This window comes from Prionailurus bengalensis, chromosome B1 (assembly GCF_016509475.1).
Source record: "Prionailurus bengalensis isolate Pbe53 chromosome B1, Fcat_Pben_1.1_paternal_pri, whole genome shotgun sequence".
NCBI lineage: Eukaryota > Metazoa > Chordata > Mammalia > Carnivora > Felidae > Prionailurus > Prionailurus bengalensis.
Genome location: NC_057344.1, coordinates 33,659,292 through 33,776,272, shown reverse-complemented (window position 1 = coordinate 33,776,272; position 116,981 = coordinate 33,659,292). Strand labels below are relative to the sequence as shown.

At 39.0% G+C, this 116,981-nt stretch overlaps 1 protein-coding gene across 1 annotated transcript; it reads left to right on the top strand.

Annotated features, from left to right (window-relative positions):
• The first annotated feature begins 42,780 nt into the window (after positions 1-42,780).
• Positions 42,781-107,783, top strand: ADAM7 (ADAM metallopeptidase domain 7). Its single transcript, XM_043554124.1, has 23 exons — positions 42,781-42,832; positions 43,821-43,924; positions 48,601-48,677; positions 63,919-63,997; positions 65,539-65,615; positions 66,577-66,769; positions 68,630-68,683; positions 74,123-74,194; positions 81,602-81,771; positions 84,087-84,171; positions 85,542-85,672; positions 87,334-87,508; positions 89,652-89,741; positions 90,742-90,937; positions 91,354-91,456; positions 92,448-92,637; positions 99,046-99,126; positions 100,365-100,443; positions 100,950-101,055; positions 101,422-101,521; positions 104,542-104,607; positions 105,269-105,325; positions 106,745-107,783. The coding sequence occupies exons 1-23, from the start codon at positions 42,781-42,783 to the stop codon at positions 106,787-106,789; spliced, it is 2,382 nt and encodes a 793-aa protein (XP_043410059.1). The 3' UTR covers positions 106,790-107,783.
• Positions 107,784-116,981: the final 9,198 nt, after the last annotated feature.

Genomic DNA, 116,981 nt, shown 5'->3' with positions numbered 1-116,981 from the left:
GAGTAGGTGAGTGCCAATTGTTAGATTTTCGGGACTATTATGAGCTGGTTATGAAACCCAGACGTTACTCAAAAGCAACCTGTATAACTGTAACTGTATACACCTGCTCCATGTTCAGTGATGTCATATTGGTAGCTTGAGATGGACCGTGGTGGGAAAATTTTATTACAGAAAGAAGCAAATGCTACGAATCAATTGATTTGCTTGTTGTTTATACTTAAGAAAGTGACGCAAAAGTGTTTGTAATGCAGAGTGAATTTTTAAAAATGAGTCTTTGTAGCAATTATGATGTGAGTCATACAAAAACCTGAGATAATGCTCTTTCAGTGTTTGGAAACGATTGTCGAATTTGTTGCTCGCATCTTTGACATAGGAGTGAAATTCCAATATATATCTTTGTCGTTTTGATTTCACTCATTTGCAGCGAAAGCATTCTGTGAGAGTGATTGTATGGAATTTACAACAAAGAATTATATGTTTTATTATCTTAAAATTATATGCCACATATCCTTTATACGAATAACATTTATAGTAAACATATGTATTTATGTGCATACATGCATTTGTTATTCCAGAGAGTCAATTATTAAAAAGTTACCAGCATACAACTGATGAGAGGACTTAAAACAAAGTTTTTAAGTCATATACATGCAGCCATTTCTCCAAAGCACAACGGTGTATTCAGAATGGCCAGTTCATGGAATAGGTTGGATTCTATTAGCCTAGAAATATGATCACCAACCCTACTCCACTCTTTTCTACCCTACTGAGTAAATACAGGTACATAATCATGTCCTTGTCTCTTTTTTTTTTTTTTTGTCCAAAAGATCCCTTGTGTTTTTCTGAAATTTGTTTTAATCAAGGCTACTCCAGCCTATACAACATGGAATTATATCTATAAATCTCAAAGACAAGGAGTCAGGATTCTGATTCTTTTCCACCTTCAAAGAATGTTTTACCGCAGTTACTTGAGACAGTATAAGATATATGGGCTGGGGAGTGAGGTACAGAGGGCACTTTCAAATTCTAATTAGTGGCATCCAAGCGTCAAAAACTGGTGGCATCCAAGCGTCAAAAACTGGTGGCATCCAAGCGTCAAAAACTGGATGGCTCAGTCAATTGAGCTTCTGACTTCAGCCCAGGTCATGATCTCCTGGTTTGTGAGTTCAAAGCCCTGCATCGGGCTCCGTGCTGACAGCTCGGAGACTAGAGCCTGCTTCCGATTCTGTGTCTCCCTCTCTCTCTCTGCCCCTCCCCCACTCATGCTCTGTCTCTCTCTCTGTCAAAAATAAATAAACATTAAAAAAAAAGAAAAAAAAACTGGTGTAGATCGTGGGGGAGGGGGAAACACCTAACTACAAGTGGCTTCAGTGTCTGAGTCCCAAGCCCCAGCCTAGTGCCAAAGACCTATTACATTATTTTCAACTTTTTATTGACTCTTCATTTGTCATGAAAAGATACGCGTCTTCAAAAAAATGGCCTGGAGGTTTGGGCAACTTTCAAAGCTGTGCATAACTGGCAGATCATCAAATAACCAGTTTAAATGAAACTTTTTCCATTGAATTTATCAGGTATCATAGAACTATTCAGGGAAAAAAAAAGCATCGCTATAATAAAGACTTAAATAACTCTTTTTTTGAAAACCTCCAGATGGTTGACATATTGGTAGACCAAACATCTGAATAGTTTCCTTTTGGTGTTTGGCAGCATGCAAACAGTCTAACAGTTAAATGTGATGTGTTTTTATCCTCTGGAAATTACTTTCAAAAGCAGAATTTTGTTTCCAACCAGAGCAAAATCAAAAGACTACCATATATCTGCTCCGCGTTCTAAGTTTTTCAAAGTATGTTTACATCTTTTACCAAGTTTGAGTCTTAATGAAAACATTAAGAGACAGGCATAACAAGTGGTAGTGTTTTCATTTCATAATGGAAGAATCTGTGGCCAAATAAGCTGTTAAGTGACTTATCCAGGGTTCTATAGAAAACATACGGAAGGCGCACAATTCACTGCAGTGCCCTGAGTCCTGAAGCAAGTCATTTACAAATAATTTAGGCTTCTACCATTTTGTTCTCCATTCTGATGAGGTCATCTCTTGAAATGGTCGAACCTCACGTCTTACAGCACTTTATTGATACTTACAATAGGTCATAAATCCTAAGAGAACCCGGGATGGTGTTGGAAAGTGCACATGAGCACAAAGGACAAATGTCTATGAATAGCGCTCAGTAATTTGCTTTCTAAAGACACTGATTGCTTCTTTCCCTCCCCACCCTTGACTAAATTGCCTGGCACTAGGATTGTATTTTTATTTTTTTCAAAATTTTTAATGTTTATTTATTTTTAAGAGAGGGAGGGGGGAGGGCAGAGAGAGAAGTAGGCTCCAGGCTCTGAGCTGCACAGAGCCCAACATGGGGCTTGGAGTCATGGACTGAGAGATCATGACCTGATGTTTAACCAACTGAGCCACCCAGGGGCCCCTGGGAGTTTATTTTTAAAGTGAAAAATATGGATTCTTGAAATTTACATATAAAATTGACAATATAGTAAGAGAAGAAAACTGAATTCATACAAGGATAAACAAATGTATACCTGTTTAGTCATTGAAAAACACATGTATTCAAATAGTTTCAACCCTAGTAATAAATAGATTTGTCATATAATGGAAGCTATTTGAGCTAGTATATATCTAGTACATTATACTGAGTATATTACTAAGTAATTAATGAATGTAGAAAACAGGTAAAACATAGTTATTTTTCTCCCTGGAAATTTTTTTTTCATTTTTTAAAATGCTTATTTATTTTTGAGAAAGAGCCAGAGTGCGAGCGGGGAAGGGCAGAGTGAGAGGGAGCCATGGAATCCAAAGCAGGCTCCAGGCTCCAGGATCTAGGTAGGCTTCAAGCTGTCAGCACAGAGTCCCACATGAGGCTCAAACTCATGAACCACCAAATCATGACCTGAACCGAAGTGGATGCTTAACCGACCGAGCCACCCAGGTGTCCCTTTTTTCTCCCTGGAAAATTTTAACTTTGTGAGAACAATGGGCAATCCACATAGCCTAGAAGAGTTGAGCTTCTGGAGGAGATACGGCTTGACCTAGCTGTTGAGGAATAACACGATTTGAAAAGTCAAAGTGACTTTTGGGGGTGTCGACACAGTTTCCGAAAAGGAGTGCAAACTTAGAGACAGAAATGAGAATACTAAGCATGGGACAAGGAGGAACAATGTGTTCCCTCCTGGCCCATTTTCATCGTGGTCTTGAGTAAAATGCCACAAGGCAGAATGTAGAGTTAGGTGAGCCACGGATTGTCTTTAGGATCCATGAGGCAGGGGACAACATTTATTCTAAGTGCCAACAAACACTACATTAGGTTCTGGCCACCCATTGCCTTACTTCATTTTCATCATACGCATTCCAATTTCGTCATTTTTACATTTTGCAGGTGATCACATTAACATTCAGAAAGATTTAACCAACGTCACACAGCAAATAAGTGGGTAACTGGGGTGCACCCCAGATATGACATTCTAGTTCCATGGTAGCTTGCTGAATTTTCAGAACTTGAAAGTTATTCCTTGAAATTTATTGAAATTTATTTATCATGTATTTTAGAATTTAATAATAAAGTGAAAGAATAGTTAAAAACGTGGCATGAAGAAAATGATTCACGTATTTAAATAGTTGTTGCACCAAATCACCTTGTCAGTGTTTTGTAGAAATTTAAAAAGACAAGAGAGCAGCATATAAAATATTTCTGTGCAGAGGATGATGACTAATTATACTTTTTCATCCATGAAGGGGCAAAGAAAGAAATAAGGAGTTAGATATACCAAGTAGCTTTAAAGGCTTTAAAATATTTTTTCCCCAAGGAACCAGGAGAGAAAAGTAGGTTATTTTAATGTTTCTTCTAATCATCTTATTCCCTATAGTAGAGAAGGGATTTAAAATGAACAGTAGAAGCAATGGCACTTGGTCCCTGAGGGTCCCCTCAGTGTTGAAAGGCATCCAGGTACTTGGGCCTGGATTTCATCCAATTCCTAGGATTCTCTGGAAACGTTCATGTCATAACAGCTGACCAGGAGAAAAGTAGATCTAAATGGCTCTTCATTCATATCATAGTTTTTTATATGTGGTTACTTTCTTGGTCTAGAAACAAACCAGCAAAATGACCTTACTAACTTAACTAGACTGGATGAAGAGAGACTGACCTAAGCAAGCCATAGACATCACTAGAGCCAAGGGACTTATCAGTTGCGTGTGTGTGTGTGCATGCACACAGGCGCATGCATGCATATGGGCGTGTGCATGTTCTCAGAGCATTCCATTCAAACATGGAAAGATCAGGACACAGCCAGACAACGGAGAACTGAAGGACAAGCTGTTCCAGGACATTAGAGTGAGTGAAGACCACAGAAATGATCAAAGCAGAGTACAGTCACCCATCAGAAGAACGCAAGGGCCACGTGGGGCCAGGGAAGGGAAGTGGCATTGCTGTAAAGATTTTACTGATCAGGGGCGCCTGGGTGGCGCAGTCGGTTAAGCTTCCGACTTCAGCCAGGTCACGATCTCGCGGTCCGTGAGTCCGAGCCCCGCGTCAGGCTCTGGGCTGATGGCTCGGAGCCTGGAGCCTGTTTCCGATTCTGTGTCTCCCTCTCTCTCTACCCCTCCCCCGTTCATGCTCTGTCTCTCTCTGTCCCAAAAATAAATAAACGTTGAAAAAAATTTAAAAAAAAAAGATTTTACTGATCAAAATGATTTCCTGTGGATGGTGACAGATGAAGAGAGTCCAACGTACAAAGACAGGGAGAGGTTAAAGAGAGCTTCCTGACTCAAAATGGCACTGCATGGCAGATAAGGAAACAAAGTCAGAGACAAGGCAAAGACCTTTTGGCAAAGGAAGTTGCATGATAGATAGATAGATATAGTTTTTTTTTTTTTTTGGAAAAGGAAGTGACAAATAAGACCATGACCATTTAAAGGGGGAGACTGAAATATTTTAATTATTTAAAAAAATTTTTTAATCTTTATTTATTTTTGAGAGAGACACACACAGAGTGCCAGCAGGGGAGGAACAGAGAGACGAGACACAGAATCCGAAGCAGGCTTACGGCTCCAAGCGGTCATCACAGAACCTGACGTGGGGCTCGAACTCACCAACCGTGAGCCGAAGTCGGACGCTTAACCGACTGAGCCACCCAGTCACCCCGATTTTGAATTACTTTTTAAATATTTTAAGTTTATTTTATTTTTTTTTTGAGAGAGAGACAGAACAAGTGGGGGAGGGGCAGAGAAAGAGGGAGAGAGAGAATCCCAAGCAGACTCCACGCCATCAGTGCAGAGCCCTACGTGGGGTCCGAATCCACAAACCTTGAGATCGTGACCTGAGCCCAAACTGGAACTTGGATGCTTAACCCACTGAGCCACCTAGGTGTTCCTGAAATATTTTGAATTCTTAAGGAGTCCATGTTTGAAAAGAAGAAATATGGTTTAGAAGATGATCTTGTAAGGTCAGTTTTAAGATGGTCAAAACCAAATGAGAGATAATTTCAATAAGCACGGTAGAGAGGACTTTGCCTGCTGTTGACATACTGGAATAGATCATGGAAAATGGCTCTTCATTCATATGATAGTTTTTTATATGTGATTACTTTCTTGATCTAGAAACAAACCGAAAAAAGGACCTTAATCACCAGACTACATGAAAAAAGACTGACCTAGCCAAGCCACAGTCATCCCTAGAGCCAAGGGACATATCAGTTGTGTGTGTGCGGGTGAAATGAGCACTGTGTTTTAAGGGACGTATTCCTAGGTGAGCATTCTGGAATTTTATACTAGAAGACAGCCCTGGATTGGACTTTCTTACGAAAGCTTTCTTTAGAATGAAGGTTTGAGGAAAGCGTAGCATGGTGTCTATAGGCCTAGCACCTTAACACTTAGCACTTACTTTAATACCGAACATGTAGCTTGGTACCAACCAGGCACAAAGAGGAAGGAAGGAAGGAAGGAAGGGAGGGAGGAAGGAAGGGAGGGAGGAAGGAAGGAAGGGAGGGGAGGAGAAAGAAGGAGAGAAAGAAAGAAAGAAAGAAAGAAAGAAAGAAAGAAAGGGAGAAAAAGAGAAAGGGAAGGGGAGGGGAGTGGAGGGGACGGGAGAAAAGGAGAGGAGAGGAGAGGAGAGGAGAGGAGAGGAGAGGAAAGGGAAAGGAAAGGAAAGGAGGAAAGGAAGGGAGAAGGAAGGAAAGAGGGGGAAGGAAGAAGAAAAAAAATCATGAAAGAATGGGAAAAGAGAGTTGTACACAATGTCTGAAGAAAATACATTTCCAATGTATAGGAAAGAAAGAAAGAAAGAAAGAAAGAAAGAAAGAAAGAAAGAAAGAAAGAAAGAAAGAAACATGATTTTGACCTCTCCTGAGAGTGGGGTAGAATTCTCAAAGAAATAAAGTAAAAACCAGAGAACAAATTATGAAATGCAACTCCCTATGGCCCAAGTCTTGTGTTCTAGAGTGAAGGGGGATCAGTTATCTGTTGTTGGTAGAGGCCACCTTCAAGAGTAAGAACAAAGTACAATAAAACCATGTTCACATGAACAAATTTAACATTGATAATTTTGACAATTTGTAGAGAAATGAAATGGTCCGTGAAAATGGACTTCTGAGGTGAGCATCCCAATCTGTACAAGGGCTGTGGTGGAAAGCAAGCGCTTAGCCAGGGACTTAGCCAAGACAAGTGTCAGACTCGATGACCTCACATGATATATTTGGTCATACTAGTGTAGAAGGTTCAATCGTTCCTTAGAAGTGACAGAGAGCTAGAAGTAAAAGAGGCAGAGAGAGACAGACAGATAGTGAGCAGTAGGGGGACAGAACCCCGAGAAACCTTGAGGGAACCTAGATTGACTTGTCACCACCAACTGCGGACACAAGTATATGGCAGGAGGTAAGGCCTTCTCTTCTCTGGAGGTTTTTCTGCAGAATACCATATTTGGGGTCCATTAAAGCCTCAGCATTGAAATCTTCTCCCTCACACATCACAGTAAGTATATATACACACATATAGATACAGAGATCTCACTTTTCCTGTCATGTTCTACCTAACGGAGGGAGGAGAGTGGCTTTCCCTCAGCCCTTCTTCATTATTTCTAGATCTGTCCCCTCTTCTGTGTTGTTTACAGCATCACTTAGTATACCTCTCGGTGGTCTCCAACACCCTTCCATCTGGGTCATAGAGTCAGAGATTGCCTCATGTTCCCCTTCCTTAGCATTTTCCATGCCAATGCTTCGCAAAAGCAACACAAATAATTGCTCAGACATTTTTAACTGAATATACTTCAGACGTCCTTAAAGACCAGTGGCATGCAACTTCACTTCTTGGAGCAAACCCTTGGAGCAAGCCTTCAGCATGTCTTGAATGCCTTGAATACCATCAATTAGAAATGACTTCTTGGGGCACCTAGGTGGCTCAGTCGATTAAGCCTACGACTTCTGCTCAGGTCACGATCTCATGGTTCGTGAGTTTGAGCCTCACATCGGGCTCACTGCTGTCCATGGGGAGCCTGCTTTGAATCCTCTGTCCCCCTCTCTCCACCCTTCCCCCACTTTTGCACTCTCAAAAATAAATAAAACATTTAGAAATGACTTCTTTCTAAGGATTTGGAACTGGAACTTGCCTTCTATGACTGTTTCTGCCTTATTTTCTCATGCACTCTCATGCCCGCCTATTTTATGATGGGATTTGCCTCCACGTACTGATCTTCTTGTAATTATGTACACCTTTTCCCTCTCTTGACTTTCTGACCCAGCTGGAATCCCATAATTCGCCATTTCAGTGCTGTCTCCCTTATTTTAGCCTGTCCTTTCCAGTTAGGCTTATGTCATGTTACCCACACCTGACTTTGGTATTCTTACCATCCAGTTCTCAGATTGGCCGCAAGGTGCTGGTCAACCAGGCTACCACAAAATCGCACCAAATTGAGCAGGGCTCTTGTTACTGTTCAACATTCCTTTTATCGATCTCACATTCAACTCCTGAAACCTTCCCTCATGTTGGCTGTGTCAACTCATCCTCCCTCCTTTTTGGTTTAAGGACCGCTCTTCCCATGATGCTGAACTGAAGCATTGGAAGTGAATTCCAGTCCCCAAATCTTCCTCCACCCATGTTTCGGGCCAGCTCTGGGTCCACATTCTTTCTGCCAGGACCAAATCTCCCTGGCGTCTGTGACGCTCACTCTTCTATTTGGTGCCTCGGGGAGGATGACTTCTCTTCATTTTCGACTCTCCTGTCTGTGTTCTCCTGTTTTTCTGTCCACTTCCTTCTTGATTGTTTCCATGTTGACTTGGATGTTGATTCCATCTGCTCGAATGGCTTTAGCGATCAGCATCCTTCTTCACTATTCCTGACACCCTCTTCAGTTACTCCTCCCCCCCCACCTCATTCTGTTCCCGTCCCTCCACCCATTCCCAACACCTTCACCATAAGACTCCCCCACCTGCTCTTGTGTTTCCAGTGGCCCCTTGCTTCTCCCTCCCTCCACTCTTCTCCCGCTACAAAAAGGCTTAACAGAGAACCAATGGGGGAACACTCTGAGCCGGCAACTAACTGCTTTTCATCAAGAAGAGGAAGAATTAGGTAGAGAGTAGAGCCTTCCTTTCAGGTCTGACTGATATCAAAGAACGAAATTAGACTGCTATTAACGCTAAGTTACCCGAGATGGTGGTCCTGAAAATTACCTGGAGTGGAGTGAAATGTGGCAGGAAGGACCTGGAGTCTTCCTTGACCATCTACCTGGGAGGGGGCAACTTGGAGGGCTCCCTGAAGGTGAAGGAAGCAGAGAGCCAGTAGTGGCCAAAAGAACCTTTTGTAATGCAAACGTCTGTGAGTGTGTTTGAACTATAGTAAATGTTTATTTGCACCGATTATATTCATAAGTTCTTAATGTTTTTAAAATAAAGTATTTATATTACTATTGGCACATTTGTATATAAGCCATTAGTATTGTCATTTTGTCTCCCTCTTGCAACAACCATTTACGCACAGCATGTCAGGGTCTCCCTGAGCCCAGACAAATTTGCTCTCCACTCTGAATGCCCCTTCTCCATTTCATTTAACTTCTGCAAAGGATAGTCTACGATCACTGCCTCATTTTCCTATCACCCTGTCCTTCCTTAGCTCTCTGAAATCATGTTTTTGACCCCACCGCACTGCTGAATCTCTCCTCTTTCCAAAACCCCCGACAGCCTCCTCGGTGCCAGAAGCGTTTGGCTTTCTCTGCTCTCTTCCATTTTTGCAGCTGAGGACTCTGAATTTCCTTTTTGAAACTCTTCTCCCCTGTATCTCACGATGCTGTAATCACATCCCTTCCTTCTCAGCCCTTTATTCTTGTCTGCAGCTCTTCCAAGTTAAGAAGGCATCGGCCATCAACTTGACCCACTTGAGCTCTGTTGAAATCAGCATGGGTTTGTGTGGACCCGCTCTCTGAACTGCAGGCCACCAAGATTCTTTAGCCCTACTAGGCATCTCCACCCAGCTGTCTGGTTTTCATCTCAAATGCAACACCTAAGACTGGATTTTACTGCTTTCCCCCCCACAGAACTTGCTTTTCAAATAAATGCTTCAGGACACCTTAAAACATTGGAATCATTGCCTTTCCCTCGCCTTGTGATCGCACACTTAGTAAATTCTAAGAAATGGAGGCAGAAAAAAGGTCACCGAGAGAAAGGAGGTAAGAGAAGGTGAAGAATGAAAAGAAATCCATTCTCCACAATTGCAAGACCAGAAAAGCTCCTTTCTGGGCAGATACCCCTCTGTTGCAGGAGACTCTAAAGTCATTCTTCATTTAGACCATTAAATATCAAGATATAATATTAGGGAGTTACAGCTTTTCAGCTTCACCCATCTCCAAAACCACCACCACCTAGCGACAACCGAAAACTGACAGACCTTTTCATTTCTGAAGTCACATTAACCTGGACTTTGGTATCTTCATAGACAAATGACAATAATCAAGAACAGATAAACCCATAAAAAGAAGAGATTTCCCCCCCACACACCCATTTCCGGAGTAAAAGAAGTACTATTTCCTCAGATAAAACATGGTCCGTGGGGTATAAGAAAGGGCTGAGAAATCAGGTAAAGTAAGGCAGTAAAGCAGATAGGAAGAAGCTGAGAGGGAGAATCCAGTCTGAAAGATCAGTCCTGTTGAACCAGATTAGAACTCCGCAGTTAGATCAGCTTTATAGTGATTACTTATAAGTAACTGAGTCCGGGGGCACCGGAGTAGCTCAGTTGGTTAAGCAACTGACTTTAGCTCATGTCACGATCTCCCAGTCCGTGGGTTCGAACCCCGCGTCGGGCTCTGTGCTGACAGCTCAGAGCCTGGAGCCTGCTTTGGATTCTGTGTCTCCCTCTCTCTTTGCCCCTCCCTTGCTCATGCTCTGTCTCTCTCTTTCTCACTCTATCTCTCTCTCTGTCTCTCAAAAATAAATAAAATCAACATTATAAAAACAGTATAAAAATTTTTTTTAAAAATAAGTAACGGAATCCATCATTTAGAAAAAAATCCATAACTCCTCAACTATTCTCATGAAGACCCCCGGGTATCTTCCTGAGTCCTCCTGTCCTCCCGGACTGGACTCGCTTATTTTATGTCTGCTGGCCCACCAGGCCAGTCCCTAATATAGTTACTCCTCCTCTGTGACAAATATGTCTTCAATAATGAAAACTAAAGGCTTCTTCCTTGGGTTTCTCTAAGCAGAGTTAAAAAAAAAGTGCTTTCCCCCAAAACTAACTTTATTGTATACTTCATAATAGCAAGAAATAGATAGCAGTATAAATCCATCATATAGGATTTATGCAATGCAAACACAGAAACACAAATATAAACATAGCCATCTTCCTCAAGTGTAGATCTGCTCTTTCAACAAGCTCGAGCCCAAAGGACTGGTACGTCTGTGCCCACCTTGTCCGGTTCCCTCACCCCTCTTCTTTATTTCCATGGAGAAGATTCCATTTTATGACTTACTAACCTTTCTTCCTCAATCTCTGATCCTTGCTCATCCCTAAAAAATCCCACTTGTGAACCGTCTACTAGGCCCCTCCCCATAAATTGGCAGGAAAGCCACTTACTTCCCTACAGGAAATACTTTTGACTAGGAGCCCATTTAGCCGGTGACAGAAAGCCTGAAGCAGATTCCCTTAGCCCAGCGGGCCCAGGGATTTGGGGGGCCGATCTCAGGCCCTTCTTCTGGAGAAAGGACTTCTTGACTTCCTGTCTTGGCATCTCATTCTGCTCGACTTCTCTCACGCATTTGAGGGGCTGTGAGCAGTGAGCTGTTGCTGAGCAAAGCAGATGATTCCAGGGTCAGAGCAAGCGGGCTTTAGTCTGAAGCTCTGAACCTTAGGAGCTCAGCCGGGCCTTTGGTTGTTTTGTGGACCGTCAGCTGACGCGAACCCTTGTAGACAAAATCTTGGGCTCTGGGCGCCCTCCTGTGGGTGTGATGTGGACAGGTGCGGAGCCTCTGGCAAATTCTCTGTTCCCCTGGTATGTCCCCACGGCTACCACGGGGAGAATGCCCTTACTGGAGGCCTCAGGGTGGGTTGGTTGGGCGGTGTGCGACCATGGCAGGTGGAAGAAACCCAGCTCCACGGAGAGATTCCGTAGGACCTGTTTCTAAAGCAAGTCAGACCTGCAGCCTCTACCACAGCGAGGTTTGCATCTCCCTCAAGACCCTTTAGCAAAGTTGATCCTTTCAGGCTGAAAGCTGCAGAGCTGGCCAAGGCTTATCCATTCAGTCTGACAGCATCAACGGCCCTCTTGTGAACTATCGAGATGAGTAAGTAGTTGACCTGTGTCTTCACCCAAATGCGCTTGGTTCTACACTTGATTTGAAACCCCATGGGGGACTTCGAGTTTCCAATAAAGCTCTTCCTTATTCATTTCAGATTAGAATCGCTTTCTCCCTGAGCATAGTTCTTGAAGGAGGACCGAGGATGGAAGGGTGCCGCTAATGTTCCTCACAGACGCACACAGTCGCACGCCAAGCTGAGTGGCACTGAATCATCTGTGGTCACCACCGTGTTTGCAGATTCCACACAACTGTGCCCCAGGGCCTGTGCGGAGCACGCAGATATTTTCTCCCCGGCCCAAACTTGCGTTGTTTGTTTTCTGAATGCTCTTTCCATGGTTAGAAGTTTTTAATTTTAATGAAGTCTAGTTTGTCATTTTGTTCCTTTATGATGGTTATGTGCTCTGTATTACGTCTTTATTCCCCTTGATTGTTAATTTTTTATCTTAGGTTTTCTTCCAGAGCATTTATTGTTGTAACTTTAACGGGTAGGTCTATGATGCATTTCGAGTTAATTTCCACATGTGGCGTTAGGTGAGCGCCAATGTTCATTTTCACCATATATGTAGCCAGTTGTTCTGACGCAATTTGTTGAAGATAATGTCTTTTCCCCAGTGAGTTACCTGGACGCAATTCAAAGGCAACTGTCAATGAGTATGCACGTACAAGTCAATTTCTGGACTGGGTTCTGTTCCATTGATCTTCGCCTCTGATGTATGATCTTGCTAAATTAACTTGTTAGTTCCAGTCGCTTGTGTCTCCTAATTTTATACACTTTTCCTTGTTGTACATCGTCTGTAGGACTGCGAATGCCAATGCTCTTCATTGACTTGTCACATCATCTAGACACCAACGGCCATTCCTAAATTGGTTTGTGCAGCCGGTTCAGTGACTGCCAGTCCTTAATTAGTCTGGGTTTGGCGTGTGTGTCCTGTTCCTTGTCCTGACACCTCACTTCCCTAATCCTGCTATGGGAGGGCTCTGCTGTTCCAAACCCAGTATCCTCCTACCCGGAACCAGGCTGCTATGATCATCACTCTCTTTTCCCCATCCTCCAGGCCAGTGGTATCATCCATATTTCTCTTAGGCAACAGCTTTAGCCCAGTAATTCAGTTTAGAGGCTGGATCTTTCAGCTTTTACCCTGGAGAGGGCTAGCTCTATGGGAGGAAATATCCCATATTCATTGGTAATTTAGTAATTTAAAGGAGTTATACTTTTTTGCCTTATATTATTATTGTTGACGTGTTTGATTACTTAGGGTAATAGTTCTTATCCTTGTGGAATAAATAGAAGTAGAGAAGAAATATATTTGAGGCAGATGTATCCGTGCCTGGAATACGCCAGGGTATTTTTCATAGCGTGGCTATTGGAGGACATCTTTTTTTGACACAGTACCCATAGATCTCTTGTTACAAAAGAACATCCACCAAGAAGGATGATAGTCTTAGCTAAACTGAGGGACCCAGGATTGAGTGCAGAGATGCATTATATGAAAAATTGAGGGCGAATTTACTTAAAAAAAAAATAAAACAATAGCAAAACCTTCTCTAAGAATGGGAGCAAAGGAAGATAGAGCCTCTGCTGAACTGAAAGATGAAGTTTCTCCTGGTCTCTTGCCATAGTCGGGATGGATGTTGTCCAAAGATTATAAGCTGGTTTATTTTCCCAGCATTCATTGAGCTCTTAGTATAGGCCAAGTAGCAAAACAGCAGGCACTTGCTACAGGTTCCTGTTATAGACAGCAGAGAGAGTTCCTTCTTTCTCTCCTACCTATGCCAAAACTGCAAATGGAAAGGAGAGTACTAGCTCCTGCGTCCCTCAGCAAATACCCGGTGACCGCCACCGTCCTTCACGATCCCCAGCCCTGCCGGCCTCAAGGTTCTCTATTGTTTTCACGAAGCAGGGGCCAGCGGAGGTATTAGCACTCAGTTGACGCTCTCCAGAATTGGAATCTCTGCAAGGAAAATGGAACGGGACAGACGTCTGGGAAACTGGGAAGCAAATAGCACGTGGTTCGTTACTACATTTCCCTGGTGCTAAAGGTGACATTCTCTCACATTTTTAAGATTTATTAAATTGAGATACTGCGTGTCGTATATATGGATACGATACACGGTTTTACACACACATGCATGCGCACACAGACGCACACATCTGATGAGGTAGCATTCCCTTTTTTGCCCTCTATAACTATCATGAAATCAATGCAGTAGCTTACCAGCCTGTTGCTTGTCAATGGAGGAAAAGTGCTCATTACCACGTCAATTCTACCATGTCCATGGTACTAACTGAATGTATTTTAAAGCCGTATTTTAAGGTGATTATTGCCTTTCTCTTTTGCATTAAGAAAACGCACTGCTTCTCTTTTATTAGGCAATTGTGACACCTGCTGTCAGAAATAGAGAACTTCTCTCCGGCTGCCAACTGGCCTTGCTGATCGCTAAGAAATAAAGATGCCTAGGACCTGAAAACTTCTAGAAGACAATGAGCAAATCACAATTTTCATTTTTGTACTCTATTAAAACAACCCTAATTGTTCCGGACCACTGAAATTCCAGTTTTAAGCAGGTAGCATTTGTGTTGGAACACTGTAGGCAGCCCAAGGCCTGTCTCTGTCCTGCCCCAATTTTTTTCCCAGAGATTTGGTGCTGAGTGGTTGATTTAGTGACCACCAGACGGACAAATATTTGCAGGCATCTACCCATGCTTTGAGCGTGTAGATATCACCTTTTTTTTTAAGTTCGGGGGCCCCTGGTTTGTTTCTGTTTTTTTTTAATACAATTTTATTGGGTATGATTTACATAAAATGTACTTGCTTTAAGATGCAGTTCAATGAATTTTGACAAATGTCACCACTACCAAAATCAAGATATAGAAAGTTTCCATTGAGCATTCTTTTCTACCTCTCTCTGGTGAGCCCTGACCTCCCCTCACCCCCCCTCCCCATCCCCAACCAGGTCCCAGGCAATCACTGATCTGCTTTCTATTACTATAAATCAAGTTTGTGTTTTCTAGTTTCAAGTAAAGGGACTCATACAGTATGCATTCTTTATGCTCAGTGTCTTTCACTCAGCATATTTGGAAGATTCACCGAATCCAGTTATTATTAATGTTATAACTACTTACCTCAAAACTTAGTGGCAGAAAACATTTTAGTGTGTTCCCTGACTCTGCGGGTCAGGATTTCAACAGGGCACAGTGGAAACAGCAAGGCTTGAGAGGGTCCTGCGCTCAACAGCTTCTGTTGTCATGGAATTGGGGTGCATTGGTCTCCTGGGATATGTTTACCAATTCTACTGTCTATTGTGCATTGGTCTCCTGGGATATGTTTATGGGTATGTTTACCAAGCTGGAAACCTATCAAGCCACCTACGATTTGGATTTTATGGAGGATTCCTCATGTAGGCAAGATCAATTTTTAACTCCTTTTCCAGCCCCTGTCCCCTCTCTGGAGAAGTGGGGGGAGGGGGGAGGCTGAAAATCCCAAGCTTCTGATCATGATTTTGTCTTTCTGGTGACCAGCTCCCCATGCAGGAGTCCTCCCAGAGTCACCTCAATAGAATGATCCTCTTACATTTAGTGAGCCTTGTTTTGTGTCATGATGTGATCTATCTTAGAGAATGCCCCATATATACTTGAGAAGAATGTGTATTCTGTGCTTCTGGCTGAAATGTTCTGTATATATCTATTAAGTCCATCTGGTCTAATGTATCATTTAGGGTCACAGTTCTTTATTTTATTTTATTTTATTTTATTTTATGTTATTTTATTTTTTTATTTTATTATTTTATTTTTTAAAGCAGGTTCCAACCTAGCATGGAGCCTGACATGGGGCTTGAATCCACCACCCTGAGACCAAAACCTGAGCTGAGATCAAGAGTCAGATGCTTAACCAACTGAGCTACCCAGGTTCCCCTAAGGTAACAGTTTCTTTATGGATTTTCTGTTTGGATGGGATATCCATTGATGTAAGTGAGTATTAAAGTTCCCTACTGGTATTGCATTGCTTCCATTTTCTTCTGTTAGATCTTCTAATATTTGTTTTATATATTTAGGTGTTCCTATGTTGAGTACATAAATATTTACAAACATATGCTCTTTTTGGATTGACCCTCTTATCATTATGTAATGTCCTTCTTTGTCTCTTATTACAAACTTTATTTTAAAGTCTGTTTTGTCTGATATAAGGATAGCTACCCCAGGTTCTATTGGCTTTCATTTGTAAGGATTATCTTTTCCCATCTCTTCCCTTTCAGTCTTTATGTGTCCTTATATTTGAAGTGAGACTCTTATGGGCAGCATATAGATGGGTCTTGTTTTTTAATCAATTAAGTCACTCTATCTTTTGATTGGAGAATTTTGTCCATTTACATTTAAAGTAATTATTGATAGGTGTGCACTAGTAAATATGAATATCAATCAATATTTGTTGTTTCTCTTTCTCAGTCATCTAATGTATCATTCTATCTACACCAACTTACATATTCCTAACTACATAGTTAAAATAATTTAAAGGTAACTCATGATACATGATGTACAAAACAAAAATATAAATTTGAAGTAGATAAGAAGAAAAAGTAAACCTTTGAGTTTTTAAATATTCCTCTTTTTAATTTTATTCCAAATGTGAATAAGAGGCATTCTGGATCAGTGAAAGATTATTTACTAGTATTTCTAGAATAATAACTGTGTTGCTTCCTTTGTTTCAACTCCTGTCCTGAGACAACACAGAAAGAACCAGGTGGGAAAATTTATTTGGGGAGCCAAAATACCTTTATGCAAGGGCCAGAGAAAAATGGACTTTTTCTGCTTATGTATAGGAGAAAAATACATCTTTCTCTCCACTCCATAAAGAAGGGAGAAAATACCTTGCTCCTTAGAGACATAATAGAAAGGATCCTGGGTTCTCACTCTAATCTTTTGAAATATAAATACACCACTCCAGTCGGTTAAGCTTCTGACTCTTGGTTTCAGCTCAGGTCATGAACTCAGTGTTTGGTGAGTTCAAGCCCCATGTCAGGCTTTGCATTGACTGTGGGGAGCCTGCTTGGGATTCTCTCTCTCTCCCTCTCTCTGCCCCTACCCCGTCCCCACGGTCTCTCAAAAATAAATGTCTTTCTCAAAATGTCTCTGTCAAACTAAACAAACTAAAACAAATCAACGTAATCAGAAAAAGCATCTGACAAAATACAGAATCCTTTCATGATTAAAAACCCTCAAGAAAGTAGGGATAGAAGGAATATACCTCAAGATCATAAAGGCCATATATGAAAGACCTACAGCTTATATCATCCTCAATGGGGACAAAACTGAGAGCTTTCCCCCTAAGGTCAGGAACAAGACAGGGAAGTCCATGCTCACCACTGTTACTCAACATAATGGAAGTCCTAGTCTCAACAATCAGACTACAAAATAAATAAAACGCATCCAAGTCAGCAAGGGGGAAGTCAAAATTTCACTCTTCAGAGATGACATATTCTCTATGTGTAAAGACTTCACCAAAAACTGCTAGAAATGATACATGGATTCAGCAATGTTGCAGGATATAGAATCAATGTACAGAAATTGGTTGCATTATCTATACACCAATAATGAAGCAACAGAAAGACAAATCAAGGAATTGATCTCATTACCAATTTACCAAAACCCATAAAATACCTAAGAATAAACTTAACCAAACAGGTGGAAAATCCATACACTGAAAACTATAGAAAGCTTATTAAGGAAATTGAAAAAGACACACAAAAAAATGGAAAACCATTCCATACTCATGGATTGGAAGAACAAATATTGTTAAAATGTCGATATTGTCCAAAGCAATTTACTTACTCAGTGCAATCCCTACCCCAAAAGCACCCAACATTCTTCACAAAGCTGGAACAAATAATCCCCAAATTTGTGTGGAACAGAGAAGACCCCGAATAGCCAAAACAATCCTGAAAAAGAAAACCAAAGCTCGAGGCATCACAATCCCAGACTTCAGGATGTATTACAAAGCTGTAATCATCAAGATGGTATGTTACTGGCACAAAAAACAGACACTCAGATCAATGGAACAGAATAGAGAACGCAGGAATGGACCAACAAATGTATGACCGACTAATCTTTGACAAAACAGGAAAGAATATCTGATGGAAAAAAAGACAGTCTCTTCAACAAATGGTGTTGGGGAAACTGGACAGCAACATGCAGAAGAATGAACCTGGACCACTTTCTTACACCATGCACAAAAATAAACTCAAACAGGATGAAAAACCTAAAGGTAAGACAGGCAGCCATCAAAATGCCAGAGGAGAAAACGAGCAACAACTTCTCTGACTTCAACTGCAACAACTTCTTACTAGACATGTGTCAGGAGGCAGGGGAGAAAAAGCAAAAATGAACTATTGGGACCTCATCAAGATAAATAGCTGTGTACAGTGAAGGAAACAATCAGCAAAACTAAAATACAACCAACAGAATGGAAGAAGATATTTGCAAATGACGTATCAGATGAAGGGTTAGTATCCAAAATCTACAGAGAACGTGTCAAACTTGACACCCAAAAAACAAATAATGCAGTGAAGAAACGGGCAAAAGATCTGAATAGACTCTTTTCCAAAGAAGACATCCAGGTGGCTAACAGACACATGAAAAGATGCTCAGCATCACTCATTATCAGGGAAATACAAATCAAAACCAATATGAAATACCACCTCACACCTGTCAGAATGGCTAATATTGACAACTCAGGTAACAACAGATGTTGGTGAAGGTGTGGAGAAACTGCTGGTGGGAAAATTAAAAATAGAACTACCCTATGACCAAGCATTTGCACTACTAGGCATTTATCCAAAGGATGTAAAAATGCTAATTTGAAGGGCACTATGGACAATAGGCAAGGCATGTAAAAAGCCCAAATGTCCATCAATGGATGAATAGATAAAGATGTGGGGTGTGTGTGTGTGTGTGTGTACACACATATATATTGTATGTATACATATACATAAAATGGAACATTTTATTCATCCATAAGGATGAATCTTGCTATTTGCAACAGCATGGATGGAACTTGAATGTATTAGGCTAAGCAAAATAAGCCAGTCAGGGAAAGACAAATATCATATGATTTCACTCATATGTAGAATTTAAGAAACAAAACAGATGAACATAGGGGCAAGGAAGCAAAACTCAGGTAAAAACAAAGAGGGAGACAAATCATAAGAGACTCTTAAATACAGAGAACAAACTGAGGGTTGCTGGAGGGGTGTTGGTGGATGGGTGGGCTAAATGGGTGATGGGTATTAAGGAGGGCACTTGTTGGGATGAGAACTGCGTGTTATATGTAAGTGATGAACCACTAAATTTTATTCCTGAAATCATTATTACACTATATATTTACAGACTTGGATTTAAATTTAAAAAAAAAAAGAAGAAGAAGACACACACACACACACACACACACAATCTAAATAAATAAATAAATAACTCCAAAAGCCAGATATGCTCCAGACTTTCAGGCTTTAATGACCTACAGGAATACCGCCCAAGCCTCATCTTCCCTTCAAATATAAACTCATATCTATGGTATAAATTAACTTGCCGAGACTTGCTTTTAGGTCAGAGTTTGAAGTTTCTGCAAAATTGATTCAGAAAGCCACACATCTGCAGAAACACAAAAAATATTCACTCACATTCCTTAGAAACATAATGGTAAGGTCATAAAATGTATATTCCCATGAAACATAGGAGAAAGTAGTTTTAGGTAAAGTCCTTGAAGTTGCTCCCTTCAACTTATTGTTCCAGTCAACCCCAGACGTTTCAACTCGTTTCCTAGTTAATTGACTCTTTTTAATTTTTTTTCAACGTTTAATTTATTTTTGGGACAGGGAGAGACAGAGCATGAACGGGGGAGGGGCAGAGAGAGAGGGAGACACAGAATCGGAAACAGGCTCCAGGCTCTGAGCCATCAGCCCAGAGCCCGACGCGGGGCTCGAACTCGCGGACCGCGAGATCGTGACCTGGCTGAAGTCGGACGCTTGACCCACTGCGCCATCCAGGCGCCCCAACTGACTCTTTTTAGAGTAAATACATACATAGATCATCCCGCGCATGTACACATACACAAAACAAATCAGCAGAATAAACCCGTTATTTTTACACCAAAAACAATGACCATGTTTTGTTTTTTGGTTTTTTGGTCTTTCTGGGTTTTTTTTTTTTACTTCCACTTGGGAAATTAAAATAGGCTTCAGAGAATTAGAGACCCAAACTACTTTATTGTAAAATGGGAGAAAACTCATTAGGTTGCCTTAAAATGTTCTTTGGGTGATTGTATTCTTTCAGAATAAGTGCTTTTGCCCAGGGCATGTGGTTGAAGTCAGATTTCTTTATTAGGAACGGAGCATTTTAGAGCTAGGAGAGACTTTCAATATCTGACAACGCTAATGGATTTAGAGCTAATTTTAGAATAAGATACGTCTGGGACACATATTGATTTGCAGTCCTGATGGCGTTTGCCTTTCTTCAGAAATATCTCCTTCCAGGTATTTTTCCATTTTCCTATAACCCAGATGAGATTTCTAAAAGCTTTGAATCACAATTCTTGACAGAAGATAGATGGTAGAGGTGTTGTTTTTAAGTTACCTTTGTTAGAGACAATGGGGTAACCTGGAAAGGATTGGCTTGGTAGAAGATACACTTGGCTTGGAATCCTCTGCCGGTTACGACTTGCGTGGAATTGGAAGGTGCAATTGCTTGAGTCATCTGTGAAATCGTACCCCCCACCCCTGCCCCACCTTTTACAGAGGAGGACGCAGGATGCACACCCGCTAAGTGAAGTATGGTTCCGTGCTGCAGTCTTTGGGAAGTTTAACAGAGATGTACAAATTGCCTAGTAGTGTGAGCAGTCGGCATTCAACAGGTAAAAGATAATACATAACAATAATAAAAGCGTTTTCCTCTTTGTCCTGCCTCAGATGGAATATCTAAGCATTGCTTATCTTCCATAGCACCACCATCTTCGTCATCAACAGGAGGGGGACTCAAGATGCCACAATCATTTGTACACTTTCAACAAAGAGTGGTACCCCAGAGTCCATGGAAAGAATGCCTGGAAACTTTATTATAAGGTTAGATATTCTGAGACACAAGTTTTCCTTTTTTTCTTACAAAGAGATACAGCATTAGCTGACCCAGTGGACAAAACAAATAGTTCCATCCTGGTTTCATCGTGTTTTTTTCTTCTTTTTTTCTTGTCTTTTCTGTTTCTTGGTTTGTTTGTTTGTTTGTTTTCTGTCTATGTGTGTGTGCACATGCTTGTATGCATATGTGCAGTACTCTGTAACTTTGGCTATTTGAGAGCCTTTTCTTCAGATTTCCATTTCAGCTCTTCTTAAGAGCTCTGGGTTGGGGTGCCTGGGTGGCCCAGTCACTTAAGTGTCCGATTTCAGCTCAGGTCACCATCTCGTGGTCCGTGGGTTCGAGCCCTGTGTGGGGCTCTGTGCTGACAGCTCAGAGCCTGGAGTCTGCCTCGCATTCTGCGTCTCCTTCTCTCTCTGCCCTTCCCCCACTCATACTCTGTCTCTCTCTCTGTCTCTCAAAAGTGAATAAGCATTAAAAAAAATTTTTTTTTAGGGCTCTGGTCAGTGGTCAGTAAAAGGCAATGCAGGGACCATCTAAGTACAGTAAATACTTTGAAACAAAACACATCTTTAGAAAAAATGATTCCTTCTTCTCTCCCCTATGCCTTCCATGTAATAAAATAATGAGTTATGGTTGTACCTACATAATTAGCAGAAAATCTATTTTAGAAGAAATAACCTGAAGCAAAGAATTTCATAGCTATACATTTATGCTGGATATTTATTTCCTTGGAGTCTCGTTTGCTTGGCGTTAGTTTTTCTCCTTTGACTGGACCATTGCTCTTAGAAACAACTAAGAGCAGATATTTTTATAAATCTTAGGTCCACACTTAGTTTAAAATCCTTCATAAGTCTGCCCTTACTGGAGTTAACCTGAAGGATTACACTCTTGCCTGACTGCCAAACACATTTATCTTTCACTTGCGTCTCGAGAGTAAGGTCCCGAGAGCATAGAGCATCTGCTTTTGGATTAAAATACATACCCCTAATCCCTACTTCTTTTAATTGCAATGCTTCGCCTGGTCATCTCTGATCTTAATTTAATCAACAAATATAGTCTCTACTATAAATTGTCAGACAACCTCCAAGCACTAGAGCTAGAACAGTAATCAAGCTGACAAAATTATCTTTAGGTGATAAAGTCAGGGAAGTAAGCAGGGGTCAGATAAGCAGGGCTTTGTGCATCAGGATAAGACATTTGGCTTTTGTTTTCAGTGTGTTGGAAAGCCTTTAGAAGGTTTTCAGCCATAAAATAAATTGACGAGGCTTATATTTTAAGGAAATCATTTAGTTGCTGAATGCAGATGACTTCTTGGGAAGGGTTGGAGGGAGAGAAAGACTAAGTGCCTTTGTGGGCCTCCCATAAATGGAAGGACTGCTCATCTCCCAGGATGCAAGATCGCACCATGTTTCCAGGCAAGGGCTCTTGAAGCTGGTTACAGATACAAATACTGGTTTATTGCTCGCTATTGACCTCTCGACTTCATGACCCAAAATGGAGATAACAATTTTACCTTCTACCAAGGGTTCATATTAGGATTTAATGCTGATATATATCAAGCTGGAGCAGTTCCTGGCACACGGAAAACTTCAATGAACAGCAGCCTTAAGAAACTTGATCCATAAAATCTATTGGCTTACTTTCTGTTTTTGTTGTGTGGACTTTGGAATATTTTGCCACAGAGATTGCAATTCCTCCCAGCTTGCTTAATCTCTTAATACTCACTCGTTCTTGCCTTGTCTGAAACATCTTTCTTGGCTTGACCGATTGCCCAACTATATGATTACTACACTGCCGTCATATTCTTCATCAAAGTCGGGTTTTTTTTTTTTAATTTTTTTTTCAACGTTTATTTATTTTTGGGACAGAGAGAGACAGAGCATGAACGGGGGAGGGGCAGAGAGAGAGGGAGACACAGAATCGGAAACAGGCTCCAGGCTCTGAGCCATCAGCTCAGAGCCCGACGCGGGGCTCGAACTCACGGACCGCGAGATCGTGACCTGGCTGAAATCGGACGCTTAACCGACTGCGCCACCCAGGCGCCCCAAAGTCGGGGTTTTAAACTTCTTTTTTTTTTAAGTTTACTTATTTATTTTTGAGAGAGAGAGAGAGCATGAGCAGGGAAGCAGCAGAGAGAAGGAGAGAGAGAGAATCCCAAGCAGGCTTCGCTCTGCCAAAGCAGAGCCCCATGTGGGACTTGAAGTCACGAACTGTGAGATCATGACCTGAGTCGAAATCAAGAGTTGGCTGCCCAACCTACTGAGCCACCCAGGCGCCCCCAGGGTTTTACACTTCCCAATCCAACCAGGGCTTTGCTGCCCCCACTGGAAATCTACACTTACACTCTTTGCATGTTTAATATTAGAGATATGTTATCCAACTTTTGCTGCTATAGTATCTTTAGTGTCTGAGAGTCATGTTCTCATTTTAACCATACATTTTCTCATGTCCGTTTTATAATGAATTGTTTATATCATCAGCTTAGTTGCTGATTTTCCCCATTTGTGTCCTTACTTTTCCCCTGTAGACTTGAAGACAAAAGTTCTAACTGCTTCCTTGTGTTTGGGGTGCTTTAGAGGCTCAGTCTAGCAATATGTTAATATAAAAGTCATTGATTTAAATATAGAGGGGGTGTATGTAAGTGATCTCATCCAGAGAGTTCTGAGGGAATAGGCTGAATTAAATCACAATGTAAGAATGGGCCTCCCAGATGAGATGCCTGAAGTTCAACTTGTCTCCTAATTTCACTGTCGTGACCCTCCAGTGTAGCCCAGCTCTCTATGGTGGTTCATGGTCTTGAAAAACTATAATATTTTGTTCTTTTCTCTTATCCTGAAAGTTTGGAGAAGAGAATGCCTTTTGTGACTATGGTTGTCATGCACATTTGAATTTGAGGTTAGCAAGAGATTTTCTGATTAAATAAGTTCACATTTGTTTTTACATCGACTAATTGGGTATGATTTAAAATTCAATGCAAGTCGTAAAAACAATTTTTAACCTTTTCTTACATCACAAGCACTGTACTGTGCATTTTATATGCATAGTGACATTTAATTCTATTTTTTTCAACGTCATATAAAAAGTTAGTAGAGATTGAGCAGCAAGTATAATTATTTCCATGAGAGCTCCAGTGTCAAATAACACAATTGCATTATGTCTATCTGTCCTTGGCCTAAAATGTATTCTCAAAAGCTGACCCAGGATCTCAACAACATAACTACTGTCGAATATTTATCTTTTCACTGATTCAAAACTCTTCCAAACTTTAGAAGAAGAGACAAAAAGAAAAATAACACGCACATATAAAAATAATATTGTTTAAGACAGGAATTGGTATACATTTTCTGTAAGGATCTAGATGGCATATTAGCACTTCATGGGCCATGTGGTCTCTGATGCAACAACTACTTGGCCATTGCAGCATGAAAACAGCCATAGAAAATACACAAACGAATGAGTGTGGCTGCGTTTCAATAAAACTTTATTTACAAAACTGGCTGTGGCCCATAGACCATAGTATTTTGACCCACTGGCTTAAAAAATACAGTGAATATGATTTTATTTCTTAATTTTGTAGAAAATCATAGGGCAGTCTTCCAAATCATGTGTTCCAAATCATTGCACTTAGTAGCTCATACTAAGTACAGCTGGGATATGTTTTCTCTAACAAGGAAAAGTCCCAGGAATGGAATTCCTCAATCTGAGGAATAAGACTAAAAACTTCTCAAGGTGAATGAAACCAACATTATTCTTCCTGGATGGAAGGTCTGGCCCAATCAAAACCACTTTCTCCTTTCCGCCCTCCAATGCATTATCCTAAATACCCTTCTCATTCAAGAGAAAGAACCAACAATGTTATTTCTGTGTTTAAAACTTTTGCGAACATTGCCTTCCGGATAAATTAGCACCTTCGTACTCTGGCAAACAGACCTCTTCCCAATCCATCTCCAACCTTCTGGAGAGCTTCATCTCATGGCACGGCCCACCTTCCCAATCCCATTTAACCTGGCCCTTTATTAAACACATCTCCACTGAGCACCCAGTTCCAGAATCGGTCAGAGTTTCAGATGTGAGGTGACTTCATGTACACTGTTTTTTAAACAATTTCACTTCAATTCATAGCAATACTCGACTAGAGAATACATCTCAGCATCTTACTAGTATCTAACAATATTTTTTTGGCCCTGTGTCAATGACTGTTACAATGGCTACAAGTATGTGTTGTTCCGTGGAAACAACCGAGAAAGTTCAGCAGAGGAAATGGGAGGCACAAAGACGGGAGGATCTCGAACCATAACAACAAACAGAAGTGAGGGACGGTGCCACTGTTCCACACCACACCACACCACACCACACAGGCAGGCTTCCTGACTTCATAGGAGGAGAGAGAAAGGAAGTAGTTTTCTTGTGAATCCTCCTTAACAATTAGGGATAAAAGAGTATATATATATATATATATATATATTTTTTTTTTTTTTTTGAGAGACAGAGTTTGAACAGGGGAAAGGGACAGAGGGAGTTAGAAGGAGGAAACCCAAGCAGGCTCCACATTCAGCGTGGAGTCCTACACAGGGCCCAGTCCTACGATCCTGGCATCATGACCTGAGCAGAAATCAGGAGTCAGCAGCTCAACTGAGCGAACCACCCAGGCGCCCCCCTCACCCCTTTTTGGAGTATTATTTTTAAAAGAAGAAACTCTGATGAAAGAAAATTTTGTTTTTTGAATGTTTGTTTATTTTTGAGAGAAAGAGAGAGCACACATGCACTAGTGTGGGAGGGCCAGAGGGAGAGGGAGACAGAGGATTTGAAGAGGGCTCTGCGCTGACAGAAGAGAGCCTGGGGTGGGGCTTGAACTCGTGAGGTGCAAGATCATGACCTGCGTGGAAGTCGTGCTTAGCCAACTGAGCCACCCAGGTGCCTCGAAAACAAATTGAAAACTCTTGAATTTTTATTACTATTTCTAACCATGGGCACGAATAGGCAGCGCAAAAGAGTGGAAGACAAAGGTTCCAAATACTTTACACGACTTGTGGCTGGTATTTAAAGTTGAAGGGGAACGCGTTCCTTGATTTCAAACCTCCTGCAGATGCTGATTACTCCGAGACTAAAACATTTTTCTGTGTGCGACTGTCACTGGCACAGACAGGCTCTCTCTGTGATCCTCAGAAATAAGAACGGAAGAGTGGGAACCTCATAAATTAATAGCCTAAGATAATTGGGTCTATACAAAGTTCCACCAGTCGCTGGTTACCTTCGAGCAGGCAAATTTCCCTCTTGGCAGAACTGAATGTCCAAGTGCCCCACAGAGTAAGTGCTCAAGGGGTTAAGTTTTATTGCATCATGAGGTCGTAGGGCTCATTTCAAGCCTGAATCAAGGCTTGGAAGTGTGTTCTGAGTGAAGGAACATCTGGGTGCCAACATTTCCTGCCTCAACTTTCTCTTTGTAAGGAGACAACCTGGATGCGGGGAGTTTCTGGCACGGGTTCGACGGCCATACCACGCCACTTCCTCATGGTTAATGGAGCCCTGCTGGTACAGACTGTACTGGAAGGTTCAATTGTGGGTGAAAGCAGTCTGCCGAATTTGAATGGACAGACTGTAGAGATGCTATCGTATTCATTCCTAGGCATGATGGATAGTCAAGCTATTAGAAATCTGAATGTAACCTCAACTCCCAGTACTTGATAGTCCTTGAATAGCTGTGGGTCACGGGTGCGTCTGGAGCTGTTATGCAGCCTTGGCTTAGCTATAGAGAGACCCAAAGGAACTTGATTTTCGGGAAAATAAGAGTTGTGGAAATTTGTTTTCGGTCACAGGAAATCTATAATGTTTACCACCTTTCTGCAAACTGAGCGCAGCAGCAAAGTTATGCTAAAGTAATCACCTCCTTAAACTACTGTTTATTGAATCCCGACAACGTGCAACGTCTAGAGATGTTGGACCCCGCAGGGACACGTGCGTCTTAGCCCAGACCTCTGATTTCAACAGGTGTGTACATATTTCAGAAGATACAGTAAAAATTTCACGAATAATTCCTGACTTTGCAAATGTTAAGAGGCAGAAGGCAAGCAAGTTCAGATATATCACTTAATTAGGGTCTAGATACTTCGAAGATACCTTTGGCTTGGCACAGAAACACCTTAGCCTTCACTATATTTAGCCTACAGAAACAAGCAGACAAAAGCAACAAAACTCCCTCAAAGGTACTCACATCCCTTACATACAGACTGTAGGGCAGAAGTAAGCATTCTTAGGATTCAGCGAAAGGAAGGGGCAGCATGGGCTATGTTCGGTAACAGAAGTATCCTGAAGAATGTAGTACTGCATGTGTGGATTCAGGAAGGGTGGGCAGGCCCTCACCCCAAAGTGACTTATCATATTTGTCAAATTGGAGGAGGAGAGTGGCCTGGAATAAAGAATATGATTGCACCACAAGGACTGATAGGTATACTGAGTTGTGTTCAACCAACCCTGAAAAAGATGGTTCACTTGAACCTGTAGGAAGATGAAAGGAGAGCTCAGCAGGTGTGCTGATAAAAAAAAAAAAAAAAAAGCAGGGGAAGGGGCGCCTGGTGGCGCAGTCGGTTAAACGTCCGACTTCCTCTCAGGTCATGAACCGGCGGTTTGTGAGTTCGAGCCCTGCGTCGGGCTCTGTGCTGACAGCTCGGAGCCTGGAGCCTGCTTCAGATTCTCTGTCTCCTCCTCTTTCTGCCCCTCTCCTGCTCATGCTCTGTCTCTCTCTGTCTCTCAAAAATAAATAAATGTTAAAAAAATTTGAAAAACAAAAAAAAAGCAGGGGGAACAAGACCTGAGCAGGCCAACCAATCAGATGATCTGTTGGCGAAAAGCAGTCTCTAGTCTTTTCTAGTTTGTAGTCTTAAAATATTACACATACAGTGTCTGGTTATGACAACTTAGGTTTCCTTACATTTAGCCATCCAGGCTACTGGGAAACCCTCTTCAAAACGGCAGAAGAAGACAGAGTCTCAGTCATTCATTGGTAATGTTCAGTTTCTTGGAAAACAAACAAAAAAAACATAAACTATAAGGACAAGATCTTCAAATGAACTTACCCTAAAAATATTTATTGGGAGTCTCCCTTGTGTGAGATACAACTCTAGGTGTTGGGGACATAGCACTGAACAGACACAAAAGATTGTATTACATCCTAGTGCATGTACATAAACAAACAAACAAACAAACAAACAAACAAACAAAAAACAAGTGCATAGTTAAAAGTCTTTCTTCTGATCATGTGCTTACTCTTCAATGACCAAGTGGGAAAGCACATAAAGAGATCTTAGATGTTTTTATGAAGAGCGTGCATCTAAAATTGAGCAGGCAAAGAAGGACTTGCTGAAAAAGCATATTTTTTTTAATTTTATTTTTTTAAATTTACAACCATATTAGTTAGCATATAGTGCAACAATGATTTCAGGAGTAGATTCCTTAGTGCCCCTTACCCATTTAGCCCATCCCCCCTCCCACAACCCCTCCAGAAACCCTCAGTTTGTTCTCCATATTTATGAGTCTCTTCTGTTTTGCCCCTTCCCTGTTTTTATATTCTTTTTGTTTCCCTTCCGTATGTTAATCTGTTTTGTCTCTTGAAGTCCTCATATGAGTGAAGTCATATGATTTTTGTCTTTCTCTGACTAATTTCACTTAGCATGATACCCTCCAGCTTCATCCACGTAGTTGCAAATGGCAAGATTTCATTATTTTTGATTGCCGAGTAATACTCCATTGTGTGTGTGTATATATATATATACATACATATATATATATATACACATATATACATATATAGATGTATATATACATGTGTGTATATATACATATATATACATATATATATACTATATATATATATTGTGTGTGTGTGTATATATATATATATATATATATATATATCTTCTTTATCCATTCATCCATCGATGGACATTTGGGATCTTTGCATAATTTGGCTATTGTTGATAGTACTGCTATAAACATGGGGGTGCATTTGTCCCTTTGAAACAGCATCCCTGTATCCCTTGGATAAATGCCTAGTAGTGCAATTGCTGGGTCATAGGGTAATTCTAGTTTTAGTTTTTTGAGGAACCTCCATACTGTTTTCCAGAGTGGCTGCACCAGCTTGCATTCCCACCAACAACACAAAAGAGATCCTCTTTCTCTGCATCCTCACCAACATCTGTTGTTGCCTGAGTTGTTAATGTTACCAATTCTGACAGGTGTAAGATGGTATCTCATGGTGGTTTTGATGTGTATTTCCCTGATGATGAGTGATGTAGAGCATTTTTTCATATGTTGGTTGCCATCTGGATGTATTCCTTGGAGAAGTGTCTATTCATGTCTTTTGCCCATTTCTTCACTGGATTATTTGTTTTTTGGGTGTTGAGTTTGATAAGTTCTTTGTAGGTTTTGGATACTAACCCTTTATATGATATGTCATTTGCAAATATCTTCTTCCATTCTGTCGGTTGCCTTTTAGTTTTGCTGATTGTTTCCTTCGCTGTGCAGTTTTTTATTTTGATGAGGTCCCAGTAGTTCATTTTTGCTTTTATTTCCCTGCCTCTGGAGACATGTTGAGTAAGAAGTTGCTGAAGCCAAGATCAAAGAGGTTCTTGCCTGGTTTTTCCTCGAGGATTTTGATGGCTTCCTGTCTTACATTGAGGTCTTTCGTCCATTTTGAGTTTATTTTTGTGTATGGTGTAAGAAAGTGGCCCAGGTTCATTCTTCTGCATGTCACCATCCAGTTTTCCCAGCACCACTTGCTGAAGAGACTGTCTTTATTCCATTGGATATTCTTTCCTGCTTTGTCAAAGATTAGATGGCCATACGTTTGTGGGTCCATTTCTGGGTTCTCTATTCTGTTCCATTGATCTGAGTGTCTTTTCTTGTGCCAGTACCATACTGTCAAAATGATAACAGCTTTGTAGTAGAGCTTGAAGTCTGGGATTGTGATGCCTCCTGCTTTGGTTTTCTTTTTCAAGATCGCTTTGGCTATTTGGGGTCTTTTCTGGTTCCATACAAATTTTAGAATTATTTGTTCTAGCTCTGTGAAGAATGCTAGTGTTATTTTGATAGGGATTGCATTGAACATGTAGATTGCTTTGGGTAGTATTGACATTTCAACAATATTTGTTCTTCCTATCCAGGAGCATGACATCTTTTTCCATCTTTTTGTGTCTTCTTCAATTTCTTTCATAAGCTTTCTATAGTTTTCAGTGTAGAGTTTTCACCTCTTTGGTTAGATTTATTCCTAGGTATTTTATGGTTTTTGGTGCAACTGAAATGGGTTCGATTCCTTGATTTCTCTTTCTGTCACTTCATTGTTGGTGTATAGGATTGCAAACGATTTCTGTGCATTGATTTCACATCCCGCAATTTTCCTGAATTCATGAATCAGTTCCAGCAGTTTTTTGGTGGAATCTTTTGAGCTTTCCATATAGAGTATCATGTCATCTGCGAAGAGTGAAAATTTGACCTCCTCTTGGCCTATTTTGATGCCTTTTATTTCTTTGTGTTGTCTGACTGCAGAGGCTAAGACTTCCAATACTATGTTGAATAACAGCGGTGAGCGTGGACATCCCTGTCTTGTTCCTGACCTTAGGGGGAAAGCTCTCAGCTTTTCCCCATTGAGGATGATATCAGCGTTGGGTCATTCATATATGGCTTTTGTGATCTCGAGGTATGCTCCTTCTATCCCTACTTTCTTGAGGGTTTTTATCAAGAAACGATGCTGTATTTTGTCAGATGCTTTCTCTGCATCTATTGAGAGGATCATATGGTTCTTGTCCTTTCTTTTATTGATTGATGAATCATGTTAACTGTTTTGCAGATATTGAACCAGCCCTGCATCTCAGGTATAAATCCCACTTGGTTGTGGTGAATAATTTTTTTAATGTATTGTTGGATCTGGTTGGCTAATATCTTGTTGAGGATTTTTGCATCTGTGTTCATCATGGTTCTATAATTGGTCTATAGTTCTCCTTTTTAGTGGGGTCTCTGTCTGGTATTGGGATCAAGGTAACACTGGCTTCATAGAAAGAGTTTGGAAGTTTTCCTTCCATTTCTATTTTTTGGAACAGTTTCAAGAGAATAGGTGTTAACTCTTACTTAAATGTTTGGTAGAATTCCCCTGGAAAGCCATCTGGCCTTGGACTCATTTTTTTGGAAGATTTTTGATTACTACTTCAATTTCCTTACTGGTTATGGGTCTGTTCAAATTTTCTATTTCTTCCTGTTTCAGTTTTGGTAGTGTATATGTTTCTAGGAATTTGTCCATTTCTTCCAGATTGTCCATTTTATTGGCATATAATTGCTCATAATATTCTCTTATTATTGTTTCTATTTCTGTTGTGTTGGTTGTGACCTCTCCTCTTTCATGCTTGATTTTATTTATTTGGGTCCTTTCCTTTTTCTTCTTGATTAAACTGGCTAGTGGTTTATCAATTTTGTTAATTCTTTCAAAGAATCAGCTTCTGGTTTCATTGATCTGTTCTACTGGTTTGTTTTTTTTTTTTTTTTTTTTTTGGTTTTGGTAGCATTAATTTCTGCTCTAATCTTTGTTATTTTCTGTCTTCTGCTGGTTTGGGGTTTTATTTGCTCTTCTTTTTCCAGCTCTTTAAGGCATAATGTTAGGTTGTGTATCTGAGATCTTTCTTCCTTCTTTAGGAAGGCCTGGATTGCTATATACTTTCCTCTTATGATCACCTTTGCTGTGTCCCAGAGGTTTTGGGTTGTGGTGTTATCATTTTCATTGACTTCTATATACTTTTAATTTCCCCTTTAACTGCTTGGTTAGCCCATTCATCTTTAGTAGGATGTCCTTCAGTCTCCAAGTATTTGTTACCTTTCCAAATTTTTTTTTATGGTTGATTTCGAGTTTCATAGCATTGTGGTCTGAAAATATGCACAGTATGATCTCGATCTTTTTGTACTTACTTAGGGCTGATTTGTGTCCCAGTATATGGTCTACTCTGGAGGATGTTCCATGTGCACTGGAGAAGAATGTATATTCTGCTGCTTTAGGATGAAATGTTCTGAATATATCTGTTAAGTCCGCCTGTTCCAGTGTGTCACTCAAAGCCATTGTTTTCTTGTTGATTTTTTGATTAGGTGATCTGTCCATTGCTGTGAGTGGTGTGTTGAAGTCTCCCACTACTATTGTATTACTATCGATGAGTTTCTTTATGTTTGTGATTAATTGATTTATATATTTGGGAGCTCCACATTTATATATTTGGGTGCATAAATGTTTACAATTATTAGGTCTTCTTGGTGGATAGAGCCCTTGATTATGATATAATGCCCTTCTGCATCTCTTGATACAGTCTTTATTTTAAAGTCTAGATTGTCTGATATAAGTATGGCTACTCCAGCTTTCTTTTGGCAACCATTAGCATGATAGATGGTTCTCCATCCCCTTATTTTCATTCTGAAGGTGTCTTTATAGCTCTAAAGGGGGTCTCTTGTAAACAGAATATAGATGGATCTTTTTTTCTTACCCATTCTGTTACCCTATGTCTTTTGATTGAAGCATTGAGTCCATTGACGTTTAGAGTGAGTACTGAAAGATATGAATTTATTGCCTTACTGATTCGTGTAGAGTTGGAGTTTCTGGTGGTGTTCTCTGGTCCTTTCCAATCATTGTTGCTTTTGGTGTTTATATATATATACATATTTTCATCTTTTCTCCCTTCAGAGAGTCCCCCTTAAAATTTCTTCCAGGGCTGGTTTAGTGGTCATAAACTCCTTTAATTTTTGATTGGGGAAATTATAATCTCTCCTTCTACTTTGAATGACAGCCTTGCTGGATAAAGAGTTCTTGGCTGCATATTTTTCTGATTCAGCACACTGAATATATCCCACCACTTTTTTCTGGCCTGCCAAGTTTCTGTGGACAGGTCTGCTGCAAACCTGATGTGTCTTCCCTTGTAGGTTAGGGACTTTTTTTCCCTTGCTGCTTTCATCATTCTCTCCTTGCCTGAGTATTTTGTGAATTTGATTATCATATGCCTTGTTGATGGTTGACTTTTGTTGAATCTAATGGGGGTCCTCTGTGCTTCCTGGATTTTGATGTCTCTGTCTTTCCCCAGGTTAGGAAAGTTTCCGCTATGATTTGCTCACATAACCCTTCTACCCCTATTTCTCTCTCTTCCTCTTCTGGGACCCCTATGATTCTGACGTTGTTCCTTTTTAATGAGTTACTGACTTGTCTAATTCTTAAATCGTGCTCTTTTGCTTTAATCTACCTCTTTTTCTGCTTCGGTATTCTCCATAAATTTGTCCTCTATATTGCGGATTCTCTGTTCTGCCTCGTCCATCCTTGCCACCGCTGCATCCATCCATGATTGCAGCTCAATTATAGCATTTTAAATTTCATTCTATTTTTTACTTCTTTTATCTCTGCAAAAAGGGATTCTAATCTATTTTCGACTCCAGCTAGTATTCTTATTATCGTGATTCTAAATTCTGGTTCAGACATCTTGCTTATATCTGTGTTGGTTAAATCCCTGGCTATCATTTCTTCGTGCTCTTTCTCTTGGGGTGAATTCCTTCCTTTTGTCATTTTGAAGGGAGAAAAGGAATTAACGAGGTAGAAAAATTGAAATTAAAAAAATTATAATTAAAAAAATTAAAATTAAAAATTAAACACACACACACACACATCGAATAGATGATTCTAGATCTTAGGTGTGTTTTGGTCTGGGTGTTGAAACTGGTTTGACAGATTAGAGGAAAAAAAAGGGGGCAAGGAGAAAAAAAAAGGAAAAAGAAGGAAATCGTTTGGGAATTTGAAAAAAAATGAACACACTGAAGTAGACTAAACTGAGATAATGAGGGCAAATAGAATTTGAAAAAATATACACAAAAGTAAAGAATATAGTAGAAAAAATAAAGAAAAATATTTTTAATAAAAATTAAAAATAAATATGAATTTTTCATTTTTTTGTATTTAATAAAAAGGAAATGAAAAAGAGAAAAAAGATAAAAAAGGAAAAAAAGAAAAAAGAAATTGTTTGAAAATTTGAAAAAATGAGTACACTGTAATAGACTAAAATAGAATGATGGAAGTAAACAGGATTTGAAAAAATATATATAAAAGCAAAAACTATAGTAAAAAATTAAAGAAAAATATTTTTAATAGAAATTGAAATTAAAAATGAAGTTTTTCTCTTTCTGCATTCAGGAAAAAGAAAAGAAACGAAAAACAGAAAAAAGAAAAAGAAAGGAAAAAAGGAAATCGTTTGAAAATTTGAAAATGTGAATACACTGAAGTAGACTAAAATAAAACGATGGAAGTAAAAGAATTTGAAAAGAAATTGCTCAAAAGTAAAAAGTATAGTAACAAAAATTAAAGAAAAATACTTTTAATAAAAATTGAAAATAAAAATGAGTTTTTTCTCTTTCTGTATTCAAGAAAAAGAAAAGAATTGTAAAAGAGAAAAAAAGAAAAAAAAGAAAAAAAAGAAAAAAAGAAAGAAAGAAAGAAAGAATAAAGAAAGAAAATTGAATAGATGGACCTGCTAACATATTGAAGTAGGACTGAAATTATTTTGTTTTCCCCTAGAAGTCAGTCTATGTAGCACTTTATAGTTCATAAACCAAGCCGGTGTTGAGACCTGTGTTCTTGAGAGCGAAATTGGCCCAGGTGGGCGGGGCTCAGTGTAAGATCTCCATTCTCCACTAGATGGTGCTGCTAGCCCCACTGGGGTGGATTGTTGTGGAACTCCAAGGTGTGTATGCACATGTGCAGGAGTGGTAAAAATGGCGCCACCCAGCTACCCAGTCTGTTCTCCTGGATCAGCAATCGTGCACCCGTCCTGTCTTCAGCTTTTGTCCACTCCCCACTTTTTCACTCTCCATGACCAGGCCCCAGGGCAGTACCTCTCTCCAGAGTTTTGTCTCAGATGCGGCTGTTTTCCCTGGCCCCTTACTTCTGAAGGACTGCAGCCTTGACCCGTTCCACCCCTCTGCAGGAGGTTCTCACCGAGCAATGGCCAAATGAGCAATGGCTGAATGTCGGCTGCACCCAGGAATGCTTGCTGGACCCTGCTGCTGCCAGTGCCCTGAGACTGCCCAGGTGCCAGCCCGTCCCAGAAAAGTTCGCGAGACAGTGTAGCTGCAGCGTTTCAGGGATGATGGAAAATCACAACACACACCTGGCACCAGGCTTCACCCTTAAAGACCTTGTTCCAGCACCAGCGAATATGGCTGTTTTCTGGGGTCTGCTGGGACCAGGTGGGTTCAACAGTCCTTCCAACAGTGGAACCGCTTTCCCCCGTGTGGCCCGAGAACCTCCCAGACCCCACTCTGCTCCTGGGGATTCGCCCTTCCCACGAGGGCACCGCCAGGTATGGAGCTGCGGAGTTGCAAACTTTGCGCTCCCCTTGTTTACAGTCTTAATGGAATTTAAACTCCTTTCTCCCTTTTTAGTTTAGTCCCTGAAGCTGTTTCCAATTTCCACCTTCTCTCCAGCTGCTTTTGGGGAGGCGTGCTTTTCCCGTATTCTCCCCCCACCCCAGTCTCCGTCCTCTCTCCGCTCACAAAAGCACCTGCCTTCCTGCACCTTTTCACTCCCCAAGTTGACTTCTCCACGCCGTGTACCTGCTGCATTCTGTGGTTCAGGTTGTGCAGATTGTTGTGTTAATCTTCCAGTCGGTTTTTTAGGTGTGTAGGATGGTTTAGTGTTGGTCTGGCTGTATTTCATGGACGCGAGACACACAAAAAAACTTCCATGTTGTTCGGCCATCTTGGCTCCTCCTCTGAAGAAGCGTATTGGAGGAAAGAACTAACAGAGGTAAGGGATGGAGCCCTGAACTGACAACATGTTGGCATATTGGTTCTGGGTAGAGCAAAAAGGACAGAGTAGCTGAAAAGAGCCAAGGAGAAGAGTAAATGATGAGGTTTGAGAGTAACAGGGCACCAGATCATACAGGGACTTGAAGAGTGTTACAAAGAATATAGCTTCTATTTGGTTAGGTGGTAAACCACTGCAGGATTTACAAATTTTTTTTTTCAACGTTCATTTATTTTTGGGACAGAGAGAGACAGAGCATGAACGGGGGAGGGGCAGAGAGAGAGGGAGACACAGAATCGGAAATAGGCTCCAGGCTCCGAGCCATCAGCCCAGAGCCCGACGCGGGGCTTGAACTCACAGACCACGAGATCGTGACCTGGCTGAAGTCGGACGCTTAACCGACTGCGCCACCCAGGCACCCCAGTTCTTCCATTTTAAAAAGATTTCCAGGGGCGCCTGGGTGGCTTGGTCGATTAAGCGTCCGACTTCGGCTCAGGTCATGATCTCACGATCCATGGGTTTGAGCCCCGCGTCGGGCTCTGTGCTGACAGCTCAGAGCCTGGAGCCTGTTTCAGATTCTGTGTCTCCCTCTCTCTCTCTGCCCCTCCCCTGTTCATGCTCTGTCTCTCTCTGTCTCAAAAATAAATAAACGCTAAAAAAAAAAATATTAAAAAAAAAGATTTCCAGCTGCTTCTGGGAAATAGACTATTAGGGAGAGGCAAGGATAGACAATGAAAGCACTGATCAGGGGTTTGTGGTAGTCCTCCGGCAGGAGGGAGATGATTGTGGATTTGTTCAGTGTGGTATCAGTAGAGGCGATGAGAAGAAGTTAGATTCTGAGTACGTTCTGAAGAAAAAGCCAGCAAGATGTCCTGACAGGTTATGTATGGAGTGTGAGAGAAAGAGAGGGCCCAAGGACAGCTCCACGGTCTTTGGCTTGAGTGGTTATATTGATCCACAGCATTGTTATTTTCTGAGATGAGCAAGACATTTAGAGGAACACTTTTGGGGATGCAGACGAGGAGTTTGGTCTTGGTATAAATTAAATTTGTGGTGCCCAGTACACATAAAAATGGAGATGCCAAATAGACAACTGAAGCTAAGGAAATATCTCTGGGACATATTAATTTGGCAGTCAACAACATAGCCAAAGATTTTAAGATGTCATTTTTTTAAAAAAAATTTAATGTTTATTTATTTTTGACAGAAAGAGAGACAGAGCATGAGCAGGGGAAGGGCAGAGAGAGAGAGGGAGACACAGAATCTGAAGCAGGCTCCAGGCTCCGAGCCGTCAGCACAGAGCCCGACGCGGGGCTCGAACTCACGGACCGCGAGATCGTGACCTGAGCTGAAGTCGGATGCTCAACCGACTGAGCCGCCCAGGCGCCCCAGACTTGTGATTTGTTGAGATCTCCAAGGGAATTAGTGTAGACAGAAAAGAGAATATGTTCAGACAGTGAGCCCTCCTAGGACTTTCCAATGATTAAAGGTCTAGGGTGTGAGGGAAAGGAGTGCAGTAAAGCAAGAAGAAATGGCTAATGAGGGAGAAAATGCAGGGCTAGAAGTCCAGTAATAAAAGTGTGTCAAAAAAAAAAAAAAAAGACAAAGACAGGCTCAAATAAGAAACCAAACATGGCAAAGAAGTGAAATTAAGACTGACACTTGACCATTGAATTTAAAATGTGGAAGTCATTGGTGACATCCGTGAGTCATTTCAGAAGCGTAGTGGGGACCAAAGAGATTGTCTCTTGTCCCTGATAGGAGTGGCTTAAAGAAAGAATGAAGAATCTGGGGCCGTGACTGTATTGAGAGCATTTTGTTGTAAAGGGATTCAAAAAAAATATTGAAACTGCTGGGCGGGCAAGTAAGAACAAGAACCTTACTCTAATTTGTTTAAAGATGAAGAAAATTACAGCTTGTTGAGGGGTGAGGAGAAGGTGTGGCATAGTTGTGTAGGAAAATGGGACTGATGAATGGAAACATGAGAGCCATCATCTTGTGCCTGGTTATCCAACAGGAAAAAATCTAATTATACTGCATTTCATTTTCTATCCTACCACCAGTTAGTTTTACGTCTATGTTCTTTAAACCATTTTGGCCTTGCTGAATTTAGTGCATTTCTTAAAGTTGGTATGAAACAGGTTGAGAGTAAGAAATAATGTCAACCCTTCGGTAACACAATTCATTAATTATCTCACTTAGTCTACACAACAATCCTATGTAAAAAAAAAACCACTCTCGTCCTTAGTTTATCATGAGGAAACCCAAACTCTAGGAATATCAAGTGATTTGTTCAATGTCACTAGCTAAGCAATGTGATTATCAGAATAAAGAGGTGAAATTATTACACCTTCTGTTCACTCTGGGACTGCCATTCCCCAGGAATAACTTTGTCCCTCTGGGTGACAGAGTGAGTCAATTTGTTATGACTCTTGTTGTATTTGTTACATGATGTTTTCTATGCATATTATTGGTAAACCTGTAGTTAGAAATAAAAAAAAATATGATAGTGATAAAAAAGTCCCAAATGTATCATTATTCTCCCAAATCAAAATTCCCACTTACAGTGAAGGTGTTAGAAAAGGGGGGAAAAACCCCAACAAGTGTAAGCGTGGAAATAGGATTTTGATATTAAAAAAATAATCTTAGACTTCAAACAGTCTGACAATCCCAATTTATAAATTAGGCAGTGGAGCCAAGAAAATCAGTGATTTGCCAAAGGTAGTAGAATTAGTCACAGGAGAACACAGAGCTCCTGATTTTGAATCTAGTGTTCTTTTCGATGCACTTAAAACACAGTTAATAGGCTGAAATCAGCGTCTACAAAGAGAATCACAAGTTTCCTTTGATTACTGTGGTTTTGGAGTACTTTATACTGCTATTTCTTTCAAAGCCAGACAGAAAAATGCTCATTTTTATTCCAGTATTTCTCTGTGGAGCTTTTTCCTTGTTACAATTTAAATGTTTTTCTTTATTCACCTTCTTCTCTTCATTCGCTTGTATTTAGTGCCCCTTTCCTTCATGATTCTCTTCACAAAGGTAGTCACAAGAGTAAGCATTTGGGGTCTGCTGCTCATTTCTGATTTAGAATACGTTCTGCACCATCTATCATCCTTCCTGGGGCCTCCATTGTGAACACACTCCTTTAAGTTTTTACGAGGGTCTGGGGGTTGCTCTTTAAGTCACTAGCGAGGAGAGTGGGAACAACATTGAGGAAAAGAACAGCAGAAGGGAGCCCCAGAGGGCAAGCCCGAGGAGTATCTGGATTGTGAGGGAGGTCAAAAGGAGAAAGTGTACAAGGTCTGCACAAAGCTGGGGGCCTCCAAGACTATTTCGCAAAGAGCTGATCCTAGTGGCAATAAGGAATGAACACAAGAATCTATAGCCTCCAAACCACTCGTGGAAAGCAAGATAAGAGTAGGTTAGAGAACCTCTAAGAGAGGCTGCTTCGCTAATTTGTAACGGAGAAATAGGAAGAGAACAGAACATTCTCATGCATGTCTAATCTTTCTTTCAAATCGGCTGTTGTCTGACATTTGGACTCCCTTTGATATTGAAATCTGTTCCAGGGTTCATTGCTTTTTGGAAACAAAATGTTTCATATACTTTAGTGATCATGCTAATTTAAACAGAAAACTGTGAGCAAGAGTGAGAACAATGAATGAACTAGTTGTACTATGTTGCACTATTTCGTGCTAGCAGCTTGGTAGAGTTTGGAACTGAGTGCAACATTCTCCAAGTTTGAAAGATTGGTTTGAGTGTGATTTGAGAAAGAGTAAAGCTTGTTTCCCTCTCTAAAAAGGGACACCAGGATATAATAGAAAGAACACCGAATCAGGCAGACATTTTCTTTTAATCTCTGCCTTCCATTTGTTGAGCACGCTTGAGTAAGTTACAAAAATGTTTCTTCTTTGAAAGTGCTTGTTTGTTTCACCTGGGTTAACCATAAATAATACTGTATCTGTAATACTTTAGATATGGCAGAGAGTTAGTCTAGTTGTAACTCGAACAAAGACACCAGACTAAGGCCTCAAAGCCTTATCATTTACCGTGACACTATAAATAATTGAGATTCCACAATTTGTATTTTTTTTTAATTTTTTTAACGTTTATTTATTTATTTTTTTTTTGAGACAGAGAGAGACAGAGCATGAACGGGGGAGGGGCAGAGAGAGAGGGAAACACAGAATCCAAAGCAGGCTCCAGGCTCTGAGCCATCAGCCCAGAGCCCAACGCGGGGCTCGAACTCACGGACCGCGAGATGGTGACCTGAGTCGAAGTCGGAGGCTTAACCGACGGAGCCACCCAGGCACCCCTCACAATTTGTATTTTAAAAATTGTTTCTTCTATCTCCCACAACTTTGACTGTAACAAAGGCAAGTTCAATATAGTTTCTGTCACCCAATTTAAAATGATCTTTTTCACTGTCATGACGAATAAGCTGGTAAGTTCCATTTGATGTGTGGCTGAGTATGTGTTTGGTTTGATAATGGGTCGAATACCCTGAGGACACTCATCAGTCTTCACCTCTCTTTTGCACTGACCTGAAAGAGTGTCATAGACTCTACTGGTAGAGATGATCATTTGCATTAAAGCTGTTTCAGTGATGTTCGAAATTTCTGGAAACACATGAGGGTGTAACCCGGCAATAATGATGCTGCCAATTATGTTCTTGCATTCAACAATTTTATATTAAATGTCGTGTCTATCTGCAACACGCTGTTAGGTTTGTGGTACCAGAGTAAGCAAAAACAAATACAATATTTGCTTTCTGGAGATTATAGTCCGCTGGAGGAGGTAGATAATCAAATACTTAGATGAGTAAGTGTGTGATAAACTAAGTTTTCAGAAAAAAAGAGAATCTTGTTTCAGAATGAAATTCGGTCGATTACGAGAGATATCAATGATGGCTACCAGATTTCAGACTTGCAATGTGGAATGGATATTGACATCATTAAGAAAGACAGAGAATGGGGCGCCTGGGTGGCGCAGTCGGTTAAGTGTCCGACTTCAGCCAGGTCACCATCTCGCGGTCCGTGAGTTCGAGCCCCGCGTCGGGCTCTGGGCTGATGGCTCAGAGCCTGGAGCCTGTTTCCGATTCTGTGTCTCCCTCTCTCTCTGCCCCTCCCCCGTTCATGCTCTGTCTCTCTCTGTCCCAAAAATAAATAAATGTTGAAAAAAAATTAAAAAAAAAAGAAAGACAGAGAACAAGTTTTGTACCTTCTGAGTTTGCAGGGGCTTTGAGCCCTCCCAGCGAAGATGTTGAGTAGAGAGTTGGATGTAAAGGTCTACCATTCAGGTGGCTAGCTGTGTAAATGTGAGGCATCGCAGAGAGATGATAATTAAGCCGTAACTGATGATAAGATGGCTTTGGGACGGGCACACAGTTAGAGGAAAAGAGGGTATAGGATAATACCATGAGGAGCTCCAAAATTTAAAGGTTGGGTAAGAAAAGAAATGCACGCACAGGTTTCCAGAGGGCTAGGAAAACATTAAAAAAGTCTGTGTCAAGGGAGTCAAATAGAGTATTTCGATGGCGAAGATGTGGTCAAGAGTGCCAAATGTTGTTAAGAGGGCAAGTAATATAAGGAACCAAAATAGCCATTGGATATAGAAATTGTGAAATGGTAGGCAAGATTGATCAGCTATATCAGCAGAATAATGAAGGCAGAGTACAATGTGTTAGGATGAGCTGGAAGGGAGAAAATCACCAGAAGAAGTACAGATAAACTTTGTGAAAAGTTTAGTTGAAAAGGGAATGAAAAACCAGGTGATGGTAAGGGTCTGTGGAATATAGGATTGAGGGGAGGATTTTTTGAAAGGAAGAGACTTAAACTTATTTAAATATTAAAAGAATGCTTCTAGTTATCATAGATTGGTTCAATTTATGGGAATATTAGAGGGATAATCAATAATATGAGATGGGGGAGGAGACAGAATCCCAAACACCAAAGGATGATATTGGCAAAGGGATATCTCTTCTAACATAAGAAGAGATCGTAGGCATAGAGATAGGCTTATACAGGTTCTTCGCGCATGTGTCTATTAATGTCTTATTTTTCGTATTGATTTGAAGGAGCTCCATATTATAAGGATATTCACCCTTACCCTTACCCTTACCTTGCATACATTCCTGGAGTTTTTGTCTTTTCATTTAAATTCATATGTGATTTAGAGAGTAGATGCTAAGAGCTCTCATTACAAAGAAAAAGCCATTTTTTTGTGTGTGTGTCTCCATCTGTAGGGGGATGATGGATGTCAATTACACTTACTGTGCTAAAACTTACAATAAGAGTAAATCAAGTCATTGCACCATGCACCTTAAACTTACACAGTGCTGTCTGTTAGTTATATCTTGATAAAACTGGTGGGGGGGGGAGATCAAGTTATCTCCCCTCATTTTCTCTTCTTGCCTCAGGACTCTGGGTTCTTTTATAAGGGTAGGAGTGGAGGCTGGGGGTGGGATATGAATTAATATCTTGTGTTTGGGGCACCATTAGAAAGGCCATTATGCCCCTGCCCCACGTGGCATAGGCTTTTCTTTAATAGCTAGGGGAAAAAAGGCTTCAGTATTTCTAACTGGTTTTAACAAACCTTCCTTTACAATTCCTACACATGGCATTCTTCCTATGCACCTTCATCAACCCAAGTTTATATAAACGTTCTTTAATGTTTTTTTTCTAAGACCCACATGATTTTTTTTCACTTTAGGATTTTTAGTACCTCTAGAATTGTTTTTATATCAGGCACGAAGCAGGGATCTCTGCCCAGTCCACCCCCATGACAGCACCTCAGTAGTCCTTTTAATTAGTACATGATGTCAACCCTCCGGGTTTTAGCCTCAGGCACCTCACAAATGATGCAACACGAGCAAGGAACACTTCCTTGTGCTGCATCAAAACTGTCTGTCCATCTGTTGGGCTCTTTGACCCCGCTGAGGAAGCAAGGGCGGGAGCTGTGTGCATCTTTTCTCAAGCACCTGTGCCCCCTTCCACCAGAATCCTTCAGAATGTTCCCCGGGACTTTGCTTTTCATGATCATACTCATCTCTCAGATTAAAGGTATGTCTTAATCTTTTTATTAGGGTTTTCTTACTAGGCTATGAGGTGATGTCTCTTTAGTCACAAAATTGAAACTGTAAATGATAAAAACAGGAATTCCCATGGATGATTTCGCTGAGAACATAGCGTAGGACTTGGGCCAGTTATGACAAATACTGAGATTCTATGAGACTCGGTCTCATATATTCTGATTTACACCAAGAAGGAGGAAGGAATGGACATTTCTGGATATCTGCAACATTGCACACGTAGAGCTGGCCATTGGCCACTTTGTACATTAGCACACGTAAAATTCTAAGTTACTGTCTCCACTTTATAGATAAAGGAATTGAGAATAATATATACAGATCAGAGAGAATGGATATAGTATTTATGGTCACACTGCTAATAAACTGGTAAAACTTATTTGATTCAGATAAGAGCAGATTCTAAAATCCTATGGTCTTTCCTCCCTATCGCTCTTCAGGGAGGTTACCAGGGCTCACCTCACAGATGGCCACCGGTTGTGTAGACTATTATGTCCAGCACTGATTCAAGAGTACCTCAAACCTTTTTTAGCAAGAGAAAGGCCTGTATGTATCTAAGAGGGTCAAGGTTTCAAATGCAAATGTTCCTGAGAGACAAAAATCGGTAATTGACACTAAAATCGGTAATTTACCATCTACGATCCATCCCAGGGCAGGCTGGGACAGGCGGCGGAATCCAGAGACAGGCGTGAGGAGACAGGCAACCGCAGAACAAGGTGGAGAGATGGAAAAAGCCAAAGGACCTCATGGTTTTTTGGTCTACTTTCCAATTTTGCTTGTATTTTCCCAATTTGGAAATGACAGTCTCAATTTCCTCACCTGTGAATGGGGATCTATTTCCTAGTGATGCTGTACATGACTGCTAACTGGGGGCAAGTGAACTCTGTGAGACTATTCGTTCTCCAGTCGCTGTGGGTGAACGTTAATGCCGGATGTATTTTCCCCCTTATGTTTCCTTTTAGAAAAGGTAATCCTTGGAGTGGAGGGCCAAGAACTGGTGTATCCAAAAAGGCTTCCTCTGATGCAGAAGAGAGATGTTTGGCACATCCATGATTATGACATACAGGTACACGTTTGGATTGAATAAATTGGATTTATTGCATTCACAGGATATGTAGAAAGCCAGCTCGTGCTCCAATCCGAACTGAACAAGAGAGGAGTCTCGATGTTTCTGCGGACTCCCCCCCCCCCCCCACCGCCCAGGGTACAGCGTGTGCTTGGTGGGGGCGAGGGTTGTGGAGGCAGCAAGCTTTTGATGGATTAGGACATAAGATGGAGTAAAATTTGGATTTTAGAGGGTGCCATTTAAAATCTTCCATTAACAGAGGATTTCCACTAACAGCTTTCCGGACTGATTTAAGGCAACTTCGTTTGTTCTGAGCTGGTGCCCGTGGAATGTAATCTCTGAGCATTTTGCTTTCTCAGAGGTGTAACATGCAGGTTTGTTTGCTTTACAGCAGCTTTCTGCAGCAAAGTTGGACAACTTTCACGGGAACACATTTGGCCTGTTGCTTAGAATAGTGTTTATTCAGGTGTTAAAACATAAGCATTTAAGATTTTATTTAAAAAAAAAACCCAAATGTTTATGCAGACAATATGTAATACATATAATAGGAAACAAGCTTCAAAATTAGGTAATTTTTCAACTCCCGCTACTATGAAAGGCATTCAATGACTGTCCTTAGATATTTATTACCAGGCAGTTGCATTGTGAGCCTTAGGTTTCTTACTTGGTCCATGGAGAATACTGACTGTCACTTTGCTCCAACGTTTTTTGAGTGGGTAAACTTTTCCCAGGGCAGCTGCTTTTCTTCCCTCCAAAACTAGAAGAGCCAGCCCTCCATGCTCTCATTTGTTAGGTTTCTCAGTCATAAGCATGACACATTTCAGCATTCCAAAAGATCCCACCTAAATGTCTTTCCCATGGCTTGAGATCATGAAAATGCAACTCTCCACCTGCGGCCATCAGGAGATAACGTCTAGCCATTTTTTCTCTAGTTATCTCCTTACAAATAGTGTATTCTCTTGATCTCCAATTCCTTTATCACCTTCTTAAACGTTTTATTAATATAACATTGCAGGTCAACAATAAAAAAAAAAGCAAAACTTTTATTGGTTGAAGTTTGGTACTCACCCAAGAGGGCAAAGCCAATCTTTTACCACCATTGTGCAAATCAGGACTTATGTTAAAAGTCCCATATGGGGGCACTTGAGTGGCTCAGTCAGTTAGGTGTCCAACTCTTGATCGCTGTTTAGGTCATTATCTCACTGTTCGTAAGATCGAGCCCTAGATCTGTGTTGTCAGCACAGAGTCTGCTTGGGATTCTCTCTCTTTCTCTCCCTCTCTCTCTGTCCCTCCCCCTCTTCTCTCTCTCTCTCTCTCTCTCTCTCTCAAAATAAAAGCTTTAAAAGTCCCATTATGAGTATGCAAGATGAGCCTGGCCTGGGGCAGGAATTATACAAGATGAGTTTGAAGCATCTTATGCTACCAGAAAGTGAGGAAATTCTCAAACAACCCAAATTTGCATCGATGGGAGTGTGTCAAAAGAACATAGGAGCCAAAGGAAGGAGCTCCCAGTAGCGAAAGAAGGGACAATTTGAGCAACAAAATTAATAACATAGTTTTGGACCATAAAGAAAGATAAATTAATGCTCATGAACCCATATCCCCCCCATAAATTGAGGGGGGATAGACAAATCTATTCATAAGAGTGAAAAAATTGACATAGGCACTACCCTTTCCAGGAGATGGACATAACTCCCCACCCTTTAAGCATGGACTGTGCATAGTGACTTCTCCATAGAGAAGAACATGGAAGGGGAGAAACACTGTTACCTTGAAGTGGAGAAAGGCTGACAAATGTCACCTCAGTGAGCCGATCAAGGTTAACATCATCAGTAATAACTCATGTTGATAGTAGGTACTTTTAGTATGATGCGATGAAAATGGCACTTTTTTCCCTCAAATCTCCACAGTCCCAATCCAGTAATAAGAAAAATTTAAGAAAAACCTAAGTTGAGGGACAACCTATAAAATACTTGATTGTTACTCTTCAAAACTGTCAACGTTTTCAGAAAAATAAAGAATGTCTGAGAAACTGTCATAGAGGATCCTAAAGAAGCATGACTGAATGTAATGTGCTGCCCTGGATGGGATCCTAAGACAGGACTTTAAACAAAATTAAGGAAATCTGTATAAATGTATACATTAATTGATAATGGTAGTCTTGGTTCATAAGTTGTGATAGGTACATAATAGTCATGTAAGATATTAGCAATATGGAAATCTGAGTTGTGGGGTCCATGGGGATTCTCTGTATTATCTTTTCAACTTTTCTCTAAGTCTAAAATGAAAACAAATTTGGGGCCCCTGGGTAGCTCAGTCAGCTAAGCGTCCGACCTCGGCTCAGGTCATGATCTCGCGGTCTGTGAGTTCGAGCCCCGCGTCGGGTTCTGTGCTGCCAGCTCAGAGCCTGGCGCCTGCTTTGGATTCTGTGTTTCCTCCTCCTTCTGCCCTTCCCATGTTCATGCTCTGTCTCTTTCTGTCTCCCAATAATAAATAAGTGTTAAGAGGAAAAAAATTAAAAAAAATTGAATTAAATAAGATTAATAAAATTCTAAATTAAATATAAAATCACAAAATTCTGTTCATGTAGAAACAATAGTAAGGACAAGAATAACGATAATGTCACATTTAACAATATTAACAATAGTGTCTGAATATTAGCTAATACACAATGTATACGGTTCCTCGTGTTTGTAAAGGCAATTCCACCCTTCTTATTTGAATAAACACACAGGTTCTTGCTGGCCCACTGTGAATTATGTGTTTATGCTAAACTCCTAATTTTACGTTAAACTTGCAGTCAAAAATGCCCTCATGCACACCTCACATTCAACAAACACAGAACTCCCCTCTCCTTTCCTCAAAGCTGCCCCTTTTCAGAAGACCCTCATTTCAATAGCATAGTTTAAACAAACTAGAAGCCTGAGGGAATTCTTCACTCCTCACTTGTGCCTCCCCCATCAAAGAATCACTGAGCTGATTCCAGCATGTAAATAAATATCCTTTGAAATTATTGACCCTCCCCGCCTTATCATTGCTTCCACTCCCCTGCCCAAGTGACCTATAATCCAGCAACAGTCTTTAAATGCTTTTCCTGCCTACGGTTGTGATTTTTGCTGATCCATTACCCATAATAAGTAAACCACCTAAAATACCATACCTACTTCTGCTTTTTTTCTTCTCTTGGCTCTTAGGATAAGGTCCAAATCTTCTTAAGTGACTAGTTGTTACCTGATTTGGCGCCTTCCTACCTTGGCGTTTTTCGTATTTATTCAGTTTACATTTGCTTTTCCCGCCATGTTGAACTCTTCTGGATTTCTCAAACATGTCGAGCTCTTTCTTACCTCAGAGCTTTTGCATGTGCTGTTCTCTGCCCCTGACTCCTCTTTCTACATCCCTCACACAGTCACTTCATTTCTCCTATTATGATGCTTAATAATACTCAGTTACATTTGATTGATTTTCGTCTTTGCCAAGCTATAGCTTCCATAAGGGCAGTGACCTCTATCTTGTGCACCATTGTATTTTCCATATGATCAGTATGCCTGAAATGACAGCTATTGAATACATGGGTGAACAATAAACTAAAGAAATGTGCTAGACATATGACCTAACTGTAAATCCTGAAATTATAAATAGTTCTTATGGGGGCGCCTGGATGGCGCAGTCGGTTAAGCGTCCGACTTCAGCCAGGTCACGATCTCGCGGTCCGTGGGTTCGAGCCTCGCGTCAGGCTCTGGGCTGATGGCTCAGAGCCTGGAGCCTGTTTCCGATTCTGTGTCTCCCTCTCTCTCTGCCCCTCCCCCGTTCATGCTCTGTCTCTCTCTGTCCCAAAAATAAATAAACGTTGAAAAAAAAATAGTTCTTATGAATTATAAAGAAAGAAAATACCACAAAAGAAAATAGTTAAAGGATATAAATTAGGAAATCATATACGAGTATACAAATAACAACATAAACTAAATGAACAGAAGAAAAATGTCACTCCCAATGGTCATCGAAGAAAACAATTTGTCACAATAAGTTATCAATTCATTACTGTTAACATCTAAGGCAAAAAAACAAGAACCACTGTAAATTTCTAGTGAAATTCTAATTTTGTGCTTCCTTTCTTCAGGTTATTTTGCAGTATTTCTCTAAAAGCTTTGCATTTTTTCCACCTTGCCAATAAAGAAATTATGTCTAACTACAGTGAATACCTCAAATCAAATTTCTGATATGGATATAGTTTAAATAATTTAACATTGTGCTTTTCAGCCATAAAATACATACTATGAAAAACATTTATTGGGATAGGAAAATGGTGATGGTCATAATTTATTTTTATGTGAGACAGTAGACTATAAAACACTATACCCAAAATTGTTAAAAATACATAAACAAAAGCTCTATGAGCAGAGACTATAAATATTTTCCTTTCATTTCATTTTATTTTATAACTAGAAAAAATGCCCATCAAAAAATTTAACGAAAACATAACTTACAAGCAAAATCCTCCATATATTGGTTCTCGTTCACTCAGTCTAATCCGTATTGATCATTTTGTCTGGCCCTTACTGCTGGGTTGCCAGATTGATTGATAAAGTCTAATTTATCCCAGGATCCACCCCACTCCCCATCCCAACACACACCAAATGAGCACACGTTTAAGCCATGCAATGGATATTGTTTTGCAGGAAACTTATGAAGAAGAATTGTTGTATGAACTAAGGCTAACTAGAAAAACCTTAATACTTCACCTTTTAAAATCAAGGTAAGTTCTATTATAATTCACCACGTTATAGAGGTATTAGTCTGTAGTATCTCAGCTTTTGTAAAAACTGCCAGCGAAGTGAATTCGTCAAGTCACTGTTACCTGTATATATTCTGAATTCCTAGTCTTCTAATATAAGCCCCTTGCATTTCGACATCTTAACAACAATTACAGACACTGCCCTTCAGTTCCCAAGTTACTCTTTATTTGGAAACTTGGAGTCCTTTGTGAATCAGTGGAACAAAGGAAATTTGAAAAACATGGCTTTTTAGAGTGGACTGCTAAGTTCTTTAAAATAGATATCAAACCAAGTTCCGTGGGAGAATAAACCAGAACTGGGAAGAATTTACTTCAACAGGTTATCTTGTGTTAGCTAAATAATTCTAATGGCCTTCATTTCTTCCTTAGCTTTCTTTACAACTTCTGTGTTGTTATGGTTAAATTTCCATCAGTTTTCTTTGGGCCATTCCTACACACGATAGCTCTGCCTCCCAGACCCAAACATTAAAATCATGAAGAATTATTAAATGCTAAGTGGAAGGGTAACTCTACTGAAGGTTTGGAGGGCACCTGGGTGGCTCAGGTGATTGAGCATCAGACTCTAGATTTTGGCTCAGGTCATGATCCCAGGATTGTGGGATCAAGTCTCATGTCTGGCTCTCTGCTGAGTGTGGAGCCTGCTAGAGATTCTGTCTTTCTCATTTGTGGATCTTGAGAAACTTAACAGAAGACCATGGGGGAGAGGAGGGGAAAAAAAAGTTACAGAGAGGGAGGGAGGCAAACCATAAGAGACTCTCAAGGACTGAGAACAAACTAAGGGTTGATGGGGGCTGGAGGAGACGGGCAAGTGGGTGATGGGCATGGAGGAGGGCACTTGTTGGGATGAGTACTGAGTGTTTTATGGAAGCCAATATGACAATAAATTATATTCAAATTAAAAAAAAATAAAAACAACAACAACAAAGAGATTCTGTTTTTCTCTCCCTCTGCCACTCTCCCAATTGCATGTGCGCACGCGCTCTCTCTCTCTCTCAAAAAAAAAAAAAAAAAAAGAATTGAGACTCTAGCCTATTAGCTAAAAAGAACAACAAGAAATATAAAACAAAGAAACAAACAAAAAACCTTTCTTCTACTCCAGAGTTGCCCACTGGACAGATGCACAGAAATAGAATTAATCTAAGAACATAATTCTATTGATAATTTATTCAAACGCTGCATACATTCTCAGGATGGAAGAAGGCTAGCATTTACTGAGCAATTTCTATATGCCTTCTCTCAAAGTGCTCTCTTAATTCCCACAATATCCATACAAGCAAATATATGATTTTACTTTTATTTTACCGAGGAAAAATCATAGGTTCACTGAAGCAAAAACCTGTCAGGGTCACAGTGCAGATGATGGTGCTGATTCTCTAACTCAGATCTACCTGTTTTCGAAATTACTCCATGCTGCCTATGCCTCAAGTAGCCAAATCTCATTATATATTAGCTATTGTGTAATTCTGTTAATCAGCCTGGAGTGGCATATTATAGACTTGTGGACATATCAAGTAGTTTAATCTAATATTGATACTTCTGATGGACCACATTACTTCAGTCCCCTCCAAGAAGTAAGTGAATTTAGTACATACCATGGAGCCTTTCAAATCTGTGAATACTACTTATTCAGATGTTTTCATATCTTATGGTAACAAACAGAAACTTGATCTTATTAATTTAGATTTTTGTCTTGGGTTTTGCTTTTTATAGCCACTTTTTCCCATATTTCCCCTGTGAGTTTCATCTGACTTGGTTTTAACCATACCAAATACTCATTTTATAAGCTGATATTGAGAAATAGAGGTAAATCTTCATAGACCAACCATGTCTGATCAGATTTTTATTCATCCAGTGGAAACACTGATTGGGTCAACTTAGTTTTCACTACAGTAAATCCAATAATAGGTGAAAAGTTATATATGTATGTATATATGAGGCAAAAGAAACATTAATTTAGAATATGTTATATAATCAAGCACTTTACCAAAAGTTATACCTATGTGTTTTGAAAATAACCACAAATATGATTGTGTTTTATTTACCTGTTGTATGTCTTTCATTTTTAACCAACAGTTTGTTATAAAAAAATTTCACACAGAGAGCAAAGTTGAAGTTATTTTATTTTATTTTATTTTATTTTATTTTATTTTTAGTTGAAATAATTTTAGAGTGAACATTTATATACCCACGAATACACATATACCCATAATCCCAAGAAGATATAGATATAACATATACCCATTAACATTTTAATATGCTTGTTTTATATCCTATTTTCCTGTCTATCCATTCCTCTATCCATCCATCCATCCATCCATTTATTCATCCACCTATCCATCCATCCATCCATCCATCATCTTATTTTTTTTTTAATTTTTTTTTCAACGTTTATTTATTTTTGGGACAGAGAGAGACAGAGCATGAACCGGGGAGGGTCAGAGAGAGAGGGAGACACAGAATCGGAAACAGGCTCCAGGCTCTGAGCCATCAGCCCAGAGCCCGACGCGGGGCTCGAACTCACGGACCGCGAGATGGTGACCTGGCTGAAGTCGGACGCTTAACCGTCTGCGCCACCCAGGCGCCCCCATCATCTTATTTTTATACATTTTAGACATTAACATAACTTCCCACTACATACTTCAACAAGCAGCAGATCATTAGAATTTAATATTTGTTTACAGTTTTTTTCTTCTCATTTAAAATTTTTATACAAAGAAATGCACATACCTTAAGTGTATATTCATTGAATTTTGGCAAATGCGCATACCTGTGTTACCCAAATTTTTACAAAAATGAACTATAGAAGAAGTGTCACTCAGAAAATTTACTTCTGTTTTTTCCTAATCGATTCCCCTCAAAACCTGCTCATAGAGGTTCATCAACTGCAAATTATTTTTGTCCATTCTGGAAGTTCTTATAAATAGGTTTACACCACATGTACTCTTTTGCATACGGCTTCTTTAATTCAGCATTGCATTAATGAGACTCGTTCATGTAGTTCCACGTATCAGAAGTTTGAGTCTTTTACATTCTGAGTACTATTCCATCATATAAATATACTACAGTTTATTTATTTAGTCTCCCATTGTTGGACAGCCTAAGCTCTTTCCAGGATTTGGCCATCACAAGTAAAGCTTAAATGGGCATTCTTGTATAGCCTTTATATGATACGTGCTTTCATTTCTCCTTGGTCAAAGCCAAGGAGTGAAATTTCTGGGTCATAGAGTGTTACTTAAAAAAAAAAAAATTGGGGCTGCCTGGGTGGCTCAGTCAGTTAAGCATCCGACTTCGGTTCAGGTTATGATCTTGAGGTTTGTGAGTTCAAGCCCCACATCAGTCTCTCTGCTGTCGGCACAGAGTCTGGAGCCTGCCTCGAATTCTGTGTCCCCTCTCTTTCTGCCCCTCCCCTGCCTGCACTCTGTCTCTCTCTGTCTTCTCTCTCTCTCTCTTTCTCAAAAATAAACATAACAATTTTTAAAAAAGAATAAAAATAAATAAATAAATAAATAAATAAAAGGCTTCCAATCAGTTTCCAAAGTGGTTGTACAATTTTGTATATTACAATGTATGAGAATTCTAGTTGCTCCCTGTCGTCTTCATCATTATAATTTTTTTTTTAATTTATTTGTCTTGAGAGAGAGAGAGGAAGGTGAGGGACAGAGAGAGTAAGAGTGGCAGAGAATCCCAAGCAGGCCCTGCACTGAGAGCACAGAGCCGGATGCAGGGCTCAATCTCACTAAATGTGAGATCATGACTTGAGCGGAAATCAAAAGTTGGAGGCTTATCTGACTGAGCCACCCAGGGGCTCCCCTTTATAATTTTAGTTACACTAGTAAGTTTGTGGTAATATTTCATTTTTAATAAACTTGCAGCCCCTGTTGAAAACTTTTTTTAGTATCTTTTTATATCTTGAAGATCAGCTCTTGGTCAAATATATCTGTTAATGGCGTTTTCCATTCTGTGATTTTTTATTCATTTTCTTAATTGTGTCTCCTAAAAAGTAAAAATTTATCGTTTGAAAACAATTTTAATTTATCACACGTTTCATTTATGGTAATTGCTTTATGTGAACTGTCTTCTAACGTCTTCATTGGTTTGGTTTTTAGATTTGATCTGCTATTGTCGTGAATGTGTGCCTGTGTGGGCAATTTGTGGGAAGGTCAAGGTTCTTATCTTTCCGTATGCTTAGCTAGTTATTCCAGCCCATTTTGTTACATTGCCTTTCTCTGCATTGGATTGCTTTCATACCTTAAATAAAACCCAATGATTATTTCTGGGATCTCTCTAGTGTATCCTGTTCATTTACTTTTCAATCCTGAATCCATGACCACATTGTCTTGTTTACTGCAGCTTTATAGTAAATCAAAAGCCAGTTTGGGTAACCTCTCCCAACTTTGTTCTACTCTTTAAGAAATTAAAAACTCTAGATCCTTTCCATTTTTCTAAAATTTAGAATCCATTTGGTAATTTTATTTTATTTATTTTTAATTTTTTTAATCTTTCTTTATTTTTGAGACCGAGAGACAGAGCATGAGCAGGGGAGGGGCAGAGAGAGAGGGAGACACAGAATCTGAAGCAAACCATAAGTTCATGACCGGAGCCAAAGTCGGACGCTTAACTGACTGAGCCACCCAGGCGCCCCATTTGTTAATTTTATTTTTTAAAAGCCCTGGAATTTTGTTTGGAGTTTTATTGAATGTGCATATCAATTTGGAGAGAATTGATATCAATAACATTAAAACTCTTCATGTCGTATCTCTATATTTACTTAGGTCTTTAATTGCTATCAACAGTGTTTTGTAGTTTATAGTGTAGAGCTCTCACATGTCTTTTGTTAAATTTATTTCTACATGTGTAATGTTTGTGGCGTTCTTGTAAGCAGAACTGCTTCTCATTATTTTATTTTTCTATTAGGGTTTCATCTATGAATCTATTGATTGTTCTGTAGGTTGCTTAAGGATTTTCAACAGCAAATATGGACAGTTTTACTACTTTCTTCCTAGTCATTATTCCTTCTATTTCTATATCTTATTCCAATGATTAAGAACTCCAGTATAATTTGAGTAGAAGTAATGAGAGTTGGCAACCATTCATTATTTTTTATTTTAAGGGGAAAGTATTCAATATTAAAAGATTAATATGATATTGCTAAGAGAATTGTCACTGGTTTACCTTACTAGATTAAGATAGTTGCCTGAGAAATTTGCTGCAAGTGTTCTGTCTTCAACTATTGAAATGTCCATATGTCAATTTCAGTAATTGATTTGTGAATACTAAACCATCTTTGCACTCTTGGAAGAAAACTCTTTGCTGTATTCAGTTTACTATTATTTTGTTAAGGGTTTTAAAACCAAGTTAGTGATTAATATTATTCTGTATTTTTCATTTTTTGTAATGTCATAGTCAGATATTTATATTAGGATTATGGTGATCTCATAACATGAATTAGAAAGTATTCTCTTTTCTTATATTTATAAAGGACATTTTTGGAATGTTTGTTAGAATTCCTAAATGAAACTTTCTGTGCCTTGAGGATTTTTTTGTGTATGTGTGGGAATGAGGTTTTATGATTACAAATTCGATCTTATTAATAAAGGCTTATTCAGATTTCCTTCATATTGAGTCAGTTTTAAGTTGTAATTTACAAGGAAAATGTATATTTCATCTAAGTTGTCAAATTTTTGGCATAAGGTGTTTCATAATATTCTTACTATTCTTTTTTTCCCTCATTCTATTCTTTCGTTCTACTCATTCTATTCTATTCTTTTAATGTCTGTAATATCTTTAGAGATAATCTCTTTATAATATCTAATATTGGTTATTTGAGTTCTCTTTTTTCTTTGACTAATATAAAGGAGTTTATCAATTTGATATTTTCAAATAACTAAAATTTTATTTTACTAATGTTACTGTTTATTTCACTGATTCATTTTATTATCTTTATTATTTTATTTGTCCCACTTATTTAATGGTTACTTTTCTCTTTTTACAGAAACATTTCATGTGTTCTGTCATAAGTATTTAAAGTATTTAAAGCTATGACATTTCTTCTAAACATAAATTTAGATGCATCTCAAAAATCTTGATATGTTGTATTTTTATTATCATTTATTCCAAAATATTTTGTAATTTCTTTTGAGATTTCTTCTTTGGCTCATGTATTACTTAAGAGTGGCTATTTAACTCCAGCATTTGGAGTTAAAAAAATTTTTTTAATGTTTATTTATTTTTGAGAGAAAGAGAGACAGAGCATGAGCTGGGGAGGGGCAGAGAGAGAAGGAGACACAGAATCTGAAGCAGGCTCCAGGCTCTGAGCTGTCAGCACAGAACCTGATATGGGGCTCGAACTCACAGACCATGAGATCATGACCTGAGCTAAAGTCAGACACTTAACTACTGAGCCATCCAGACGCCCCCCAATATTTGGTGTTTTTTAAAAAATATATCGTTGTGTCAAATTTTTCTATTTTAATTCTATTTTTGATGAAGAATATAGTTTTTATAACATCATATTTTAAAAAAATGTATTACAATTTTTTATAGCCAAGCATGTTTCTAACTTATTAAACATACATGTGCACTTGAAAAGAATATGTATTTTACAGTGTTGGGTGAAGCATTCTATAAACAGCAATTAGAAAAAGTGGTGGATTATTCAGAATTATTTTTATTTAATTTATGTGTCTATTTTCTCTGTCCATTGCTGAGAGAGGAGTGTCAAAATATTTAACCATGGTTTTTGAAATTGTTTTTCTTCTTTCCATTTTTCTCTCTTTTCCATTCCTTTAATATTTGTTTCATGTATTATGAAGCTTAGCTATTAGGTTCAGACATATTTATAATTTTTTTACTGTGAATTGATTCTATTTTTCCTCCAGTTCCCAGTAACTTTTTTTTTTTTAATTTGAATTTCAGTGTAGTTAATATACAGTGTTATATTACTTTCAGGTGTAGGCATAGTCACTCATCAATCCATATATTACTCAGGGCTTATCAAAATAAGTGTATCTTAATCCCCTTCACTTATTTCATCCATTTCCCCCCTCCCACTTCCTTCTGATAATAATCTGTTCTCTATGGTTAAGAGTCTGTTTCTTTGTTTGTCTCTTTTATTTTATTTATTTGTTTTGTTTCTTAAGTTCCGCATATGAGTGAGATCATATGATATTTGTCTTTCTCTGACTGTTTATTTCAGTTAGCCTTATACTCTCTAGATCCAGCCCCGTTCTTCGAAAATGGCAAGATTTCATTTGTTTTCATGACTGAATAGTATTCCATTGCATGTATAGATATCACTTCTTTATCTGTTCATCTATCAATGGACACTTGGGCTGCTTCCATAATTTGACTATGGTAAATAATGCTGCAGTAAACATAGAGATGCATATATCCTTTAAAATTAGTGTTTTTGTATTCTTTAAGTAAATACCTAGTAGCACCATTACTGGATCATAGGGTCATTCTGTTTTTAATTTTTTGAACACCCTCCATACTGTTTTCCACAGTGGCTACACCAGTTTGCATTCCCACCACCAGTGCAAAAGGGTTCCTATTTCTCCACATCCTTGTGCTTTTAGCCATTCTGATAGGTGTGATGTGATATCTCATTATGTTTTGATTTGTATTTCCCTGATGATGAGTGATGTTGAGCATCTTTTCATGTGCCTGTTGGACATCTGGATGTCTTCTTTAGAGAAATGTCTATTCGTGTCTTCTGCCCATTTTTTAAATGGGATTATTCATTTTGTTGATGTTGAGTTATTTAAGTTCTTTATACATTTTGGATACTAATCCTATATTAGCTATGTCATTTGCAAATATCTTCTTCCATTCAGTAAGTTGTCTTTTAGGTTTGTTGATTGTTTCCTTTGCTGTACAGAAGCTTTTAATATTGATTTCCCAATAGTTTATTTTTTGCTTTTGTTTCTCTTGACCCTGGAGACTTACCTAGAAAAATGTTGCTATGGCCAATTTCAGAGAAGTTACTGCCTGTGTTCTCTTCTAAGATTTCTATGGTTTCAGGACTCACATTTATATCTTTAATCCATTTTGAGCTTATTTTTTGGGGATGGTGTAAGAAAGTGGTCCAGTTTCATTCTTTTGTTTGTAGCTGTCCAGTTTTGCAGCACCATTAAAATTGTTTTTTAACATTTTATTCATTTTTGAGAGACAGAGAGTGACAGAGTGTAAATACGAGTGGGGCAGAGACAGGGAGACACAGAATCCAAAGCAGGCTCCAAACTCTGAGCTGTCAGCACAGAGCCTGAAGGGGGGCTTGAACTCACAAACTGTGAGATCATAACCTGAGCCGAAGTTAGATGCTTAACTCTCTGGGTCACCCAGGCACCCTTATAGCACCATTTATTGAAGAGACTTTTCCCCATTGCACATTGTTGCCTCCTTTGTTGATTAATTCACCATATAATTGTGGGTTTATTTCTGGGCTTTAGTCTGTTCCATTGATCTATGTGTATTTTTTTATGCCAGTACCATACTGTTTTGATTACTACTGCTTTATAGTATAACTTAAAGTCTGGATTTATGACACCTCCAGCTATGTTGGTGAATTGATTCTTTTATCATTATGTCATTATACAAGATCTGTCTTGTCAGGAAGTGTATTTTACCTGATATCAACATAATATCCTAGCCTTCATATATATACTCTTTGTGTAATGTATTATTTTTCATCCATTTCCTTCAACATATCTGTCTTTCTATTTAAAATGTGTCTCTTGTAATTTGGCAAGTAGTTGGGTCCTGTTTTTTAACAAATTTTGACAATCTGATTTCTAATTATAATGTTTGATCCATTAACATTTAATGTTTTGAATGCTATGTTGTATTTAATTTTTGATATCTGTCTGAGTTTTTTATTGTTGTTGTTTGTTTGTTTCTCTGGTCTTCTTTTTTGGATCTTTGGATTATTTGATTTTTTTATTACCTTCCTTACTGGCTTTTTATTTATCTATTGGGTTTTTAGAAATATCTCTCTGCTTTAGGTTTAAACTTTTATTTCAGATATTACAATATTTATTTAAAATTAATATTGTATCATGAACTCCATGATGCATGGCTATAATTTTGGCTTAAAGTGGTCATGTGTACCTGAAAGAAATTCAATGAAAAAACAATTTTATTTCCTGAATTATTTATCATTTCCTATCTTTCTATTCTTAGAAATTCAATTTTCCATCTTCTGCCAATCCCTTGAGCCCGAAGGACTTCTTTTACTGATTTTTGTAGCACAGGGTCTGCTGGCAGAATTTTACCTTTGAATTATCAGACAAAATTTCAAAGCATCCATCATAAAAATACTTCAGTGAACAGGGACACCTGGGTGGCTCAGTCAGTTAGGCATCCAACTCTTGATTTTAGCTCGGGTCATGATCTCACAGTTTGTAAGACTGAGCTCCATGTCTGGCACTGTTCTGACACCGTGGAGGTTGCTTGGGGTTCTCTCTCTCTCCCTCTCGCTCTGCCCCTCCCCTGCTTGCTCTTTCTCTCTCTCTTAAAAATAAATAAACTACAGGAGGGCTGATGCATAAGGGCACTCGTACCCTGCTGTTTACGGCAGCACTCTCAACAATAGCCGGACTGTGGAAAGAGCCTAAATGTCCATCAACTGATGAATGGATAAAGAAGCTGTGGTTTATATATACAATGGATTCCTCCTTGGCAATGAGAAAGAATGAAATCTGGCCATTTGTAGCAACATGGATGGAACTTGAGGGTATTATGCTAAGTGAAATAAATCAGGCAGAGAAAGACAGATACTATATGTTTTCACTCGTATGTGGATCCTGAGAAACTTAACAGAAGACCATGGGGGAGGGGAAGGAGGGAAAAAAATTACAGTGAGGGAGGGATGCAAACCATAAGAGACTCTTAAGGACTGAGAACAAACTAAGGGTTGATGGGGGGTGGAAGAGAGGGGAAAGTGGGTAATGGGCATGGAGGAGGGCACCTGTTGGGATGAGCACTGGGTGTTGTATGGAAACCAATTTGACAATAAACTATATTTAATATAAAAAAGGAAATAGACATTAAAAATAATGCTTCAGTGAACAATTATAAACATTCTTGAAACAAATGACACAAAATAGAATGTCTCAGGGGATGAATAGAAAACCTCAGAAAAAAATAGAAGATATAAATAAGAATCTAAAGGAAATTTTAGAACTGAAAAGTAAAATACATGGAAAAAATAAAACTTTCAATGCATGGGCTCAATATCAGAATGGAGAGGGCAGGGATGCTTAGGTGGCTCAGTTGTTAAGCATCTGACTCTTGATTTCAGCCCAGGCCACGAACACGATTGTGAGATTGAGCCCTGCATTGGGCTCTGTGTTCAGCCTGGAGGCTGTTTGGGATTCTCTCTCTCCCTCTCTGTCTGCCCTTCCCCTACTCGTGCACATGCTCTCTCACTCTCTTTTTCAAAGTAAACATTAAAAACAAAAAAGAACAGAGACGGCAGGAGAAAATAATCAGTGAATATGGAATAATAGAAATTACACAATCTAAATAACAAAGAAAATTTTCTGAAAAAAAAAAGCCACTCTCAGGAATATGTGGTAATAAAGTAAAAGATGAAAAACTGAGGTCATCAGAGACCCCAAAGGAGAGGAGAAAGAGTATGGAGCTGAAAAAATATCAAATGAATACCTTGATACTGAAAATACCCCCATTTGGCAAAGGAGACACTAAAAACTTACAGGTTCAAGAAGCTGAACAAATTCAAAACAGGATAAACTCAGACAATCTCCAATATATAAATCTCAAACAATTCCAAGACATACCTTGGTTCGTTTTATATATACATACATACACATGTATGAAATGTATTATCTAGAGTAACCACTAAAAAACCTATACAGGGAGGTATGCTGAAAAACGCTATAGATAAATCAAAATGGAATTTGAAAGTATATTTAAGCAATCCATAAGAAGGCAGGAAAAGGAAACTAAAACATGAGAAAAGAAGAAACAGGAACAAATGATAAAATAGCAGACTTAAGTCTTAATATATTAATAATTACTTCAAATTGTATAAATACTGAAAATGGCAGATGAAAAATATCACTAAACTTTATGGTGTTTATACAATGTCTTCCACAAAACACAGAGGATACTTCCCTTCTCATTTTATGAAGCCAACATTACTTTGATACCTAAACCAGACAAAGACAGTATAAACAAAATTAAATAGAATTCAACAATGCACACCAAGAGTCATACACCATAACCAAATGGGATCTTTTCCAGGAATACAGTACTGGCCCAATATTCTAAAATTAATCAACATAATTTACCATATTAACAATGGAAAGAAGAAAAAAATCACATGATATTATTAATTGGCACAGAAAAAAGCTTTTGCTAAAATACAACAATCATTTATGATTAAACATTTCAGAAAATTAGCAATATAACAGGATGTCCTTGACTTGATAGCGAGTATTTACAAAACCCTACAGCAATAGGATTATCATAGGTGAAAGACTGAATGTTTTCCTCCTAAAATCTGGAACCAGGCAAATACGTACACTCTCACTACTGCTAGTCAACATATTCCCAGGACATCTAGTCAGTTCAACTAAGAAACAAAAGTAAATAAAAGACATATAGATTGGAAAGGTAGAAGGAAAAAAAAAAAGTCCTTACTTGCAGGTGACATACAGTGGTTGGCATAGAAAATTCTACAAAATCTGACAAACAGGCTAACCAAACATCAAACAAAAAACATCTTCTGGGCGTAATAAGTGCATTCAGCAAAGTCACAGAATATTGCATCATAAAAATATCAATTGTATTTAAACACTCGCAATGAACATGAGGAAACTGAAGTTTAAACTGTAACACCATTTGCAACTGTTCAAAAAGAAATAAAACTGTTACAAATCAGAGAACTAAATACAAAGCTTGTTCACTGAAAACTACAAGATTCTGATGAAAATCATCAAAAAGATGTAAATAGGTGGGGTCTTATTTTGTATTGCTATATTGGAAGACCACATGGGAAAGATGTTGATTTCTCCAGTGGATATATAGGGTTATCACAATTCCCATTGAAATTACTGTAAGACTTTTTATAAATATAGAGAAGATTATTCCAAAACTTATAGGGGAAGACAAAGGAACTAGAGTAGCTAAAAGAAATCTGGGGGCGCCTGGGTGGCGCAGTCGGTTAAGCGTCCGACTTCAGCCAGGTCACGATCTCGCGGTCCGTGAGTTCGAGCCCCGCGTCGGGCTCTGGGCTGATGGCTCAGAGCCTGGAGCCTGTTTCCGATTCTGTGTCTCCCTCTCTCTCTGCCCCTCCCCCGTTCATGCTCTGTCTCTCTCTGTCCCAAAAATAAATAAACGTTGAAAAAAAAAAAATTAAAAAAAAAAAGAAATCTGAAAAAAGAAAAAAAAACCAGGAGTAATCACTTTGAGAGCTATTATGTAGAGAGTCAGACTGTCAGGACAATAGACACAGAGATCAATGGAATCAAATAGAAATCTCAGAAATAGTTCCACCCTAGTAAAGCCAACTCTTTTTTGACAAAGTTTGTAAAGCAAATCAATGGAGGAGGTAGAATCTCTTCAGCAAAAGGTCCTGAAACTATCCAGCAAAAAAATACAAAAAAAAAAAAAGAAACTCAACCTAAATCTCAATGCTTTTACCAAATTCATGTCCAAATTAACTCAAAATAGATCATGGGTGTCAGTGTAGAATGCAAAACTATAATACATTTAGATGAAACAGCAAATATCTTAGGATCTTGGGCTAAGGCAAAGAATTCTTCCACTTGACATCAGTTCATTTGACATGACTAATAAAATAAAAGACAAAGTTGATAAATCGGACTTCATTGAAATTGAAAATGCTTAACTCTACCGAAGTCTCATTATGAGGATGAAAAGACAAGCTGCAAATTGGGAGGAGACACTGGCAAACCGACAGAGGACTAGCGTCTGGAAAAATAAAGAGTTCTGAGAACTCAACAATAATAACCCAAGCAATTCAATCAGAAAATAGGCGAAAGGTAGGAAGAGACATCTCACCAAAGACAATATACGGGTGATAAATAAGCATTTGAGAGATGTGTGGCATCATTAATCATTCAAGAAATGCAAATGAAACTATAATGAAATATCATTTCATTCGATTAGAATGGCTAAACCTAAAACAATAATTACGTCGCCAGAAAGCTGGCAAAGGATATAAGGAATACTGGATCATTAATACATTGCTGACGGGAATATTAAACAATATAACACTCTCGAAAACAATTTGGCAATTTAAAAAAAGAACAAACATGCAACCTCCCTCAGGGGAAGCAATTGTACTCCTGGGATCAGTGAGAGAGATGAGAGGTCATTTTCTGGTGGAATAGTTCTGTATCTTGATTGCAGTGGTGCAAATTACACCTATGACAAAATGCCACATGAACACAAACATGCAATAGACTAATGTGTATTTCTGGTTTTGTTATTGTACTATAATTATGTGAGATGTAACTACTGGGGAAATTGAGGGAGGTGTGCATAGACATCAGATTCTGCTACGCTATCTTTGTAACTACCTATGAGTCTATAATTATTTCAAAATAAAATTTAAAAAATGAGATACTAGTACTTTGAATTCATACATCGGAAAAATGTGGGATCCTCTGTTTTCTAAGAAAATAAAATTTTTGAATATAGTTTTGGGGAAAGAAAAGCGATGCCCACGATGATTCAGCCCATTAAAATGTACATTCTGGTTGCACGCTGAACATATAATCCTACCTTTTGGGAGTTACTGAGAATGAGGCAGGTTGTGTTCACGAAGCATGGACATAAAGGGAAATCTACTGACTCTGCTCGAGTAGGGCAAATTGTGACTGTTCTGCCAGCTCTTTGAGGAAGGGTGAGTAACAACGCACAGGTGGATATGTTTAATTTAAGTTCCATATTTTCTTTATTGTGTTTTGTAACTATCTGTTTTCAAATTCATGAGATAACAAAGTAAGATTGTTGGGTAAACAACTATGTCGAGAGGATGATGTCAACTTTAATAACGAACGTGTTTATGTCTCTACAAACTACACAAATGTTTGTTTTTCACGTTCATATAAGATAGTGTACATATTACCTCTCCAAAGTGATTTTGAGCTCGTTCTATTCAGTCAAACCCAAGTGATGGTTCTGATACTAGGGCTTTCTCTACCCCATCACCATTTCCTCTCTAAGAGAGCCAATATTCCACTTTTCTTCTTGGGGCCTCGTAAATCTTAAAATAGAATGGCTATTATCCACATAGGGTAATTCAGATAGAACTAGGTAAATTACAGAACGGTGTAAGAAGAATCCAATGATTCCCTATGTACTTCTGTAGCATCCATGTACTGAGAGAGTTGAGATATACGACCTTAGTTCTTGGTCTGAGGATGCCCATGGGATTTGTTATAGGGCATGTGGGTAAGTAGAGTCATTCTACTGATTACTCAGAATGCCATCCCTTAACGTGTGCAGAGAAAAAAAAAAACTATAAAGAATTACATGAAGGGGAACCTAAGTGGCTTAGTTGGTTGAACATCTGACTCTTAAATTGGCTCAGGTCATGATCTCAGGGTTCGTGGGTTCGGGCCCCACATCGGGCTCTGGCCTGACAGCAGGGAGCCTGCTTGGGATTCTCTTTCTCCCTCTCTCTCTGCCCCTCCCCCCCCTTTGTCTCAAAATAAACAAATTAACCTAAAACAAGAAGAGTTACATGAAGATATTAGCAGAGGTTGTCTCTCTGTAGCGAGTTTCATTGATACTTTTCTGTGTTTTCTAAATTTATATTATGATTAATACATACTGCTTTTATCTGAATATATAGTTGTTGGGTTAATGTATGTTAAGATATATGCATTTTATGTATATTTGATATACACATCAAATATATTTCTTATCAAATATATATATGACTTTACTTAGATAGTATTTTCTCTAGTTTTTTTCTCAACTTGCTCCCAGAATCTCTTTCAGTCTCTTCTAGTGTTTACCAAATCATGAAATCTGGGCAGAAAGCCTTTTCGTGTGAGTGGGGTTGATTCTGCTTATGTGTTTTTAGCATGAGAGGAACGTGCTGAGATTTGGAAACAGCCTCAAGTCTTCTCTTCCCCATAATTGGTTTTATCTGCTATCTTTGTAAACTGACTAAATCTCACTACCTCTCTGCCCTCTTTTCCAGGGAGTTCCTAGCCTCAAATTACAGTGAAACCTACTACTCTACAAAAGGAGAGGCCGTCACCAGCTACCCTTCCACCACGGTATCTTATGGAACCTTCCCTTGTCTTCCGAAATTTTCTCATGGGATTTTGAAACGCAATCCAGCTGTACAGGCAGCTTCTGAAAATGTTATGTCAGAGGCGAATCTTACATTGAATACTGTCACGAATCATTCTAGAATAGAACACATGACCCTTCAAACTCTAAAGGAGGCTGACTACTGTCTCACAAGCAGATTGATGACTGTTAATGTATTTTTTCTTGACTAAACTGACTTCTGTGTACCCCAAATGGTGTTAAGTCTGGAGAAAGGGTAAAGCAGGAACCAAAGAAGTAGAAGGCACCCTGATGAGATTGTCATCGGGCTAAAGGGATAAAAACTAACGACATGAAACTATTTTAAAACCTCCATCTAATTGAGCCTTATGTGAGTCCTATTCCCCGGCCTAGGCCTTCTGCTGCACCAACATTGTGGTCTCTCCTTCATTCTCCAAATGAATTTTTGTTCATTTATCATCAATAATATTCCAGTGGATACAGGTTCTACTTTTACGGCCTTCCTTCCCTTTCCATGCCCTCTGTAGCCTTCTAACCGAAGATGACATTATTCCTTTTCACCAAAAGTATACTTTCTAAAAACCTATTTCCTGGTTAAGGCATGTGTCAATCATGGAATGTAAACCTTCAGCCAATCTTTGTAAAATAGAAATGGAAGAAAACTGGGCAACATGCTTTTATGCAGGGGGTGGCTGTTGGCCTAAGAGGGTCTGAGATCACATGGGGAGTGTCACTCATGGACAAAATGGAAAAGGTGATTACCTGATGGAACCATTACAGGCAGAGCACCACGTAGGGAGTGACAGGGATATCAACTTGACTGAAGCAAGGCCGCAGGAGGAAAGGGCTTGAGGGGACCTGGCTGGAGAGCGAAACCTAATTTTAGCAATCATCAACAACGTTGGCATGGGGCGCTTGAGTGACTCGGTCCGTTAGGTGTCCAACTCTTGATTTTGACTCAGGTCATGATCTCACAATTTCGTGAGTTTGAGCCCTGCCTGGGTTCTGTGCTGATGGGGCAGAGCCTGCTTGAGATTCTCCCTCTTTCTCTACCCCTCCCCCACTCGCACCATCTCTGTCTCTCTCAAAATAAATAAATGAACTTAAAAAAAAATTTTTTTTTAAAAATTGGATTGATTTCATAGGCAACTGGGGAAAAATAGTAATAACAACACGAGAAGGGTAGTTTGGTAGACATTTTAGGGTGGATGAAAGGAGAAATACTTAAGTGGAAAAGGGTCACATTTCGGAGACGGGATTCATCAACTAATACACTCCTAAATCTGTGAGGAAAGAATCCACATCCTGCTTCATACAAAGTAACGATGCAATTACAATAAAAGGATTCTGAAGGAGTTCAAAATTTTCCAAATGGCAGAGTGCAATGAGCGAATACATGAAGGAGCATGGGTGTAATTTGTGAGAATGCAGTGCTGATACATTGTGAACGTAAAATATGTGTATGGTGATATTTATGCAATATGAGCATATGTATTTATACCAATAGTCTCTTCATCTATTTTAGGATCACTGTTTTTACCAAGGATCCATCATACATGAATTTGATTCTTCTGCCAGTATCAGCACATGTAATGGTCTGAGGTATTGCACAGTTCTCTATTTGGTTTATAAGTTTGCTTAAGGCATTTTCAGAGACATTTGCTTTTCATCTTTCAAACAGCCTTATAAATGGAAAAAATCACGGGAAAAAGCTACTGCATATTTTCAGCATGAGTAGCCCTTCTAGCCCATCACTGATGTCCATTTCTGACAAAAAGATGTCTAATGCACAGCCCTAAGCAAGACAAATTTTTTGTCAAGGGATTCAGAGACTGCTGGGAATAATCTAGCCTGTCCTCTCATGTCAGAGACACTGAAATCAGAGACTAGCCTCTGAACATTCAATTTGCTGGTGATAGAACTCAATGGAAAAACCAGGTCTCCTGACTTCTAGGCCTGTGAATTCCCACCACAACACAAAAGTTCACAGCTTTTTGCTCTTCAGGAGTTTAGAGTCTTTAGAAATCAAAAAAGCCAGAAGTATAGTCTGTATCAGTTCCTTATAGATCTTGGGCTCAAGGATTAAAGAGGAAATGTGGGGTAGCAGGGCAGGAGAACAAGACATTTCCGCCTTCATTTATGAGTACTTTACTTAAGTAGATCCCAATATATTCAAGAATAAAGACTCTTTTAATGACAAAATTGCCATGTAATAGTATTTGTGCTTTCATATAGTTACTCTACAATTAAAGCATGATGGACATAAAAATTCACAAAATATTTGTGAGAACTCTGAGATTTCAAAGTAGAGATTGGGCTGGTAAGCTTCTGAAAATCTAGAGGAGTTGATTCTTACGCATGTTATTGATTCAAAGGCCACATATCACCTCACCTTTTTATCACTCAGAATACGTGTGCAGCCACATGCTCATGAGGCCTTGGTCTTATAGTTTCCTTTCTTAGCTAAGGAAAGTCAATAAAATGGAACAGAGAAATATGGTGAGAAATAAAGTAGTAAAATGGTATAGATCTTGAATATACATCATATTTCCATTTTCTGTAGGGGATTCTTCAGGGTATATAACCAAAGGTACCTCATCGAACCAGTGAAATATTCAGATGAGGGACAACATTTTGTGTTCAGATATAATCCAAAGGCACAGTTCGCTGCCAATTATTCTTGTACGGAACTCAATTTTACCAGGACAACTGATCCGAAGGATGCTATTAAAATCGTGGAAGACCTCAAAACAGAAGTAAGTGCCTTTTGGAAAAAATCGTCTTAATGTCAAGATAAGCCCCTTTTATTTCCTTTCTGATCTCAAAGGAGAGAAACGAGCACAACTAGTGAAATATACATGCCACCTGAGTCTGACTCTTCGTTGTTTGAAATCTAAAATGTCAAACTTTTTATCAACATAGAAAATGTTCGTTACCTACAGCAAATCTCAGTTTGTCCCATCAGTTTTAAGGAACGGGAATTTTTGCAACCCTACATGTGATTTATACCATCAGGGCTACAAGTGGTTGGAAAGAATGAAATTTGCAATGTCGTAAAACCTACCGAGCTATTGTTTCCCCTTGTCGTCACTGCCATCCATTTGTTGGGAGAGGAGGGATTTGCTGATGATAAGTCAAGGTCTCCCCCTTTCATCAGGCCAAATATTCTAATTATTAATTATTAAGGACAATTAAGAGTAATCGCAAGTTCAATTTCTGGCAGATGATTGCACCATGAGAGTCCTATGTGTTTTAAGCTTTCTTGTATGACTAGTGCATATCACCTCAAATCCTCACGAGGCGTTAGCCTTTAAAGATCCATGAGTGCCCATCTGCTTCACATATCCGTGGTCCAGATTGTGTCTGAAACTTACTAGGTGCCTAACTGATGTTTTTGATGGACTCAATCAATTAATAGATGATCACTAAAAAAAAAGTCCCCCCCAAAATGACTTAGTTAGATCTTTGAATAATACACCTCTGGTTTATTACTCGGAGAATATGCATGTACCTCAATAGATGACATTGAAAGCTGAAGACAGAATTTTCTGGTATTGTTGATTTATAAAAAAATAAGGATCTGTCATTAGCAACCTTTATACATTTCTTTGGAATTGAGACTACCACAAAGTAGGGGATTGAGAGACAGGAGAGGAGTAGAAGGAATACAATCAGTCCTATTAGCCAGTCCCACGATTTGCTCTCCACTCTTGATGAGTTGAGTGCTTTTTATACGAGCTATTTAGTAAGCATTTACTTTATAAATGAAAAAAAATTTAAAAACTGTATTCATGATTCTTTATTTATAACTCTTCTATTTATTTATTTAGAGTATAGCTGACAATGTTACATCAGTCTCAGGTGTACAACCTAGTGATTGAATATCTCCATACATCATGCTACACTCACCACAGGTGTTGCCACCCTCTGTCACCATGCAACGATACCGCAATGCCATTGACTATATTCCCTATGCTGTGCCTTTTGTTCCATGACTTATTCATTCCATAACTGGAAGCCTGTGTCTCCCAAACCCCTTCACCTATTTTGCCTCCTACACCCTCCTTCCCTATGACAACCATCAGTTTGATCTCTGTATTTATAGGTCTGATTCTGGTTTAACTTGTTTGTTTATTCGTTTATTTTGAATTTTAGATTCCACACCGAAGTGAAATGTTATTTGTCTTCCTCAGTCTGACTTATTTCACTTAGTATAATACCTTCTGGATTGATTCATACCGTTGTAAATGGCAAGATCGTATCCTTTCTTATGGCTGCATAATATCAGTGTGTGCGTGTGTGTGTTCGTGTGTGTGTGTCACATCTTCTTTACCCTTTCATCTACCAATAGCCACTTAGGATGCTTCCATATCTTGGCCATTGTAAATAATGCTGCAATAAATACAACTAATTTTACCCGAAAGACGATCTGATGTAAAGGGCCACATGTTTTAATAATATATGGGGCTTTCTTTAGATAAATTCCTGGAATTATTAGTTATACTCCTCTTCCTCACCTTCCCGGATCAATAATACTAACATTTCTTACCATGAAAATTTTAACGTCAAATGAGAAACATTGACCATAGTCTATTAAATTTTTCATAAATTTCCAGAACACCCACAAAGAAAAGTATGTGGAACTGTTCATTGTTGCTGATGAAAACGTGGTAAGTTTTCAGAGGAATATTTGCTCCTCATTCATACTTATAAAACTACAGTGATCCTAAAAAAGAGAAAAAAATATTTTAATCGGAATTCCATTTTGGGCTCAATGTTGTTTTTAGCTTCCCCAAACAGATTTATATAAGAGATGATAAGGTCCTTTGGCAGTATAGAAGACTAAGCCAAAATAGAATTCTCCTCCTTTTACTGAGCATATGGAAATGATGAACAACATACACAAAATTGAAAAAATGTGCACAATCTCTAGTTGAGCTCAGAAGAAAACACAGGAAATCTCCAAGTCCTAAAAATGAGAAGAGAATCTCTTGTCAGAGCAGTAAGTCAAATTCACAGGCTTGGTGACATATAGTATATAGAATGTGTTGAATAATGCCCAGAGCCATGATGAGCTGCCCCATCTCTGAAAAGGGAACCGGAGAATGTCTCCCTACTGAAACTGCAAAGAGAAAAGGAATGTTCTGTTTGTTTGTAGCGATAGGAAGGGGATATATTATGCACAGGAAAGCAAAAATGTTAAACACGTGTCATATAATGATGTGGAGCGTGATATATTTTTCTTTAGATACAGAAATGCCAAGCAAAGCTTTTAATGTAAAACTTGATTAGAAACTTGATAAACTGTTACAGCTCAAGTCAAAAATGTTCTATGAAGACATTTTCAGAATCTAAGATGCAACTAATCACATGAGGAAGAGTCAACTAACACAATGGGAAGGAGAATAAGCTCTCCAAGAACTGTAAACCAGCCACTGATATTTCATATTATATACCTAACAATAGAGTCAAAAAAGATGTGCAACAAAAAATAACAGAGTTACAGGCAGAGTAAGTTTTTTTCAGTTCTCCTCTATCAGGAAATTTTAGGTAAAGTAGGAAAAAATTCAACACAAGTAGAAAAGATCTGAGTCACATAAATATCGTTTTGATATAATCAATTGGTAGAATCTCCAAAACACACAAAATAGACAATCTATAATCTTTTCAAATGCAAATAAAATACTTCCAAAAATTAAACTGGTATTTGACCACAAAGAAAGTAAAAAGAAATAGAAAACAATAGATATAGGGGCGCCTGGGTGGCTCAGTCGGTTAAGCATCTGACTTCGGCTCAGGTCATGATCTCACAGTTCGTGAGTTCGAGCCCCGCGTTGGGCTCTGTGCTGACAGCTCAGAGCCTGGAGCCTGTTTCAGATTCTGTGTCTCCCTCTCTCTCTCTTTAACTCCCCCCCCCCACCCCGTTCATGCTCTGTCTCTCTCTGTCTCAAAAGTAAATAAACGTTAAAAAAAATTAAAAAAAAAAAAGAAAAAAGATATATATAATAAAGAGCACCCTTTTGTTTTTAAACCACAACCAAATTGGAAGTTATAACAAAAATTGATATATTAAGCCACTAAATGATCATTGGTTTGGAAACTAAAGCAAAGTACATTTCCAAATATTAACTGACTGAAGAAGTCAAATCGGAAATCATGAAACATTTATAACAGCAAAAAGAAAAGACTGGTATAGAGAAAACTTTAGATGCAGGAGGCATAGCAGTATTTGGAAGGATATTTGTAGTCTTAGACATTTCTATGAAAGAGAAAGAAAAATTTAATGAACTAAGAGTCTAACTGGAAAAGTTATAAAATGAAGCAGAATAAATCAAAAAAGGATAGAAAGGAGAAAAAACTCTTAATAATGCATGAAATTAATAAAAGACATGAGTCAAAAAGAAGCAATTGGTAGGTCAACAAAGCCAAATGCTCATTCCTCGAATAGATTGGTAAAATAGAGAAATCTCTGACAATAATTATTAAAAAAAAATAAAAGTACAAATAAAATTAGAAGCAAAAGGCAGCAGAACTATAAATATAGTACAGGTTACACATCAATAAAAAATATACGTACAACCTGTGCCAATACAGTTATGAGCAGAAGCATGCAGTAAAATGTTACCAAGCTGACTTGAAAAGAAATAGTAAACCCGAAAAAGATTGTAATGAATTTTAAAAATTAAATAAGCAGTCCACAGTCTCTCAACAAATGAAGACACTAGGCTCACATCCATTTAAACACAAATTTTGCCGAAATTTGCTTTAACAGATAATATCTCTTACAAACAAATTTGAAGAATAAGCAAAAGGAAAAATTCTTCGCACATGTTATACAGTTATTATACCTTTCGCATTAGATATCTACTGCTGTGTAACAAACAATCCCAAGCTTAGTGTGGTTCGCTTGTATAGCAGTTCCACTGGGCTAGCTGGCTGGTGTAAAAATGGCTTCAGACACTTGACTGATATGTAGTACAAGTATCAGTTGGCCATGTAAGCAGTAGGCTCACCTGTGCTTCTCATATGATAACTGGGCATCAAAATATCAAGAAAGATGCCAGGCTTCAGTATGTAAGATTTTTAAGCTCCTGCTTGTACTACAATTATTAATTAATGTCTCCTTAGCCAAACTAAGCCATAGAGTCAAGCCTAGAATCGATGTTGGAGGGAAATACACAAGGGTGTGGATATCTGGAAGAGGGATTTCTTAAGGATCATTACTGGAACGATCTATGATGACTTTGATAACAAATCCAGACAGGAAAGTAAAATTGTAAGATGATTTCACTTACCAAACCAACTGCAAAATCCTAAAACAATAGTTGCAAACCCAGTCCTTGCACAGATTCAAAGAAAGTTTACATGGCAATGGTTTATCCCAGGAATGAAATCATCTCAAATATTTCTGATAAAACTCTTAGCAAGCAAAAGATGGAAGAAAATAAAGAACATTTACCAAAATCATTCTATCCTGTATAAATATTAAACTTAAACTGTAATATTGGAAGTTTTTTCCTCCAAAAGTGAGAATAAGATACATTTATTTTCACTGTCAATAAATTTTATTTTAACATATTCACTGAAATTTTTAGTCACCATAATAAAACAAAATAAATGGGATCTATGTTAGTTTAAAAGAAAGACACAACATTATTGCATATTTTAAAAAATGAGTAGAAACTACAATTGTCAATTTTATATAAAAAAAAAGAAGTTGGTAAGATTTGGGCACTAGATAGGCTTACTTTAACATGTTTATGAGAACATGTTAACTCACTTTTAAAAGAGTGCTAAAATAATTTCTTTGCTCTTAACAATAAGTTATTAGTAAAAAGTAAGAACAATTCATTAAATTTAATATTTTACCCCAGGTACCAGGCAAATATTTGCTTGATATGATTTAGGGGCATTAAACTGGGCATAACTCTCACATAGGCTGCCTTAATATTGTCTTTAGATTTTTAAGTTTTTTTTAAAGAGAAGTTCCTATAGTAAATCATTCATTTTCATTTAACAAATAGTTAATGAGCATCTAATATGCTAGATGCTGAGTGTTGAATGTATATATTTACAATTATATGAGTAATATATTCATACATACATACATGTATATGTTAGCTGAGTATAGAGGGTAACAGCAAGAACAATGTAGAGTTATTGTATTCTGGTAAGACAGAATAGAAAAACAAAGGCAGCTTTTGGAAAACATGTTGAGGAGTTTACATATCTTGAAGACGATGTGATGAATTTTAAGCAGGTGAGTAAGGATATGGATGTATACAACCATACCCAGCAAGTTGAAAGGATAAGCAGAACACAGGTATCTAGATACTGGGGAAGACTAACCATTAATAAAGACTAACCATTAATAAGGATGCAAAGACTCTGTACGCATTTGTCTTCCTTACCCCCATCTGTGGAAATCACTGATTGATAAAGTACCCTATCCCTATGATCTCTAAGATACTCTCAGAGCCCTTCTTTCTTGGGGGTTCTGGGTGACTCGGTCAGTTAAGTGTCTGACTCTTGGTTTGGGCTAAGATCGTGATCTCATGGTTCATGAGTTTGAGCCCCATGTCAGGCTTTGTGCTGACAACACAGAGCCTCGTTGAGAGTCTCTCTCTCTCTCTCTCTCTCTCTCTCTCCCCCGCCTCCCCTGTTCACTCTCTTTGTCACTCTTTCAAAATAAATGAATAAACATTTTAAAAAATAGAAAGATTTTAAAAAATTTTAAGTGTATTTATTTATTTTGTGAGAGAACGTAAAAGCATGAGCTGGGGATGGGCAGAGGGAGAGGGAGAGAGAGAATCCCAAGCAGACTCCATGCTGTCCGCCCACAGCCCAACTCAGTGTTTGAGCTCATGAACCTTGAGATCACGACCCGAGCCAAAATCAAGAGTCCAACACTTAGCCAACTGAGCCACCCAGGTACCCCAGTCTCAGGATCTTTCTCAACTGTATTTTAGGCAAGCTCTACCAACTGGTCACCAACAATTCTGGTGTGAAACCATATTTGCCATCCAGAATTTAAGGGAATGGTGGAAAAAAGGAACCTCTGTACAATGAAACACTAGGAGTGATAGGGTATTGGACACAAAGGTGATAAGAAATTTCTTGAAAGATAAAATGGTCAATATTAAAGGTAGATGAGATGACTAGGAAGATGAGGAAAAGGTGTTCAATGGACTGGATAAGCAGGAGGACATTTATGTGCCTGTCAAGAATAGTTTCTGTGGAATAGAGGCAGTTAAACTAATGAGTATGGGTTGAGGGATGAATGAGAGATAAGTGAAGAGAGTCTAACGTTATATCTTTGAGGTATTTAGGTATGTGAGACAACAGGAGAGCAATGGAATAGTAAATAGAGGATATTTGTAGGATTCAGAAAAGCCATATTTCTTTTTATTCTTATTATGAAACAAGCTTGATCATTTGCATTTATCCCTACAGGATACTTTTGTTATTATAAAGTATATTTTATCAGGTCTCAGTCGATAATGCCAACAACAAGGTCCACAAATGGGGAGTCCATTTCTTAGAAAGGAACAAAAGACAGAATAGGCTGGAGCAGGAAGGTCCGCTTTGTTTTCTCAGCCTTTCCCTGGAGAGAAGGGGTGTCACAGTTTCCTGCCCCTCTCCATCACATCTCTGGCTGCAGGGTGGTCTTTGATTACATTCCGTAGTTTGTTACTACCATGGATACAGAAGGGCTGATAAAGTTTCCGGAGTTTTTTTTGCAATATAAGGATTTCTGTGACACTTTAATATGTTTTGCTTCATCAGCATGATAAATATGGACTCTAAAGAACACTTATCAGTTGGTTTAATAAATCAACGTAATGCAATATGTTGTGATGTGAAAAGGGAACGAGGTTATGAAGAAAATCTTAAAAGTAGTGCTAAGCTGAAGCATGTCTTTAGAAACTGCTGTATGTAGTGATTTCATATCAAAAATGTAATTCTGCATAAATTGCCATGATTTTTAGCTGACCAGAAAGAATACCAATAAGTTTCCCCCCCACCCTGGAAATATCTCACAGTAGGTGATTTTGTTGAGTTTATATCATCTGTTATTAATGAATGTTGATCTGATGTTTTATTTCCAGTGTCGCAGGAATAATCATCCTCACAGTAAAATAAGGAATCGAATTTGGGGAATGGTCAATTTTGTCAACATGGTAAGATCTGATAACGTTTGAATCAATCTAAGAATACAAATGGAAAATACCTTTTAGGGTAGATATCTCCTGGGTTTTGTGGTAAGCTCAGTATTGAGAAGGCCCAAAACACAGAAATTCACTGCATAGACTAACGAACCAAAATCCATTGAAAACTGTAAGGCGATACAGGAAACACAGCTCTGAGATTTTGGGTTTTGAAGTGAATGACATTTAACATCTAAATAAATTTCAAATATTGGTTAGTAACCACAAAATTTATAAAGCAACATATAAAGACTTGAAAACTCATCACGCATAAATCAAATCCATTAATACATTTAAAATCACTGTTCCAGAACCTAGCACTGTTGGAGACTTTGTCCCTGCTTCACCCACCTTGTCCCTGCACCCTCAACTTCAGGCCTTTGCTAAGAGCCAGAGCTGAAAGGTCTGCACTCACAATTCTTATCTCTCCTTCAGTAGTAATCTGTTTTTGTTTGCTAATTCAGTGATCTCTAGCCTGGTTAGGGGACCCAGAGAGTTTTGTTACTCTGATCTATCCTGTTTTAGGAAAGCTCTGCCCATGGGGTCTTTGGGTAGATTATTCTCATCGTTTATGTTCTTCCTTCACTGGTAGGAGACCTCGAAGGCTCTGGCCTTAGGACAGCTTCCTGTCTGTCCTCCAGGGGCAGAAGGTTTTTGTTTGTTTGTTTTTCTGGTTTTTCTTTTCCCTTCTTTCAGTAACAATAGGTTTTCACTTGAGTTCTGGGAGAATAAAAAAAAAAAAATGCCCTACCCTCAGCAATCGATATGCCATCCAGACAGATCATCAATAAAGACTGGATTTGAACAACACTATAGACCAAATGAAACCAACAGGTATATGCAGAATTTTTCACCCAAGAGCAACAGAATACACCTTTTCCAGAGCAGAAGAGGCATTTCATGATATATATTATAGAGTAGGCCACAGAGCAAATCTCAACAAATTCAAGAAGATGGGAATGATACCAAGTATCTTTTCCTGCCACAGTGGTATGAAACTAAAAAAGCAACGCCAGCCAAATTAATGGAAAATTTATAAATATGCAGAAATTCAAGAGCACATTCCTGAACAGCAAGTGGACCAACGGATAAATGAAAGGCATAAGAAGAAAATCTTGGTACAAAAAATGGAAACAAAACCTACCAAAACATATGAGATACAACAAAAGGAGCTCTGGGAGGAAAGTTTATAGCTACAAATGCAAACATATATCAATTAAAAAGAAAGTATCAATAAACAACTAACCTTCTGCCTTAAGGAACTGCAGAAAGGGCAAACTAAGCCCGTAGTGAGCACGAGGAAAGAAGGGACAATGAGATAAGAACAGGAAAAATATTTCTTTCTGAAGGTCACACAGCAGCTTAGTGCTTTTGTTTTTCTGGAGAACAAGAGTCTGGTAGGTTTAAAGATGTTCCCAAGTCAACAGTTTCTCTCATCCTTCAAGCCTATCCCACCAGAGGAGGGGACCTCCAAGTCTCCCATTCTGCCCTCCATGGTTTCATGGGGCATGCAGAGGAGGCCCGTGGAGAAGATTCTGAGCATAGGCGTGAGATTCCTTATGCCTGTGTCTCTCAGAGGGTCCTACACTCATTCTATCACATGCCCTTTAGCAATTCCTTAAAAATGTCTGGTAAGTTCTTCTTATGTCTTGTATGGCGCTCAGCATCCTCTGCTGCTGGGAGATACTCCAGTACCATTTCTGCCTTAAAGAAGCAATCTTTCCCGAGATTTCAGGCATCATCTTACTTGCCCTGTTACCTCAGCTAACTTACGGTCCGATCTGATATGACTTTGTAGATTCTCTGGCTTTTTCTTTCTGTCAGGGTAGAAGCGATATTATTTCCAGTTTTGTACATCTGAGCCAGAAGTAGATATTCTCTGAGCTTTAAGCCTATTTCTATGGCTGTTAAAAACCCTCCCCATATTTTTCTAGAAGGGAGGAGCAATGTGGTGTGAAATAGTTATATCTCATAGTCACCTATGTGGGTTTTTTTCCTGTTTCTTTTTATTGATTGATTTTCTCCCTTTTCTCCACCTCCATACCAGCATCTGTTGTCTCTTGTCTTTTTGATGATGGCCGTTCTAACAAGCATGAGATCATACCTCATCGTGATTTTAATTTGCATTATCCTAATGCCTAGTGATGTTGAACATCTTTTCATGCACTTATTGGCCTTTCATGCATCTTTTTTGAAAAACAGGTCTGTTTAGGTACTTTGCCCATTTTTGAATTAGGTTATTTGTATTTTTTTTTTGCTATTGAGTTGATGGGTTGTTTAGGTGTGTTGGATATTAACCCCTTATCAGATATATGGCTTGTAAATATGTTTTCCCATTCCATCTTTTCACTTTTTTAATGGACTCTTTTGCTGTGTAGAAGCTTTGAGATGCAGTCCCGTTTCTTATTTCTTATTTTATTGCTTTTGCTTTTAGGCATCATATCCAAAAAATCATTACCAAGACCCATGTTAAGGAGCTTTAGTTTTGTTTTCTTCTAGGATCTTCATAGTAAGACTCAACATGTAAGTCTTTAATCCACTTTGAATTCATTTTTGTGAGTGGCATAAGTTACTGGTTCATCTTCATTCATTTATTTACATGTGAATACCCAATCATCTCAGCGTCATACATTGAAGAGATAATGTTTTGTCCACTGAGTGTTCTTGGCTTCCTTGTCAAATATTAGGTAACTGTATATGCCTCGGTTCATTTCTGGGCTCTTGCTTCTGTTCCATTGGACTATTTGTCTCTTTATATGCTAGTCCCATACTGTTTTGATGACTTTAGATTTACATAAAACTTAACATCAGGAAGTGTGATGCTCCTGCTTTGTCTCTCTCAGGATTTTTTTTTCTTGGCTATTTGGGTGTTTTTTGGTTCTATATAAACTTTAGGAGTTTGTTTTCTACTTTCATAAAAACTGTCACTGGAATCTTGATAGGGATTGCATTGACTATATAGATGGCTTTCAGTAGTATTTGCATTTTAACATTATTAATTCTTCCACTCAATGGACAGAGGATACCTTTGCATTTATCTGTGTCTTCTTTGATTTATTTTATCAACTTATACTTTTAAGCATACATATCTTTCAGCTCCTTATTAACTTTATTCCTAAGTATTTTATTATTTTTGACGTTCGTGTATGTGGGGGATAAATATTTTTATTTCTTTTCAGAAATTTCCCTGTTATTGTCTAGAAATGCTACCAAATGTCTGCCTGCTAATTTTGTATCCTGCAACTGTACTAAATTCATTGAGTAGATCTTACCAATTTTGGGTTGTCTTTGGGATTTTTCTATAGATAAAATCATGGCTGCAAATAGAGACAATGTTACTTTCCTTACCAATTCTGATACCCTTGTTTCTTTTTATTGTCTGATTGCTGTAGCTAGAACTTCCAGTACTATGTTGAATAGGGTTGCTAAGAGTGGGTACTGGTTTTGTACTTGATCTTAGAAGAAAAGCTTTTTCACCATTGAGCATGATGTTAGCTGTGCGCTTGTCATATATGGCTTTGATTATGTTGGGATATGTTCCACCTATGCCTAATTTGGTAAGAGGTTTTTTAAATAATGAATAAAATGTTGAATTTTGTCAAGTTGAGATACGATTCTTATGATTCTTTTCTTTTGTGTTATTAATGTAATATGTCACATTCATTGATTTGTTTATTTGAATGACCCTTGCATCCCAGGGTAAATTCCACTTGACCCTGTGAATGATCCTCTTAATGTGCTGCTGAATTCAATTTGGTGGTATTTTATTGAGATTTTTTTTACATGTATACTCATTAGGGATATTAGCCTGAAGTATTCTTTTCTAGTAGTATCCATTTCTGGTTTGGGTATCAAGGTAATGTTGGCCTTGTGAAATGAGTTTGGAGTGTTTCCTTCCCTTTGAGTTTTTTCTTTTTCTTTTTCTTTTTGGAAGAGTTTGAGAATTATTGGTATTAATTCTTTAAATGTTTGGTATATTTACACTATCTGGTCCTGGGGTTCATTAGGATAGTTTCGATTATTATTTCAATATCCATACTAGTAATTGGTCTATTCAGAGTTTCTATTTCTGTTGATTTGGTCTTGGTAAGTTGTATGTTTCCAATTTTTTGCTTTTCTCCTAGGTGTCATGTTTCTTGTCATATAGTTGTTCATAGCAGCCTCTTATCCTTTAAATTTCTGTGATATCAGTTGTAACACCCCCTTTTTCATTCATAATTTTGCTGGTTTAAGTCCTTTATGTTTTGCTTAGTCTAGCTAGGGTTTGTCCATTTTCTTCATCTTTTTAAAGAACTGACTCTTAGTTTGGTTAATCTTTTCCAATGTTTTTCTGTTCTCTACTTCATTATTTCTCCTATAATGTTTATCATTTCGTTTCTTCAGCTAAGTTTGGGCTCAGTTTTTATTGTTATTGTTTTGGTTTGGTGTTTTTTAAATATGTATAGTTCCTCAGTGTGTAGAGTTAGGTTCTTTATCTGAGATCTTTCTTACCTCTTAATGTAGGCATTTATGGCTATGAACTTTCTTTTCTCTTAGAGCTGCTTTTGATGTATCCTATAAGTTTTTCATGTTGTGTTTCCATTTTCATTTCTCTCAAGAAACTCTTGTTTCCCCTTTAGTTTCTCCTTTGATCCATTGATTGTGCAGGAGAGTGTGCTTAATTTTCATGTATTCATGAATTTCCAGTTTTCCTCTTGTTATTGGTTTCTAGTTCCATACTTTTATATTCAAAAAAGATACTTGGTATGATTTCTGTCTTCTTGAACTCGCTAAGACTTGTTTTAAAACCTAATATATAGTCTATCACAAAAATATTCTATGTGCATATAAGAAGAATGTGTATTCTGTTGTTGGATAGAATGTTCTATATATGTCTGTTAGGTCCATTAGGGCTAAAGCATTGTTCAAATTCACTGTTGACTTATTGATTCTCTGTCTGATCTATCCATTGTTCAGTGTAGGGTATTAAAGGCCCAACGATAATTGCTTTACTGTTTATTTCTCCTTTTATTTCTGCTGGCTTTTCTTTGTATATTTGTTTTCTTTTTTTCAAGTTTTTTTTAATGTTTATTTATTTTGAGAGAGAGAGATAGAGAGAGAGAGAGAGAGAGAATGTGCACACAGCTGAAGAGGAGCAGAGAGACAGAGGGAGAGAGAGAATTCTAAGCAGGCTCTATGCCATCACCAAAAAGCCCAAAGCCCAATATAGGGCTCGATCTCAAGAACCATGAGATCATGACCTGAGCCAAAATCAGGAGTCGGACACTTGACCAAATGAGCCACGCAGGCACTCCATTTATTGTATTCCTTTGTATAATTGCCAGAAAAATTTCCCTTGAGGTTATCATGAGGTTTACATAAGATATCAAACTTATCACATCCTGATTTAACCTGATAACAACTTAGAATTCATATACTTTGCACTTCTCCTTTTTCTCCTTACATGTTAGATTACTGCTGTGATAATTTACATGGTTTTTAAATATTTTGTAACAACTAGCATTGTGCACATTGTACTTATGGGTTTTTTTGCTATGCTCATTCTTTTTAGCTTTTAAACTAGAGTCATGAATTACATACCACTATTACAAAATTGCAGATTCTAACAATGACTATGTATTTACCATTACAAATGAGATTTATCAACAGAAACTTTTTAGGCCAAGAGAGAATGTAATATCAAAATAACTGTCAACTAAAAATACTATGACTGGTAAAGCTGTCCTTCAGTAATGGAGAGACAAAAACTTTCTTGAACAAACAAAAGCTGAGGAAGAGAGCTCATTACCACCAGACCTGCCTTACAAAAAATGCTAAAGGGATTTCTTTGAGGGGAAGAAAAGGAATGCTAATTAAAATCATAAAAAAACATAAAACGATAACATTAATCTCTTACGTAACTAAGAGTCTCTTATGGTTTGCCCCTCTCTCTTTTTTCCTTTCCCCAGTGTTCACCTGTTTTGTTTCTTAACTTCTATATATGAGTTAAATCATTGTATTTGTCTTTCTCTGACCGACTTACTTCACTTAGCATAATACATTCTAACTCCATCCACATCATTGCAAATGGCAAGACTTCATTCTTTTTGATGGCTGAGTAACACTCCGTTATATACCATATCTTCTTTATCCATGAATATCACACTTCGTAGTAACGATTGCATCCTCTACTAATTCTGTGAGATCTCCATTCATAGTTTCTTATTCATTCTTTCTTTCAGTCTACTTTGTATTGGCTGCTATATACAGTTTTTGTCTCAAAATCCTCATAATGTGTACTTAAACTTTATCTTCTTTTGTGATGACATCAAACTATCTGCCAGCTTAGAGTTTACAAAAGCAAATGGGAATAGGGGTGAGAAGGCTTATGGGCTACAGCTATTGGTGCCTGTTTTGAGCCATCTCCGGTAAGATTTCTCAGACTACAAAGTAGTTCCAAAAATCAAACAAAATATGGCAGCTAAGCTATTGGTCTTTGAAAATCAATATCAACCTTCTAATCTGCCTTAGAACCAACTAATGACTTAAATGGAGAGATAAATAAGGTACATTTAGTCCTCGGTGTGTCACTGTTAGTGAATTCACGTAGGTTAGTTATAATCTCAGAGCCTTAATAAATTATTTATTCTAGGCACATCTTGAGCCCAGTGTCTGTAAAGTTTATGACAGCTCAAAGGGAATCTGATTTATTTATTGCTTTTAATGTTTATCTTTTGAGAGAGAGAGAGAGAGTGTGCAAGTGGGAGAGGGGCAGAGAGAGAGAGGGAGACACAGAATCCGAAGCAGGCTCCAGGCTCTGAGCTGTTAGCACAGAGCCCGATGTGGGGCTAGAACCTGCTAGCTGTGAGATCATGACCTGAGCTGAAGTCGGACGTTCAACCGACTGAGCCACCCAGAGGTGCCAAGGGAATATGATTTTTCAGTCAAGTGTCTTTGTCGGTCATGATAATTCACCCAGGATTCTGGCCAATTTACTCTACATTCTGTTTCAATGTAACCATTTGTAAAATAAGGCCTGTGCTTTTTTTGTTGATGTACCTCACATATTTTGTTTTGTTTTTTTTTATAAAATGTTTATTTATTTTTGAGAAAGGCAGAAACAGAGCATGAGTGGGGGAGGGGCAGAAAGAGAGAGGGAGACCAAGATTCCGAAGCAGGCTCCAGGCTCTGAGCTGTCAGCACAGACCCCGACTCGGGGTTCAAACCCACAAACCGCGAGATCATGACCTGAGCCGAAGTCGGACACTCAACTGACTGAGCCCCCAGGCACCCCTGTACCTCACATGTTAAAAGTACTTATTTTAATATAAAGGAATGTAGTAACAATGAAGGATCCTTCTGTAACTTGACTCTGTGAAAACTTACTTCCCCTTTGAACAGATTTATAAAACCATGGACATTCATGTGACATTGGTTGGCCTTGAAATGTGGACAAATGGAGATAAAATAGACATAGATTCAAATATGGAAAATACCTTATTGCGTTTTTCAAGTTGGCAAGAAATATTCCTTAAAAAAAGGAATAATTTTGATCACGTTCTGTTACTCAGGTACGTAAGTTCTCTATTTTCCTGCGTAACTTAGGTGGATTAAAAAAAAAAGAAAAGAAAACAAATGAACAGCAACCAAATACTTTTTAAAACAATTGACTTTTGCATAGTACACAGTGACAAAATGTTACGTCTAGCCATACGTAAAATTTCTACGTGAACTTTTTCATATTCTTTCTTTCTCGTATTGGTTAATACTAGAAAGTAAACATATGATATATTTCCAATTCTGGGCAGGGTTGAAAATGTCATTAGGTAAGCAATGTACTTTTAGAATTGATTCACTTATCAACATCCAACACTAACTCCTTCCATGTTATGCCATTCCAATGCGCCACCAAAACCAACCTTTCCGGTGGAAAGGAATATCCTCATTCCCTGGATATTTTCCCTCAACAGAGTGTCCCTATCCAGTGACTAGCCTCTCAAGAGCATCTCTTCTGCTGTTAAAGATGACAAATAACTAATCTATCACAGCGTTAGTATTCCTAAGTAAAGGTTGGGATTTACGTACAGTATTACATCATTCTTTAAAGCGGGGTGGGGAGCACTTTTATCATATTTTTGTAATTCAAAATACCTATCACACTACTCAGCCTATAAGAAAATGATAAATAATTGTGGAGCCGAACTGATCTTCACCTTGTGTTAGCCATAGTCCTGTTATCCTAATTAAATTATGAAAACACACCTTTGGAGCAATGGAATCTTTCGGCAATTCTTCTGGTGCCCTTAAGGCTACTATGTATATAACCATGGTACCCACTTGTCCCACTTCATTTTCCTATAGTAGCAGTGCTTCTCCTAAGGTCTGTGGATGGCCAACAAATGTGCTTCCCGCCATCACATAAGTGTTAACTTTCAGTTTGAACTCAGAACAGTGAACCTTCCAAAGCCTATAGTTGGAGTCCAGCTCTTTGGCAGATTGATGAGAGTGTAATGCACCTCCAAAATAATATCATTTCTGATTTTTATATCTGGAATGGCCCCCAGCACACATATGCAGGGGGTCATAGTTGTACCTGACTTGGACTCAGATATTCATGCACCAGTTTGCCCTAAAATTACAGAGGTTAAAGTAAAATATCACCATGACCTTTGTTGTGGGCAAGATTAATCTCTTTGCCTATTTCTTGGGCCTGTGTTTTAAAATAATAAATTAGTGTAGAAATATTTACATGGCTGTAAATGGAAAACTTTGCTTTCCTCAATGTCTCTTATCCTGAGCAGTAGCTTCTTACCCTAATAGTACGTCTGCAAATACGGAGATGAGAAAAGTGCTACTGAATGTTTAACCGGACATCATATTTGAGACTTCTTATGTGTTGAGCTTCTTGGACGTCTTTTTGCCTATGTTCACAGAGAACCGGAAGGGATGAGACAATATATATGGCATTATCATGGTGTGACTTTTGTTCTTAAGTGACCTTGAGCAAAATCAGACCGTGCTCGCTCTGATGCTTTATTTCCATAGGTGGTGTTCTTCCAAGATCTCCAGAGTCTAGCAAGACCAGAATTCTAAGTTCTTCCAAGATGTGTAGCCAAACACTGAGACTAAAATGTGCAACATTTCGAAAGCAAAGAAAGAAATAGAGCATATTTCTGTTTTGATCTTCTTGGTCAAAAAAGTTAAAGATTAAAGGTGGTCATCTAGCCTGACCACCTTCCTTGTATTTGAACCTTCTTAATTAAATTCCAAGTGTGGTCCTCCAGCTCATGATCACTGTCTTTAAAGTGGTTCAACTCTAAATGTTCTTGAAAACGTATCAGGTCTGGTTTCCCTTAACATACACAACTACATCTGTCTTTTTAGGTAATCCAAGAATAGTTCACGTGACAACTGTTTAAAATATTTGATTATAGCTATCAAGTCCTCTATGAATTTCTATGGTCGATTGAAATTTTCTAAAAATTTTCAACTATAGCTAATTAATTAGTCATGGTGTTGAGTCTACTCACTGTGTTGTATTTTTCCCTCCAAACATTTTTTAGCTTAATTGTTTGGTCTTTTAAGTGGTTTTATCCAAAGCTGAGTATAGAGTAAGCCATGTAAAATTGGACTCTCACCATATTATGTTTTTAGAAAGTACATTTTTTATGACTTCAACTTTAGACTGTACTGTTTCAATGCCTCTAATATACCACAGGTTTTAAATGAGCTTAATAACAACTAAGATCATCCTCAATTCTAGAACTCTAGAACAAAAGGCACTTTTATGTGCAAAGGTACTAGCATCGTGAGGGTTCGTAGCAATTCAATCTTTGTGTTAAACTATGACCTCAGACTGAAGAGTGTATTTGCACCTTGTTTCCAGTGGGAAGTGGCTCTACACAAATGCACAAGGAATTTCTTATCCAGGGGGTATATGCCTGCCTTATTATTCCTCCAGTGTCGTTAAGGTAGGCTGTGTTTTATTGAAGTTATGTTACTTAATCAAAAAGTTTGAATTAAACTTTTGTAAATTTTCTGCGTCCCGCTGAAGAGAACACACATGCATTCTGTCATATATTCCCACCAAGATATGTCATGATGAAGCTGTTATGTTTCTTTGATCAAATCAGAAAATAATCTTTTGTAAAAACTATAGATGAACAATGAAAGTAAACGAGTGTTGTTCAGAGCTTAAAAGAACACCACACACAAATGAACATACAAAAACTAAGAAAGCTTTTTGGCATATTAAATATAATGTGTCTTTATTTACAAGGACACGTAAAGTGCACAAAACTTGATGGCTGGTGGGAAGTGATAATTGTTCTCGTGCTGAAAAGGGAGTGCATAAACCATTTAAAATAGCATAGCAAGACAACCTTGCAATTCATTTTCAGGAAGAATAAGGCCTTCAAACTGCTGACTTACCTATTTTATCTGGTATTTTTCCCAAGTCACTAAGCTTCTAGTAAATGGTGGCCAAGTAATCTTATTTCAGTCTTATTAAGACCTTGAAATTAAAACCTAGTACATGATCTATCTCTTAAATGGATATTTTTATGATTATGCCTTGACTCCGGTATTTTAATAACACAAATTCTGCATAGTGGAGTCTGTCTAACCTAACACAGGCTGTCGCCACTCCAATTATGACATTGCAACTCGTCCAGAACACATTTTAAATTTCAAACGAGTGCAATGAGAGGGCCAAATTAGAGGAATTTTACCTTTACAGTAGCCTAATATCCCACTCCTTTCTGGAAATTAATTTTTTAGTCATTAACATAGAGATAAAAACATGAAATAGAGCTAAAAACACAGGTAACAATCAACCCTACCTGGGATTTCAAATCACTGAATTTCTGGGTTTTTTCGTAGCAGAAACTTCCTCCGCAAGGATCGCACAACATTGTTGTGCAGTGTAAGACTGTACTTTGAAAACATGAACCTCGCATACTTATTTTTACCCTCTTTGAATATCTAGTATATAAAAGGCAAATCAATAATGCTTATTGTATTGTGTAGGACATTCGCTTATCGTTTTTAGCTATTTGTAAGAATGAGTTTATAGAAATCCAACAATGACTATTACTGTGCCACCAAAAAAGAATTTCAAAATGTTAGTGTTAGAGACACTCAGAAGGTCGTTTGTCCAACATCATTATATAATTAAAGGACCCGAGGGCAAGATAGGGCGATAACTAAGTCCATGGCCTCTCAGATAAGTACTACTTAACCAGAAGCTAGAAACTGGGTCTCAACCAATATTTCAAAACACTATGTCCTAGAGTGCATTATCTTATAGAAATTTCTGATGCACATCTTTTCTTGGCCTTAGGATCTTTTACCTGACCTAAATGTAGTCGCAAGCAGAATTGCACATCAGCTGGGGCATAGCCTTGGGATGAAGCATAATGATTACCCGTGTACTTGTACTTTTGAGAGATGTGTGATGGATCACGGTGGAAGGTGAGGCTCAAACCATGCAGAGAAGACATTTCGATATTTTGCAACTGGCTCTTGATTAGATCTCCATATCATAGGGATATACTGTTATTATGTGAAAATTTTCCCAATATATTCCGTAAATTCTCTTACAAAACCAGCCGTGATAGGCTTCCCTTTGGGGTCTAAATCTTATCAGTTGGTAGTGTCTGTCCTAGTGATACAGTGAGAGAAAATTTAAAACTCCATCTGACCATACTACAAAAGTATGCAATGACTAATTAGTAAATTGCACTAAGGTGCATAGGGGAGGGATACACTCAACGTGCCTCGTTTTATCATCTTTGTTATAAACTCTAATTTCCTCCTTCAAATCTTTACTCACATGTTATTCTCAGCCAAGTCTCCCCCAGCCACTTGATCCAATTTTTCAATCTTGTCTCCTCATAACACCCTGTCGGGAATTATCTATCCCCTCTTCTTTGCATTTCCCCCCCATTCTTAGTAGTAATCACTATTTAATATAGTCTGTGCTTTAGCTATTTAGCTTGCTTATTATTTTATTTTTCCAATAAATTATAAACTTCATGAAGGCAGAGGGTTTTGTCTGCTTCGTTCACTATTTCATCACACTATCTAGAAAAGTCCCAGATACACTCTATAAATAGTTACAGAATACAGGACTGTATACCCTGTGTGTGTGTGTATATATATATGTGTGTGTGTGTGTGTGTGTGTGTGTGTATATGTGTGTGTGTGTGTGTGTGTGTGTATCCCTTCATCATGCTGTGAATTACGTGCATCCAGGTCCTAAACCTTACATGTCTTGGAATTCCTTCACAGAGGGGATGCAGTGCATTGCATATAAGAAAAGTGTTTGCTGATGATGGTCAGTGCTTCTATATATTGATTAAATGAAGTAAAATCGTGAAAGCCCCAAATTACGGTGACTGGCACAGAATAAGAACTAAGTAACTGACAGCTGATTTTATATCGTTATCTACATAATTAGTAGTGTTTTTCAGAACCCCACCATCCCAAAGTAACCCACTTAAGGCTCAAAAAGTACATCTGTACCCAATCGTGTCAATAATGGCAAGGGAGTCAAAACAAGAGGAAGACAGAAGGGAGGTGAATATCAGTTTTGTGAATCTTTAAACTTTTCAAAAGTATAGGGCATTCCTAGGATGTGTGAGATGTTACCAAATGAATCCTTTGTTTCAACAAATGTTTACAGAGACCTACTCTGTGCCAGACACGGCGTTAAACTAGCGCTTATTGGAAAAGAAGAAGAAGATCTATTTCTTGCTTTGAGAAGCTTGTAATCTTGCATGAATGATAAACAATTATATAGATGATGGCAAGAGGCACAAGCAAAAAGTGATATGGGGCACCAAGCCATTCAGTCTAAACTGTGGGCTTCAGGGAGGACTTTCTGGAGGAGATATAGTCAGAGTATTTTCACCAGAATGGCATGCGTTGCCTGTTTCAATAGACATTGCCTATTATAAAAGCCCAGTCGCTACTCTCGTATTCCACTAAGGCAAGAGTAGGAGAAGTAAATGGACTTTTAGAGTTGATCGTTTATATTTATTCTTTCTAAAGCCCTCATAAAACTTTCATAGCTGTTCCACCAGTGTGCATGGATAAAATTAATCTTTATTTTTCGCTCATCTAAACTCTAGCATTCCGGCACTAAAATTCAGTAAATGCAACAGAATTCGGTACCTGCAACACGTGAAGGATTACAATCCGGCGTGCCTGTTCAATGTCCCATTTTCTGATAAGCTAAGTGATTACCCGTATTGTGGAGACAAGAAGTTGGACGAAGGAGAAGAGTGTGACTGTGGCCCTGTTCAGGTATTTGCAAATGATGTTGTATTTAAATTACAAAGTTCGTGCTCAGCTAGAACCTAGGCAGGTAAGTAGCCTTTCATCAACCATATTTCTTGTAAAGTGTTAAGTAATGTGTTTTTTTGTCTCATTTTGAAACAAGTTGTTGGCGTAGCCTCATTGCAAGGCCTCTTACCAAGTCATGAATTACGCATAATGATCTTGCTGGAGACCCACAGTATCACATTTGCCTCGTTTATATATTAACTGGCTCTTCTTGTGAGAAAACCCCCTAGATGTCATTAAGTCTGATCTCATGCACAGTAAGAATGTGTTCTCCACAGTCAGTCAATTGAGTTTTACTCAGGACCTTAGGAAGCTTGTCTATATCCCAGTTGGACAGTTCATGTGATTAGAAAACTCTGTCTTAATTGAGCAGAAACCTTCTAACCTTCCACATATTTATTACAGCCTTGGTCTCTGGAACACTTAGAAGAAGATTTAAGACAAATGTTTGAGTCATTCTTTTTTTTTTTTAATTTAAAAAATATCTATTTTGAGAGACAGTGAGAGAGAGCATGAGTGGGGAAAGGGCAGAGAGAGAGGGAGACAGAGAATCCCAAGCAGGCTCCATGATGTCACCTCACAGCCGGATGTGGGGCTCAAACTTACGAATCTTGAGATCGTGACCTGAGCCGAAAGCGAGAGTTGGAGGCTTAACCAACTGAGCCACCCAGGTGCCCCTAGAGTAATTCTTAATCTGCTCTTGTCCAACATAGAGGCTATTTTGGTTGAGAGCTTCTCATGTAGGTATGAGTCCTAAACAGCTACTTCTCAAGTTATGTGTATGTATATCACCTGGGGATGTTGTTAATTGTGGATTTTCTAATTCAGGAGGCCTGAAGTGAGGCGGAGATCCTTTATTCCTAACAACCACCAAGGTCACGTTGATACTACTGGACTGAAGACCGTATTTGTGGTATACACACAAATACTACAGTTCAAAATAAATCTAATTGTGCGGCGAACCAGAGACTGCACGATCGGAGTGGGGACAGTGACATGTCCAGAGTTTTCAAATGTCTCACCTTAAAAGTGAAGAGGCTCTTAACTTTGGAAATTGATGGCGTCTGCCCATGCCTGTTCTTTAAAATAGTTCTACAGTTTCATTCTAACATATGAAGTGCTGTCCATGACAGGATGCAGACAATTTCTTTTGCAATTTTTTAAAATTTTTTTTTAATGTTTATTTATTTTTGAGACAGAGAGAGACAGAGCATGAACGGGGGAGGGTCAGAGAGAGGGAGACACAGAATCTGAAGCAGGCTCCAGGCTCTGAGCTGTCAGCACAGAGCCCAACGCAGGGCTCGAACTCACGGACCGCGAGATGGTGACCTGAGCCGAAGTCGGCCGCTTAACCGACTGAGCCACCCAGGCGCCCCTTCTTTTGCAATTTTAATTTCATTTGAGGAGACAGGGCCTAAGTGTCCATGAGGTTTTTTTTTTGTGTTTTTTTTTTTTTCAATGTTTATCTATTTTTGGGACAGAGAGAGACAGAGCATGAACGGGGGAGGGGCAGAGAGAGAGGGAGACACAGAATCGGAAACAGACTCCAGGCTCTGAGCCATCAGCCCAGAGCCCGACGCGGGGCTCGAACTCATAGACCGCGAGATCGTGACCTGGCTGAAGTCGGACACTCAACCGACTGCGCCACCCAGGCGCCCCATAAGTGTCCATGAGTTTTTAATGAAGCGTTAACAACAGCAACAAAATCCAGCCTGAAATACTTAGCATCTTGAGAAAAATGTTTAATTATGTCTTCAGAAGTTCTATTATTTCATATTAAACCCTTAGTATAAAGCAGTAGCAGGACCCTTCCTTCCAAAGAGTGGAAAGGAAAATGGAAGGTCAGAAGCTTTGGGCTTTGTACCCTGCCAGGGAAAATTCACTGAGTGTGGAGTACTGAATGGCCAAACAGGAAGGAAACAAAGTAAAAGTCCCAAAGACTAGTTACGAGGAATCGTCTTCACATACATGTCATAACCAAGGATAATGCATTTGCATTTCAAACCAAAAGACAAGTAACGATAAGTTATATACACGCACAGCTTATTAAACAGAAGCCTAACTACCAACCCATTTCCGATCTTTAACTTTTGCTTGTTGCCAGGAGTGCAGCAATCCTTGCTGTGATGCAAACAAATGTGTGTTGAAGCCAGGGTTTACTTGTGCCGAAGGAGAATGTTGTGAATCTTGTCAGGTAAGGACCTTTGCTAAGACTGGGTTCTCCGTTTTCAGTTTATTAAGGATACAGAGGACCACAGAATTGTCTGTCCATTACTAGTTACATTACTAATCCCAGATTAAGGTTATGCTTGCTTGGCCCCAATAAAGCTTCTTCTGAGATGTTCTGGCGTCTAAGCCCTGGCAGTGATCTATGGTCTGGGGAGTGAAGAAGCAGGTATCATATGGTCTGTTAGGAATAGAATTATATGCTCAACATTACTCTTGTTCTTGGCCAACCTTTACGAAATCATTACCAACCTATTTAACCTCAGCTTGGGTGTCATTCTAACAACAGTGAAATAGAAGGGAAAAGGATTATACTGGGATTTAAAAGTGGGGAATAACTAGTACATGGAGATCTATTCCCAGAAAGGGCAATCAGAAGTCCAAATGACTCTGTCCAAAGGTTTAATGACATTTCTTTCACCCACTATGTTCGGAACTCACAAAGGAAAGGAAACATGTCTTCTTCATCTTCAAATCTTTCTAGAACTCATAGCAATTCAGTGCCTATTGAATGGCTGAATAAGAGAATATTTTCATGCACTTTCCTCCAGCAATGAGTCAGGGCACTTTTCTGGTTCATACGGAGAGATCTGATTTCTTGGGAGTGGAGATGCCTCATTACAGATACCGGCAGGAGGGGGCCCTGGTTGTGTGTGTGCTGGGGACGGAATGTACTAGAGCAGGATGAGCAGAGCACTTGCTCACCTCTCCATTTTATGTCCTTTCTGGTTCTGCCCAATGCTGTTCTAACCATCCTGTCACTCCTGAAATTACATAAGCACCAAGGCATTTCAATGCCTTGATAACAATGATAACCATTCTCAGTGGAATGGAGAAGAAAGTCACGATCCAACCTTCAAACTTTTTTTTTTTACGATAAATTAAATGGGTCAACCCTCCCCTGCTGACTTAACCTTAAGCTACCTGCATGTGCCCAAGATTTAGTCTTTTTTGTTTTTCTTCAACAGATGAAAAAATCAGGGTCCATGTGCAGGCCAGCAAAAGATGAATGTGATTTTCCTGAAGTGTGCACAGGCCACTCTTCTGCATGCCCTATGGACAAATTCCAAGTAAATGGCATTCCTTGCAAGAATGCAAAAGGTTACTGCTTCATGGGGAAATGCCCCACCCGGGATGATCAGTGCTCTGAACTCTTTGATAATGGTGAGAGACGATTACCGCAAATGGCTGATAACGATAATAGCCATTATTTCTATTATTATCCTGTAAAAATTTATGGGCAAGATTGAAGATAACGCCGTTTGTGGCATTCTTCCCAGATATCACGTAGAATCTCTCTGGATATTACCTTTAATATTAGTTGATATTACCATTAATGTTAATTAACTGCCTCGGTATGTGGGTTAAGGTATGTTTGTTACTTTTTTTTACATCCACACTCTGCCGTAAAATATCTTCCTGATGCAATAGAATAGTTTTAAAGTGATTTATTTATCCCATTCTGCCTCCCTGCCCCGTGATACTGAAATTTCAATTAGATTAGAAAAATAAGGTATTTTGTGATGTATAACATTCATGTTTTTATTGCGTTACTTTAATCATACTACTTTGGATCCTAGAGGTGAAAGACAGTTCTGATCTCTGCTATGAGATGAATAAAAAGGGAAATAGATTTGGATACTGCAAAAATAAGGAAAACGGATTAATTCCCTGCGAAGAGAAGTAAGTACCAGGTGAAGAAAAGCAAGTGCTTTCTAAGAGCGTTTTTGTGAAATCAGAACCATAACGGCTCTTGTTCTGACAGCTGCTAACCTCTATTGATTGAGATTAGGAAGAGAGGGAGTGAGGCAGCAAGGACACAACCCTGGGAGTGGCACTGGCATTTATGTACTGTAGTTATGAGCTGAAGGTCGTGGAATATAAGGAAGAAAGATGGGCAAGAGTTAAAATTCCTAGGAAAGAAAGGGAAGAAGAGAAGCTGCAAGAAATAGGAAAGAGCAAACAGGAGGAGGAGGAGGAAAGTAAAGTGGGAAGGGGTGGAAAGAAGCAGAAAGAAGGAAGCGAGTGAAGCCATATCCAGAAAGAAACGTAGAACTTGAAACGGGAAGGAAGGGGAGAAGTGAACGATCTGATTTTAGAAACCATGAGCTGTGTCATTCTTCCAGACTTGTTACGCTCAGAAAGGCTTTTTTTTATGTGCCACAGAGGGATATGGACTGAAAACAAACGATTAAAGACTTAGGTTGAGTTTGACTTTGCTCCTAAATATACTAGGTGAAACTGGGCGATCCCTTAACCTCCTCTTCCTTCTAATTGTTGCCCAATCTGTCAAATGGGCGTTATAATAATAGCAAAGACATAGGTTTGTTGTGAGAATTAACTGGGTGCTCTGTGCCAGAAAGAGATTCGAATGTCTTGATTAACATTATGCTAACTCAAATGACTAATAGGAAATATTCTTCTGGGAACGTGAGCTAATGTTGATTTGTGACAATCACAGAGATCTAAAGAAATACGATCATTCTACCTCACAGTTCCCAGAGTCAGGACTGTGACTGTCCAACCTCTCCTCCTGCCTCTCTCGGTGCTTCGGCAGCCCACTGATAAGCCTGGGTCTACAGAAAAGTGACCAAACTGCTTCACTGCTGGTCTCGTCTCTATGAAATCCTTATTTCCTGGTCCCAAGTCTGAGAATATTCTCCCTTTCCTTCAGAGATGTCAAATGTGGGAAGATACACTGCAGCAGAGGGAAGCACTCGTCTCTACCTGGAGAAGAAAAGATCAATCACCTTAAGAAGGTTTCAAAGAAGAATGTCACTACTGAGTGCAAAACTTTTAGTTCATATCACAATTCTAAAGATTTGGGCCTGGTTGCTTCTGGAACAAAATGTGGAGATAAAATGGTAAGACGAAAGCCTTTTGTCCTATTAAAACTTCTTGGTTCAGTCACTTGAAAACATTACTTTTTGTAATTGGTTCCTGAGGGCCTATATATGAGAAAGCAGAAACAAATGGGCAACGTTTTTATTTTTTATGGAGCAAAGTAGTAATAACAAGATAATAAATATTCATTTCGCCTAATCTCTGTTAGACAAAATGATGTGTAAATGTTATAAGTGTGCTTAATTAGTATCTTACAGTAGACATCTAGTGAAGTTATAGGCATAATTTTTAAAATTAGTTTGACTATGACGTAGCTATAGGTTCTTCAATTATGTTATTCATTCAGCCACATTTATTGGCCATTATTATCACCATACTGTGGTGCCAGTGACCATGCTGTACACAAATGATTTAAAGATGAGTGTACTTGAGAACTTCATAGACTGCATTAAATATTAAAATCAAACACAAGTGGGGCGCCTGGGTGGCGCAGTCGGTTAAGCGTCCGACTTCAGCCAGGTCACGATCTCACGGTCCGTGAGTTCGAGCCCCGGGTCAGGCTCTGGGCTGATGGCTCGGAGCCTGGAGCCTGTTTCCGATTCTGTGTCTCCCTCTCTCTCTGCCCCTCCCCCGTTCATGCTCTGTCTCTCTCTGTCCCAAAAATAAATAAATGTTGAAAAAAAAAATTTTTTTTAAATAAAAAGTAAAAAAATAAAATAAATAAATAAATAAATAAATAAATAAATAAAATCAAACACAAGTGCTTTCATAGTGTTGTGACCAATATACATTCAAGCCCAAAGGAAGAAGTGATGGACTTCACTCGTAAAACACAAAAGGCATCTTATGATGCCATTAAATGAGTGACGTTTCAGCTTTGACGTAATGAATATTTTTCAATGCAGACAAAATGAGAAAAGACTTTAAAAAATTGTTTTGATGTTTATTTATTTTTGAGACAGAGAGAGAGAGAGAGAGAGAGAAAGCGGGGGAAGAGCAGAAAGAGAGGGAGACACAGAATCCGAAGCAGGCTCCAGGCTCAGAACTCTAGAATCTGACACAGGGCTGGAACTCATGAACGTTGAGATCATGACCTGAGCCCAAGTCAGATGCTTAACCAACTGAGCCACCCAGGTGCCCCGAGAAAAGACTTTTTAGAAAGAAATACTAACATAATAAGCGAAGATACAGTGTGTATGGCATAGTCAGATAACTGGGAAATTTTGGTGTGACAGGAGCTTTGGGTGAAATATCAGAAAATGAAATTGAGCAGCTAGAATAAGGCCAGATTAGAAAGGGTGTATTATTCCAAGATGAAAAGTTGAGAATGGACACTAAAAATAATAGCCAACTCATCAAGGTTTATAAACACAGGAATATATGGAAAACATAATACTTTCAAAAAATCAGTTATTTTGAAATAGTATGGCTTCTTTCTGTAATACACCTCCTTTCCTCCCATACCACCACCCCCAAACATTACAGTGTCATTCATATCGTGTGATAGAAAAATGAATTGAAAAACAAAATTCATAATGTAAAAAAGGGAACTCGAATTTTAATAATTTAATGGAGCCCTATATTCCAAATCCATATTCTTAACGACTACAGTTTCCCATTATAATAACTAAATATCAAAATGGTGAGGAATGTGTATTTGTGAAATTTTAGGTATGTGTACCAACCACATGCTAGAAAGTTCAAGGACTTTCAATGGTAGAGTATATGAGGCACCACGTTAAAGAAAATATCAAATAATTTCTTATTCACTCCAGATAAGAAATGTCATCCAAAAATACCAACAAAATTGTTTTTTTTAATGTTTATTTCTGAGACAGAGAGAGACAGCATGAGTGGGGGAGAGGCAGAGAGAGAGGGAGACACAGAATCAGAAGCAGACTCCAGGGTCTGAGCTGTCAGCACAGAGCCCGACGTGGGGCTTGAACTCACAAACCGTGAGATCATGACCCGAGCCGAAGTCGGTCGCTCAACTGACTGAGCCACTCAGGCGCCCCCAAAATTGTTTTGTTTTTTAAGAGATAAACAAAATTGACAAACCTTTAAATAGGCTGACCAAGAAACAAAGGGAAGAGGATTCAAATAATGAAATTATAAATGACAGAGGAGACCTCACAGCTGATATCACAGAAATAGAAAGTATCATAAAAAATACTATGGATAATTCTACAAGTTGAATATTTAAACGAAATGGATAAATTCTGAAAAACATACAATGTACCAAAATTAAATGATGAAGAAAGAGAACATCTGAATAAACCAAGAGAGATCAAATCAATAATTAATAATCTCCTAACAAAGAAAAGTCCTGGATCAGATGGTTTCACATGTGAATTCTATCAAATATTTAAAGAATTAATGCCATTCCTTCTCATCATCTCAAAAAATCAAACAGGAGGAGACACTTCCAAACTCACTTTATGTGGCCAGCATTATGCTCTATCAAAGCCAGAAGAGGAAACTATAAGAAAAGAGAATTATGGGCTAATATGGTTGATGAACATAGATGCAAAAATCCTAGCAAACATATTAGTAAACTGAATTCAGTAGCACATTAAAAGGATTATACACTATAATCAAGTGAGATTTATTCATGAGATGCAAGGATGAGTATACTTACACAAAGCAATCAATGATACACCTCATTAAGAGAATGAAATACAAAAATCATATGACCATCTGAATAGATTCAGAAAAAGTATTTGGCAAAATTTAGAATCTTTTCATGATAAAAAGTCTCAACAAATTCTGTATGGAAGGAATGCCCCTCAATATTATAAAGGCCATATGTGGTAAACCCACAACTAATATCATACGCAATGGTGAAAAGTTGAAAGATTTTCCTTTAAGATCAGGAACAAGAAAAGTGTACCCACTCTCCCCACTTCTAGTGAGCATAGTACTGGAATTACCAGCCAAAGCAATTAGGCAAGAAAAAAACAACAGGCATTCAATTTAGAAAGGAAGAAGTTAAATTTTCTGTTTGCAGGTGATATGATCTTATATATAGAAAACCCCAGGGATACCTGGGTGGCTCGGTCGGTGAAGTGTCCAACTCTTGGTTTCAGATCAAGCCACAATCTCAGCTTCATGAGTTCAAGCCCCACATTGGGCTCTGTGCTGGCAGTCCAGAGCCTGCTTGGGATCCTCTCTCTCTAAACTCTCTGCCCTTCCCCCACTTGCACTGTCTCTGTCTCTCTCAAAATAAATAAATAAACTTAAAAAAGAGAGAAAACCCTGAAGGCTCCATCAAGCAACTATTAGAACTTATAAGTGAATTCAGTAAAGTTGCATGATAAAGAACAACATAGAAAAATTAGCCGCATTTCTATACACTAAAGAAAAAAAAACCTATCTGAAAAAGAAATTAAAAAAAACAACAACCCCATTTATAATAGCATCAAAAACAATAAAAATGCTTAGGAGTAAATTTAACCAAGAGGTGAAAAGTCCATAGACTGAAAATTATTAAAGACGATCCAAAAATATGTAGGAACGACAAAAGATCTTGAATCACCAAAGCAATCTTGAGCAAAAAAGAACAAAGCTGGAGGCATCACACTTCCTTATATCAAACAATATTACAAAGCTGAACAGCATGGAACAGACATTTAAAACATGCACATAGAGACCAATGGAATTGAATAGAGATACCAGAAATAAATTTATGCGTATATGGTCAACTAATCATTGACAAAGCACCAACAATACACAATGGGGAAAGGATAGTCTTTTGAATAAATGGTTCTGGGAATACTACACATGCAAAAGAACGAAACCGGATTCTTAACTTACACCATGAACCAAAATGAACTCAAGATCATTTAAGGTATGAAACAGTAAAGCACCTAGAAGAAAACATAGGAGAAAATCTCCTTGTCATTGGTCTTTGCGATTTTGTTTTGTTTTGTTTTGTATGTGATGCAGACAAAAAAGCAAAAATAAATAAGGGGGGCTATATCAAAGTAAAACATTTCTTCAGCAAAGGACACAATCAAGAAAATGAAAAGGCAACCAATGGAATGGAAGAAAAGATCTCCAAACCATATATCTGATAAAGAGTTAATATACAAAAGTTTTAACTAATTCATACAGCTGAAGAGCAAAAAACCCCAACAGTCCAATTAAAAAAAAAAGGCAAAGGACCTAAATGGACATTTTTTTTCCAAAGAAGATATGCAAATGACCAACAAGGAAATGAAAAAGAGTTCAACATCATTAATCTTCAAGGAAAAGTGAATCAAAGCCACTAAGAGATGTCACCCCACACCTGTTTGGATGGCTATTATCAAAAAGACAACAAATAAAAAAATGTTGGTGAAGCTGTGGAAAAAAGGAAACCCTTGTGCACTGTTGGCGGGAATGTAGACTGGTACAGACATTATAGAAACAACAGTAGTTCTTCCAAAAATTAAAAATAGAACTACGCTATGATCCAGCACCCTCACTTTGGGCACATAACCGAAGAAACTGAAATCAGGATCTTGAAGGGATATCTGCACTCCTAGTTTCATTGCACCATTATTTACAGTAGCCAAGATATGGAAACAATTTAAATGCCCTTTAACAGGAAAATGGATAGTGAAAATGTGATATGCATATAAAATATCACAATAATATATACTACATAATTATGGAATATATATAATGGGATCTTATTTAGCTTTGAAAAAGAGGGAAATTCTGTCAGTTTCAGCCACCTGGATAAACTTGGAAGACTTTTCATGTATGCTAAGCAAGATAAAGCCTGACACAGAGACACAAATTCTGTATGGTTTCACTTACATGTGGAAGCTAAAGAAGTCAAAGTCACAAAAGCAAAGAGTAGAATGATGGTTGCCAGGTGGGGAAAATGGGGAGATGTTGGTCAAAGCATACGAATTTTCTGTTATCAGTAAATTCTGAAGGTTTAATGTAGAAGGTGGCTATAGTTAATGATGCTGTAATGTATACTTAAAATTTTCTAAGGGGGTAAAATTTTAAGTGTTCTCAACACACACAAAAAAGTAACTATTTGAGGGGATGGATGTGTTCATTGTTTTTGGTAATCATTTCACAATGTATACATTGTATATTAAATCATTAAAATATGCACTTGAAATATATACAATTTTTATTTGCCAGTTATACCTCAATAGAGTTGGAAAAACATTTCCTGATACACGTTTTTTAAAAGAAATAGGCAAAAATCGGAGTGACTGGGTGGCTCAGTCAGTTAAGCATCTGACTCTTGATTTTGGCTCAGGTCATGATCTCATGGTTTGTGGGATTGAGCCCCGAATCTGCTCTGCACTGACGGTGTGGAGCCTACTTGGGATTCTCTCTCTCTCTCTCTCTCTCTCTGCCCGCCCCCCACCCCCCCCCACTCACATACTCTCTCTGTCTCTCAAAATAAATAAATAAGCATTAAAAACATAAAGATAAAACAAATAGGTAAATATAAAAATAACAGTTAAAAACTTAAAAATTGGGCAGGGCGCCTGGGTGCCTCAGTCAGCTGAGCATCAGACTTCAGCCAGGTCACGATCTCATGGTCCGTGAGTTCGAGCCCCGCGTCAGGCTCTGTGCTGACGGCTCAGAGCCTGGAGCCTGCTTCGGATCCTGGGTCTCCCTCTCTCTCTGCCCCTCCCCCACTTGTGCTCTGTCTCTCTCTGTCTCTCAAAAATAAATAAATGTAACAAAATTTTTCAAAAAGAAAAAATTTTAAAAATGGGCTAAGATAAGCCAGGCAATAATTATAAGCAACAAAAACAACAATAATTTTGTTATAACATGTACAAAAAAATAACAAGCAAAATGGAAAACAAAGTTAATAAGCATAAATAAGAAGATTAATTGATATTAAAAATAACCAAATGCACAGTTGACAATGGTGGTATAGGAAGCATGGATCTTATTGAATCAAAAGAAAACTTGCAGGATGCCTGGGTGGCTCAGTCGGTTCACCATCTGACTCTTGATTTTGGCTCAGGTCATGATCTTGCCGACGTGGAATCAAGCCCCAGGTCCAGGTGCGCGCTGAGCATGCGGTCTGCTTGGGATTCTTTCTCTCTCCCTCTCTCTCTCTCTGCCTCTCTCTCTCTCAAAATAAATAAAGAGAACAAATACACTTTAAAAAAACAGAAAAAGAACACTTGATAGAAATAATAACATAAATTGTTGCACTTACAACTGTAGAATCTTTGATAGGTTAACATTTGAAGAATTAGTAAGGATACAGGTATTTGAATGATGAGTTTGTATATAACAGTGTTTGATTGTACGCTGCATTAATTTCAAATATCTCATCAAACATTTATGGAGGATTTCTTCTACAGAAGATTCTACATGTGTTTTTTTTTTATAATAGAAAAAAATCATGTAAATTCTAAGAGCAAGTCATTAATTCATACTGGTAACTTTATTTCCAGGTGTGCAGCAATGGTGAATGTGTGAAACTCGAAAAGGTCTACAATTCAACCAATTGCTTGTCTCTGTGCAGTGAAAATGCTGTAAGATTTGGCTCCTTTTTAAATTAATGTCTTGCCAGTCATTTGCTTACATAGAACTTCATTCCTGAGCGTGTGTGTGTGTGTGTGTGTGTGTGTGTGTGTGTGTATGAGTGTTGATTTTTAAATAAAATACACATTTGGGATCCATGTTTTCATGTATCATCCATAAAATTGATCTAAAGACCCAAACCAGGTATTACTTATAGATATTGTCAATATTACAAGTATATAGTTTATCATTGGACTGGTAATCTAGAAACCTAGTAACTTATGTACATATGAAGTTGAAACCTAAAGGATCTATCATAATGTCACTTACAGTAAAATTATAACAATGTCAACATTAATTGAAAGCTTTTGACCAAATAACAAAAATTATATATATGTATATGTATATGTATATGTATATATACGTATATGTATACGTATATGTATATATACATATATACATATATATACATATACGTATACGTATATATGTATATGTAAATGCATATATATATATATATATATATATATAAAATTACTCAACACTACCTGATACCACCAGTACCTAGCAGTTTGCATTTGTGGGTAACATTTTTCCTTCGTGCAATTAATCAGTAACACTTATATATAAGTTGTATGTGTATCAGGTACCCTTCCAAGTACTTTACATATATTACATTTTAAACACTTCACAACAGCCTCAAAAGTGAGTACTATTCTTATGCCCAATATTACAGGTGGAGAATAAGTCACATGATGTTGTGTTGAAGGAAAAGCTGAAATATAAGTGCAGAAAGAGTGCATATCCTTAATCATTACACGATGGTCTTTGATGAAGAAAACATTGCACCACTCTTTTTTCTCATATTAACGCTATATCGTTATTACTAAGGCTAGTTAGAGCCAGCTGTGTGGCTATGACATGTCTAACTCTAACAGGGCTGTTCTTTTAATAACATTCATGTCTTCTAGAAAGATAAGTAAAGCCATCTAATTCATCTGGTTTTAAATTTGTTAGAATCATTCTCTTGTCCAAAGGCCACCTTCAAAAGTTGCTTCTTCTTGCAGTTTCATTTATTTATTTGTTTCCAATGTTGATTTTGATACGCAGTTTAATTAATCTGTAAAAGTGTGTGTGCGTGTGTGTGTGTGCGTGCGTGTGTGTGTGTGTGTGATGTTGAAACAGCCCAAGCTAAGCGAGGTACAAAACACACATATAACCTGATAAAATTATATGATTATTCTTCCAGGTGGATGGCCCTGAACTTCAGTGCCAGTGTGAGGAAGAACAGGAACATGTGGACTGGGGAGAAAACTTAAATGCTACCAGTGAGCATTCTAGAATATAATATCAAAAGCCTAGACAATGAGAAAGCTCGTTTTCCTTATTTCCCAAGTCTAATACATGTATGTTGTGTTTCCGTGTGGATTTGTGTGGTCTTTTTACTATTTTGCATATTTAAACACCTAAATTTGAGTATACTACAATTGCTGTTTCAATTAATGTATCTTCTTCTAGTTATATTTGGATAGGATCTTCTAAGAAACTGTAACACAACAAGACCTTTTATAGTCAATTAACAACTAACAGTCAACACATTTCCTGCCGATTGTTGTTCTTAAACATAACGGACTCTCAGGTTGAGTGTCAGTTGTTAATACACATGATAATTTGTATAATGGTTTGGTCTTTTACTTTATATTTTAAGAAAATGGAGGAAGGGGACATTAAAGTCCTTTAAGTAAGGGAGAAGCTGGATTGTAATAGCTCAGTTAATACTCTATTGTCCTAAGGTTGATGTCCTGGCTAAAGCTTATGTTTTTTAATGTTGCAGATATATCCATCCTGGTTGTTGTGCTTGTCCTGGTGGTTATTGGTGTAGGGGTTGTCGCATTATTAATTCGTTACCAAAAATGTATTAAGCTGAAGCAAATCCAGAGGTATGTATTTTCTGTCTAGTGAAATGGGACCACTCCTAACGATATATAAGCTCTGTCACTGTAGACGATATTCCCTGGGGGAGAAGTCTAAGCCTCTTACTGAAGACGAAGTAAGAGTAACAGTAAATCAAGCTTTTACATACTTAGTTCTCATCTCCAAACGCTTATCCCGATGGTTCCCAAAGTTTGCTACACATTGGAATCCTAGAGATTTTTTACAAGAATACTAATTTCAGTTTCTCCCTCTGATTAAATTGTTATGGGGTGCAACCTGAGTATCAATCGTTTAGAAATCTTCTAGATGATTAAATATTAACCACAGGCATACCCCGTAGCTTATGTCAATATTCAACTTCCTCTTGACAGCCCACCGAGAGAGACACTGGGAGTGGAGAATAAAGGATACTTTGGTGATGAGCAGCAGACAAGGACTGAGCCCATCTTTCCCGACATTCATCCCCTCCACGTAAGCCAATGTCACTTGCAACAGCTGACTGATTTCAAAAGTAGTTGCATGTGTATTCGAAGTACAACTAGCCCTAAGCTAAGTGATATGGGAGGTGCTAAAGAACAGTTTAACGTGATTCCACACCAATGAAGCCTTTGGTCTACATGTGGGGAAGGAAAAAATGGCAGGACATAAGCAAAGCAAGACACTATTTCACAGCAGAATCTATGAGTTAAATAAAATATTGATTTGTGCACTATCAGAAAAATTTACAAACGTAAACTATATTTTGGGGCATAAAACAAGTCAGTAAATTTAAAAGAATGGGAGTCATACACAATGTTACCAAAACAAAACTTTATTAAAAATCAGTAACAGGGGCGCCTGGGTGGCTCAGTGGGTTAGGTGGCCGACTTCGGCTCAGGTCATGATCTCACGGTCCGTGAGTTCGAGCCCCGCGTCGGGCTCTGTGTTGACAGCTCAGAGCCTGGAGCCTGTTTCAGATTCCGTGTCTCCCTCTCTCTGACCCTCCCCTGTTCATGCTCTGTCTCTCCCTGTCTCAAAAATAAATAAAACATTAAAAAAAATTTTTTAAATCAGTAACAGAAAACTATCGGAAAAAATCTCCAAATGAAAATTAGATAATAAATTCTAAAGAACACCTGGGCCAAATAAAAAATCAATAGGGAAAATGGAAAATACTTTAAAGGAAAATGAAACAATACCTACCCAAATTTGTGGGAAGTAGTGAAACCAGTAAAGGAGAGTTTATAGCACTAAATACTTACGCTAGAAAAGAAGAAAGGTATCAGATCAATGACATCAGCTTTCATTTTAGGAAACTAAAAAGAGAAAAGCAAATAAAACTCCATACAAATAGAGGACAGGAAAACAATAAATATTGGTCACCAATGAAACTAAAAACAAAACAAAACAGGGGCGCCTGGGTGGCGCAGTCGGTTAAGCGTCCGACCTCAGCCAGGTCACGATCTTGCGGTCCGGGAGTTCGAGCTCCGTGTCGGGCTCTGGGCTGATGGCTCAGAGCCTGGAGCCTGTTTCCGATTCTGTGTCTCCCCCTCTCTCTGCCCCTCCCCCGTTCATGCTCTGTCTCTCTCTGTCCCAAAAATAAATAAACGTTGAAAAAAAAAATTTAAAAAACAAAACAAAACAAAATCCTGTAGGCAGACAATAAAAGCAAAAGCTGTTTTCCAGAAATTAATAAATCTTATAAACTTCCAGTCACACGAAGAGAAAAAGGTACAAGAGTCAAAATGACTATCTGGAATCATAAAGGTGACATCCCAGGAGAGTAATGTCCCTTATTAAATTGACAATATTTTGAATATGGAGATTAATTTGAAAAATTATTATTTTAACATATATATATATTTGACAGTGTAATTCAATAGTAAACTTTTTCAAAGTTTCAAATCACCAAAGCTTACTCATGAAGAAAGAGATTACCAAAATATCTCCGTGTTTAATAGAGAAATTGAATTTGTAGTAAAAAACTTTCTACAAATAATAATAATAATAATAATAATAATAATGGGTGAATTCTACCAAACATATAATGATGAAATATTACCAATTCTACATAAACTCTTCCAAAAAATGGGAGAGAATGGATACTTCCCAACTCTTTTAACAAGGACAGTATTTTTCTGTTATCCTTCTAGAGAAAAGCATTATAACACAGAAAACTGTTTGCCAATATTTCTAATAAATATAAGTGCGTAAGTACTAAATTTTAGCAAATTGAATTTCACAATGCATAAAAAGGATATGGTATTGTGACCAAATGAGGGTTATCCTAGGAACGTAAGGAAAATTTAACATTAACAAACCAATCAAGCTAATCCACGGTATCATTTGGCAAAAAGTAAAATTATATGACCATCTCAATAGATGTGGGAAAAGCATTTGGAAAAGATGTAATCTATGTTCCTGATAAAACTCAGTAAATTAGGAACATAAGGGAACTTTCTGAACCTGGTGAAAGTGTCTACCAAAAAACCTATAGCTGATATATTTATGCTTAAAAAAACTGAATACCTTTTCTATAACAACAGGAATAAAGCAATGATGGACACTTCTATTGAACATTTTACTTGAGACTATAGCCATTACAATAAGGCAAAAAAAAAAAAATCAGAAAGAAAAAGAGTAAACCCTTTTGATTTGCTGAAGACACTATCATCTATAAAAAATCCTATACTAGGGGTGCCTGGGTGGCTCAGTTGGTTAAGCACCTGACTCTTGATTTCAGCTGAGGTCATGATCTCACAGTTTGTGAGATAGAGCCCCATATTGTGCACTGTGCTGGCAGCATGGAGCCTGCTTGGGATTCTCTCTCTCCATCTGTCTCTGCCCCTCCCCCACTAGTGCACTCGCTCTCTCTCTCTCTCTCTCTCTCTCAAAACAAATAAATAAATAAATCCTATAGTAAAAAAAGTGAATTTAGTAAGATTTTTTTTTCAATATATGAAATTTATTGTCAAATTGGTTTCCATACAACACCTAGTGCTCATCCCAAAAGGTGCCCTCCTCAATACCCATCACCCCCCTCCCCTCCCTCCCATCCCCCCATCAACCCTCAGTTTGTTCTCAGTTTTGAAGAGTCTCTTATGCTTTGGCTCTCTCCCACTCTAACCTCTTTAAGATTTTAAGATATGAATCTGTGCACAAGAACCTATTGTGTTTTCATATACAAACAAGAATATAGCTGGTTATGGAATTTCAAGCATTCAGAAATTGACTTTACATTCGGATGCTAAAAGATCTGCCTTGGTCAATTCTTACTATAATACATAAAGAAACTCCCACTCTTCTCCAATGTAAGTTTGTTTTGTGAGTTCTTAGACTTCTTCAGTATAAGAGAATAACTTAGGGAAGAATATTTCCCCGTGTGTTTTGATATTTGTACATTTACTAGGTGTTTTCTAGAGATAGCTAGAAAATTTATTGTGCAGGCTTAGAAAAGGGTCATACTTGCCAGAACACTTAATTGCAAGGATAATAGTATCTCTTTTTCCTAGCAAAGAACTGCAGAGTCCTTGGAGAGACTTCCAACCAGTTTTTCAAGTCCGCACTACATCACACTGGTATGGTCGCTTACCCCCTTTCTGTTGGGTTGTGCTAGTCTGTGGCCATTTCAGTAATAATTTCGGTGTCACTTAACTATTTGCTGGTTCCTTGAAATAGTCAAATAATATAACAAAGCTCTGAAAGCACCAAGATTTTCAATTGTCTATTTTTCAAATGAACAATTCTCATTATGCTGTCTATATTAGTAGCTAAAAGGGTGTGATTAAGATAGCTTTCAGTCTATGGTTCCCCAGAATCCTCCTCTCCCACAAAAGGATCTCGGAGCGTGCCACCCAGTTGGGATGGGGCTGAATGATCATTTCTTCCCATACCCCACTCAACCAGTACCGTCCATTTTGACAAATTGTTTTTACTGGGGTTTCAACAGGGATGTTTTCGCAATGGAAACTCCAGCGCTTGAAAAATGTTTGGAAATCTCTTACCAAATACAGGGTTGGAGAGATCCACCACAAAGTTTACAAGGAAAAAAAAATGGCTTCGGATAAGGCTTCACTAATCAGGACTATCTCCCCATCGTCTCCCATAGCAATGTACAAACTTTCTTAGATTGTTCACGGATCAAGAAGAGACTGTCTGCATGTGATGTGCTTGTGTGTATGTGTGTCTACTTGTGACATCTGGTACAGTTCCTGACACAGCACAATTTGTGTATTCCAGAAATCTGCAAATAAAGACCTAAGAGGAATCGCAGATCCCAGTCAAAGTGCCAAAGAGGTAGGTTCCTGTGACAGATGGTACCCCCACCCACTATTGATGGAGAGGGGACACCCTCTGTCCTTACCAGAAGAATAAGATGGTTGGAATTGTTTTCTCCCATGTGCTAAAATTTCTAAGAGACAATTTAACAGAGTATGTTTCAGTCTGAGAATTTCAAGCCTGACTATGGGAGCAAGCTAGGATTTAACAGTCTCAGAGTCTTGGGCATTTTTAGACATAACAGAAACAAAACTTCTTTCTTAGACTTTTCTTGCCCAGAGTATACACACTTATGGTTTCTCATGAAGAATTTTTTTCAAATGTTTATTTATTTTTGAGAGAGATGGAGTGTGAACATGGGAGGGGCAGAGAGAGAAAGAGAGAGGGGAGACACAGAATCCGAAGCAGGCTCCAGGCTCTGAGCCATCAGCACAGAACCCGACGTGGGGCTCGAACTCACAAACCGTGAGATCGTGACCCGAGCCAAAGTGGGGATGCTCAACCGACTGAGTCACCCAAACACCCCTCTCATGAAGAATTTTAAGGACCAAATAGCACTGGTAATTACGGAGAAAGTACCATTCCTAATGGAAAGTTATTTCATGTTTGCTTTATCAAAGTTTCACCTACTAAATCAGTAACTGACTCTATCTGAGGGATGATTTCACTTTTTAAGTGCAATGGCTATATTAGAAAATTTATCAAAAAGTTGTGATTTTTGTCAAAACGAGACAAAATGAGCACTGTGGCTACATATCAGAGTTTCTGTTTTCATTCCTTCATTCATCCATTCATCGATTTCTATTGAGTTTCTACAATGTACTGGGTTAATCAGAAGTTTCCCACACAAAACATTCTTTTTTCATCTTTTTTTTTTCATTTCAGAGAGACATAGAGAGGGTAGCGGGGAGGGAGGGAGAACCTTAAACTGGCTCCACACTCAGTGCAGAGCCCTACATGGGGCTCAATCCCAATCCTGGGATCAAGACCTGAGCCAAATCCAGAGTCAGCACTCAACTGACTGAGCCACCCAGGTGCCTCCCCCGTAAAAACATTCTTCACAAGAAATCTTGCCCAACACACTTTCTGTGTTGGAAAGGGGAAGGAAGGACATTTCTAATTGTCCTTCCACTCCTTAATGATGGACATGTCTCATACTGATGAATGGAGAGAGATGCTCCTTAATGCAAACAAACTGTTTGGCATCCTGTAATGAAAAACAAAATGATTTTCTCTCTTTTGTGATAGGCTTGTTCATTTTATAATGACTGCTTAATTAGCCATGGCTAAGGAGATCTGGAAAAAATGTGAACAAGCATAGTACAACAGAATCCCGGAAAGTTACTGTAATTAGCAGATAACAATGAGTAACTGAAATATAATGTGCCGTAGACTTTAGAGAAAATAACTTCTTTTTACCCATCTGTTTCTATTTAGAGCTTGAAACTGGATATCCAAAATGGCTGTGCAAGGCTAGGCTGAGGATTCTGGATGAAAGATCTTCATAACCCTCCCTCGATACTTGCTACACAAATTTCTGGCAGTTTTTCCAAAGTTCTTATCAAGACAGAAAATGTTGATGAGAAGCAACTTCTTTCTGTAATCTTTACCTGTAGAATTTACAGCCTGTAGTGTAGACATTTGCTACAAAAAGATTCTTGGCGTTTTCCCAATGACTAATACAATATAATACAATAACAAAACTAATACAATAGACTAATACAAAATAGTCTCCTTGCTCTAGGATTTTCCTAAAGAATGTCAATCTGGTTACTTTAAAAAAGACTCTTAACCTTGAGGATATTAAATTACAGCCCCGAGTCTAAGAAGCAAAACACTTCTTATAAAAGTTTATTTCTTTGGAATCATAAAACTACTGAACCTTAATTGGAATATGACACGATTGCCACTAATTCTGCTTTAAATGAAGTTCTCTCCTGCAGAAATGCCAAGGAATTCAGTGCAGGAAGTCATCTGATTCCACTAAATAATTAAAAGGTAGAGGGCTGTCTGGCTCATGTCTTGTCAGTGAAGGAGGCAGGAGAATAGTCCTCTTCGCTACAGAATAAATCTTAAAATCGTGGCAGCAAAGGAGGACATGAGATGCTTCTGGTTAAATTCCTAGAATCTCATCTTAAATTCCTAAATTTTTAGAATTCCTTCTAAACCTGACAGAGAAATCAGAGGGGTTATAAGAATTTCAGAAAGTTAACTCCAGCAGAGAAGAAATACTCACGGCTCCCCTTAAGTGCTTGTGAGATCTTTGTAGTGCACAGATTTGCGCAATTACTGTGCAATTTCTCTTCCGTCTCTAGCCTTCCCTGATTCTGGTGTGTGGGGCTGTCCAAGGAATGATGTCAGATATTTCTTATGCCCATGTTTCTCAGCACTTTCTCTTGTATTATTTTCTTTTTGTTAACGGTTAAAGCTATATCAATTGTTTCTTTGTATACTAAAGTGAAGTTTTCAAGTGCTAAATGAGAATTATATGATTCAATAAATAAATAAATAAAGCAAGGAAGAGAGCTGGGTTGTTCTTGGTGAGATTCTTCTTGCTTTACTTGACTGGCTGATGTGAGGACACAGTGAGATCAGCAAAGGACAGCAGGGACTCAGCATTTCACACCTAAGCAAGAATTCCATAAGCGTTTGTTTTTCTGATTAAAACCACTCATTTGAGAAAGAGTGTTGACGATTGCCCGCTGAAAGCAAAAGATGCTAATTTAACTGTTTTATGACTCTTGAGGATATAGAACAAACTGAGGGTTGCTGGATGGGAGGTAGGTGGGCTAGATGGATGATGGGCATTTAGGAGGGCACTTGTTGTGAGGAACACTGGGTGTTGTACATTAGTGATAATTCACTGAATGCTATTCCTGAAACCAATATTACACTACATATTAACAGACTAGAATTTAAATAGGAACCTGAAAACATTTTTAAAAGACAAATGTTTTAGGCAAACTTGTGAAAAAAAGAAATTGTGTGTCATATATACTCCTTAAAGCAAACAATAGTCTTCTGATGTCCAAAACGAAGGGACAGTCACATACTTGTACTTGCTTGAACAATACATATGTTGCCGAACAATATATATATCTCGCCTTCTTGATTCACTATGTTTCTTCTTGCTCTCGTATTTCTTCCAAAAGACTCACCATCATCTCTGCCTTGGGTTCCACATTCAGCCAACTACTAGTTTCCAGTGATTTTTCTTTCTTTCTTTCTTTCTTTCTTTCTTTCTTTCTTTTTTTTTGCAAATTTTTCTTCTCTCTCTCAAATTATAAATATGCCTGGCACCACCTGAGTCCTCCTGCTTGGCTGTTTCATGCCTAGATAATCACTCTGGACTTCTAGTCTGCTCCCCCATTCTTCAAATAACCCCAGTGGCCCTCAGCCGGGTAAGCTTCCTTTTTACTTTAGGGTGTATTTTCCGTGCTTGTCCTTATTACTTATCCGAGGCCCTAGAGACTTGACCTACACTTCTTTCAGATGCTGCCACCCTGTGCCGTGTTTCTTAGGGATCTTCTTCCAATGCTGTCTGCAGATTAGGAAGCAATTTCATGGTTCCCTTGGAGGGAACCAGCAGGAGTGCTGTCCCTGTCCCCAGTTATGGAGCCAGGTATGATTTCATAGCCCTAATATGTATGGCTCTTATCACCTTGGACCGTTTGAGTCTTTTCCTTTGAACCAACAGTTGCAGACAGAACTCCTGTTGTGAATGAACAGACCTGCAGGACTTACGGGCTAAGGAACTCTGTCTTCCTCCTCAGCCTGTGAACTGCTTCCTTTCCCACCCCATACACAGATAGAGAACCTTCCTGATGCTGGAACTTGCCTAAAGTAAGACAGAGCTCGTTACAGCTCTGGGATGTTGTGTTTTGGGGTACTGAGTTACTCTCGGTAGCTGGGTCCCTGTACCCTCTGCCCTGGACAGAGGTGGATTTATCCAGAAGCTAATAAAGCTTGAGCTTCAGGGTCTAACGTGTGCATTGCTCCTTCCCAGACCTTTTATCTAATTTGACATTTACATTTTTTAATGACAGTGGGCTGGTTTGGGTTGGGAAGTGAGAACTCAAATGAGTGCAAATGATGTGTCCACAATAGGGCCTATATCTAAGAAGCAGACAGGACAAAGATGCCCTGTGTTAGGCAGAAATTGGTGGTTCCAGGAAGGGCAAGGAGACGACCAGCCAGAAATGGGATGGGGGGATCTGGGAATGAAAACAGCACGGCAGGTGTGAGGAACCCTCAGCAAACCCATGGCCGACTGGGGAAAGGCTTGGGTGGAGGTGAGTTCCCAGACAGCACCACAGAGAGGAAAATCCAAGAGGGGAGCGAACTTTGACTGTGCTCCCCAATCCACCCACAGATAATGGCCAAGGGCCAGGGCTTTACCAGCATGCTGAGTTTGAGCAAAACCTGTGCGCAAATCACCAAACCCTGAGTGATGCAGACCCAGCGCGACCCATAGAAAAACAATACAGAATACAAAACTAAGGGACGCCTGGGTGGCTCAGTCGGTTAAGTGTCCGACTTCAGGTGGGGTCACGATCTTGCGGTTCACGAGTTCAATCCCCACATCGGGCTCTGTGCTGACAGCTCGGAGCCTGGAGCCTGCTTCCGATTCTGTGTCTCCCTCTCTCTCTCTCTGCCCCTCCCCCACTCGCCCCACTCGTGCTCTGTCTCTTTCAAAAGTAAATAAATAAAAAAATAAACATTAAAAAATTTTTAAAAAAATACAAAAATAAGAAGCGAAACCCGAGCAGACATATCAGCAGCTGTACATCCCAGGGGGCAGAGGGTGGGTGATAGATTCTGCAGTTTAAGTTCGGACAAGTGCCTTTAAAAAACACTCAGAAGTAAATCAGAATTCATACTTGTTGCAGTAGTATTTGAATCTCCCATATACGTTCACGTCAGTTCTGCCAGGAATGCAGTGATGGAGATCCCACACAAACCAAACCAAAAATCAGCATTCCCAGGACAGCATCCACTATTCTAAATACCGGCCAGCTCCACACGACCACGTTGCCATTCTCAGAAAGCATCGGTGCTTCCAAATGGTTGTGGAATTTAAAGGCACTCGGGGCGTGCTAGAATTGGGAAGTCACATCCTAAAAGACCAGTGATCGCTTCCTGATCTGGGGCACAAATACATGCATGGGCCCTGGCAGTCCTCACGGCGCAACGCATGGATGAAGTTTCTACAACGACCACTAGGTGGCCACCTAACAATCTAAATCTATGAGCTGGAAACTCGCCCAGGGAACTCACACAACACCAGGCCTGCAAAATCCGGACTTGAAATAAACTTACCAAGAAGTTTGTTCAAGTCCGTTGCTGGTTACGGAAGACGTAGCTCTGGGAGAATTTTGCCAGACCCCTTTCTTCTCTGCCAGGGTTGTGGGTTGGGTTAGGAAAATAGAAACGGAGCCCCTGAGCAAAGGGGAGTTGGGTGGACAGCCTGAAAACTTTGAATGAAAAGAAAAAAAATTTAATGTGTATTACTTATTTTTGAGAGAGAGAGAGAGAGAGAGAGAGCCAGGGGGCGGGGGTGGCAGAGACAGAGGGAGACACAGGATCCAAAGCAGGCTCCAGGCTCTGAGCTGTCAGCACAGCTCAGGGCTGGGGCTCAGGGAACCAGGAGATCAGGACCTGAGCCAGAGTCAGACGTTTACCTGACTGGGCCACCCAGGCAACCCGAGCCTGCAAACTGTGAATGAGGGCTTTAGATTCTGAAGATAAATCCTGTTTGCTTTCAGTCTTGAAGTCCAGTGGTGTTGAAGCTGACATGTCAGTAGCTCCAAATGACCCCATCTCCTGAAAACTACTGGGGGAGGGCCGGAGGGATCATTTTGTTTTTGCTTTTTACTTTTATATGATCTGTTTATTTATTTTAGTTTTTTGAAGGCCAGCAAATTAGCCACTGCTGCTGTGGACACCGGAAGAGCTCCCCCTTTCCCCAGGGATATGTAACGGCTAGTAAATACCAGGAGGAGCCATAGCCTGTGTGACTTCTATGACTTTGTAGTGGGACATTCATGACAATCGACGTCCACCTACTAATCACCACCAAGGAGTGAGAAGTATCGATTCGACTCCTGAGCTTATTGGACGCTTCCTGATCACTTTCTGACGGAAGCTCAGGCTTTTAGGAAAGTCGAGAGCCATTATGCAAGGGAAATGGCTGTCTCCCGGCCTTGACAGAATCCATTAGTATATTTCTCCAGGAAAAGCTGTAATTGGGAACTATATGTAATGGATATTGATCGCTAAGAAAAGAAGATACACATAACTTTAGACCTCAGGGGTCTCCGGGAGCAAAAGGTACGTAAAAAGGGGTCTTCATAGGATCATAGAAGTGCTAGCCGGAAAGAAACTGAACCGGAGTGGCTTTAGAGCTTAGGTAAGTCAATTCACGAGCCAACAGCTGCTTGCTCAAGGATATCAGTGATTTGCTGCAAGGAGAGCAAATATAGCATTTACTGAGTACATACTATTTGTCAGGCATTTTTCTAAGCACTTCGTATGTAGTCTTTTATTTGACTTAAAATAACTCTAGGAGTTAACTACTGTTATTATCGTCATTTTACGCTTTGAGAAAATCAAGCCCAAGGTAAAATAATTTGCCAAAAGAGAGACAGTGGACGGAAGAGCTTAGCCAGAATGTCAACCCAGGGATTCAACCTCCAGAGAGTGTGTTTCCCATCACTACCACGCTGTTTGGTGTGAATATAATTTTGAGAGGGAGGAAGCACAGGTCCTTCCAACATTCACAGTGGTGCAAGGGAAACTAATATATCTTGCTCCCATTCCCATTTCCCGCGCACCAACTTCCCAGTCTTTGCAGCCACAGCCACAGCCACAAGGATGCACGGATTTACACAGCAAGGCAAGCCGGGCAGGGGCCACCTCCCAATTTAGCCCGACCCTGGCTGCCATGCTGCTGTCTTGGTAGAACCATATTTGGGCTGCACCTGAGACTTTAGCACCTTTAACCCTTCTCCTGGCCCATCCCAAGGGGGGTGCTTGTGATCTGGAACCTTTTCTGTGTTGTACTACTTCAGGTTCTGGGAGGTCTTACTCAGTAGAACAGGGCTCTGCCTGGGCAATGTTTTAGTTCGCTTTAGCATGCCTGGGAAAGATGTCTGTTGCTTCCTTCATTGTCAGCGTGCAGGGAAGGAAAACCAAAAGAATTATTGACATTTGGCAGCAACTTGTGGATCGGGGGATGGCAAGAGTCAATGAAGGGGCCGACCCGCTCTGAGGAAGGCTTCCTGGTTCTAATCAAATGAAGAATGCACAAGACAAGGGGTCACATTTAACATGTGGGGAAGGAGAGAGTATCCGTGCCGCACCTTTCAGACTCCACACACCTGCCAGACCTCTCCGTATTTCTCATTCGATGCCCACTGCAAAGCCCTGTGAAAGTATTCTCTTACAGACAAGGAAGGTAGGGATAAGAGGTGCCCTGCCACCCAGCGGTCAAGGGTGAAACAGAAATCCGCACATAAGCCTCAGACCAAAGCCACGATCCGAACCCACTCCAGTTTCTAAACTGACCTATTATACCCCCAGGGTGACAGTGACATCACAGGTGGCCACTGGAGCTGATTTCTGGGAGAGGCAACTTTGATCTAGAAAGGGGCGGGCCAACCCAAGGCAGTGGGTGGGCCTAGGTTTTTTGTCGTAAAGAACAAGGCGTCCGTTTCATTTCCCAGTCTTCTCCAGGTTTTCAAAGCGATGATTAGAAGGAAGAAAATGTTCATAGGTCTACTGTCGTTCCAACAGGGTTCAAAGGGGATTCACTGGATGGAAAAACGCAAAGGCTTTTAGATAAATCCTATGGCACTTAAAGTCCTTCTTGTCCTGTATTTTTTTTTTTTTCAGCGTTTATTTATTTTTGGGACAGAGAGAGACAGAGCATGAACGGGGGAGGGGCAGAGAGAGAGGGAGACACAGAACCGGAAACAGGCTCCAGGCTCTGAGCCATCAGCCCAGAGCCTGACGCGGGGCTCAAACTCACGGACCGCGAGATTGTGACCTGGCTGAAGTCGGACGCTTAACCGACTGCGCCACCCAGGCACTCCTTGTCCTGTATTTAAACGAGTCCTTTTCTCTCCCGTTGTCCACATCAGCCTCTGGACGTAAACGTTGACGTCCATTACCCAGAGACGGTAACATTTTAAAAACAAAACCGCCCAGAAAACTAGAGATCGGGCTCTGGGGTGTGCCTCTTCAGGTCTACCAGGGAAAGCCTCTGGATACTAATTTGACGTTCTTAGAAATGTGTCTGATACTCTCTCTGCAGGAGCACATAGTTTGAAATATCATTACCTACTGCCGTCTTTAGGCTGGCGGAGGAAAGGAAGAAATAGCCTCCCAGGTAGCACATTGCGCAAACCGGATACCTCAATATTGACGCACCGCCAACCAATTCAGAAGAGAAATAAATCGATTTGCTCCATCTTGTTCATGCTGCTTGGTTGCGTAACAGGTTTCCATGCTGAAAATAGCACCAGCTGGACACTGTGCTACTCAATATCCCACCTTTAGAAATGAAGAATCAGACCCAAGCCCAACCCAGCGTCATACTGCTCCCTGAGTCCCCCTGCGTTTTCTAGCGAGGGGACACTCAGAAAGCAGCAGGATAAAAAGGCGGATCTCACAACCCCATTTCCAGCCAAAGCTATAATCTTCCTCCTGAGGACTCTTCAGTGACCCTTTGGAAAGCCAACAAACCAAAACGACAAGCAGAGACCAATAGTACTCTTAGATTTCAAAGGGGGAAACATGGCATAAAAGTAATAAAATAAATAACGAATATGGATTGATACAATTTAGGCTCTGTTCGTTTAATTATTCATTTACTCCATCGTTCAACAGGTGCTCACTGCACATTTGCTGTATTCGAGGTATCGTTCTAGGTGCCTGAAGATAGATGATGTAGAAGACTCTGCCCAAGGGGCCTCAAGCCTCACAGGAAAGCACCCAGGCTTCTAAATGGATGGCCTCGAGGTCACGCGATGACCTGCACAGACGAAGAAGGCGGCAGATGTGACTGACAGGAGAAGAGAGAGGAGGTGTATACTATTTGGTACAGTGGAGAATCTTTCAGAAAGGCAAGCTTTTTATCAAGAGCTTAACAAATGGACAAAGTTTGGCCAAACAGAGAGCTAGCATTCCAGGGACAATCAGCCAGTCTACGCACACCAGAGTCTGTCAGGTCCATTCGTGGTGAGGGGTTAGGATAGCTCAACTATAATGCATGCAGAAACGTGTGATATGAGGGCAGGTTAAAAGTAGCCTGTATAGGATATACTCTGCTGTGTTTATCTTAAAGGTAGCGGGAATTATTTAGGGGACTTAAGTGACAGTGACATGATCAAATTTGTACTTGAGGGGGAAAAAGACAGTCACAATTATGAAAGGTGGATTGGCGAGAAGCTAGTGGACTGTCCGGATTAGAAGACACCAAACTCTACAGAGACCAGAGTTGGTAGAAAACAGAGAAAACGGAGGACTTCACATTGCTTCGTTCTTACTGATGAGGGACTTACAGGGATGGGGTAGATGAAAGCATTGATACTGGATTGTCTATTTCTGTTTCACGTAGATGAAGCTCCAACTGTTCCTTCACCAGAAAAGAATACAAGGAATAGAACCAGGTTACCCTGGAGGTGAAAATGGGTTAAATGTGAGCCATTTTAACTTCCTCTTAATGTAAATACGTACAGTGAATTCATATGATATGAAGAGCAAAGTGGGAAAAACTACTCAGAGAAGTTTTCCTTTAAAAAAAAGTGATTTAAAAAAAAGTAAAATAAAGATCGTGATTTACTCAACTGTTGTGCTAGAAGCTACTGCCTAGAACAGCACCCAGGACCAGTAGCACAGGGTAGAATATAAAATGGGCTCATCAAATACTGGCTTAGATTTAAATGAAATGTGTTACGTTTTTTAGGCAATGGAAAGAAAGCGCAGTGACGATAGATCAACTAGTAGGAAATAACACGGATCAAGGTAATTCTGAGAGTCGGACTCTTGATTCCCTTAGCTGCTCATGCAGCACCTGGCCCCTGCCCATCCTCAGATGCTTTGCTGGATCAGAGGAGCTCTCCTCCAAACTCCACAGATTCTGGGACTCTCCCTGCTAAGCTGAGGACACAACTTACTTCCCCTGAGCCCCAATAAGAGTCCTTCAAGGGAGAAAGGCAAGGGAGAAGAAGCATTACTCGTTGAAGGACACTTTTCATTTTTAATGTTTATTTATTTATTTTCAGAGAGGGCACAAGTGGGGAAGGCACAGAGAGAGAGGGAGAGAGAATCCCAAGCAGGCTCTGCACTGCCAGTTCAGAGCCCAGCACGGGTCTCGAACTCACGAACCATGAGATCATGACCTGAGCCGAAGCCAAGAGTCAGACACTTAACTGACTGAGTCACCCAGGAGCCCCAACTTTGAAGGACACTTGAAGCCAATTCTATACAACAAAATCGTCCTCCTCTCTCTGACTTGAAACAATGCAAACATCTAATACCTTTTGTATATTCTATATCTACAATTAAATCTTCAGACATATGAAATACGATAATAATAACTGTTGCAATATCCTTGTCCAGTCATTTCAAAACTCTGTGTCAGTTCTAGTTTGGTTTTGATTGAGCTTCCTACTCATAAGGGTCATATCTTTCTGCCTCTTTAAGGCATGGTCATTGTTGATTAGATGCCCATCCACTGTGAACACCACCCTTACTGGCCCTGGATTTTTTTTTTTTTTTGTATTCTCATAAATATTCTTGAACTTTGTTCTGAAAAGCAGTTGGTTATTTGGAAACAATTTGATGCTTTTAGGTCTTGCATTTAAGACCGTTACACAGGCCCAGAGCAGTGTTTAGTCTAGGGTAACTGATTCCTCACTGCAGAGAAATACCAAGTACTCAGATGCCCATGAATTATGAGGTATCTGATGGAGCTAGCAGGTAATTTTTCCTTGGACTTGTGTTATGGGCTGAATCATGTCCCCACAAAGATCTTGCACTCCAGAATTGCAAAGGAATAAATTTTTGTTGTTTAAATGATATGTGTTATCAGGGTTCAAGGTAAGTGATAAAATATGGTGCTGGGACGGGGGTGGAGGGGTGCTTCTGTTACAAAAACCTAAAAATGTGGAAGTCGCTTTGGAACTGGACCATGGGAAGAGGCTGGAAGTTTTGAGATGCATGTTAGAAGAGGCATAGATTGCCTTCAAAAGGCATTCGGCACAAACGTGACTGTTGAAGATAACTCTGGTGGAGGCTGAAAAAGAAGAAGAGAGCTGTTGAGAAAGTTTCTCTGAGAGATACATATGTCATCACAAATAGAATGTTGTTAGAAGTATGGATGTTAAAGGTGCTTCTGGTGAGGTCTCAGAGGGAAATGCTGAACACGTTATCGGACCAGATGAAAGGCCTTTCTTGTTATACAGTTGTAGAACTTGGTTAAATTGTGTCCTAGTGTTTTATGGAAGGTAACATTTGCAAGTGATGAACTTGGTTATTTAGCTGAGGATATTCCTATTCAAAGTGTTGAGGGGGGCACCTGGTTTCTCCTTGCTGCTTGTAACAAAATGTAAGGAGTCAGAGAGAGAGAGAGAGAGAGAGAGAGAAAGAGGAATTGAAGAAACCATTGTTA

Excerpts from the sequence above, each read along its gene's own strand:
- ADAM7 (XM_043554124.1), top strand. The coding sequence starts at position 42,781 with ATGTTCCCCGGGACTTTGCTTTTCATGATCATACTCATCTCTCAGATT. Across the intron at positions 81,772-84,086 it reads GATCACGTTCTGTTACTCAG|TGGGAAGTGGCTCTACACAA; the intron begins GTACGTAAGTTC and ends CCTTGTTTCCAG. Across the intron at positions 101,522-104,541 it reads CCGACATTCATCCCCTCCAC|CAAAGAACTGCAGAGTCCTT; the intron begins GTAAGCCAATGT and ends TCTTTTTCCTAG.